This window comes from Eptesicus fuscus, chromosome 3, assembly GCF_027574615.1.
Source record: "Eptesicus fuscus isolate TK198812 chromosome 3, DD_ASM_mEF_20220401, whole genome shotgun sequence".
Lineage (NCBI taxonomy): Eukaryota > Metazoa > Chordata > Mammalia > Chiroptera > Vespertilionidae > Eptesicus > Eptesicus fuscus.
The window spans coordinates 65,929,204-66,073,382 of NC_072475.1; the positions used below are offsets into that span (position 1 = coordinate 65,929,204).

General features: G+C 42.7%; 3 protein-coding genes across 8 annotated transcripts in view; 2 read left to right on the plus strand and 1 right to left on the minus strand.

The window, feature by feature from the left end:
* The first annotated feature begins 4,640 nt into the window (after positions 1-4,640).
* On the plus strand, positions 4,641-58,493 carry USF3 (upstream transcription factor family member 3). Of its 2 annotated transcripts, XM_008146605.3 has the most exons (7): positions 4,641-4,899; positions 22,786-22,901; positions 30,458-30,522; positions 32,142-32,170; positions 34,863-34,945; positions 47,157-47,253; positions 49,988-58,493. In XM_008146605.3, exons 3-7 carry the CDS (start codon positions 30,476-30,478, stop codon positions 56,440-56,442), a joined length of 6,711 nt encoding a protein of 2,236 aa, XP_008144827.2. In that variant the 5' UTR covers positions 4,641-4,899; positions 22,786-22,901; positions 30,458-30,475; the 3' UTR covers positions 56,443-58,493. The 2 variants fall into 2 exon arrangements, with proteins under 2 accessions (XP_008144827.2, XP_054569938.1); XM_054713963.1 differs by lacking the exon at positions 22,786-22,901 and having other exon boundaries at positions 4,857-4,899.
* Positions 58,494-78,599: 20,106 nt separating this feature from the next.
* Positions 78,600-144,179, minus strand: part of SIDT1 (SID1 transmembrane family member 1) — a 94,463-nt gene continuing 28,883 nt past the window's right edge. Inside the window, exons 2-26 of one of the 5 annotated variants that reach the window (XM_008146604.3) lie at positions 139,720-139,841; positions 138,518-138,688; positions 128,320-128,365; positions 123,714-123,815; positions 120,544-120,627; positions 117,863-117,950; positions 116,643-116,714; positions 116,188-116,281; positions 108,887-108,930; positions 101,311-101,382; positions 98,653-98,798; positions 97,844-97,917; positions 96,835-96,901; positions 95,324-95,397; positions 94,233-94,356; positions 93,921-94,038; positions 90,938-91,074; positions 90,209-90,317; positions 86,096-86,110; positions 85,021-85,097; positions 84,100-84,146; positions 82,016-82,121; positions 81,820-81,930; positions 80,488-80,601; positions 78,600-79,028 (exon numbers count right to left, since the gene is read on the minus strand). In XM_008146604.3, coding sequence (XP_008144826.2) covers positions 78,966-79,028; positions 80,488-80,601; positions 81,820-81,930; positions 82,016-82,121; positions 84,100-84,146; positions 85,021-85,097; positions 86,096-86,110; positions 90,209-90,317; positions 90,938-91,074; positions 93,921-94,038; positions 94,233-94,356; positions 95,324-95,397; positions 96,835-96,901; positions 97,844-97,917; positions 98,653-98,798; positions 101,311-101,382; positions 108,887-108,930; positions 116,188-116,281; positions 116,643-116,714; positions 117,863-117,950; positions 120,544-120,627; positions 123,714-123,815; positions 128,320-128,365; positions 138,518-138,688; positions 139,720-139,841 — 2,277 coding nt within the window. In that variant the 3' untranslated portion in view covers positions 78,600-78,965. Of the gene's footprint in view, positions 79,029-80,487; positions 80,602-81,819; positions 81,931-82,015; positions 82,122-84,099; positions 84,147-85,020; positions 85,101-86,095; positions 86,111-90,208; positions 90,318-90,937; positions 91,075-93,920; positions 94,039-94,232; positions 94,357-95,323; positions 95,398-96,834; positions 96,902-97,843; positions 97,918-98,652; positions 98,799-101,310; positions 101,383-108,886; positions 108,931-116,187; positions 116,282-116,642; positions 116,715-117,862; positions 117,951-120,543; positions 120,628-123,713; positions 123,816-128,319; positions 128,366-138,517; positions 138,689-139,719; positions 139,842-144,179 lie in introns of all 5 variants that reach the window. The other 4 variants (XM_054713966.1, XM_054713967.1, XM_028153305.2 and 1 more) reach the window with 4 other exon arrangements.
* LOC103290689 (60S ribosomal protein L37a-like) lies at positions 132,777-133,072 on the plus strand. The gene has a single exon (XM_008146603.3). The coding sequence runs from the start codon at positions 132,777-132,779 to the stop codon at positions 133,053-133,055; it is 279 nt and encodes a 92-aa protein (XP_008144825.2). The 3' UTR covers positions 133,056-133,072.

The window sequence follows — 144,179 nt, forward strand, 5'->3', positions numbered from 1 at the left end:
TGTACTGTATATACTGAAGGATTTCATTTATATAAAATTATAGAAAATGAAAAGGAACGTGTAATGACCTCAGATTAGTGGTTTCCTGAAGAACAGGATGAGGGCAAGAGGAAGAAATTAATAAGGAGCATCAGGAAATAAGAGGGCAGGATGGATATGTCCATTTCTTATTGTTAACGTAAAAAACCATTGAAACCTTTAAAGAATTTTTGTGAATTTCTTTGAGCCAAACTGTCGACATATGCCGGGAAGCGGAACCTCAATGAATTGAGATAATGCTCCGGAGAATGGTGGTTATATCTGTATTTATACATTGCAATCAAAGGAAAGGGAAGTAGGTGGATTACTTGAAATCCATTGGTGATAGACTAGAGAGGCGGGATAAAGCAAAGCAGGGAAACCCCTGGGATTGGATAAAAAGTAAAAGGATAGACACATACTTAGGTGGGTGCAGAAACAATTAACATGATAATGAAGGAATTTGTGGTATCTGTCCTGGCGCCCAGCACATTAGGTTGTGCCCCAAGGGGTCCAGAAAAAGGGAAGTTACAAGTTACCCAGACATTTCAAAGGGTATTTTGTTATAGATGCAAAAAGACAGATAAGCTCAGTTAAGGTAAAGGTTGACCTTGTCATTGAAGATACCGGCTTAGGATATACTGGTAACGTCCCCCCATAACTGCTTTTAGTTAAAGTTTAATTTCAGATCATCCTTTGTGGTTACTTTAGGTTTCTGAGTTTGCAAGACTGCCATGCAGGCCTCCCCTGAGTTTGTCATGTTAGCATGTGGCCCTTTCATCCACAGTATGATTTCACAGGTGTCCACATATGTCACAACTTATCACATTGTATATTTTAAGTATGTTCAGTTTCTTGTAGGTCAATCATACCTCAATAAAGCTATTTTGTTTTTTCAAGACACAGACTGGGTGAAAATATTTGCATGACATGTATCAGAGAAAAACCTTTTATTCAGAACCTACAAAGAACTTTTACCATTAAATAAGACAAGCATCCTGATTTGAAAATGGCCCAAGATTAGGACAAAGTTTACCAAAGAAGCAATGCAACTGGCCAATAAACAAACATGAAAAATATGCTCAACACCTCTAGTAGAGAAATTAAAATTATGGGAGTCCACGTTATACCCACTATAAAAGCTAGAATTAAAAAGACTGATAACATCAAGGTTTGATGATGATGTGTAATATCTGGAATCCGCATATATTGCTGTTGAAAATGTGAAACATTACAATCACTTTGAAAAACAACTGGAAAGTTTCTTTGGAAAATATGTAGATTTCAAAAAATTTTTTTAAAAAATATATTTTATTGATTTTTTTACAGAGAGGAAGAGAGAGGAATAGAGAGTTAGAAACATCGATGAGAGAGAAACATCCATCAGCTGCCTTCTGCAAAACCCCCCCCTCCCCCCCCCGCCCACTGGGGATGTCCGCAACCAAGGTACATGCCCTTGACCGGAATCGAACCTGGGACCCTTGAGTCCGAAGGCCGACGCTCTATCCACTGAGCCAAACCGGTCAGGGCTAGATTTCAAAATTTTTGTTTAATATATTTTATTGATTTTTTTACAGAGAGGAAGGGAGAAGGATAGAGAGTTAGAAACATGGATGAGAGAGAAACATCGATCAGCTGCCTCCTGCACACCCCCTACTAGGGATGTGCCCACAACCAAGGTACATGCCCTTGACCGGAATCAAACCCGGGACCCTTCAGTCCACAGGCCAACACTCTATCCACTGAGCCAAACCAGTCAGGGCTAGATTTCAAAATTTGACCATTCGCTTGTATCGCTGCCATTCATTTATGAGAGCTTCTAAAAAGAAAATGCAAGCCTGGAGCATCTCTCACCCTGCGCGCCTCGTAGGGCCAGAGCTCAGCGCCAGGGCCTGGCAAGAGGGGGCGCGGGCCTCCCAGATGTTGGGCAAAAGGGTGCACGCACTGCCCGCACTCTGAAAACGGAACCTCACCAGGCTCCGCAGGCAGTGGCCCCTCAGAAGAAGGCATTCTTTGCGCAGTCCTCGCTTCCAGGAGCAGGGAGAGGGTAGGTGGAGCAGAGCCTAGAGCTGCCCCCTATGCCTCCCCCACAACCCTGTTTGGTCAGCAGCTGGCCCCTCGTCATCCACCCCCAGATGTAGGCAAACAGAGATGTCACGAAATGAAACTAGGAATGCAAGGGGTTTGTAAGTCATGCAAATTGTCGTTTGGAGCCGTTGAAGGGTCTTAAATATGTGAGTGAAAGGCAGATTCACTGGAGCCCTGTGAAAAATGGATTTGGCCTGGAGGCAAGGAAACAGGTTTCACTTGGCCACCATATTGTATCATGAGTATAAGCAGTCGCCAGCTAGCCTGTAAATTGGACGGGGGCGCTGATTTGATGTCATCCTCTCATATCTATGAGGTTATACAGTAAACCATTGCTGAATGGGCACTGGGATTTGGGCTTCAGTCAGGGATGAGAGTTAAAATTAGAGCGAATATTGAGACCTTTCATTAAATGAAAATTTGTCTTATTAAACACTTCTAAATTGTGCCAGAAAGGTTTTAATGTGAATTTAATGGTGGTCCAACAAAACTCTTAAATCATATTTTCTGAGCCATCAAAATTATTTATTTTACTTCAGATTCCACGAAATATAGTTGCTTAGAAAATCACACATAACGCTGAAATAGTTTTTAAGCCAGAATACCTTATATTTTGATCACAATGAAATTATTTCCTACAGCTGGACATATGAGTACTATACAATTTCTGGGAGGTACTACTAGCATTATTATTAGGCTCTGAATCCTAGGGTCTTACTCATCTGCAACTTTGATTTGATTGTGCTAAGTTCATTCAGAGGCTAATTAGAACTTCATATGCCAAGATGCAAGAGTTAAAGAACATTTCCAGACTGTTTACAGTTCTGTAGTTTATAAGCAACTTTGCAGGCCTTCTGTTTCATCATAGATTTTAATTTTTAATTTACAGTGAAGCTTTTAACTTTTTAAAAATTGATTTTAGAGAGCCCTGACTTGTAATTAGAGTGTTGACCTGCCTACCGAAGGGTCGCAGGCTTGATTCCAGGTCAAGGGCACTTACCTGGGTTGCAGGTTGGGTCTCCCCCGTCCCCCACTCCCTGCAGGAGGCAACCAGTGGATGTGTCTCTTTCATATCCATGCTTCTCTCTCTCTCCCCCCTCCTCCCTCCCTTCCACCAATGGAAAAAATATCCTTGGGTGAGGATTAACAAGAACACCAACAAAATTGATTTTAGAGAGGAAGGGAGAGAGAGAGAGAAACATCCGTTTGTTGTTCCACTTATTTATGCATTCATTGGTTGATTCTTGTATGTGCCTCGACAAGATCGAACCTGCAACCTTGGCCTATCAGGAGAACGCTCTGACCAACTGAGCTACCCACCAGGGCTCACCATAGCTTTTAAACTGCTGCACAAACATCAGATGTGGTTACTGTTTAACTTTACACTTTTTCTCAATACAAGGTCGGCTTCCTCTGTGTACATACTCAAGTGATTCCCATTATGCCATGCCCCGTGCATCTTCTGGAAGTTACCTGGTCTAGCCCACGGACATCTCAGATCTGGGACATGACAAACCTGGTTGTGGAAGCACTTGGAAATCCTTGACCACCCCCACTAAATGGAGGACACCTGTTTCAGGAGGGGGGTGGGGTGGGGTTATGAAATATGAAGTGAAACCAGGAAACCGGAGTTGTGACCACGGTTCCAGGGCTCCAAACCCATCTTGGAATTAGGAGACCTCCAGGTCCTAATCCCATCACCCGCGGCTCTACACCTCCTGGATCTAGGTCTCTAGGACCCCGAGCTTGAGGTCCCAAACCCCATGCCCCCGTGCCACACATTCTCTTCTCCCAGCTGCGAAGCCCCCTCACCCCCACCCCGACATTTCTGAAAACGGTCGTCTCCAGTTGGCAGGAATCCGTGCTTTGTTGCAAAGGCAGGATGACGTGACCACAGCCTACATTTTCGAGCAGCATCAGGTCCGCGACGATCCTCCCGTGAAAGGGCCGTCGGGAGACCTCCGGATTCTCTTCCTGCTTTCTCACCTCCTGTTTCAGAGGTACCATCTCGCCTTCCCACCCTCAGCTCTCTAATCATTCTTGAAGCCTTCGATGCCCTCTTCCTTTTCAGTTTTTCCACTTACAAATTCCCATAGTGGAAGGTATAGCAGAGAACAGGATACAAAGAAGTTTCTTAAAACACCGCCTTTTACCGGTTCTCAAGGCGTCCCCTTTAAGGAACCAGGCCCACCTCTTTCCCATTCATCTAATGGCTTTCCTTCCTGCCCATCACTCTACCTTTAAGAATATTTCCTGTTCCTTCAACCCAACTTGCACACCTCCGCCCCACGGCCCTCCTCATTGGGCCGCCTGAGGCCCGTTCGCTCTCCGATTTTCCCTTCACCTCCTCCCGCCCTCTAGCCTAGCGCAACGGGATCCCCGGCCGTGATTGGCTATCACGGCAGCCTCCCTGGGGCCGGATTGGTAGGCTGAGGGGCAGGGGCGGGAGTGCGGCTCACCCAGGGTAGGCTGTTTGCTTGCCGAGCGGCCGCCGCGGAGGGGCGGGGAGGGGTGGGGGGAGGGGGGCTGGGAAAGTTGAGGCCGCGCTGCCGCCGGGTCGCCTGCCTAGAGGGCTCCGGCTCGCAGCGGCGGCGGCGGCCGCAGGAAGAGGCGGCGGGGCGGGGGGAGAGGAGGGCCTGGGCCCGCGCTCCCCCAGCCCCAGAGGAGCCGGCGGCGGCCGCGGAGGGAGAGGTTCGCCGGGGCGGTCGGACAGCCCTGCTTACCCGCCTGGGATCATGACCCGGGCGGGGGTCGCCGCTGCCGCCGCCGCGGCCGAGACCGCGCAGCCCGCGGGTGAGTGACTGCGGAGGGGGCTGCTGACAGCGGAGCGGGGGGCGGGGGCCGCGGCTGCGAGGGCGGCTCCGGGGGGCGGCTCCGGGCTCCGCTCCACCCACCCCTCCCTGCTCCCGGAGGCGAGGGCTGCGCAAAGTGTGCCTCTTTCGTGGGCATCCTGCTTGCGGAGGCTGTGGGGTGCGAGCGCGGGTGCTACGTGCACCCCTCTTCTGCCCGACCTCCGGGCGCCCCCTGGTGCCAGGCCCGCGGGGGGCTCTCGGTGCTCCCCGGCCCCAGAGGCGCGCGGGGCGAGAGGCTCCTCGCTGCCCTGGCGCATAAAGAGCTGGGCACCCAGGGTCACCCGGGCGGCCTCTGCCCGCCCCCGACACCTTTTCCTGTCTCGTTCACCCCCTCTGCTCTCCTCGCCCTCCGAATTTCCTTGGGAACTGCTGGTCCGACTCACGTGACCTGCTTTTTGACTCTCACCCCTGTGTCGCAGAGTTAGGCTTGCGTTTTCTTTTTAGAAGCTATTCTTTTCCTCTCCGAGTACGAGCGGTAGAAGCTAATGACCAACTCTGGGAATCTTGCTCCATGTTCCCGGGGAAATATTTCTGGACTCTTGTTCATGTTTAACATTGTGATTGTTGGGTTCGCCCATACTCACTGCCCCCTTTCCACCTTCCCCACTTACCCCCTACGGTTTCAGTGGGGGGTATAGTCCTTTGCATTTATTAACTTTATCTGGAAATAAGAGACTGCATAAACCCATGTGTGCAAATCTCAGCTACAGGCTTCCAACTTATGTTCTCATACCATTTTTTTTTTTTTTACCAGTTGTGGCTAACTTAAGTTTGCATAAAGAAGACAGTCGCTTACCTACGAACAAAGTATTCTTGAATAAACCCTTCAGTGAGTAACGTGGAACCTGAAGGATATTCATATCTATGCTTTTTCTTAAAAAAGCAAACAAGCAAAAGCACAGACCTGCTTTTTGAGGGATCAACAGGCTGTCCTACTCTCCAATCACCTTAATGACTTTTCCCTCCCACACAAGGACACTTGTTCAGTGTAGTACAGAGTTGCTGTATGGGGTACATTTGTTGTTTCCCTTTATTTGTGAAGTGCTCTGAAAGTATCTGTTGCAAAATACTTTGTAGTTATTGCACTGCTGAAACCAGGAACACAGGAATGAATACTTAACATCCCATTTTGCTTTAGTCTAAGCAGTGTGACTTTTGTATACATAGGTATTACATGCTCCCTGAATTTAAAAGAGAAATTTTATGAAATCCAGACATGGATGCAGCATAGAACATTCTTTAATATAAAAGCACTTCATTGCAGGGATCTAAGGGCAGTTTAGGATTGAAATAATTATTTTCTAAATTAGTTGTCGATGGGCCATCATGGAAATAAAATTCAAAAGATGCAGATTGTGCAGTCAGTGAAACAGTCATGTAAGAGAAATTTATAGGCTATTTTCCTATTTTCAGATCTTAGCATTGTCAACAAGGGAAAAGAAACACTAAAACAGAATGTTTCTCAGGTTAGAAGATAAGCTTCACCAGATAATCAACTCAAAATTGTTGCTTATAAACAGGGACTGAGATCAAGCGTGGGTCTTAACCATATCTGTCATGCTTTACCTTTCTTTTCTCTAGCCCTGTGGTTCTGAACCCAGACTGTTCTTTAGAATCACCTTGTGTACTTTTACATTTTAATGCTCAGGTCATGCTGCCCCCCCCCCCCCCCCTCACCCCGCCCGAGATTCTCTTACTTTTTATATGGGGTAGTCTCACCCATAGGTATATTTTTAGAACTCCCTAGGTGTTTCTATTCATCAGTCAGGGTTGAGAACTACTATAAGTCTAGAATAGTAATTTTCAACCTTTTTCACCTTGTGGCACACATAAGCTACGAAAATTCCACAGCGCACCAAAAAATAAATTTTTTGCTGATCTGACAAAAAAAAAATCTAGGTATAATTTTGATTCATTCACACCAGATGGCTATTGTGTTGGCTGTTGTCATTCGTAAAATTTTTATTTTGTTTTTTTCCATCACCATGTTGTCATTTTTAAAAAATAAATATATTTTTATTGATTTCAGAGAGGAAAGGAGAGGGAGAGAGAGAAACATCAATGATGAGAGAGAACCATTGACCAGCTGTCTCCTGCACGCCCCACATTGGGATAGAGCCCAGAACCTGGGCATGTGCCCTGATTGGGAATTGAACCGTTACCTCTTGGCTCATAGGTCAGCGCTCAGCCACTGAGCCAAGCCAGCTGGGCCATGTTGTCATTTTTTTATTTGACAATCTGAGGGAAAAGAGGTCAGTGTCCCTGACTAAATAGTCAGGTATTGCATGCTTTAAAAATTTTTGCGGCACACCAGTGTGCCTCTTGCAGCACACCAGTTGAAAATCACTGGTCTAGAACAGTGTTCAATCTGCTAGGCTTGTGTTCCAGACTCTTCTAAATTAGGCCTTCACTCATGTGTCTAACTTTTCCCCACTGCTTCCCAACAGGAATCTTGACCTCTTTGTGGTCCCACAGATAGGCAGGTAAAACCCCTGCTTTTGTTAATAACATTGGTCTTTCTCAGCATACCACCATCGTCTCAGGTTTGATCCCATCCCAGATGAGAAGTTCTGTCTTGGTAGCTTCCTCACACTTTAACTCCCATGGAATCATATATGGATGTCAGTTTCTTCCATATCTTTTCCTGACTTCTTCAGTAGGTTGACTGTTTTCTCAGTGGCCCCGTAACAGCTTGTACGTATTTCTGTGTTAACACTAATCACATTGCCTGAAGTATGTGTTGATCCACCTCCTTCACTAGACCACTAGTGAAGCAGCTCCAGGGAGGTACGATTCACATGGTATTCTTAAATACGGTTGCAGTATGGCAGAGCCAGAACATAGGACTGTGTTCTCTTCACCCTCGTGTTCCTGGGCCCTAACAGCACTTTTCATTAGTAGGCACTTAAATGGTTGTTGGCTGAGTAAACAACTGTTGTGCTATATATTGTGCAAAGATAACCATAGACATCTTTAAGGTAGATTGATTTGGCTTTAATTAATTTTGCTGTTAAGTATTCTTATCTTTTACTCCTGTTATGGATTTGTTAGGGGTTAGTGGAATTTAAGTAATTATGGTTGTGATAGACCCCTTTAGCATGTAATCTTCTTTGCAATATGCACAGGGATATAGACCTTGAGTTTCTTACTCTGAGCTCTAGAGGTTGACCCTTGTTATCCTTAAAATATTTGTGGAATTCTTACTAAGAAAGAAACTGTTAACTGTCCAATTGGATAATTTTTCTTTTTCTCATTAAATTCTCCATATGGGTACAATTGCACTACTTCAGAAGGCCAGATCTTTTAATTAGATCGGTAGAGCATGATAAGTTGCTTCCATTAAATGTGCTAATACTGTGTTTTTAATTCAGTTCATCAAGTATTTATCGAGTGCTTACCATGTGCCCAACACTCTTAGGTACTGAAGAGAATACAGAACTAGTAAATGGTGTGAACTCAGCTCTTAAGAAGTTTTTAAACTTATTAGGAGAATTGGGAAACATCATATCAAATAATTAAGGAACTGAACATAGTACTTATTAGATGCTAATTTAAACATAAGTACCCCAAATCTATTATGCAATGGTCAATACCATAGGAAATTAAGAGAGACCAGATACTCTTTCAATAGGCACTTATTACTCCCATACTGAGTAATTGTCGAGAATACAAATATGAAAGTTGTAGTTTCTACCATTTAGAAGCTTTTAGCCTTGCGGGAAAAACCAATGAGCATCTAGAGTGTATTTCATGTTAAGATATTATAAAGTAGTAAGTCAGGATATTTGGGACCACCCTCCAGAGATCAGAGAAAGTTTCAAAGAGGATAATTAGGAGTTCCCAGTTGGAAAGTTGATATGAGCATTCCAGACAAAATAACAGATACAAAGGAATGGAAATGAAAGAGGGAATTTCTTGATTAAAGAACTGCAAGTAGGTTGATATTAGTAGAAAGTGGTATGTTAAAGAGCTTGGATTCTAGAACCAGACAGACACAGGTGTTTTGCAAACTTGTATTCCTGAGAGGTCTGAGCTTTTGCAGATCTTGCCTGTGTGAGGTAGCAGTAGTCTACTTCCCTGCTAGTGTTAGTTCAAAGAGATGCCCCAGGATCCACACAATTCCCATCTATTCTCCTTGTAACTCCCTTTTGTCCGTTGCCTTATTGCATGAGGAGACCCTGATAGCCATACCTCCCAATTAATGAATCCATTATCAGGTCTCCTAGCAAAAGCATTCTCCCCTTAGCTATGATAATTTCCTAAACAACAGAAGCTGCAGCCAAGGGGACAGAGAGAAGAAATTTGTAGTGTAACCATGAGCGGTACCACTTCTATCTCTGCTTGCAGGACCACTTTCTCTTTGGTTATAAGCAACAGAAATTGCCTTTGGCTAAGTTAAGCAGAAAAGGGGATTTATGGATAGATACTGGGTAAGCTCACAGAATTGAAGAAAGATGGACTAATGAGGCCTTGGGAAGGCCAGGGCACAGCGGCTTCTAGGATCACATGTGTCTCTGAGGCTAACTCAGTCTCAGCCAGTTTTCCTTCTTGGACAGATTCTGATTGGTCAGCCCCTTGCCCACCCCAGAGGTGAGCCCATGTTTTATGGTCCCATCAGACCTCAGGAATGAGGAAGAGAAGCTCTCCAAAGAACAAGTGAGGAGTTGCCAGAAGGCCAAACATAAGGTATTTCCTATAAAGTTCATTGAAGTTGGCAGTGTGGAGATCTTTTGGTGAGTTTGATATAAGCAGTTTTAGGAATAAAAGCCAGGTATCAGCAAGATGAAGAGTGAATGGGAAGTGAGGAAGAAAAGACAGTGAAGGAACCTGATGGTTGGGTGGGAGAAAGGGAACATCTAAAAGCTGTGGAAAGATGAGAAAAAAAACATTTTTGCCTTTCTAATGGGAAAAAAAAAAGGATATGTTTGATGAAAAAGCACTAGTAGGAAAGGAGAGATTAATAATATATGAGAGAAAAGGTATATTTTGTAACAAGATTACTGAGAAATCGGAGAGCTAGAGTCCAGAACAAAGGTAGAGGGTATAGTGTTAGCTAGAAATATTAAGGACAGTTTTATAGAGGAAGATAGACTTGCACTGGGCTTTAAGAAGTCAATAGGATTTAGATAAGCAGAACGAAGTGGAAAGTCATTTCAGTGAAAAAGTAGCATAGATTTAGCTAAAAATGCACTAGCTGATAAGGAGCACAGGGAAGAACCTATCTGAATTGGAGAGGAGGGAAGAGTAGATGCCGTGATTAGTTCTCTTACCCTGCTCCTTCCTGGGTTGTACCAGGTGTAAGTGGATGAGTGAGACTGGTCAGTGAAGAAGGGAGTGTTAGGTAAGCCATGGAAGGTCGGACCCAAGAGTGGGTTTGATGCAGTAGATGCTGGGAAACACAGTATTGTAGAGTTTGGACCAGGAGGGGTACATGCTGGAATACAGTGAGTTGGCTAGATTACTAAGACATTGAGTTATAAAACCATTGAAGAATACTAGTGGGAAAAAGACTGGGAGCAAAAGAGTATTAAGAGCCAGGTATATGTAAAACAGGGCCTCGTCTAAGGTGGTAGTAACAAGCAGGAGAAAAAGATTGTGAAAATAATTGATAGGATTTGGTGATAAGATTTGAAGATTATTTTGGAGTTTAGAGCCAGATTAAAATTTTGATGTCATTGATAAAATGGAGAAATTTTAAGTAGGTCTCTTAGGAGGCAAAGCAGATTAATATGTTGCAAACAGACTTGTTAACTGGCTTTGAAATGAAATGTTCTGAAGAAGGCTTTTCCTAACCAAAGATTTGGAGCATGATCAGTGTTGAAAGGTAGCTTTATTATAAAAACATAATGACTTTTACACAGAAACAATTTGAAACTTTGTAGGGGGAAAGCAAGCAGAAAACAACCATTGAGCTTTGGAAGTCCAAGTAAGAGAAAGACAAGGATTCATATTAGAGAAAGATGATGCCTAATTGGAAAAGAGGAGAGAGAATTTCCAGGAAAAGGAGAGTTCAGCAGCCCAAATCTTGCAGAGAGGAGAAGGAAGACAAAGAAAGGCCTTTTGATTTGGTGGAAAATAGTCCCTGACCTCTAAGAAAGCAGTTTCGGTTGGCAGAACAGCCAGAAGGCATAATGCCATGGGTTTAAGAAGGACTGGCCAATGAAAGAAAGGTGAGAAATTTCACAGGAATACTAGGAGAGAAATGGAATGACAGAAAGAAAAGGCAGTAAATTCTTGTTTGATATGAGGAAACCTTTTGTATTTTGGAAGCAAAAGAGGATTAAGGAGGAAATAAAGTGCTAAAGAGGAAAGAATCAGGTGTAGAGTCCCTCTCCGCAGATGGTGGAGTTGGCTTTAGGATGGTCTGGTGGGCTGAAAGGATAGATGTATAGACAGAGGTCTAATATGATAAATGTATGATCTGGTTAAGGAACTTGTAGCAGATGACCTCTAACTTCCCAGTGAATTAGTGGAGGGTAGGAGGGGGCGGAATGGAAAAAGACAACTAATGTTTACAGAGCTCTTGCTATGTACCAGACACTTTGCTTGACCTATTAAATGTGTTATCATGTAAACTCACAACAGTCCTCTGAGGGGTTGGCGATAATCTCCAAATTTTAAATGTGAAGATCTAAGACTTCAAGGAATACTTATTTAAAAACCAAATAGCTAGTAAATGTCAGCTTTGAGATTTGATCCTAGGTCTGATATCAAAGGCTGTTCCCATTCCACTCATTAATCTGAAGAAAAGAATATGTAGGGACTTAGAGGATCTATTAGTGATTACAGCGGCTGTGCCTCAAAATCACTTTAGGAGCTTTAACAATTTCTTGCACCCTACCCAGTCATTCATTTCTTCATCAGCATCCCCATTGTTTACCTCCTACAGTAGTCAGGGTACTCCAGAGAAACACGACCAATACGACATACATCACAAGATGGGCCTGGAGCATCTTACAGGGCCCAAAAGTAAGAAAGTACTAAAATGCAGGGGTAGGGGGGAGGAGCGGGGCAGTGTTAAAAGGACAAGGACCCAACCTGAAAGAGTGCCCAGTGGCCAAAGCTTGAACAATTTGAATAATAAAATAACGATAACATTAAATTTTGAACCAAAGGATAAAATATACTTAGGTGTATCGGCTAATAATGCAGATTTTGTAATCAAAGAAAACACGATAATTTCAAGAGAAACATCAAAAGTGCTTTATTCAAAGTGATGTCCATTGATAACTACACATTTCCCTGATCTTTCAGGTAATTTGTGGATACCGTCCCAATAGAACTTTCTTGTTTTGAGGCAAACCATTCAGAGACCCAATTTTCCACTTCCTCGTATGTTTTGAAGTGCTGCTTAGAAAGTGCGTGTGCCATCGATCGGAACAAGTGGTAATCTGAAGGAGCAAGGTCTGGTGAATACAGCGGGTGGGTTAATACTTCCCAGGCAAGATCTTTTAATGTGTCTTTAACTGGTTTTGAAGTGTGTGATGGTGCGTTATCATGAAGCAGAATTACTTTGCTGTGTCTTCTGGCCCATTCTGGTCGTTTTATGATCAAATCGTGATTCAAATTGATTATTTGCTTTTGGTAGCGATCAGTATTAACAGTTTCATCTGGTTTTAGAAGCTCATGATACATCACACCCTCCTGATCCCACCAAACGCAGAGCATTGTCTTCTTTCCGAAGCGATTTGGCCTTGTATTCGATGTTGATGGTTGACCTGGATCAACCCATCATTTTGGGATTCTCAAAATAAATCCACTTTTCATCGCCAGTCACAATTCCATGCAAAAAAGACTTTCTTTCGTGCCGTTGAAGCAACATTTTACTGATGACTTTTCAGTTTTCCATTTGTCTTTCATTCAGTTGATGTGGCACCCATTTTTCTTCCTTTAAAATCTTTCCCGTTGCTTGTAAAAGATGGGAAATTGTTTGCTGAGCAACGTTTAACTTTTCTGCAGGTTGTTTTTTGAGTTTGACACGCATCTTCATCCAATAATACTTGTAATTGTTGGTCTTTAAACTTTCTCGATTGACCTGGACGTTCTTTGTCTTTCACATAGAAATCATCACTTTTAAAGCGTTTAAACCAGTGTTCACAAGTATCTTAAGATGAAGAATGTTTACCATAAGCTTCCCAAAGTATATGATAACTTTCAGCAGCACTTTTCTTCAAAATAATGAATGAAAACTTCCCGCAAATGCTCTTTTTTTTTGGCATGAAATAGGATTCGACATTTTTAAGCATAAAAATATCTATGATGTTAACACCTTCAGCAAATTTGATATATGAACTTTTGAAGCTTGTTGTCAATACAACAAAATAGCATACATATCAAATCACATATATATCAACATATGTGTAACTCCACCTATTGAAAAAATCCGCATTATTAACTGGTACACCTAGTAATGTGATATGTCAATTATATCTCAAAAATAATTTTTATATAGAACAGGTTACTTGTATGGTTTAAATATAAAAATTTAAAATGTATTCAGAAAATTATGCTTTTGACTTATTTCTTATTCTTGAGATATAGTTAGACTCAACTTCATAGTAGAAACTCTAGTAGCAGGATTTCATTAATTCATATTCTTGTATATGTCATAGTATTTCATGGTTGCATTATTAACCTCCTTGACATTGCGCCAAACATAATGGTGACGTATTGACAGGATGGAGCCAACAGACATTGTTAAGGGATGTAAGATTTCTTTAATGGCAAAAGAGAGTAGAACTGATAGCAGTTACACAAAATAGAACTGACAACAGCATGCTATTAAACAGCTCCTCAAGTCCCCACCAAGGTGGAAAGCGGCTGCTGAAACCACATACATAGAGGAAGGATTCCTTTGGGTGTTAAAAGCACCCTGTGCTATGCCTGCACTATAATACCGGTATGTCAAGATTTTAATGAGTTGAACCGGGTAGACCATGTAATAGGATATTCTAGGTAGAGGATTATAGACTTAAAATGCTAGAGAAGATAAATGCAAACAGTAGCTGCTATATCAAAATACAGAGAACAAAGATGCCTACAGCAGTAAATAAGATGATCAGTGATCAAAAATTTGTGTGTGTGTGTGTGTGTGTGTGTGTGTGTGTATAATACTACATAGTATTAAACATAAATGCTGTAATCACAGTTTTGAATATTTAATGACATGGACAAATGCTCACCTTTAGTAAAAAGCAGAATACAATGTTACTTGTGGTCTAACATTTGTAAAAAATCAGGTGTCTGTAGAAAAAACCCCACAAGGAAATCTATAAAAATGTTAACGTTGATTCTTTTTTTTCCCTCTATTATTTATATTTATTTATTTATTTTATTTCTTTATTGATTAAGGTATTACATATGTGTCCTTATTCCCCCATTACCCCCCACCTCCCATTCATGCCCCCACCCCCCTGTTGTCTGTGTCCATTGATTAGGCTTATATGCGTGCATATAAGTCCTTTGGTTGATCTTCCTCCCTTACCCCCACTGTCCCCTCCATTCCCTGAGGTTTGACGTTCTGATTGATGTTTCTCTGTCTCTGGATCTATTTTTGTTCATCAGTTTATGTTGTTCATTATATTCCATAAATGAATGAGATCATGTGGTATTTATCTTTCTCTGCCTGGCTTATTTCACTTAGCATAATGCTCTCCATCTCCATCCATGTTGTTGCAAATGGTAAGAACTCCTTCTTTACTGCAGCGTAGTATTCCATTGTGTAGATGTACCACAGTTTTTTAATCCGCTCATCTGCTGGTGGACACTTAGACTGTTTCCAAATCTTTTTTTTTTAATATATTTTATTGTTTTTTACAGAGAGGAAGGGAGAGGGACAGAGAGCTAGAAACATTGAGAGAGAAACATCGACCAGCTGCCTCTTGCACACCCCCCACTGGGGATGTTCCTGCAACCAATGTACATGCCCTGACCGGAATCGAACCTGGACCCTTCAGTCCGCCGGCCGACGCTCTATCCACTGAGCCAAACCGGTCTCGGCTGTTTCCAAATCTTAGCTATGGTGAATTGTACTGCTACGAACATAGGGGTGCATATATCCTTTCTGATTGGTGTTTCTAGTTTCTTGGGATATAATCCTAGAAGTGGGATTACTGGGTCAAATGGGAGTTCCATTTTTAGTTTTTTGAGGAAACTCCATACTGTTCTCCACAGTGGCTGCACCAGTCTGCATTCCCACCAGCAGTGCTCGAGGGTTCCTTTTTCTCCACATCCTCGCCAGCACTTGTCATTTGTTGACTTGTTGATAATAGCCATTCTGACAGGTGTGAGATGATACCGCATTGTTGTTTTGATTTGCATCTCTCTGATGATTAGTGACTTTGAGCAGGTTTTCATATGTCTTTTGGCCTTCCTTCTGTCTTCTTTCGAAAAGTGTCTGTTTAGATCAGTTGCCCATTTTTTGATTGGGTTGTTTATCTTCTTTTTGTTAAGCTGCATGAGTTCCCTGTAAATGTTGGAGATTAAACTCTTATCGTTGATATCATTGGCAAATATGTTCTCCCATGCAGTGGGCTTTTTTGTTGTTTTATTGATGGTTTCTTTTGCTGTGCAAAAGCTTTTTTTTTTGATGTAGTCCCATTTGTTTATTTTCTCTTTAGTTTCCATTGCCCTAGGAGCAGTATCAGTGAAGAAATTGCTTTGGCATATGTCAGAGATTTTTCTGCCTATGGATTCCTCTAGTATTTTTATGGTTTCCCGTCGTATGTTTAAGTCCTTGATCCATTTTGAGTTTATTTTTGTGTATGGTGTAAGTTGGTGGTCTAGTTTCATTTTTTTGCATGTATCTGTCCAATTTTCCCAACACCATTTGTTGAAGAGACTGTCTTGACTCCATTGTATGTTCATGCCTCCTTTGTCAAATATTAATTGAGCATAGTGATTTGGGTCGATTTCTGGGTTCTCTATTCTATTCCATTGATCTATATGTCTGTTCTTGTGCCAATATCAGGCAGTTTTGATAACAGTGGCTTTGTAATACAGCTTGATATCTGGTATTGAGATCCCACCTACTTTGTTATTCTTTCTCAGGATTGCTGTGGCTATTCGGGGTCTTTTTTTATTCCAGATGAATTTTTGGCAAGTTCTTTCTAGGTCTGTGAAATATGCCGTTGGTATTTTAATGGGAAGTGCATTGAACTTATAGATTGCTTTGGGTAGTATGGACAGTTTGATGAGGTTGATTCTACCAATCCATGAACATGGTATGTTCTTCCATCTGTTTATGTCTTCCTCTATCTCTTTTCTCAGTGTCGTGTAGTTTTCCGTGTATAGGTCTTTTACCTCCTTAGTTAAATTTATTCCTAGGTATCTTAATTTTTTTGGTGCGATGGTAAATGGGATTGCTTTTTTAGTCTCTCTTTCTGTAAATTCATTATTGGTGTATAGAAATGCCATAGATTTCTTGGCATTAATTTTGTATCCTGCTACATTGCCGAATTCATTTATTAAGTCTAATAATTTTTTGATGGAGTCTTTAGGGTTTTCTATGTGCAGTATCATGTCATCTGCAAATAGTTAACGTTGATTCTTGTGGACTCTTGTTGAGTGATGTGATTGAAAGTAGTTTTATTATTATTTTTTTTATGCTTTGCTTTATTTTCTAGGCATATACTACTTTTATTGTAAGGAAAAAGCTGTTAAAGCAAGGTGATCAAATGATCAAAATAAGTAAGATCTTTTTGTTACAGAGGGCAAATTGGACTTGTGGTATAATGTCTATAAACCAGACCAGAGATTTAAGCCTAGTTGTATTATAATTTCTGTGGGTCATTTTCTTGATTAGTAGGGTATGTCATTTTGATTGGAGACGACTAAGGATTTACTAGAGATGTCATTTAAAGAAATAGAATGCATTTAAGAACTGCATACCTATGTAGCCATTCCATAAAACATTTTAAATAATTGTAAAATACATAGGAATGCCTTAAACAGCAGCAAATAATTAAATATAAAGATTCCTCAAACCATGGACCAAGAATGTTGGAGCAGTATGCCATAAAATAATTTCAATTAAGATACTTTAATTATAACTTGAAAATTTTATAAGAATTCGGTTTTTCATTGTATCTTAAGACACTATTTAAATTAACCTTCACCACTAATATGCTTCCTGGTGAGAAGAAAACACAGTTTGCCAATGAGCAGTTAGACTGGGTTTTCTCCTAAATAAATGCCAGTAATTATTTTTGGTGACTTCACATTTTCCCTGTATTAGGGAAATTGGGGATAGTTGGTAACTAAATAAAATTTTTATATTGTATGCTGAAAGAAAGCCGATGTATAAACTGTTGAAAAAGAGGACTGGGTAGAGAATCTCAAATTACCCAATGAGACTTCTATCAAAGGTGTTTTTGTTTTGTTTTGAACAGCCTTTCTGAGCTATAATTCACATACCATAAAGTTTACCCATTTAAAATGTAAATTAGTGTTTTTTAGTATAATTAGGGAGTTGTGTAACCATCACCATAATCTAATCTTAGAACATTTCATCATCCAAAAAGAACTACACACCCTCTTTCCCACCATTAGCAGTCATTCCCCATCCTCCTCAGCTCCAGGTAACCACTAATCTAATTTCTGTCTATATGGGTTAGCCTCTTCTGGACATCTATACTAATAAAAGGGTATTATGCTAATTAGACTGGGCGACCTTCCGGACGTTCTTCTGGACAAAGTCACGGTGGCGGGGTCGACGTAGAGGTGGTTAGGGGCCAAGAAGGGAGGGCAGGTGTGGGTGATCAGGCCAGTGGGGGGGGTGTTGGGGGTGATAAGGCCAATGGGGGGGCAGTTGGGTGTGAGCAGGCCGGCAGGGGGGGCCACTTGGGGGCGAGCAGGCTGGCAGGGGGGGGCAGTTTGGGGCGAGCAGCCCGGCAGGCAGAGTGGTTGGGGCAATCAGGCAGGCAGGCAGATGAGCGGTTAGGAGCCAGCAGTCCCGGATTGCGAGAGGGATGTCCTACTGCCGGTTTAGGCCCCTGCGGGATGGGGCCTAAACTGGCAGTTGGACATCCCCCGAGGGGTCCCAGATTGGAGAGGTTGCAGGCCGGGCTGAGGAACACCCCCTCCCCCCATGCACGAATTTTGTGCACCGGGCCACTAGTTTCATATAAATGGAATAATACAATATGTGACCTTTTGTGTCAGGCTTCTTTTACTAATATAGTGTTTTCAAGGATTACCCATGCTCTGGCATGTATCAGTACTTCATGTCTTTTTATCGCCAAATAATATTCCATCGTGTGGCTATACCACATTTTATTTCTCATTTCTCATTTGATGGAAACATGGCTTGTTTAAACTCTTTGACTATTATGATTATTGATGTTACAGACATATTATTAACTATAGTCACCATGCTCTACATTAGGTTTCCACAATTTATTTATCTTATAGCTGAATGTTTGTATCTTTGACCAACCTTTCCCCATTTCCCTTACTCCCTACCCACTGGTAACCACCATTCCAACCTCTATTCCTATGAATTTGACTTTTTCCTTTCCCACATACAGTGTTAGTGAGATCATGAAGTATTTGTCTTTCTGCATTCTGACTTTTTTCACTTAGCATAATGTCCTTCAGGCTGATTCATGTTGTCACAAATGTCAGGATTTTCTTTTGTAAAAAAGCTTAATAATATTTCATAATTTTAATCCATTTTTTATAGACTATATTTTTTACCCATACATCTGTCAATGGACACTTAGATTGTTTCTGTCTTGGTTACTGTGAATACTGCTGCAGTGAGTGGGAGAACAGATATCTCTTTGAGATAGTGATTTTATTTTCTTTAGATATATACCCACAAATGTGATTGCTGGATCATATATGGTAGTTCTAATTTTAACTTTTTGAGGAACCTCCACACTGTTTTCCATAATGGCTGTATCAATTTACATTCCCACCAGTGTATTCTCTTTTCTCCACATTCTCGCTAACATTTTGACTTTTTGATAATACTCATTCTAACAGATATGAGGTCAGATCTCATTGTGATCTCATTTCCTTGATGATTAATGATGTTGAGCATCTCTATATATCTGTTGGTCATTTGTATATCTTCTTTGGAAATATATATATTCTTTGAATATATATTTTTCAAAGTACTTCAAGGGCTTAAGTGGCAGGGACCTCAAGAGAGCCTTTGAGAAGCTGGTAATGTCCCATATCTTGATCTGAGAGGTGGTTACGTGTGTGTATTCATATATAAAAATTTATTGAGCAGTAAACCTAAGTTAGTGACTTATTGTCAATAAAAAAGGAAAAATAATTTATTGTCCTTTTTTTCTCATTTTACTATAGACTGGAGGAACTTCGTTACAGACCAGTGCTAGTCTGTGGATTGCTATTGAAGATAAAATCTGAGCTCATTCATTAGGCAAAGAAAATTCCTTGACAGTCTGGTCCAAGATCTCTTTCTGCCTTCACCTCCTGCCTCTTTCCCTCCCTGCCATATTTTGGATAGTCCTGGTGCAGCCCTCAGACTCATAGGGCTTTTTAATGTTATTTCATAATCCTTTTAACTCTCCAATCTGTGCCTCGCAAAATCCTACCCGTTCTCCAAGACCTAGTAGTCTTTTGGTTTCACAAGAAACATGCATGATGTTTTGTTCTGACATAGCATTTTATTAATAAATGTTTGAGGTAGCACTTAACCAATTTTTAAATTCACTTTTAAAAACTTTATTTCAAAATAATGATAGACTCAAAGGAAGTTACAAACATAGTACAAAGAGTCCATGTACACGTCACCCAGCCTCCCCCACTGGTGATGTCTTATATAGCTGTATTACAATAACTAAACCAGGAAGCTGACATTCATGAACTAATATTTTTATTCATCTTTTTACTTATTTTTCCCCATTCCCTGTGCTCTTCAATATAGTAGCCACTAGCCACATGCAGTAATTTTATTTAAATTACTTAAAATTATATAAAATTAAAAACTTAATCCATGGCCTCACTAGCCACATTTGAAACACTTAGTAGCCATCTAGGACTAATGGCAATCACATGGGTAGCACAGATACAGAATATTTCCATTGCTCTAAGTTCTTTTAGATAGCTTTGATCCAGGCTGAGTTCTTCTTGAGGGCAGACCTGCCTTATTCATCTTTATAGCTGCCATTCCTGGGCAGTATGGGTACTCAATCCATACCTGAATGATTGACTCTAGTTCTGTTTCTAGCAAAGCTAGAAATAAAGCTCAGGTTTCCTAATCCTAAGTTCACTGCTCTTTCCATGTGGACCTTAATTTTGTGAGCTCATTGATTTGTATCAGTTTTATTTATTTAAAAAAATATTTTTATTGATTTCAGAGAGTAAGGGAGAGGGAGAGAGAGACAGAAACATCAATGATGAGAGAGAATCACTGATTGGCTGCCTCCTGCATGCTCCCTACTGGAGATCGAGCCCGCAACTCAGGCATGTGCCCTTGACCAGAATCGAACCTGGGACCTTTCAGTCCACAGGCCAGTGCTCTACCTACTGAGTTCAAACCAGCTAGGGTGATTTGTGTCAGTTTTAGAAGGAGTATTAAAGTAATAATAAAAGGGCAATATGCTAATTAGACTGGACATCTTCCAGACATCCATCAGGACGTCCTTCTGGACAAAGCCATGGTGGCGGGGGGGGGGGGGGGGGGGGGAGGCTGAGGCAGAGGCGGTTAGGGGCAACCAGGCTCGCAGGGGAGCTGCAGTTTGTTAGGTAAGTTTAGATTTCAAAGGACCAGGCCATTCATATGCAAAAGCTTCTGTGCACAGCTTGGATGGGGCGGAGTCTCAGGGCGGAGCAAACAGCAATGGCTTCCCGTCAGCCCTGCCCTACGAGGCCCCCGGGTATCAGTGTCCTGTGGTAATCGCTGCAAGCACCTCTGAGAGAAAGCCGCCCTCGAGTTCCACCCGCTGCCAGACAGTCCAGTTTCTCCCCGTATGAGTCTGGGTCCCCAGAGTCTCGCCCGGAACTGGAGTTCAGAGCAGTCGGGAGCTTGTGTCTCCCTCCGGATTGAAAAAGCCAGCCGCGTACTCAGTTGCCAGCCCTTTCTGCGCGCGTGCGCCTCCGTACCTCTGCACTTTACTTCCGCAGCTCCTCTGAGTCTCAGTGTGCTTTTCTCTTCCCTTCTAGTTGTAGAATTTCCACTTAGCCAGACTTCCTGTGGTTCTGGATGATGTCCGTTTTGTCTTTTAGCTGTAGTTTTGAAGTTGTTGTGCTAGGCATCAGTTTAGGTGTGTCCCTATGCTGCCATCTTGGTTTCTCCTCTCTCAAACATTTTTGTTCAAAATAAAAAGATGAAGAAGTAGGAGGATGTGAAGGAGGGGGCGGGGAGGAGAAGAAAGGAAAAGAAAAAGAAAAATCACCTCTAGAGACCTTGTTGAAAAAGACAGATTCCTGGGCTCTACCCAGTTCTTCTCATTTGTCTGGGATGAAGCCCCCAAATCTATGTTTTTAGAGATGTGTTTCATAAGAGGAAAGATTATTTTTTTATTATTTTTATTTTTTTAAATAAATTTTATTGATTTTTTACAGAGAGGAAGAGAGAGGGATAGAGAGTTAGAAACATAGATGAGAGAGAAACATCGATCAGCTGCCTCTTGCACACCCCCTACTGGAGGTGTGCCCGCAACCAAGGTACATGCCCTTGACCGGAATCGAACCTGGGACCTTTCAGTCTGCAGGCCGTCGCTCTATCCACTGAGCCAAACCGGTTTCGGCAGAGGAAAGATTATTTGATGTGAACCTCAAGAAGGGCTTTATCTTCTGAGATGGACTCCCCATGGTCTACCTGAGGGCCCAGATTTTATGAACAATACGAGTCTAGCAGCTGGTTGCTCAGAGGGGTCCCTCGTGTACTCTGTATTTTGGGAAGAACCTCAGACTGAACTCTCTGCTTTCTCTTTCTACCCTGGCTTCCTTTTTTTACCAATGGATTGAGACCTGCCCTGTCTAATCAGGACTGCACAATTTTGATACTTCATTTTATAAATGGACCTAATTGGGACCCTGGATATGAACTACTGCTATAAAAAAACCCACCTCACCCAGCTGGTGTTGCTCAGTTGGTTGAGCTGTGTCCTATGCACCAAGAGGTCCCCGGTTTGATTCCGGTCAGGGCACATGCCAGGGTTGCAGGCTTGATCCCCAGTAGTTGGCGTGCAGGAGGCAGCCAATCAGTTTCTCTCTCATCAATGTTTCTATCTCTCCCTCTCTCATCCTCTCTCTCTAAAATCAATAAAATCATATTTAAAAACACCCCCCCGCCCCAAGCCTCTCCTTTAACTTGGTGGAACACAATTTAGGGTGCTACCTGAATCTGTCACCTGGGCTACAGCTCTTTTTGCTCAAATAAATGCTTTGAATTCTTTATTATAGCCTAAAATTAATTTTAGTTTACAGAACTCATGTAATGCACAGGTCTGAGTGCTGTCTTCCTAGTGTAGCCTTAGTGAAAGGTCCGTGAGTAAGTTTTCAGTCACTCTGACAGGAGAGAAGTGAAGCTGGGGAGTAGGAAATTAAAGGAAAGATAATTTTAGAATTAAGGACAGGCCTTAGTGTAAGAGCTAGATGGAGGACAGTGAGAACCTAAGGGATAGTGAGCATGCCTAAGAGAAAGGAGAAAGTCACCTGGGGACCAACCACCCCATAGCTGCAGTGCTGTTATCTTTGTGGGGTGGAGCATGGGAAAGCCTTAGGAAAGTGACTTTTGAAAGCAACTACATTTATTGCCTTGCAAGTGAAAATCTACCTGCATGCCATAGATCACCAGTTCTTGTCTTACATGCTGCTATAAACATGTATTGATTTTTCTCTTGTGTAGTAAGAAGAAAACATAACTTATAGACCATCTTCTGGCAGAAGATGATAGATTTGGATCATAAACGGGAGGCGTTGGAAGCCAGGAATCAAAAGTGAAGAAATTCTGCAAGCCTTTGGGTAAGAAAAGTGATGGATTTATTTTCTCACATGTCCCACATTATCATTATATGGTCATTTAATGTGAGTGTATTGCTTTTAAGCAGATACGTAACTTCACAAGTGTTAAGGAGAAGGTAGAATAAGCTGCTGAAAATGGGTCTTAAGCACACATTTCTCCTTAGGTTGCTTCTGCCAGCACTTCCTGTCATCACCTCTGCATTCACTTCTACCATTTGCCAGGACCCTTCACTTACTTCCCAGGTTAAAGCCTTAACCTAAAATACCTCATTAATAATGGTAGCTAGCATTTATTGACTTCTTCTTACTGCTAGGCTCCTTGCTGTTGTGCTCTCCTTGCATTCTTTCCTTCCTTTCTTGAAATACCTCAATAATCTAGATACTGTGATTATGACCCATTTTGTAGATGAGGCATGTGAGGTTCTAAGAAGTAATACAACTTGCCCAGGACGTCACAGCTAGGAAATGGCAGAATCAGGTTTTACAGTTGTGCTGGCTTCTGATTCCATACTTGCTGCCTTCTTCCTTCCTCTGACAGAGAAAAATGGGGAACCACACCCGCTCGTCCTCCAGCACACCAGAGCAGGTAGCCCAACTTGACAAACCTCTTTTGAAAGATTGTCAATCCCTGAGATTTAAAAGCATTTTAGTTTTCATTACAGAATAATTGAAAATTAGGAAAGAGAGCCCTAACTGGTTTGGCTAAGTGGATAGAGCATCAGTCTGCGGACTGAAAGGTCCCAGGTTCGATTCTGGTCAAGGGCATGTACCTTGGTTGCGGGCACATTCCCAGTAGGGGGTGTGCAGGAGGCAGCTGATTGATGTTTCTCTCCCATCAATGTTTCTAACGCTCTATTCCTCTCCCTTCCTCTCCGTAAAATATAAAATATATTAAAAAAAAAAAAGAAAATTAGAAAAGAGAAATAAATCACCTCTATTATTGCTGGCCTTACATAACTATGATTAATATTTCAATGTATTTGCTTTCAGGCTTTTTTGGCATATGTGTATATTTTCTTAGAGTACATACATTCTTTACTATTATGATTTTTAAAAAATAAATCTTTATTGTTCCGATTATTACAATTGTTTCTCTTTTTTCACCCTATAGCTCCCCTCCACCCGGTTCCTACCCCACCCTCTGCCCTTACCCACCCCCTACTGTCCTCATTCATAGGTGTACGATTTTTGTCCAGTCTCTTCCTACACCACCACACCCCTTTCCCCCTGAGAATTGTCAGTCCACTCCCTTTCTATGCCCCTGATTCTATTATATTCACCAGTTTATTCTGTTCATCAGATTTTTTATTCACTTGATTTTTAGATTCACTTGTTGATAGATATGTATTTGTTGTTCATAATTTTTATCTTTACCTTTTTCTTCTTCTTCCACTTCTTAAAGAATACCTTTCAGCATTTCATATAATACTGGTTTGGTGGTGATGAACTCCTTTAGCTTTTTCTTACATGTGAAGCTCTTTATCTGACCTTCAATTCTGAATGATAGTTTTGCTGGGTAGAGTAATCTTGGTTGTAGGTTCTTACTATTCATCACTTTGAATATTTCTTGCCACTGCCCTCTGGCCTGCATAGTTTCTGTTGAGAAATCAGCTGACAATCGTGTGGGTGCTCCCTTGTAGGTAACTAATTGTTTTTCTCTTGCTGCTTTTAATATTCTCTCTTTATCTTTTGCTCTTGGCATTTTAATTATGATGTGTCTTGGTGTGGTCCTCTTTGGATTCCTTTTGTTTGGGGTTCTCTGAGCTTCCTGGACTTGTAAGTCTATTTCTTTCACCAGGTGGGGAAGTTTTCTGTCATTATTTCTTCAAATAGGTTTTCAATATCTTGATTTCTCTCTTCTTCTGGCACCGCCATAATTCGGATGTTGGTATGCTTGAAGTTGTCCCAAAGGTCCGTACACTATCTTCATATTTTTGGATTCTTTTTTCTTTTTGCTTTTTCAGTTGGATGTTTTTTGCTTCTTCATATTTCAAATCTTTGACTTGATTCTTGCGATCCTCTAGTCTGCTGTTGGATATCTGTATATTATTCTTTATTTCAGTCAGTGTATGCTTAATTTCTAGTTGGTCCTTTTTCATATCCTTGATGGTCTCGCTAAATTTATTAGCCTTTTCTAGAAAATTCTTGAAAAACCTTATAACCGTGGTTTTGAACTCTATATCCAGTCATTTGCTTTCCTCCATTTCTTTCATTTGTGACCTGTTTTTTTGTCTCCGCATTTTGGCTGCTTCCCTGAGTTGATAGAGTGGCTTTGTGTGCTAGGTGTCCTATAGGGCCCAGTGGCTCAGCCTCCCCAGTTACCTAAGGTGGACACTCTTGGTGCACCCCTTTGTGGGCTGTGTGCACAGTCTTGTTGTAGTTAAGCCTTGATTGTTGTTGGTATCACTGGGAGGAATTGACCTCCAGGCCAATTGGTTGTGAGGATCAGTTGTGTCTACGCTGGGAGAACTTCTGTGCTGGAGACTTCCTTATGAGACAAGACTTGCAAATGCCTCTGTGCTCAGCTTGGATGGGGCGGAGTCTCAGGGCAGAGCAGACAGCAATGGCTTCCTGTCAGCCCTGCCCTAAGAGGCCCCTGAGTCTCAGTGTCCCGTGGTAATCGCTGCAAGCACCTCTTGAGTTTTGCCCACTGCCAGACAGTCCACTTTCTCCCCGAATGAGTCTGGGTCCCCAGAGTCTCTCCTGGAACTGGAGTTCAGAGCAGTTGGGAGCTTTTGTCTCCCTCCTGATTGAGAAAGCCAGCCGCGTACTCAGTTGCCAGTCCTCTCCGCGCACGCGCCTCTGTACCTCTGCCTTCTGCAGCTCCTCTGAGTCTCAGTGTGCTTTTCTTTTTCCTTCTAATTGTAGAGTTTCCACTCAGCCAGCCTTCCTGTGGTTCTGGATGATGTCCGTTTTGTCTTTTAGTTGTAGTTTTGAAATTGTTGTGCGAGGCAGCAGTTTAGGTGTTTACTTATGCCGCCATCTTGGTTTCTCACTATTATGATATTTTAAATATAAATAGAATTATCATACTCAGAGTTTAATGACTCTCAAAATGGTAACTTAAGACTTTTTTCAGTTTGAAATGCAAGAGGCCTAGCAAATGAGTGAATAAATGAATGAATGCTTCCATGTATAGAATATTACATGTTTGTCTGCTTGTCACTTTTGTTTGTTCTGTGTTCAGAGAGAGGGTCCATTGTTCTAGGTTAAATTTTGTATCACAAACAGTATCATGAACAAAGAACATACTCTCCCAACTCAAGTATGTTTTAGCTGTCTTTCTAGGTCTTGCTCAAATCCACACCCTTGATTAACTTTTCTTGATTTCCAAGCCCATATGGTCTTTCTCTCTGCTTTTTGGCTACACCTCACATTTGACATTCATCTTGTTCTCCACCTGCTAGATATAATGTTTTTGTCCTTTTTTCTTATACATTTTTCTATCCCCAGTGCTTTTTTCATGATATCACTTTTATTTTTTTTTAATTTTTTTAAAATTTTTTTTAAATTTCTTTATTGATTAAGGTGTCACATATTTGTCCTCATCCCCCCATTCCCATCCCACACCCCACCCCATGGATGCCCCCACCCCCTGTTGAACTTAACCGTTGGATAGGCTCATATGCATGCACACAAGTCCTTTGGTTGATCTCTCCCCCCTCCCCCCAACCTCCCCTATCCTCCCTCTTAGGCCCGATAGTCCGATCGATGCCTCCTTGTTTCTGGTTCTGTTCTTGTTCATCAGTCTATGTTGTTCATCATTTCCCCTAGATGAGCGAGATCATGTGTCACTAGAGATATACTTATAAGAACTGAATGTGAGACGAGCAATAATAGTTATGCTGACAGGCAGATGAATCAGTCTGTAGTGAGTTTCTTTCTGGACCAACAGTTCTTTAGAGACCCAATTTCAATGTCCACCAGTTCCTTATGTGTACATGTCAGCACTGACCCCTCAGCTCTGGATGGTGGACAAATGGTGGTAACGGAGCTCTGACTCCCTCTGGTTTGGTCTCGGCCGGACCCAGGGGCACGGCTTCACCGGGACTCAGGTGAACGTGGCCTCACCCAGACCCAGGGGCGCGTGGCCTCTCCCAGACCCAGGGGCGCGTGGTCTCACCCGGACCTAGGTGTGCGAGGCCTCACCCTGATCCAGGGACACATGGCCTCACCTGGACCCAGGGGTGCGTGGCCTCTCCCAGACCCAGGGGCGCGTGGCCTCACCCGGACCTAGGTGCGCGAGGCCTCACCCGGACCCGGAACCCAGCCTCACCCGGATCCAGGGACACATGGCCTCACCTGGACCCGGGGGTGTGAGGTCTCTCCCAGACCCAGGGGCGCGTGGCCTCACCCGGACCTAGGTGCGCGAGGCCTCACCCGGATCCAGGGACACATGGCCTCACCTGGACCCGGGGGCGCGTGGCCTCTCCCAGACCCAGGGGCGCGTGGCTTCACCCGGACCTAGGTGCGAGAGGCCTCACCCTGACCCGGGACCCAGCCTCACCCGGATCCAGGGACACATGGCCTCACCCGGACCCGGGCTCCAGCCTCACCCAGACCCAGGGGCGCGTGGCCTCACCCGGACCCAGGGGCACATGGCCTCCCCCGGGCCCGGGACCCAGCCTCACCCGGATCCAGGGGCACACGGCCTCACCCGGACCCGGGATCTAGCTTCACCTAGACCCAGGGGCACGTGGCCTCACCCAGACCCAGGGGCGCGTGACCTCTCCCAGACCCCTGGTCGCGTGGTCTCACTCGGATCCTGGGGCGCACGGCCTCACCCGGACCCGGGACCCAGCCTTACCCGGATCCAGGGGCACACGGCCTCTCCCGGACCCAGGATTCCGGCTTCACCCGGACCCAGGGGCGCATGGCCTCACCCGAACCCGGAATCCGGCTTCTCCTGGACCCAGGGGCGTGTGGCCTCACCCAGACCCAGGGGCGGGAGGCCTCACCTAGACCCAAGGGCGTATGACCACACCTGAGCCCAGAGGCTCGCAGCCTCGCCTGGACCCGGGTCTCAGCGGGGTTTCGTCTTCTTGATCCCAATTCCTGTTGGTCAATTCCCTCTCAGCAATTCCTTCGGTCATTTTCTCAGAGCTCCAGGGCGGCTGCCGCAGAACTCGTTGGGCGGCGGGCTCGGCGAAGCTCCGGTGTGCCCGGTGCGCGGCGGCGGGCTGGTCTGGTGTTGCCGCTTCGGCCCTTGGGTCTGCAGCGGTGGCCGGTCGCCGAGCATGCGCACCTGGCCGTTTCCGGGGCGTTGAGATTCTTGAAGGACTCAGAGGTCAGCAAGCGCGGAGTCTCCCACCCCATGTCTCCCAGGGGCTCGTCTGTCCGTGCTCGGCAGCGAGTGGAGCCGTCTCCTCAGCCGGAGACCGCCGGGGGAACTGTGCCGAGCACGTTCCAGGCCGCCCTTGTGTCACCTGAGCCGTAGTTCTTAAAATGTGGACTTTGGGTCACCGGCGTCAGCATCATCCCACGTACCCCTCTCTTTTATTCTAGTTGTAGAGCATCTGCTCAGCCAGCCCTCCGGTGGTTCTGGATGGTGTCTGCTCTGCTCTCCCGTCGTAGTCTCAAAATTGTTGTGGAAGGCAACGATCAGGCTTCCGCCCTATGCCTCCATCTTGGTCCTCCTTTGTATAGTTAAGTCTTGATTGTTGTTGGTGTCACTGGGAGGAATTGTCCTCCAGGCCAATTGGCCGTGAGGACCCTCTTTGTCTATATAGGAAGAGTTGCTGTGCAGGAGACATGTTTATGGGCCGGGTCTTGATGCAGCAATGCTTTGGCGTTCACTGAGTCTGCCTCCTGAATGTGACCCTTGTGCGCGTGGTTGAAATCTGGTGTCATCTCAACACCGACCACTAGATGCCCTCGTTTCTGGGTCTCCAATGTAGTGTAGGTCAGCTACTGCCTGAGGCACTCAGCAGGGAAAAGCTTCTGCTCAGCTTGGCTGGGGCGGAGTTACAGGGTGGAGCCTACAACCTTGGCTTCCTGTCAGCCCCGCCCTATGAGGTTCCTGTGTCTGTGTCCCTCTGTATTCCTTGCAAACACCTCTGAGAGAAACGCGCCCTGGAGTTTCGCCCACTGCCAAACAGTCTAGTCTCTCCCCTAATGAATCTGGATTCCCAGATTCTTGCCTGGAACTGGGTTTCAGTGTAGTTGGAACTGGGTCTCAGCGCAGTCTGGCGCTTCAGTGGCACAGGCAGCCTTCCCTCTTCTGCGCGCCTTCCCGTGCGCACCTCTGGAGCTCTGCCTTCCGCCACTCCTCTGTGCCTGCGCCCCACAGCCCAGATTCATTCCCCCAGCGTGCGCCTGGCTTCCCAGGGTTTCGCCCGGAACTGGGGTTCAGTGCAGTCGGAGCTGGTGTTCAGCGCAATCTGGAGCTTTTATCTCCTTCCTGCTAGAGAACGCCGGCCAGGCCGTCAGCCGCCCCTTCCTCTCCGGCTCCGTCCTCCCCACACGCGCACGTGCTCGTGTCTCCGCCCGTGTCTCCATACCTCAGGCTTTTACGGCTCCTCTGATTATCCTTGTGGTTTTCTTTCCTTCTAGTTGTGGGCATTTCAGTCCGCCAGCTTTCCTGTGGTTCTGGATGATGTCCGTTTTGACTTTTAGTTGTATTTTTGAAATTGTTGTGCCTGGCTGTAGGTTAGGTGTTTAACCTATGCCGCCATCTTGGTTTCTCAGGATAGTCTCCACTTTTATTTTTTTAGCATTTGGTATTTGAACCAAATTGCTATTAATTTTCCTGAGGTACTAGAATGATTTTATTTATTTATTTATTTATTTTTAAATTTCTTTATTGATTAAGGTGTCACTTATTTGTCCTCATCCCCCCATTGCCACCCCCCACCCCTCCCCATGGATGCCCCCACCCCCCTGTTGTCCTTAACCATTGGTTAGGCTCGTATGCGTGCACACAAGTCCTTTGGTTGATCTCTCCCCCCACCCCAACCTTCCCCTACCCACCCTCTGAGGCCCGACAGTCCGATCGATGCCTCCTTGTTTCTGGGTCTGTTCTTGTTCATCAGTGTATGTTGTTCATCATTTCCCCTAGATGAGTGAGATCATGTGTTACTAGAAATATACTTATAAGACCCGAATGTGAGACAAGCAATAATAGTTATGCTGACAGGCAAATGAATCAGTCTGTAGTGAGTTTCTTTCTGGACCAACAGATCTTTTGAGACCCAATATCAATGTCCACCAGTTCCTTATGTGTACATGTTGGCACTGACTTTTCAGCTCTGGATGGTGGACAAATGGTGGTAATGCAGGTCTGACTCCCTCTGGTTTGGTCTCGGCCGGACCCAGGGGCACGGCTTCACCCGGACTCAGGGGCGTGTGGCCTCACCCGGACCCAGGGGCGCGTGGCCTCACCCGGACCCAGGTGCGCGCGGCCTCACCCGGACCCGGGACCCAGCCTCACCCGGATCTAGGGGCGCACGGCCTCACCCAGACCCGGGACCCAGCCTCACCCGGATCCAGGGGCGCACGGCCTCACCCGGACCTAGAATGATTTTAAACTTTCTGGTGTGTCTTTCCATGCCTTGTAGGTCCCTATCACTGTAACCATGCCAGAAATGACGGAAAATGAGACTCCTACAAAAAAGCAGCACAGGTAAGTAGTAGCCATAGTTTAAAAATAATATCATTTTAGAAGATAAGAAGCAGAATTAGTCCCTACTTTATTAAATAGGTAATCCTTAGGGAACTTTCATTTGGGTGCCTAGAAAACCATTACTCTTTAAAAATGTGTGGATAGATAGAAATCGCTTTATAGAAAAAGGTACATAGTTAACATTTACCTGTTCTTATTCTGCAAGCAGTGTACCAAGTGTAATACCAAATCTATTCTAAATGTTTAGTTTCTTCTGAAAGTTTTTACTCCAAACAGGATTAGTCTTTGTAGATCTTAAGCTCATGCAGGCTGAATTCAGTTTGAATAGACATTTTGTGACATTAGAAACCGTTATGTCAATATGCATATCAGTACAATATTATTTTTGGTTCTTTATATATCCCCCCTTCTGGATTTCTACCATTTTGGCCAGTGTTTCTGCTTAGAATTACATGGCCAATGTTTCCATTAATTTTTAAAAAATATTTTTATTGATTTCAGAGAGAAAGGGAGAGGGAGAGATAGAAACATCAATGGTGAGAGAATCATTGATCAGCTGCCTCCTGCATGCCCTCCCTTGAACCTCCCCTCACACCTCCTCCTACCCCCCAGGGATCGAGCCTTCAACCCGGGAATGTGTCCTGATTGGAAATCAAACCTGTGACCTCCTGATTCATGGGCCGATGCTCAGCTGTTGAACTCCACTGGCCAGGCTGATTCCATTAATATTAAAATCACTATTCTCTTTTTTTACCCAATAGTTGTTAGAAAATGTTAATGTATTGAATAATAGTACCTGAAAGGGGAAAAATCAATCTTTTTAATAGATTAGCTTTTAATAAAATTTAAGGGTTTGGATAATTTAAGATACATAATTGCAAAAGATGGTTGAAATGCCACTTGTCAGTGCTTGGGTGCTGGTGGTTGCCATAGTTACCTTCCTGGGGATTTCCAGGTTCCTCCCAGCTGTTGCTTATCTCCTTTACACACTCACCTCCACCTCAGCCTGGGTGCCAGGCAAACATTAGAAGTCATCTACTCGTGCCCTGGCCGGTGTTACTCAGTGAATAGAGCATCGGCCTGAGGACCGAAGGGTCTCAGGTTCAATTCCCTGTCAAGGGCGCATACCTGGGTTGCAGGTTCCATCCCCACCCCCAGTTGGGTAGGTGTGGGAGGCAACCAATCAATGTTTCTCTCTTTCTCTCCCCTTCCCTCCCTTCTACTCTCTCTCAAAAAAAAAAAAAAAAAAAAGTCACCTACTTGGCACATTACTTCGAGAGTTGACTAGTTCCTTAATTACATTTTTCAAGTATTTTTTGTTGATTTGCTTCCTGACCAATGGCTTGTGGGTGTGTAGGAATAGAGAATTGTAGTTACTTTCAGAAATTGTGGATTCTAAATTTATATTGATGTATTTGCAGTTAAGTTTACATACATAATATATATTAAGATTACATACCATTATATATATTAACATTATAAATTTTATTTAGATAGTTTCTTATTGATGCAACAAATACAAATTCATAAAATTGATTTTTATGGTTCTCAAAATGTAAAGTGGTGAAAATGGCTTTCTATTATTTTCATGTTCCTTTTATCTCCACTTTTTGTTTCAGAAAGAAAAACCGGGAGACACACAATGCAGGTAGAAACAGCAATTTAAATTTTATTTGGTAACGTTTTTGTATTCAAAATGAAATTATACCACAGTTGATTATAAGCTTTTATGCTATATGTATAGAACCATTTTTAGAAAAGTCTTTCTTTCTTATTTTTAATTGACTGAACACCCCTGAAGCTCATGAAGATGGCTTGCTTATCATCTTCTGATTTATTGTCTATTTAGATATTTTAAGGGTTAATATACCCCTGGAGCTAGTGTGTTAAGTGATTTCACTCACTGAGTGATTTTAGTATTTTGAGTGATTCCAGATGTACTTTTCCTAAATAGAAAGTAGAGTATGTATCTTTGCAGAAATTCCACAGGGAGCTGGCTGCCTAGAGGAATAGGAAAGAGGTGAGCAGCAGGCTGTAGATTTTAAAGGTACCTACTTAAAATGTGAACAGTCTTAAGTTGTGAAGTCCTAATTATAGGAAGAAGTATAGAAAATATTTAATTTTATCTCAGACATCAAAATTACAGGCCAAAGCCAGATAAACATGTATAGAAGTAATTGCACATACATTTACAATTTGGTACATTTTATAACATTTATTTTCCATCAGAGACTTCACTAAAATTGATCTAAAAAAAAATAGAAGTTAATTTCTGTTATCTATATTATAATTGATACCTTCCTTTCCCTAACCCTGGGGAAAATTTTATCTATGGAGAGAAGTGTGGACCACTGGTGGAATATTGCTGTTCCCCAGAAGGGAGTTGACTGCCTTTAATTCCCCTTTATCACCATGGGTAAAGATTCTTAATGTTGTTGTTTTTACCTCCACACATTAAAAAGTCTGCTCCTAGATAACAACAGATACTATTGTTAGAGAATTCAGAAGAAAGGTGAACTATATGTATTGCTTTGCTTTATTTTTTGGCCATATGAGTTTAAGCTCTTTCGTATATGACCTAAATCAGGCATGTCAAACTCAAAGGCTAACACGGGCCAAATAAACAAGGTTTAGGTTTATGTGGGCCGCAAAAAAACAAAAGCTTCAATATTCATAGAAACGTAGGTTTATTTCGATAGAGACATGCTGAATACAAAGGGCTGAAATCAATGAGTAATCGTTAATATAAAATAATAGGACATTTTAATAAAAATTAATATTTTTTCTTGAACATTAACTTACCAGACACTGAATAACTGCACAGATTAGTAAGCGTAACGCAAATAAACCTATTTTTCTTGTCCTCCGAAAGTGAAATATTTCCTGTTGCCCACACCAAACAAGTCAGTCCAAGACTAATGACATGGCAGCCAGCTGCTAAAATATTTGCTGCTAGTATTAGTGGAGAGAAATGGTGCGCCTGTGCATAATGTGCATAAGGGAAATGAATGCCACACCATTATAGTAATCAGTCATTAGTGAACGTTATAGTTCATTATTAATAATTAATGTATAACAGGATATTATAAAAATTACGTTGTGAAATTTTTATTAAAACATCTCTTGCATACCGTTATATTGTCTGGGCCACAAAAATATTCGTTGTGGGCTGCATGTGGCCCGTGGGTCGAGTTTGACATGCTTGACCTAAATGTTTTATTGGTGTCAACTGTCACATGGTGCTGTAAATATGTTCTGATAGTAATTTATTCAGAATGATTAGATATCATTGAAAAGGATGTTCTTACTGCTAGATTCTGAAGCAAAAAGAGTATCTTTTGCAAAGCAAGACCTACTTATGCTACAATTTGAAAGATCATCCTTTTAGAAGCATTGGAATCTTATTAGACAGGAAGATTTTAGAAAACTTTCTCACAGAAAATAGCCAAGACCAATGTTTCTACTAACAGTGTCTTATAGAACTTATAGAAATTATTTAGGTAATGTCTTGTATCCTCTTTTATTTTTTTAATGTATTTTTATTGATTTCAGAGAGGGAGAGGGAGAGGAGAGAGAGAGAGAAACACTAATGATGAGAATCATTGATCGACTGCCTCCTGCAAACCCCCTACAGGGGAACTAGCCCGCAACCTGGGCATGTGCCCTTGACCGGAATCGAACCTGGGACCCTTCAGTCCGCAGGCCAACGCTCTATCCACTGAGCCAAATCAGCTAGGGCTCTTGTATCTTCTTGATCCTTCTATACAACTTTTAAAGTTGTAGCACATAAACCCGGAACATTTCCCAGTTCATTGAGAAGTTGTCAGATACCCAATTTCTTGGATGGGAAAATTTCTATGTGGCCAAAGTAAACAACCCAGATCCCATTTTCTTGTCTATTTTAAGTTATAACTAATAGCTGTTTCTATTCCACAAATGTTCTCCAGTCATCCTAATTTGTTTAGAAAGGTCTCATTTGCCCATCTTCTATAAAGAGGCAATTTTCTAGTAACTTAGTTTATTAGTGGGTTCTTGAAATTTGGTTGTTAAAATCTCTAGTAATACTTGAACTACAATATAATTGCCTAACAGTAATGTAATATTAGCAATTTGTTTATAATTTGAATTTAGTAATTATAGATCTCATTTTTAAAGGGTTAATAAAAGTATTGGCTATATCAATTTTCATAACACTAGACTTAATTTCTGACATTCTTAGAAATCTTACTAAAGTTAGTAGATACTATTAGATAAGATTTTCTTAGCCTAAAATTTCTTTATTAGGGAGAATGAAGCAAATTGTCTGTAGGTTTGATAAATGGATTTTCCCCTCTCTCTAGTGGAGAGGCATAGGAAGAAGAAAATCAATGCTGGGATTAACAGAATAGGAGAGCTGATCCCATGTTCCCCTGCACTGAAGCAGGTAAGAAGTCCCCTCATTTTTATTTGTAACTTGTGAACAGATAATCCCCATTGTTTAAATGGTTATTCTTGTTCCCTGTCATGAATAGTTTTTTGGAGTTAATAATTGTCTCATAATTTTTCATTCTCTTAAGTTTCTGTATGGCTATTTTTAATTCTTCCCACACTCCCAACAATCTCCTAGTACAGTTTTTACATGATCAAATGGACCATATCATTTCTAGATCTTTAAAATCTTGAATTATTCAGTCCCATGATTATATGTACTAGTATATGTATGCAACTGTATTTACTAGGCATTTCTTTTATTTTCTCCAATCATGTTCTTTACTATCTTAAATTCTTACCTAGAATCTTCTAAGGATGTCTTCTTTTGTTTTCCACACCTTATCAACCTCCACTAAAATCTCAGCTTATTTAAGATGACAATTTTCTCTAAGTGTTTTGTTTCTTCTGATAATGAGGATAAAGCCTGCTCACTGAAATCAAAACAATAAAAATGAAAACAACATGGAAGGCATAAAAAGATTAAAAAATAAATTGAATACTGTCAACAATAAAAAAATCTTAAAAATTCAGTTAAATAAATTTACATTCTATGCTCAAGTTATAATCATTGCTAAAACTTGTTACATATCTCTTTAGACATTGCTTTGTGACTATGTCTGAGTAGTTTCACAACTTGCTTTGTATTTTCACTCAGTGGTACCTAGTAGACTTAGTTGTAGATACCTTTCGTCAGGTGTTGTAACATTTTACTGGTTATATAGTACTAGAGGCCCGGTGCACAAAATTTGTGCACAGGGGGGTGGTGTCCCTCAGCCCAGTCTACACCCTCTCCAATCTGGGATCCCTCTCACAATCCAGGACTGCTGTCTCTCAACCGCTCGCCTGCCTGCCTGCCTGATTGCCCCTAACTGCTTCTGTCTGCCAGCCTGATCACCCCCTAACCACTCCCCTGCCAGACTGATCGATGCCTAACTTCTCCCCTGCCAGCTCGATTGCCCTAAATGCCCTCCCCTGCCGGCCTGGTCCCCCACAAAGGCCCTCCCTTGCCAGCCTGGTAGCCCCTAACTGCCCTCCCCTGCTGGCCTGGTCCCTCCCAACTGTCCTACCCTGCAGCCCTGGTCGCCCCCAACTGTCCTACCCTGCAGGCCTGGTCACCCCCAACTGCCCTCCCCTGCTGGCCTGGTCGCCCCCTACTGCCCTCCTCTGCAGGCCTGATTCCCCCCAACTGCCCTCCCCTACAGGCCTGGTCCCCCACAACTGCCCTCCCCTGCAGGCCTGATCCCCCCCTCCAACTGCCCTTCCCTGCAGGCCTGGTCCCCCTAAACTGCCCACCCTTGCAGGCCTGGGTCCCCCCCAACTGCCCTCCCCTGCAGGCCTGGTCCCTCCCAACTGCCCTCCCTGCAGGTCTGGTCACCCCTAACTGCCTTCCCCTGCAGGTCTGGTTGTCCCCAACTGCCCTCCCCTGCTGGCCTGGTTGCCCTCAACTGCCCTCCCCTGCAGGTCTGGTCTCCCCCAACTGCCCTCCCCTGCTGGCCTGGTCACCCCTAACTGCCCTCCCCTGCAGGCCTGGGCCCCCCCAACTGCCCTCCCCTGCAGGTCTGGTCTCCCCCAACTGTCCTTCCCTGCAGACCTGGTCCCCCCCAACTGGTCTCCCTTGCTGGCCTAGTCTCCCCCAACTGCCCACCCCTGCAGGCCTGGGTCCCTCCCAACTGCCCTCCCCTGCAGGCCTGGTTCTCCCCCCTCAGCTCCACTCCCCTGCAGGCCTAGTCCCTCCCAATTGCCCTTCCTTGCAGGCCTGGTCCCTCCCAACTGCCCTCCCTTGCTGGACTGATCACCCACAACTGCCCTCCCCTGCTGGCCATCTTGTGGTGGCCATCTTTTGTCCACATGGGAGCAGCCATCTTTGACCACATGGGGGCAGCCATCTTGTGTGTTGGAGTGATGGTCAGTTTGCATATCACTCTTTTATTAGATAGGACTAGAGGCCCGGTGCATGATATTCGTGCACTGAGGGGGTGTCCCTCAGCCGGGCCTGTGCCCTCTCGCAGTCTGGGACCACTGGCAGGATGTCTGCCTGCTAGCTAGCTTAGGCCTGCTCCCCACGGGAGTTCCCTATGTGAGCACTGCTCAGCCAGAAGCCGGGCTCGCTGCTCTTTAGTGCTGCCTCAGGGAGAAGCTCCCGCTACTGCTTTTGCACTCACCAGCCATGAGCCTGGCTTCTGGCTGAGCGGCGCTCCCCCTGTGGGAGTACACTGATCATCAGGGGGCAGCTCCTGCATAGAGCGTCTGCCCCCTGGTGGTCAGTGCTCATCATAGTGACTGGTCATTTCGCTGTTTGGTCAATTTGCATATTATCCTTTTATTATATAGGATTCCATTGTAATAGGATATCATCATTTGTGTTAGCCTTTTTTTAAAAATTTCTTTATTGATTAAGGTATCACATATTTGTCCTCATCCCCCCATTCCCATCCCAAACCCCTCCCCACGCATGCCCCCACCCCCCTGTTGTCCGTGACCACTGGTTAGGCTCATATGCATGCACACAAGTCCTTTGGTTGATCTCTCCCCCTTATCCCCACCCTCCCCTACCTTCCCTCTGAGGTCCGACAGTCTGATCTATGCTTCCTTGACTCCGGGTCTGTTCTTGTTCATCAGTCTATGTTGTTCATCATTTTCCCTAGATGAGTGAGATTATGTGCTACTAGAAATACACTTACAAGAACCAAAAATGAGACAAGCAATAATGGTTATGCTGAGAGGCAAATGAATCAGTCTGTAGTGAGTTTCTTTCTGGGCCAACAGTTCTTTTGAGTCCCAATTTCAATGTCAAACAGTTCCTTATGTGTACATGTCAGCAATAATATTTCAGTTTGGATGGTGGACAGATAGTGGTATTGCAGGTCCGACCCTCTCTGGTTTGGTCCTGGCAACCTGCAGTGACGCACAGCTGCTGACTGCTAGTATGGCAAGGCGTCGTCAGCGTCTTCCATCTCTGGACTGTTTCTCTTCTGTCTTCAAGGCTGGAGTAGTTAGTCCTGTCAATTCCTCTCTGTTGCAGGAATCCACATGGTCTCGGAGTTGTTTTCTGAAAATATACAAACATATTCTCGACCGAAAGTTAATAAAGGAATATTTTCTATAAATTTGACTTGTGATCCTTTTTCATTTTTTGCCCAAACGATTTTCCTTTGGCTTGTTTTGACACCATGTATGTTTTACATGGGTGTCTCGCTGTTAGCATTACAAATGAAAGTTAATTTTCTAAAGTAAAAATTTTCTAGATGCAATTTACTTACAGGATATTTTTCCTTACATGATATTCTTCTACTATCCCCCCTTTTTTGATTTAAATATTAGGAGGCTTTTGGAAATTTTATGATGTAGACTTGATAGCTTTTAAATTTTAATTTTTTGCACTAAAATATGACTGCTTTAGGTTCATTACATGTTATGCAATTTTACCATGAGATGAACTACCAATAAAAATTTTATTTATTTATTAATTAATTTTTTTAAAAAATAAATCTTTATTGTTCAGATTATTACAATTGTTCCTCTTTTTTCCCCCTATAGCTCCCCTCCACCTGGTTCCCACCCCACCCTCTGCCCTTACCTCCCCCCAATGTCCTCATCCATAGGTGTACGATTTTTGTCCAGTCTCTTCCCGCACCCCCCACACCTCTTTCCCCCCAAGAATTGTCAGTCCACTCCCTTTCTATGCCCCTGATTCTATTATATTCACCAGTTTATTCTGTTCATCAGATTTTTTATTCACTTGATTTTTAGATTCACTTGTTGATAGATATGTATTTGTTGTTCATAATTTTTATCTTTACCTTTTTCTTCTTCTTCCTCTTCTTAAGAATACCTTTCAGCATTTCATATAATACTGGTTTGGTAGTGATGAACTCCTTTAGCTTTTTCTTACATGTGAAGCTCTTTATCTGACCTTCAATTCTGAATAATAGCTTTGCTGGGTAGAGTAATCTTGGTTGTAGGTTCTTGCTATTCATCACTTTGAATATTTCTTGCCACTGCCATCTGGCCTGCATAGTTTCTGTTGAGAAATCAGCTGACAATTGTATGGTGCTCTCTTGTAGGTAACTGTTTTTCTCTTGCTGCTTTTAATATTCTCTCTTTGTCTTTTGCTCTTGGCATTTTAATTATGATGTGTCTTGGTGTGGTCCTATTTAGATTCCTTGTTTGGGGTTCTCTGAGCTTCCTGGACTTGTAAATCTATTTCTTTCACCAGGTGGGGAAGTTTTCTGTCATTATTTCTTCAAACAGGTTTTCAGTATCTTGCTCTCTCTCTTCTTCTGGCACCCCCATAATTCAGATGTTAGTACGCTTGAAGTTGTCCCAGAGGCTCCTTACACTATCTTCATATTTTTGGATTCTTTTTTCTTTATGCTTTTCAGGTTGGGTGTTTTTTGCTTCTTTGTATTTCAAATCTTTGACTTGATTCTTACGATCCTCTAGTCTGCTGTTGGATCTCTGTATAATATTTTTTATTTCAGTCAGTGTATGCTTAATTTCTAGTTGTTCCTTTTTCATATCCTCAAGGGTCTCACTAAATTTATCGGCCTTTTCTAGAAAATTCTTGAAAAAACTTATAACCGTGGTTTTGAACTCTATATCAGTCATTTGCTTTCCTCCATTTCTTTCATTTGTGACCTGTTTCTTTGTCTCCGCATTTTGGCTGCTTCCCTGAGTTGATAGAGTGGCTTTGTGTGCTAGGTGTCCTATAGGGCCCAGTAGCTCAGCCTCCCCAGTTACCTGAGGTGGACACTCTTGGTGCACCCCTTTGTTGGCTGTGTGCACAGTCTTGTTGTAGTTAAGCCTTGATTGTTGTTGGTATCACTGGGAGGAATTGATCTCCAGGCCAATTGGCTGTGAGGATCAGCTGTGTCTATGCCAGCAGAACTTCTGTGCTGGAGACACCCTTATGAGACAAGACTTGCTTCAGTGGGGCTTTGGTGCTCACTGAGTCTGCCCTCTGAGTGTGTCCTTTATGAATCTGAGGAATTGTAATCTGGATGATCCCACTCTGACCCCTGGGAACACTGGCTCTTGGAGCTCCAAGGAGGTGCTAATTTAGCCTCTGCCTGAGGCCACCCAGCAGGAGCTACGAAGAGATCTGCAGATTCCTCTTCTTTGTTTGGGTTTTGGAGGTGCCCAAATGAGGCCCAGCTGTGAAGCAATGCAAGCTGCTATGGGGCCTTGGGCCTTCTTTTGGAAGTTCTGGGTCTCACTGACTCAGCTGCAGTTTGTTAGGTAAGTTTAGAATTCAAAGGACCAGGCCATTCATATGCAAAAGCTTCTGTGCTCAGCTTGGATGGGGCGGAGTCTCAGGGCGGAGCAAACAGCAATGGCTTTGTGGGGCAAGATCTCAGGGTGGAGTAAATAACAATGGCTTCCCGTCAGCCCTGCCCTAAGAGGCACCTGGGTCTCAGTGTCCCGCGGTAATCGCTGCAAGCACCTCTGAGAGAAAGCCGCCCTAGAGTTTTGCCCACTGCCAGACAGTCCAGTTTCTCCCCGCATGAGTCTGGGTCCCCAAAGTCTCGCCTGGAACTGGAGTTCAGAGCCGTCGGGAGCTTTTGTCTCCCTCCCGATTGAGAAAGCCAGCCGCATACTCAGTTGCCAGCCCTCTTCGCACGTGTACCTCCGTACCTCTGCCTTCCACAGCTCCTGTGCGTCTCAGTGTGCTTTTCTCTTTCCTTCTAGTTGTGGAATTTCCACTCAGCCAGCCTTCCTTTGGTTCTGGATGATGTCTGTTTTGTCTTGTAGTTGTAGTTTTGAAATTGTTGTGCGAGGCAGCAGTTCAGGTGTTTACCTTTGCCGCCGTCTTGGTTTTTCTCTACCAATAAAAATTTTAGTTAACACTTTAGGAACAGCTTTTTGTCCAGTACAATTAATTTTTCTAGAATATTCTTGTTAGCTTTTTTTAAAATAAATAAATCTTTATTGTTCAGATTATTACAGATGTTCCTCTCCCCCCCCCCCCCCATAGCTCCCCTCCACCCGATTCTCCCCCACACCCCATGCCCTTACCACCCACCATTGTCCTCATCCATAGGTGTAAGATTTTTGTCCAATCTCTTCCTGCACCCCTCAAATCCCCTTCCCTGTGAGAATTGTCAGTCCACTCCCTTTCTATGTCCCTGATTCTATTATATTAACCAGTCCATTCTGTTCATCAGATTTTTTATTCACTTGATTTTTAGATTCACTTGTTGTAGATATGTATTTGTTGTTCATAATTTTTATCTTTACCTTTTTCTTCTTCTTCGTCTTCTTAAAGAATACCCTTCAGCATTTCAGGTAATCCTGGTTTGGTGGTGATGAACTCCTTTAGCTTTTTCTTACATGTGAAGCTCTTTTATCTGACCTTCAATTCTAAATGATAGCTTTGCTGGGTAGAGTAATCTTGGTTTTAGGTTCTTGCTGTTCATCACTTTGAATATTTCTTGCCACTCCCCTCTGGCCTGCATAGTTTCTGTTGAGAAATCAGCTGACAGTGGTATGGGTACTCCCTTGTAGGTAACTAACTGTTTTTTCTCTTGCTGCTTTTAATATTCTCTCTTTGTCTTTTTGCCCTTGGCATTTTAATTATGACGTGTCCTGGTGTGGTCCTCTTTGGATTCCTCTTGTTTGGGGTTCTCTGCACTTCCTGAACTTGTAAGTCTATTTCTTTCATCAGGTAGGGGAAGTTTTCTGTCATTATTTCTTCAAATAGGTGTTCAGTATCTTGCTCTTTCTCTTCTTCTGGCACCCCCATAATTCAGATGTTAGTATGCTTGAAGTTGTCCCAGAGGCTCCTTACACTATCTTCATATTTTTGGATTCTTTTTTTTTTTTCTGGTTGGGTGTTGTTTGCTTCCTCGTATTTCAAATCTTTGATTTGATTCTTGGGATCCGCTAGTCTACTGTTGAATTTCTGTATATTATTCTTTATTTCAGACAGTGAATGCTTAATTTCTGACTGGTCCTTTTCCATTTTTTTTTTTGCCTTCTCATTAAGGTCCTTGAAGGTCTCACTAATCTCCTCAAGTTTCTCAGCGGTTTTTAGAAGATTCTTGAGTAACCTTATAACTGTGGTTTTGAACTCTATATCCAGTAGTTTGCTGTCCTCCATTTCTTTCATTTGTGACATGTTTCTTTGTCTCTGCATTTTGGCTGCTTCCCTGTGTTGATGGAGTGGCTTTGTGTGGTAGGTGTCCTATAGGGCCCTACCTACAGTGGCTCAGCCTCCCTAATTACCTGAGGTGCACCCCTTTGTGTGCTGGGTGCACAGTCTTGTTGTAGTTAAGCCTTGATTGCTGTTGGTATCACTGGGAGGAATTGACCTCCAGGCCAATTGGCTGTAAGGACCCACTGTGTCTATAATGGAAGAACTGCTGTGCTGGAGATATCCTTATGGGGCAGGACTTGCTTCAGTGGGGATTTGGTGCTCACTGAGTCTGCCTCTTGAGTGTGTCACTTATGGATGTGAGGAATTGACTTCACTCCCGTTTTCATTCAGGAGCCTCTTCGTGTGTTCCTTTCTGTGCCAAGCATCCATGAGGCTAAAATTCTCTGGTTACATTTCACAGAAAACAAACTTGCCTCCTGTGGTTGGGACAGAAAGGGGAAGTCATCCAGCTGCATAGAGGGTGTGGGGATTGGTTCTTATTACTGCATAAGAAGAGTCCTTCCACCCGCCCCCCAGTTTTATCCCCATACCTCTCACCCTACCTTCGTGGTCGCGGGAACTCCCAGTCCTGAACCTCCCGGGCTGTCATAGGGAGGTCCAGTTCAGTTTGCTTCTTCTCTACACTGTCCCCTTAGGAAGGTCTTACACTCCACTTTCTCTTTATTCGCCCCTCCAGGGCAGTACTTAGTCTTGCATAGATGTTTTTTAGTCTTCCTAAAAGCATATCTTCTGTTTCTTTAACAAATAGCAAACTTAAGGGCAGGCACTATGTCCTCTGACTGTTTTTCTTCCTTCACATCTCAATGTATATAGTAGCTGCTCAGTAAATATTTGTGTTTGCCTAGTAAAATCTTATTTTCCTGCTCTTGGCTTTCATTCCTATGAGTGTCTCTGAAAGGAAACCATAATCATTTTGATTCCTCAGTGTCTTAGACTATGCAATGGAAATCAATATTTGGCTCCCAGAAACTGAATAGATTAAGATTTCCTTCACTGTTGCTACATGTCTCCACCCCCATCTCAAGTAGAGAGGCAGAAAGTGGGCACTGTAAGGCTCTGCCTTTGTCTCAGCTCTTTGTTGTTGTTGTTGTTAATCCTTACCCGAGGATATTTTTTCCATTGATTTTTAGAGAGAGAGGAAGGGAGGGGTAGAGACAGAGAGAGCATAATATCTATATGAGAGAGACGCATCAATTTGTTGCCTCCCACATACACCCCGCCGGGGGCTGGGGATGAGCCTGAAACTAAGATATGTGCCCTTAACTGGAATTGAACCTGCGACCCTGTAGTCTGAGGGCCGATGCTGTAACCACTGAGCAAAACTGGCTAGGGCTTTCTCGACTTTTGAGTTAAGAAAGGACAGTATCAGTTTTCTCTCTTTAAAGTGTTTCCTGGGTTACTTTGGTTTTTTGGGGGGACTAAGTCTAAGGAATCCAGAATTGTAACTTGCTGAACCAAAGCACTAAATCACTGATTCCTGCATGAAAACAGTTGTCTGATAAAGTACTGGAGTTATTTAATAATGTGCACATGGGAGTAGGAGTTAAACATACACTGCAACATTTAAAAAATTATTTTATTTTCCAATAGCTGAAGAATAAAAAACTGAAATGCCTCTTATACAACTTAAATATTTATTAGTAACAGACTGGTAAAGTAAATACAGCATTCAGAAGGTGTAACATAGATATAGGAACCTAAATGCTATATAAAAGCATCTCCAAGATATGCTTTTAAATTTAAAAGTAAAGTAACTTACTCTTTTTTATAAAAAAAAAAAATATTGCTTTTTTACAGAGAGAAAGGGAGAGAGATAGAGAGTTAGAAACATCTATGAGAGAGAAACATCGATCAGCTGCCTCCTGCACACTCCCCACTGGGTATGTGCCTGCAACCAAGGTACATGCCCTTGACCGGAATCGAACCTGGGACCCTTGAGTCTGCAGGCTGACGCTCTATCCACTGAGCTAAACCAGTTAGGGCAAGTAACTTACTCTTTATAATATCTTTCTGTCTGGATTTAAACACACACACACACACACAGAGGCATAGAACATTCTGGAAGGGTACACAAGTCACTTTACAGTAGTGGCCTCTGGAAAAGGATCTGGAAGGTTAAAGCCAAAAGAAATATTAGTTTTCATTATATATCCCTTCAGATTATTTACTTTATTTTTTTGCTATATGCGCATATTGTGTTTTCAATTTTTAAAATTGTTAATTAAGAATAAAGAATAAAGCAGTACTTTGACATAAAATACAATCTTTTTGAAAAGCTTAGGAATGGAATATACTGGGAGCATGACACCAAACTCATTCAAGTAACATTGTAGTTCTGGTTGACAGAGTAAAGAATAACATTAAATTCAATTTAAAGTCTTTAAATGGTCTTTAAGGCCCTCATTGGCCTCTTCTTTTACTACTCTTCTCCTATGTACTTTAGTCGGCTCATCTCCTTACTGTTCCTCCAACATGCCAAGCACAGCTCTGCCCGAGGGCCTTTGCTCTTACTGATCCTGCTACCTGAACCTTCTTCCTCCTGATACCTATAAGGCATATACTTTTCATACCTCCTTCATGTTTGTGCTTAAATGTTGCCTTACAGCCCTAGCCGGTTTGGCTCAGTGGATAAGAGCATCAACCCTCAGACTGAAGGGTTCTGGGTTCTCTTCCGGTCAAGGGCATGTGCCACTTTGTCAGGCTCGATCCCTGGCCCCAGGTCGGGGAGCATGCGGGAGGCAACCAATCAATGTCTCTCTCTCTCTCACACTGATGTTTCTCTCTCTATCTCTCCCCCTCCCTTCCACTCTGTCTAAAAATTAATGGAAAAATATCCTCGGGTGTGGATTAAAAAAGAAATGTTACCTTACAGAGAGGCCTCTCTCAGCCTCTCTATACAAAATAGATTATAACAGAGTGTCTTAGTCATTTGGGGCTGCTATAAGACAATTATCATAGACTGGGTGGCTTAAACAACCAAAATTTATTTCTCACAGTTCAGAGAATGAGAAGTCCAAGATCAAGGTATTAGCCAGTTCAGTTCCTGGTGTGGGCCCTGGTTATGTCCTCACATGACACAGTGAGAGAGCACTCACCTCCCTCATGTTTTCTTCTAAGGGCATCTCATATGAAGGGTCTACCCTCATGACCTAATTATCTCCCAAAGGCCCAACCACCAGATACCATCACAGCAGGGATTAGAGTTTCAACATGAATTGTAGGGGGACACAAACATTCAGTCCATACACAGAGTAACCTCTGCCATCTCTCTGGCCCCTTCTTACTAGTACTCTGCTCTATTTTTCCCCCCACAGCATTTTATTCATATCTATACTAATAAAAGGGTAATATGCTAATTAGACCGGATAGACTGGACGTCTTTCCGGACAAAGCCACGGTGGTGGGGGCCGAGGCAGAGGTGGTTAGGGGCGATCAGGAGGGCAGGGGAGAACTGTTAGGGACGATCAGACCGGCAGGGGAGAGCAGGTGGGGCGATCAGGCTGGCAGCCAGAGGTGGTTAGGGGTGATCAGGCTGGCAGGTAGAGGTGGTTAGGGGCGATCAGGCTGGCAGGTAGAGGCAGTTAGGGGCAATCAGGCCAGCAGGGGAGAGCAGGTAGGGGTGATCAGGCTGACAGGGAAGCAGTTAGGGGCATCAGGCAGGCAGGCAGGCAGGCAGAGGCGGTTAGGGGCAATCAGGCGCGCAGGCAGAGGCAATTAGAGGCAATCAGGCAGGCGGGCAGAGGCAGTTAGGGGCGATCAGGAAGGCAGGCAGAGGCAGCTAGGGGTGATCAGGCAGGCAGGCAGGTAAGCGGTTAGGAGCCAGTAGTCCCGGATTGTGAGAGGGTGCAAGCCGGAGTGGGGGACCCCCCCCCCCATGCACAAATTTCATGCACCGGGCCTCTAGTTCTATATAATAAAAGCCTAATGTGCTGTGTCCAGTCATCCAGTCAGCTGTTCAACCAATCAAAGTGTAATATGCTAATGATATGTTAAGGCTGCTCAACTGCTCGCTTTGACGTGCATTGACCACCAGGAGGCAGACAGTAAACCAGTCAACCAGTCGCCATGATGTGCACCGACCACCAGGGGGCAGACCTTTTGACCGATAGGGGGTCAGACGCTGCTGGGGTCTGGCCGATTGGGACTGAGGGAGATGGGCTGGACATGCCCTGGAGCCCTCCAGTGGTCCCTCCCTGGCTGGCCAACCTCCCACCTCCCTCCCTGGCCCAATTGTGAACTGGTGGGGTCCCTTGGCCTGGCCTGCGCACTCTCTCAATCTGGGACCCCTCGGGGGATGTCGGAGAGCCGGTTTTGGCCCGATCCCACAGGCCAGGTTGAGGGACCCCACTGGTGCACGAATTCGTGCACCGGGCCTCTAGTATATGTATAAAATTCTTCAAAGTCAGGAACTTTTTCTGTTTTGTTTATTATATCCCTAGTGCCTGGGACAGAGCTTGACACATAGTTGATGCTCAATAAATACTTAGTAAATGAAAGATAAGCAGTAGAAGCTTTTGAATATTGGTGCATTTAAAAAATTTTTAAAGATACATATCACATATCCTATATAATAAAAGCCTAATATGCTAAGTGTCTGACCATTCGACCAGTCGCTATGATGCACACTGACCACCAGGGGGTAGATGCTCTGACCGGTAGGTTAGCTTGCTGCTGGGGTCCGGCCAATCGGGACTGGGTGAGACTGGCCGGACATGCCCTGGAGCCCTCCCGAGGTCCCTCCCCCAGCCTGCCTACCTCTTGAAGTCCCTCCCCAGCTCTGATTGCGTACCAGTGGGTCCCTCAGCCTGGCCTGTGCCCTCTTGCAATCTGGGACCCCTCGGGGGATGTCGGAGAGCTGGTTTTGGCCCAATCCCCGCAGGCCAGGCCGAAGGACTCCACCAGTGCACGAATCCATGTACGGGGCCTCTAGTATGTAATAAACACTTTTAAGTTTCTTTGGCAGGGTCTTAAAATGAAGACCTTTTAAATTGTTAATTTTCTTTGGCAGAGCAAGAATATGATCCTGGACCAAGCCTTTAAATATATAACAGAATTGAAAAGGCAAAATGATGAATTCCTGCTTAATGGAGGAAATAATGAACAAGGTAAATATTTTTTCTTTTTGTTTTTCCCCCCAATGTTTAGACCTTTGCATACAGTGCAACTTATATTAGGATACAGAAGGCTTTTTGCCCACAGACGTTATTAAGACCATGTGTTCAGTGGATCTGGGAGAATAGTGTTGCAAATAAACTCATCTAAGTGAGCAATTCTAAATCTTGCAGGCATAATTAACTTTTATTTTGGACTTGTCTCTATTTTTCATGTTTGCTTAACTCATGATATAAGTAATGCTGAATCTTTTTTATTCTAGTTGAATCTTCCAGCTAGGAGGAGCTTATAAGAGGATGTAGAGGGATCCTGCTCAGTATAACTTAAAAACAAGATAAAGATAATGCCTGTGCCAAGACTTAACTGGGAATTTGCTCAAAGGCCAAACCCTCAGTTCATGATTGTTTATATTACATGTAATGTGCGCATCAGACTGCCTAATCATTTAATAATATTTGATCTCTAGATAGAAGTGAGTCTTTCTATGTTATCAAGTGAATCTCTTTTTCCACTTGAACTGGAGAATGGGTTTCCTTATAACAGCTGAAAAGAAGAATATCACAGGCAAGTATAAAGCTCAGAGTGATAGGCCACTGACAAGAGCAGAGAGAGAATTTCCTGTGACACCTCAGAAGGTCACATTAAAAGGAGAGAAACAAAGGCAGAATTTGTGGAGGTGGGGCAATGCTGGGCTGTTTATAAGAAACGGGAAGGATATTGGAGAGCATACTTGAAGGTTAGCCTTTAGAATTTCAGTTAGATAACAACTTATCCCCTCAAGTAGCTCAGTTGTCTTTTATGGCCCAGGCCCTGGTTATGATGCTGTCAGGTAGCTAGATATATATGTTTGGTATCCATTTTGAGGCACCCTATAAAAGGATTTGTAGACTTTCCTAGTGAGAGCTGCTTTGGTTTCAAAGCCCAGAGGCTGAAGCAGTCAAGTTACCTTAGGGAAAAGGGAAACTATTGAAAAAAAAAAAAAAAGTTGCATGAGGCCCAGGAAAAGCTGAACAGCCAGGCCAGGGGTCAGAGCAGCAAAGGAGGCAGCTTCAGTGTGACTGCTTGTCATCTCCGTCCTCATCCTTTCTTTGGTGCTTTTTTTGTGCATCTGCTCACTCTTCATCTCCTAATAGTTTTCTCCACATATTCATGGTCCACATGACAATATAGAACAGTGGTCAGAGCAGTGGTCTTGGGAGTCAGGCCACCTGGGTTTGTGTCCTGATTTCATTTATCACTCAGTACCTCTCATCAGTTACTTAATCTCTCCAAGTCTCAGTTTCCTTATCTTAAAATGAGGATAATTACAGCATCTATCTGGTTAACTTTAGGTAAATTATATAACTACTCTGAGCCTGTTTCTCACATCTGAGAATGATAAAGACAATAGGTAGTTCCCATCTCATGGTTGTTATGACGATTAAAGGAGATAATTCTGGTAAAGCACTTGAAGTTTGGGACTTCAAGTAAATGCTTGGTAAATGTTATCTGTTATGATTGTTGTTATTGTTATTAAATGAGACAGTGAATGAAAAGTCCCAGGCATATGGTAAGTGTGCAATAAGTAAGAACAACCATTATTATTTGGTCTATAATAATTATTTTTAAATTTCTAATGTCCATGGCACATTGACATGTGCTTTTTCCTGTGTCTCTTAGTTTAAGTATCCAAGGAAATAATTTTCTAATCTCAGCTCATCCTTGTCAGGACAGAACTGTTCATTTCAGGCTACCTCATAGGGCATTGGCCTTAAGGATGGGCTGCCTTTGGCAGAGGGAATGGGGAGAGTACCTACCCCTATGGCAAGACATGTAGGGATGTACGGGGTCACAGAGCATAAATAGCAGCAGCCCAGGCTGCCCCGTTAGTAGGATCCAAGGGTGAGGCTGTCTTCCTTAGAAAGGAACAGGGGTGTAGACATCTCCATTACTCAGTAGGGTAACATACATCGTCCCTGCCAAGGAAAATGCAAGTTCCATTGTTGACGCTTTCCTCCAAGTTCTACCACTTTATTTCTAACATGTTGTACTTGTTCTCTGTTGTTTCAAAGGGTAAATTAGAAACGAGTTTAATGCCATTTATAAAAGAGACTATTACCACCATAAGTAATGTTAGCTGTTGTAGGCTGTGATATTGATATTCACTGTTATTTTCCTAGCATGTTACCATGATATCAGTATGTCTCCCTTGCTTTACCTTTGTAGCTGCCCTATTGAGAATTTTTGAATTGAGGGTTTTAAGATTTCTACATTATGAGTAATTTTTTAAAAAATTATTATTATTTTTTTATTTCAGAGAGGAAGGGAGAGGGAGAGAGAGAAACATCAATGATGAGTGAGAATCACTGATCAGCTGCCTCTTGCATACTCCTTACTGGGTATCAAGGCTGCAACCCAGGCCTGTGCCCCGACTTGGAATAGAGCTGAGACCTCCTGGTTCATAGGTTGATACTCAACCACTGAGCAACACCAGCCAGGCTTTTGAGTAATTTTTGACCTTTGAGTTGTTTACCTTTAAAGATATATACTTTTAAAAGATGGGATAGAAGTTTGAGATACAATTCTAAAAAGAAGAAAGAACTTGTATTAGGAAATAGCTGAAGATTCTCAGTTGACGTATTTAGAATGCTAGAATTAGATTTCACTAGTTTTAGTACACAGTTCTTAAGTTATTGTAAATATTGATGTTTACAGGTAATTGTTTCATTTATATTTTTACTATTGTAGCTGAAGAAATTAAAAAGCTACGTAAACAATTGGAAGAAATTCAAAAAGAAAATGGCCGGTATATTGAATTACTGAAAGCAAATGACATATGCTTATATGATGATCCCACAATCCACTGGAAAGGAAATCTTAAAAACTCAAAGGTCTCTGTTGTTATTCCCAGTGACCAGATTCAGAAAAATATTATTGTTTATTCCAATGGGAGTCAGCCTGGTGGCAACAGCCAAGGAGCAGCTGTTCAGGGGATAACCTTTAATGTTGGCCATAATTTACAAAAGCAAACCGCCAATGTGGTGCCAGTGCAGAGGACTTGCAATCTTGTGACTCCTGTGTCTATTTCTGGAGTTCACCCTTCTGAAAACAAGCCATGGCATCAGACCACAGTTTCTGCATTGGCTGCCAACCAGCCTGTTCCTCTTTGTCTTCCTGCTACCATTCCTGCTCAAAATATTCTCAAGCTTGCCACCTCCAAAAGCGATTCACATGTGCTTGGTGCCACCAGGGGCTCACTGGTTGCTGTTCCTGTAGGACCTGAACCTTGCCAACATCGGTCCTTGCACACAAGTCTAAATGGTCAAAATTCTTCTGAAAATAAGAACGGGAAAGAGAATCCCAAATTATTGAAAAAAACAGTCCCTTGTGCCACAAGCGTCCCCTCCAGCTCCTCAGCAACTACCACTAAAGTGAACCCTGGAGGCAAGTCCTGCCTGAGCACACAGGATTTGAGAAGTGATTTTCAAACCACCTTTGTTGTTTCAGTTACCACCACAGTCTGCTCCCAGCCTCCCAGATCTGCAGGTGATTCTGGTCCAGTGAGCGTTAGCAAGGGTGCAGACTCCACAAGCGTTACCGCAGTAGTGGCCCCATCTGTCCCTGGAGGAGGGAAGACCACCGCTCCTGTGAGCAGTCCTTCTGCAAATCCTCTGGATAATGGTTGGACTCTTTCTTGTTCTTTGCCTTCTTCAGCTGTTAGTGCTTCAGATTTGAAAAACATTAATAGCCTTACTCGAATTTCCTCATCTGGAAACACGCAGACAACGTGGACTACTTTGCAACTGGCAGGAAACACTATTCAGCCCTTAAGCCAGACACCATCTTCTGCTGTGACTCCAGTATTAAATGAGTCTGGTACTAGTCCCACCACAAGCAAGCACAGTAGACATATGGCTACAAGCATCAACTTGAATAATTCCTTTCCAGCAGATGGGCAGCCAGTTGAGCAAGTAGTTGTAACCTTGCCTTCTTGTCCATCATTACCTATGCAGCCAGTTATTGCCCAGCCACAAGTTAAATCTCAGACCCCCCCAAATATCCTTCCATTGAATTCAGCAATGCAAGTGATTCAAATGGCTCAGCCAGTAGGGACAGCTGTTAAAGCAGCTCCAGCTAATCAAAACGTTATCATTCTTCAGCCACCCAGCACCACTCCATGCCCAACAGTGATGAGGGCAGAGGTTCCCAACCCAACTGTAGGTCAACAGATAGTAATCATACAGGCAGCTAATCAGAATCCTTTGCCACTCCTCTCAGCTCCACCTCCTGGTTCTGTTCGACTCCCTGTCAATGGAGCCAATGCTATAATAGGGTCTAATTCAGTGCAGAATGTTTCAACCCCACAAACTTTTGGTGGAAAGCATCTTGTCCACATATTACCAAGACCTTCATCTTTATCAACATCTAATTCAACACAAACTTTTTCTGTTACCATGTCGAACCAACAACAGCCTCAAACCATTTCTTTAAACGGACAGCTCTTTGCTTTGCAGCCTGTGATGTCTTCATCAGGAACTACAAACCAAAACCCTATGCAAATTATTCAACCCACCACCAGCGAAGATCCAAATACCAACGTTGCCCTGAACACATTCGGCGCTTTGGCCAGCCTCAATCAAAGCATATCACAGATGGCTGGGCAAAGCTGTGTACAATTGTCTATTAGCCAGCCTGCCACTCCTCAAACTATTGCAAATAATCAAACCACCCCAGCTAACTGTGCTTCATTAACAGCAACTGTAGTATCTCCCATGACAACCAATACTTCAGCCACACTACCCAGTACTTATAATCTAGTGACTACTCCCTCAGTGAACACTGTAGCTTGTTTGCCTAACGTGAAGTCAAAAAGGTTGAATAAGAAGCCAGGTGTCAAGAAACACTTAGCAGCTAACAAGTCAGCATGCCCCCTGAATCCAGTCAGCGATGTGGGCCAGGTGGACTGCCCCAGCACTGAAGGCTCAGCAGAGCCACCATGTAATGATGGACTGCTGGAAAGCCCCCCTCTTGTGGTGCCATCTGTCACTATGTCCCAGACAAAAAGTACTGTGAGTGTTTCTGGTTCACATTCTTTGGATGTTCCGAATTCGGAATCAGTGATACCTGAGTCTGTACCCAAATCTAAGTCAGCAGAAGAGTCTAACTCACCCTGCCAAGAATCTATAACAAGTGAGCATTTTGCAGTGGCCCCAGCAAAATCCAAAGATTCTGTCCCCATAGTGCAACAAGAGACATCTCAGGATAAGCCACCAATTAGTTTGGCATTGTCAGATGCTCCTAAATTCGGTACTTCAGCCAACGTGTTGATTTCATCTCCAAATGATCCCCATGTTTTGGTTTCTCAGGTTTCTGGTTCATCATCTACCACAAGCACTACAAGTACTGACTGCGTTTCTGAGGTAGAAATCATTGCTGAACCTTGCGGAGTTGAGCAAGATTCATCAGATAGAATGCAAACTACAGGTCTCTTAAAGGAGCAAGGTTTAACTGCATTGCTGTCTGGTCTTGCTAAAGAAAAAGATCCTCAGAAATCATCTCTTTCAGTCCAGGTGGACCATCCTGACTTTTCTTCAGAAAGTTCTAAAATAATTGATTCAAGTATTGATTTGCATCCCAAACAGGAGCTGTTGCTGATGAACAGTGATGATAGAGATCCAGGACAGCATCATTCCTGCATCCCTGATCAGGAGATTATTCATGGCTCTTTGCTCACCAGTAGGCAGGCTGACTCTCCCATGTCAACCAGCTCGGGTAGTAGTCGTAGTTTCTCAGTTGCATCCATGCTTCCTGAAACCACTAGAGAAGATGTCACCAGCAATGTATCAACTAATACGTGTGACAGCTGTACCTTTGTAGAGCAAACTGATATAGTCGCTCTTGCAGCAAGAGCTATTTTTGACCAGGAGAACCTTGAGAAAGGAAAAGCTGGTACCCAGGCTGATACAAGGGAAGTTACTTCAAAGCCTTCTGAAGCATCATCTTTAGAGGGAGACCAGCCTTTCAAAACACAGGTCTCTAAAGAGAATAGCCCAGGTCAGGCAGAAGCAACACCAAATGAATTTAATTCTCAGGATTCAATTGAAGCAACTGTGGATAGGCCCCTTGAAAAACCAAGTTGTTCGGTAGGAATTAAAACATCAAATGCCTCTTTGCAGGTTTCGAATTCTCAGCCACCAAGCATTACCAGTTTAAGTGTGAATAATCTTATCCATCAGAGCAGCATCAGCCATTCTCTCGTCAGCTGTGCTGGATTGTCTCAGACTTCAGAGTCAACAACTGTTTCTGCTACAGTTAATCTGACTGTTTCATCTAGTTCCTATGGCAGTCAGCCTCCTGGACCATCTCTGATGACTGAATATGCTCAAGAACAGCTAAGCACTATGACTGGTACTGTACCAACTTCACAGATTCAAGAGCCACTCTTAAAGCCAAGTCATGAAAGCCGTAAAGACTCTGCTAAACGTGCTGTCCAAGATGACCTTCTACTGTCTTCAGCGAAACGTCAAAAGCATTGTCAGCCAGCCCCCCTCAGGCTTGAAGGTATGTCCCTGGTTAGCCGAACTCCAGACAGCATTTCTGATCATACTCAGATGATGGTTAGTCAGATCCCTCCCAACTCTTCAAACTCAGTTGTGCCTATTAGCAACCCAGCACATGGAGATGGCCTTACGCGATTATTTCCACCTAGTAACAATTTTGTGGCCCCTGCATTGAGGCAAACTGAAGTTCAGTGCAGTTCCCAGCCTTCGGTTGCTGAGCAGCAGCAAACCCAGGCCAGTCAACATCTGCAGGTCCTGCAACAGCATGTTCCAGCTCAAGGGGTATCTCACCTGCATAGTAACCATCTCTACTTAAAGCAGCAGCAACAGCAGCAGCAAGCAGGGCAGTTAAGGGAAAGGCATCACTTATATCAACTGCAGCATCACATACCTCATGCAGAGAGCTCTGTCCACTCTCAGCCCCATAATGTCCACCAACAGAGAACTCTGCAACAGGAAGTTCATATGCAGAAAAAGAGGAATCTTGTTCAGGGCACTCAGGCCTCCCAGCTTTCCTTACAACCGAAGCACCATGGGACTGACCAATCCCGATCCAAGAGCGGTCAGCCACATCCCCACCATCAGCAGATACAGCAGCAGATGCAGCAACACTTCGGAAGCTCCCCGTCGGAGAAGAGTTGTGAAAACCCTTCAACTAGCCGGAACCACCCTAACCATCCCCAAAACCATCTCAATCAAGATATTATGCACCAGCAACAGGAGGTTGGAAGCAGACAGCAAGGCTCAGGGGTTTCTTCTGAACATGTAACTGGGCATAATCCAATGCAGAGGCTCTTGACATCAAGAGGCATAGAGCAGCAGATGGTGTCCCAACCAAGTATTGTGACTAGACCTTCAGACATGACCTGTACTCCACACAGACCAGAGAGAAACAGAGTTTCAAGTTATTCTGCCGAGGCACTCATTGGAAAGACATCTTCTAATTCAGAGCAGAGAATGGGTATATCGATTCAGGGTTCTAGAGTTTCAGATCAGCTTGAAATGAGAAGTTATCTTGATGTACCCAGAAATAAGAGTTTGGCCCTTCATAATATGCAGGGTCGTGTGGACCATACTGTTGCCTCAGATATCCGCCTGTCTGACTGTCAGACATTTAAACCAACTGGAGCCATTCAACAGCCCCAGAGTAATTTTGAAGTACAGTCTTCAAGAAATAATGAAATAGGTAACTCTGTATCATCATTGAGGAGTATGCAGTCTCAGGCTTTTCGAATTAGTCAAAACCCTGGTCCACCACCAATTGACCGCCAAAAGAGATTACCTTATCCACCAGTTCATAGCATCCCAGCAGGAAATGCTATCCCACCAAGGGACAGTGAAAATACATGTCATCAAAGTTTCATGCAGAGTTTGCTTGCCCCTCACCTTGGTGATCAGGTCATTGGGAGCCAGAGATCACTCTCGGAACATCAGAGGAATACACAGTGTGGTCCATCCCCTGCAGTTGAATATAATTGTCCCCCAACTCATGAAAGTGTCCATATTAGAAGAGAGAGTGAGAATCAGAATAGGGAAAGTTGTGACATGCCCCTTGGTGCAATTAACACCAGGAACAGCACCTTGAATATTCCTTTTTCCAGTTCTTCTTCCTCAGGAGATATTCAAGGTCGAAACACAAGTCCCAATGTTTCTGTGCAGAAGTCCAATCCCATGAGGATCACTGACAGTCATGGGACCAAGGGCCACATGAATCCTCCAGTCACAACCAACATGCATGGGGTTGCAAGGCCAGCTTTGCCACATCCATCTGTGTCTCATGGAAATTCTGATCAAGGGCCTCCTATACGTCAAACTAATTCTTCAGTTCCCCAGCGATCAAGGCATCCCTTGCAAGACAGCAGTGGTTCCAAAATTCGTCAACCTGAAAGGAATCGTTCTGGAAATCAAAGGCATAGTAATGTCTTTGATCCGAGTCTTCCCCATCTTCCTCTCTCTGCTAGTGGCAGTATGATTCTTGGACGCCAGCAACCCACTACAGAGAAGAGAGGAAGTATTGTTCGTTTCATGCCTGATAGCCCTCAAGTACCTAATGATAATTCAGCACCTGACCAGCATACACTATCACAAAATTTTGGTTTTCCTTTTATTCCTGAGGGTGGCATGAATCCACCAATAAATGCTAATACTTCTTTCATTCCACAGGTTACTCAGCCTAGTGCTACTAGAACTCCAGCACTCATCCCTGTAGATCCCCAAAATACTCTACCTTCCTTCTATCCCCCGTACTCTCCTGCTCACCCTACACTGTCCAATGATATTTCGATCCCCTATTTTTCTAATCAAATGTTCTCAAATCCCAGCACAGAGAAGGTAAACAGTGGGAGTTTAAATAACCGATTTGGATCAATTTTATCTCCTCCAAGACCTGTTGGTTTTGCTCAACCAAGTTTTCCTCTTCTCCCTGATATGCCACCAATGCACATGCCCAACTCTCACTTATCCAATTTTAATATGACATCGTTGTTTCCAGAAATAGCTACAGCTCTTCCTGATGGCTCAGCAATGTCACCTTTGCTTACAATCGCAAACTCCTCTGCCTCTGACTCTTCCAAGCAGTCCTCAAACCGACCTGCCCACAACATAAGCCATATTTTAGGTCATGACTGCAGTTCAGCTGTTTAAATACTGATAAACTAAGTGTAAATGTCACAGGTGAGATTGCAAATGTATTTGTTTGTGCATGCACACATACATGCACATGGAGAGAGAATTGCGTGTGTATGTTTCTGTGTTTGTAAAATCAATTTGCCGTTTTCTTCTGAATGTAGGGAAGCCGTGTCAGATGATGCGAATACTGGGTTGTCAAAAACAAATTATCTTTCACTTTTAATTGCATGATGTGCTTTTTAAATTTCCCAAGCAGATTTGCATTTTCAAGTTTGATTTGTAATGTTATATTCCCTAAATATTAATCAGCTGGAAGTTGGGGGACATCATCTTGGGGTGTGTTGAGTAGGAGGAATGACCTCAATTCTGAACTTTATTGTTGAAAAGTTATAAACTAGTTGAAATAGTTGAGTTGTTCTAAAAAAAAAAAAAAAAATGCAGATAGTCCCAGAAAACACAGTGACTCATAACCAAATGCTGGTTGGTATCAGCATCTAGAACAGTTTCTTACCCATGGCATGTATTGAATTAATACAGAATGTATATCCATGGTTAAAGTCAAGCCAATAATTGAGTTGTTTAATCAGCCTTTATTCCCAAGATTTGGTTTAGGTAGAGGCTTCTTTCTTAATTAGTAGTATAACAATTACTTAGTTATCTGAATTTCATGTCCTGTTCTTCAAATTAGGGAGCCATGTTATCCTTTAATGTGCCAAGATCCTTAAAGATAGAAAGTTAAAAAGAAAAGTACATAGATGGTCTCCATGTTGTGCTTGCATTTTACATGAGCCCTTAAGGATAAGAGCAGTTGTTGAGTTTTGCATGTGTTCAGTTAAAAATTGTTTCGTAAGTTGAGTTTTGTTTTCATATTCTCTCTTCATTCTATTTATTGATTTTAAAGTAAATTCTTTTACATTTGTTTAATTGGTAGGGACTGATCAGTAAATAGTGTCTTTGGAATCTACAGAGTTTTTTGAACCCTACTTTTTAGATATTTCTTTGCAAAGTCTTAAGTCTGTCCTTATATTCATTTACTGATATTTTTATTTAAAATATGGCATTGTATATTGCATTATTATCCTTCATAGTAGAATTATAAGAAGATGAATTTGTTCATTATTTTTCCTGATGGCAGATGTGAAATGGTGCTTTAGAAACCATCTTTATATATCTCTGTATGTTATGTGTGTGTATGTGTACACCCAGGTTTTAAAGTATAAACTGGTTGTTTAAAAATAGGCCTGCCATCTGAAATTGGGAAATTGAGACCCAAGACCTGCTGAAGTATACAAAAACTTGATGTAGGGGGCTTAAGAAGCCCCACTGAAGTTAATAATCTAAATATATATATATATATGTATATACTCACATATTGGATTTGAAAACTTAAACTAAATCAACAACGATATGTGCTCATATTCTGAAACCCACTACTTTTTGTTGTTATATTCTGCCAAAACTGGATGGAGTGGGAGAGATGCATATAAATTGTTCTGTCTTCTCTGTTAACAAAGTGAACCCAAGAACCAGCATTTTTTTTCCTCCTTAAAAAAGCCTCCTAGGGCTTGGTTAGAGCAGTGACTCCAGTGAATACCTCTTCTAAAGACTCAGCAAAAGGGTCATCTGTGCCTCTTCAACTGTTCTCACCAAACTTTCCCATCCGCTCCTGCTGCTGACTGAAGCAGCCTCCTGGGGGCAAAAATACTGTAAATGAGGAAAGCTTTTGTATTTTCTCCCTTCAAAATGGTCATGGGAAAGAACAGGAGAGCTTCATGAATAAGTTATTCAGCAAAGCCACAGATAAACGCATCAGTTAAAACTGTTAATTGAGACAAAAATGTGAGATTTATGACTTGTTTTTTTGTTGTTTGTTTTTTTATCTTAACTGAGTTTTAAGCTTTAACATTCAAGTTTTTCTTTGTACTTGAAAGGTCCAGGCTGCCAGTTTCAAGGACAGTTTTCAGTGTGTTTGATTATTTATTATTCTTCTCTCCCCCTTTCCCCCACCTCTATTTCACACACACACACACACACACACACACACACACACACACACACACACACGCGCGCGCGCGCGCGCGCAGTGGCTAGCGAGTTCTGAAGAACTGGGGACCCTTAGATATAATTGGAACTAAGGTAGCAAGCTAAGGAGAAGCTCAATTTGAACTCTGCGATGGAATGGCCTCCAAGCCTGGAACTTTCAGATACTTCTCTGTTGCATTGATTGTATTTTTCTGCTCAGCTCTGTTCAGAGGTAGCATTTACATTTCTCAGAGCTTTCATTACAGGCATGTAACACCTTGATCCCGAATGAGTCTTTATTCCTAAGTAAGGCTTATTTGACCACCGGAGAAAGGATGTGACCATCTGCAAGTAATTTGGCTCCTGCTTACATGTAGCTCTAATTATCTTACAGAAATGTGCATATATATGTAAGAGGCCATTTTTTATATGAACTCAATTCTGAAAGTGTTCAGAGCATAGTAATCTTACTTGATTTAAAAGCACAAGTGTATGAGATTTATCAGCAGTATTAAGTATTTGATCATTAGAGCTACATGATTTTGGGGTGGAATTTATTTTAATATCTATCAATCTCTGGCTGTAATATTTGACAAAGGATTGGCAGAGAACCATAGCCAATTTTGGTTATAGTAAATTTAATGTTATTCTTGGTTTCTCGTATATGACTATAAAATGTAAAACAATTTTCACAAATAATTTTTTAATTTTTGGAAGTACACAAACTTATGTATGAGATATAATTGAGAATCATTGATTAAATTAGTTTCTCTTTTAGTGTTGCGAATCACATGGAATCAGTTCCAGAAAGTGGTTGATTCCTCTAAACATTTCACACAGTAACTTCTAATGAGGTGAAAAATTTCAGATTTTTCATCATGTGTAATTTTTAATATGTCAATCATGGATAAATTAAATTTGATGTATTTTTTTCTTTTTTGGTACAAACAGGTTGTTTTGGGATGTTTTATACTACTTCAGGAAATTTATTTTTGTTTTTATTGTAAGACCCTTTGGGGATACCAGAGATGGCACCCTTTATCTAAGTAAGGACTGAGAATTCCAGAGTGATCATGCTTTATAAAATTTATGTATTAGAACTGTGGAGAGAGAAAAATGAGGAGGGAATGTTTTTTGTGGGTTTTTTTTGCAGCAATTTCAGTCCCATGTCAGGGTGAACTTCAATGAGGGTCAACTTTTAAAATCAGTCTTTTAAAATACAAAATTATTTAAACAAAATTATTTAAAATTATTTTAAAGATAATTCATTTGCCTTGTTCTTGCCTTCTAACATCAGCCATTTCCTGGAGAGGCTGAAAGTTATACTCCAAAAAAAAAAAAAAAAAAAAAATATGGGAAGACATTTTAATGGGAGTAAAGTCTTAAAAATTTGAGAAAGGATCAAGACTTACAGATATGCATCTTCTTAGCTGTACCCTTCCTTTGATACATAGGTACGTAGGCTCTTAATTTCTTCCATCTGCTCCATGTCAAACAGGTGGCAGGGAATCTGCTTATTTCCTTAGCATGATGATTGCTCCTTTGCCATGAAACATTTATTGGGCACACCATCTGTTGGGTCACTGTGTGACAGGAAGTCATACTCCCAAATTAATGATTCCCAATTCCTGGTTTGGGGAACCACTATGTTTCCCACTGTATTAAGTGACAATAAGAATTTTTGAAACAAACGTAAATAAAAATTGATTTAAAATATTGAATGTGCCATATAGCTCTGTTCCTTATTTAATGAACCATGTTTTGCCCTGCGTTCTACACTTCCTGTGTGAGCCCAAGGGTGTTTCTACCAGAGTCTTTGGGGGACATCAAATGTAGAGTGAGGCAGTCCAGATTTGCTGGGAAGAAGTGTTGAGGACCTTTTTGGACACAATTTCTAGTTCTGCTCACATGCCTCTTCCCTGGTACTGCACTTTACCTGAAACTGTGCCTCTGGTCCCAAGACCAGCCATTGGAACATATTATTCACCCACTCATCTGTTAAAGCAAAGGACCAGCCAGGATGATATATGTCAACTAATCAAGCACCGTGAAGACAAGTACAGCTGATGTTTCTCACTATTGCCTTATTCTCTGAGCCATCTTTGATTTCAATCCTGTAAAAAACTTACTAGGTAGAAGCAAAACTTCTTTTAAACTCAGAGCTTGTATGTAATGGTCATCCAACATCCTTATTTCTAGATTTGCACAAACCCCATCAACCGTAATCTTTTTCTGTATCATGCATGTATTTAGATGCTACACAAACACAAGCCAACTTGTGTTGAAAATATTGGGCATAATATCCAAATTGGTGTTTTTTTTGGATGACTGCATAATCTTCATTAGAGATTTCCTGAGAAATAGAAGATAATTCTTTGTTTGCAATTTAACCTTTTAAAAAAATATCTTATTTTGGGGGGCTCAGTTATGTGTTTGGTTATATATAATACTATGTCATAGGAAGTTAATGTTTACTCCATTTTGATCCCCTCTTCACTTTTCTGGATCTCTGTTCCACATCCCCTGACTCTTAAATCAATTCTTCATCTGTGAGGTCATTGAGGCACTGGACTTGATTATATTGGTAACCTATAAGGGGAGTTGAACTGTTGATCTTCCAAGAAGAAAGGGACCAGACAGTGTTGCTTAAAATGCTGCAGTTGTGTTACTGTGAAGAAAAGATTTGCTTCCACTTTTAGCAGGCCATATATATATTCATTTTGGTAAAAAATAGGTGGAAAAATCTGAGAACATAATTACCTTCACAAATTATTTATAGATACACTAGGCAAGAAGCTTACTCTAGGGCAGTCACCAGAAAACAAACCAACCCAACTGTAGTGCTTTCAAAAGTGTAGTATTTGTATCTATTTCCATGCCAGCAATGCCCGCTGCGCACTGTGTCCTATTACTGTAAATCACCTGGTTTATAATTCTAATGGGAACTAACTTGTTTTGTAATGGAATCCAGAGCAGATATGTATAATATGACCAGGATTGTCCTACAGTTGTAAATAAGAATAGGTCCTGTTTATTTTGACATCTTTTTACAAATGCATTGTATTAGGGTGTGAATATTCTGAACCATGCTCTTGTTTAAAGTTTTGAAATTTTTATTGGTAAATGTAACATTTTAATGGTTGTAATAATTATTTGTATAGATATAAATATAGTATTTTATTTAAGAAAATAAACTTTGCATTTTTGCATTGTGAATTCTCTCTTTTCTGATCATTCCATGTGCCACTTCAAGCCTGATATTAAAACAACTTCTTTTGCAAACTGAAGTCTCATATTCAAATAACCTTTAAATTTTGCCAAAGTGTCTGAAAATGACACCATGACACATTTCCCCTGGGGATTATGTTCCTGATCAAAGAATCAACTTCAAATATATCATAATTATGATTAGCACTATATCTTTAGAGCAAACTATATACCTCTATGCTATTGTAAAAGATAAAATTAGAATTTCAGATCTGGAAGAATATTAAGAGATTATTCCATGTACACTCTCCTCCTTGCATATTATAGTGGAGGAAACCGAAGCAAGCACTTTGGGGCAAGAATTAGCTCTTTCATTACAGCCACATCAACTTAGTCCCATCTCACCAGCATGAAGTTTGAGGGGGGGAAATGTTGCAGAGGACTTGTACAGGATAAAGCTACATAAAATGTAAATGCCTGTAAGTCAAACTATTGTGTAGGGATAGTCTACAGATGTGATAAGAACATAAATTAGGGAAATGATAAACTCAAAGTTCAGGTTAAGGGATACTTAGGAGGAAAGGGGATAGTATCAAGAACATTGGTATGTTCAATTGAATTGGTTAGTGGACATGCAGGTGTTCATTTCATTTACACCTTAACTTTTTGTCTTATGAATGTATAAAATACATCCCAAAATTGAAACAGGTAAAATGACAGGGATCATTTACTCCCACATGGGCTGTAGGAAACTAATACAATATTCTTGTCTCAGCTTCTTAGGAGTTAAGATTAAAACTCAGTATTCTGACTATTCAGTATTTAGTGTTTTTTTTCTACTATTGCACACTGCCTCTCATACAGAGGTCGTGGATGTATCATATATATTTATTACATATGCCCTAAAGGTTGTACAACCCATAGAAATGTGACCACCATGCATAAATTCAATCTCCTTAAGATGAATGCAAGTTATTACAGCTATGTAAAGTTTGCTGGCTTTCCAGCTTACTTAGATGTTTGAGGGGAAATTATTTATTTTTTAAAAATATTTTTTATTGTTTAAAATATTGCATATATTAGTACATATATCTCCTTTTTTTCCCCCATTGACCTTCCCCCAGCCTCCCCTACCTCCTGTCGTATGCCCTCATCCCACCCCCCCAGTGTCTTGTGTCCATTGGTGTGCTTATCTGCATGCATACAAGTCCTTTGGTTGATCTATTTCCCTCCCTCCCCAACATTCCCCAGCCTTCCTGCTGTAATTTGACAGTCTGTTTGGTGCTTTACTGCCTTTGTATCTATCTTTTTATTCATCAGGTTATAATGTTCTTTATTTTCCATAAATGAGTGAGATCATGTGGTATTTTTCTTTCATTGCCTGGCTTATTTCACTTAACATATGCTCTCCAGGTCCATCCATGTTGCTGCAAATGGTAAGAATTCCTTCTTTTTTATAGCAGCATAGTATTCCATTGTGTAGATGTACCATAGTTTTCTAATCCACTCATCTGCTGATAGGCATTTGGGCTGTTTCCAAATCTTAGCTATGGTGAATTGTGCTGCTATGAACATAGGGGTGCATATATCCTTTATGATTGGTGTTTCTAGTTTCTTAGGATATAATCCTAGAAGTGGGATTACTGGGTCAAATGGGATCTCCATTTTTAGTTTTTTGAGGAAACTCCATACCGTTCTCTACAGTGGCTGCACCAGTCTGCATTCCCACCAGCAGTGCACGAGGGTTCCTTTTTCTCCGCATCCTCGCCAGCACTTGTCATTTGTTGACTTGTTGATAATAGCCATTCTGACAGGTGTGAGATGGTACCTCATTGTCGTTTTGATTTGCATCTCTCGGATGATTAGTGACTTTGAGCATGATTTCATGTGTCTCTTGGCCTGCCTTCTGTCTTCTTTCGAAAAGATTCTATTTAGGTCCGTTGCCCATTTTTTTATTGGATCATTTATCTTCCTTTTATTAAGTTGTATAAGTTCCCTGTAGATGTTGGAGATTAAACCTTTATCAGTGATAACATTTGTAAATATGTTCTCCCATACAGTGGGCTTTCTTGTTGTTTTGTTGATGGTTTCTTTTGCTGTAAAAAAGCTTTTTATTTTGATGTAGTCCCATTTGTTTATTTTCTCTTTAGCTTCCATTGCCTTAGGAGCGGTATCGGTGAAGAAATTGCTTCGGCATATGTCTGAGATTTCTTTGCCTGTGGATTCCTCTAGTATTTTTATGGTTTCCTGTCTTATGTTTAAGTCCTGTATCCATTTTGAGTTAATTTTTGTGTATGGTGTAAGTTGGTGGTCTAGTTTCATTTTTTTTGCATTTATCTGTCCAATTTTCCAAACACCATTTATTGAAGAGACTGTCTTGACTCCATTGTACGTTCATGCCTTCTTTGTCAAATATTAATTGAGCATAGTGATTTGGGTTGATATCTGGATTCTCTATTCTATTCCATTGGTCTATATGTCTGTCCTTGTGCCAGTACCAGGCTGTTTTGAGAACAGTGGCTTTATAGTACAGCTTGAAATCTGGTATTGAGATCCCACCTAATTTGTTCTTCTTTCTCAGGATTGCTGTAGCTATTCGGGGTCTTTTTTTATTCCAGATGAATTTTTGGAGAGTTCTTTCTAGGTCTGTGAAATATGCCCTTGGTATTTTAATGGGGAGTGCATTGAATCTATAGATTGCTTTGAGTAGTATGGACATTTTAATCATGTTGATTCTACCAATCCATGAACATGGTATGTTCTTCCATCTGTTTACGTCTTCCTTTATCTCTTTTTTCAGTGTCCTGTAGTTTTTCATGTATAGGTCTTTTACCTCCTTAGTTAAGTTTATTCCTAGGTATCTTAATTTTTTTGGTGCAATGGTAAATGGGATTGCTTTTTTAGTCTCTCTTTCTGTAAGTTCACTATTGGTGTATAGAAATGCCATAGATTTCTTGGCGTTAATTTTGTATCCTGCTACATTGCTGAATTCATTTATTAAGTCTCATAGTTTTTTGATTGAGTCTTTTGGATTTTTTATGTACAATATCATGTCATCTGCAAATAAGGACAGCTTTACTTCTTCTTTTCCAATTTGGATGCCTTTTATTTGTCCTTCTTGTCTAATTGCAATGGCTAATACTTCCAGTACTATGTCGAACAGGAGTGGTGAGAGTGGGCATCCCTGTCTTGTTTCTGTTCTTAGGGGAAATGGTTTTAGTTTTTGCCCATTGAGTATGTTAGCTGTGGGTTTATCATATATGGCTTTTATTATGTTGAGGTATAATCCTTCTATTCTCACCTTGTTGAGAGTTTTTATCAAGAAAGGGTGTTGGATTTTATCAAATGCTTTTTCTGCATCAATTGATATGACTATGTGATTTTTATCTCTCAATTTGTTTATGTGATGTATCACTTTTATTGATTTGTGGATATTGTACCATCCTTGCATTCCTGAGATAAATCCTACTTGGTCATGGTGTATGATCTTTCTGATATACTGCTGGATCCAATTTGCTAGAATTTTGTTGAGAATTTTGGCATCTATGTTCTTGAGGGATATTGGCCTGTAGTTCTCTTTCATTGTGTTGTCTTTATCTGGTTTTGGTATTAGGGTGATGCTGGCTTCATAGAATGAGCTTGGAAGTGTTCCTTCCTCTTGAATTTTTTGGAATAGTCTGAGGAGTATAGGTTTTAGTTCTTCCTTGAATGTTTGGTAAAACTCCCCTGTGAAGCCGTCTGGCCCCGGGCTTTTGTTTGCTAGAAGCTTTTTGATGACTGCTTCAATTTCTTCCATAGTTATTGGCCTATTGAGTTGTTTAGATTCTTCCTGATTGACTTTTGGAAGGTTATATTTTTCTAGGAATATGCCCATTTCCTCCAGGTTGTCCAGTTTGTTGGAATAGAGTTGTTCATAGTATTTTTTTAAACAATCCTTTGTATTTCTGTGGGGTCTGTTGTTATTTCACCTCTTTCATTTCTGATTTTGTTTATTTGGGTCCTCTCTCTTTGCTTCTTGGTGAGTCTGGCTAGAGGTTCATCAATCTTGTTTATCCTTTCAAAGAACTAGCTCTTGGTTTTGTTGATCTTTTGTATTTTTTTTTTTTGTCTCAATGTCGTTTATCTCCACTCTGATCTTTATTATTTCCTTCCTTCTGCTAATACTGGGCTTTTCTTGTTGCTCTCTTTCTAACTCTTTGAGTTGTAGGGTTAGGTAATTTATTACCATTGTTTCTTGTTTTTTGAGATAGGCATGTAGAGGTATGAACTTCCCTCTCAAGACTGCTTTCGCTGTGTCCCCTAGATTTTGGATTGTTGTGTTTTCATTGTCATTTGTTGCCATGGTGTTTTTTATTTCTTCTTTGATCTCTCTGGTAACCCAGTCATTGTTTAACCCTTTGCACTCACTTGCTTTTTTCTCGATTCCTTTATTCTACTCGGGATTTAACTTTTTAAATACCCCAGATTTTACAAAGCGTGGCAGTAGAATAAAAAACTGAACTTTCTTTTCATACAAACTTATTTGGATTTTTTAATATTTCAAATTATTGATACATTCAAAGAGTATAAAAAGAGCTGCTACCGATGCTAACCATGTCGAGTCACACTTGACATCCGAGTGCAAAAGGTTAATAGCATGCTGTTTAGTCTCCATGTGTTTGATATTTTTTGGATTGTTTTTATTGTAGTTGATTTCCAGTTTTATGCCACTGTGATTTGAGAAGATGCTTGATATGATTTCTATCTTCTTGAATTTGAGGAGACTTTGCCTATGACCCAACATATGGTCTATCTTTGAAAATGACCCATGTGCAATTGAAAAGAATGTATATTCTGTGGCTTGGGGGTGAAATGTTCTGAATATGTCAATTCCATCTGGTTTTGTGAGTCATTTAGGATTGATGTTTCTTTGCTGATTTTTTGTTTAGAGATTTGTCCAATGGTGATAGTGGGGTATTAAAGTCTCCTACTATGATTGTATTGCTGTCAATCTCTCCCTTGATATCCTCCTGGAGTTTTTTTTTTTTTTTTTTATGTATCTGGGTGCTCCTGTATTGGATGTGTATATGTTTACCAGAGTTATTTCTTCTTGTTGGATTGCTCCCTTTAGTATTATGAAATGGCCTTCCTTATCTCTTGTTATGTCCTTCATTTTGAGATCTAATTTGTCATATATAAGTATTGCTACCCCAGCTTTTTTTTTTTCATTTCCATTCGCCTGAAAAACCTTTTTACATCCCTTCACCCTCAGTCTGTGTGCGTCTTTTTTTCTGAGGTGGGTTTCTTGTAGACAGCAGATATATGGGTCGTGTTTCCTTATTCAATCCATTACCCTATGTCTTTTGATTGGTACATTTAATCCATTTACATTTAAAGTTATTATTGCTAGGTACTTATTTGTCGCCATTTTTATTCTTTACCCCTGTGTTCCTTCTTTGCTTCCTATTTCTTTTTCTTTTTCTTTTTTTTTTTTTTACAGGAGACCCTTTAGCATTTCTTGCATTGCTGGTTTGGTGGTAATGAATTCCCTTAGTCCTTTTTTGTCTGTGAAGCTCCTTATTTCACCTTCAATTTTGATTGATAGCCTTGCTGGGTACAGTATTCTTGGATTCAGACCCTTCCTTTGCATGACTTTGTATATTTCATTCCATTCCCTTCTGGCCTGATGAGTTTCTGTTGAGAAATCAGTCCCTAGTCTGATGGGGGTTCCTTTGTAGGTAACTTTCTGTCTCTCTCTGGCCGCTTTTAAGATTCTTACTTTGTCGTTGGTGTTTGCCAATTTAATTATAATGTGCCTTGGAGTTGGTCTTTTGGGGTTCATTTTGCTTGGGACTCTGTGAGCTTCTTGGATTTGTGTGGGTTTTTTCTTCCCTATACCAGGGAAGTTTTCTGTCATTATTTCTTCAAACAGGTTTTCTATTCCTTGTTCTGTTTCCTCTCCTTCTGGGGTCCCTATTATGCGGATGTTGTTTTGTTTCGTGTTGTCCCAAAGTTCCCTTAGGCTCTCCTCCTGCTTTATAATTTTTTTTTCTAGAAGCTGCTCTACTTAGGTATTTTTTCCTACCTTGTCTTCTTGCTCACTGATGCGGTCCTCTGCTTCTTCTAGTCTACTCTTGATGGTTTCTATTGCGTTCTTTAGAGCAGCGATGTCATTTTTCATTTCTTCTTGGTTCTTCTTCATTTCCTCTTGATTCTTACACATATTATCGAATTTGTCTTCCATTCTTTTCAGCCACCTTATGACCATTTCTCTGAATTCTTTCTCTGGCAGGTTGCTTGCCTCCATTTTGTTTACTTCCTTTTTCTGGTGATGCCTGCTTTTCTTTCATATGTGGGCTGTTTCTTTGTCTCCCCATGGTCTCTCTTCTCCGGATGTCTGGTTATGTAGTTCTCTCTCTCCTGCGTTGATTTAAAGGCACAAAATACAACACAACTAGGTACAATGCACAAGGCACTGAACAGAAATGTATTCATGATATTAATAACCCCAAATAAAGGTGACCACCAGAGAAAGGCAAATTAGAGGATAGAGAAAGAAGAAGAGAAAAAAAGAAAAGAAAAAAAGGAGTGCAAAAATGAAATTTGGAAAAGGAAAAAAAAAGTAAGAGAGAAAAAGAATATGAAAGAAGTGGGGAGCAAACTATATATATATATATATATATATATATATATATATATATATATGGAGAAAACTCCAATAGAACAGCCACTAATCCCAACAAATGCCAGCAACAAGTACCTGGAGATGAATACAAACTACAAACAACAACTAATATCAAGCGAGGCAAGGGAAAACAGAAGCAAAAAACAAAACCAAAACAAACAAATAGAATAAGCAAAACAAGCATAAAAAATCAATATATTCAACAATCAAGCAAAAAATAACAAATGGACAGAGAGAAAAACAATTTTTTGGATAGTGAAGACATCGAAGAGAGAGATGTGTATGGACTTGGAGCAGGGGATTGGAAATTAGATATATAAGTAGGGTGAAATTTTAAAAGGGTGTAAAAAGAAATAATAGGGAAAATCTAAAGCAGGAAAAGGGTAAGAGAAACAGGACAGCAAAAGGGGAAAAGTTAGGAAGAGAGTGATGGCATAAAGGTAAAGTTGAGATAGAGTAAAATGATGCTAAAGGGGAGATGAAAATAGAATGTAGAACACCAATCTCAAAGTAAAATAAAGAGAAAATAAAATACTTTTTTTAAAAAAGGTAAAATAGTGGTAGTAATAATACTGATTGAAAATAAAAATGTAATAATTAAAAAGGTAAAATCAAGTGAGGAAAAAAGAAAAAAATTAGTTTCTTAAGTAAAAGGTGAAAAAAAATAAAAATGTGCAGTAGTGAAGGTCATTCACTTCCTCTACTGTTCTGTTTGGCACGCCTGTTTCCTAGTCAGGACAGTATTGCAGTTCCCTGCATTCCATTGCTCCTCAGTGTTGTAAGCCAGTCCTGATTTTTAAGCAGGCAGTGTGTCTTAATTTCTTATATTCCTTTATTTGTGTTTACACAAGAGTCAATTTGTGATTCAACCCCTGGGTGGCAGTGTTTCTGGATTGACGTCCGGGTCTATAGGTCCTCTCTAGCCAGTGCTTAGATCCTGCTTTCCCTGTGGCATTCAATACTGGTTTGTGGGAGTGGGTTGCCCCAGAGCTGGTTCTCTGATGTTTATTCCCCACTCTGATCCCCAGGTTCCAGAAAAACAACTTTCCCCTGCAGTCTCTTAGAGTGCCCCCAATTGGGTGATCCTATGTATTGGGCTTAGTAATCAGAAGCAAGAATTTAAAGAAAAAAGAAAAAACAAACAAACAAATAAAAAAAAAGAGCCAGTGTAAGTGTGCGAACTCCGGGGCTGCATGCAAGTCTGTGCAGTCTTTTTTCCCCCCTTGGGTCTAAGCAGCTGGCACACTTAAAAAATTTTAGGCTGTCCTTTTGTATCAGATCAAAATGGGTTGCTTTTAAGAGTTCCTTTCTGTTAGCAGCTCTGAGGACACCCTTCCACATTCACGGATCATGCCAGCCCCAACAGCCACGGAGTTTTCTAGGCGCAGACTTCCCCAGGTCCTCCAGCTCCTGCAGTGCGTGCGTCTCTCTCCTGCCGGGAGCAGAGACCTCACCTTATCCCAGGCGAAATCTGACCTTTCCGTGGTGGAGTGTAGAGCTCCTCTGAATCCACGTGTTTGCGCCAATTGGGAACCAGTGTTCTGGGGTTCTCAGCTGTTCGGTGGGTGCTGTAGTTGTTGATTTTCAGGCTTCCAATAACATCCACTTTCCCCTTCAAGATGGCACGGTCTCCGCGTCCGAGCCGGTTGCTCCGGGAGGGAACCCAGCAGCAGTGGGGGCTGCCCGGTCAGGGGAGCCCCGTCCAGCAGTCCCCCACCATCTCCAGGAGTATAGCTGTCCCTCAACTCACCAACAAACACTCCCCATGTGACACTCAGATGTTCTTTCTATCTGCTCTGGGACAAGGCTCGGGACATGTCTGTCTATTCCGCCGCCATTTTTTCCTCCCGCACATGCTTTTATTTTTCACACCGAGGGGAAATTATTTTAATTACAAATCTCCTTAAAAAGCTATGCAGGGGATTTTCACTGTAAGGTAGGATGTAGGAGTGAGTGGCAGATCATCAGCGCCACAGCAACAACTAGAACAAAAAGATAAGTTAGAATAATTATATTTGAAAAGATACTAAAACCCATCAACTATAAGATACACCAATTGGTTAACATGGCAAAACATGAAGAGTTCACTGATATGGTTTCAAATTCCACATTGCAACTTCGGGAAACTACCATTGTTGAATTTTGATGTGGTATCAAGGAAGAATAGCTACAATTATCTGGAAAGGCTATTAACTTTTCCAACTACATATTTCTCTAAGGCTAGATTTTCTTCATATACTTCAAGCAAAATGCATACTGCAGCAGAGTAAAGGCAGAAACTGACCTGAGAATCCAGCTGTCTTCTATTAAGCCAGATATTAAATAGGTGTACAAAAATGCAAAAACACTGCTACTATTCTCACAATTTTTTGTTTTCTTTTGAAAAATAATAAAAATTTTATAAAGTAAAATATTTGTATTATGTAGTGAGTTTGTTGCTATCTTTAAATGAATATTTTAAATTTTTGATTTTTATTTCTAGCATGGTAAATATTGATAGACATAATTAACATGAACAAAAACATCTTTGAGGTTCTCAATAATATTTAGGACTATACATGGATCCTGAGACCAAACAATCTGAGAACTAGTGTTCTAGAAAAAAACCATAGGAAATATTATCTGAGCATAACCATAAAAGAAAAGATTGTTATATTAGACTTTATTAAATTTAAGTATTTCTCTTCAAGTCACAGACTGGCAAAGATTAAATGTATCAAAAAGAGAAAGCCTCATAAGTTGATTTTTAAAAAGTTGGCAAAAAACTTGAAAACATTTTTTACATAAATGGCCAAGAAGCCCAAGAAAAGGTTCTCAACATCAGCAGTCAGAGAGCTGCAAAATAAAATGAAATGAGATACCATTACTCTCTCACCCAGAAAGGCTAAAATGGAAAGAACTGACAAGTGCCAAGTGTTGGCAAAGATGTGGAAAAACTAGAACTCTCATAGGTGATAATGGAAACTTTGGAAAATTGTTGGCAGTTTCTTTAAAACTAAAGGCTTATTTACTCTACCCCGGAAAATAATGTTTGTATAAGTTCACCAAAAGATATGTGTAAGAATGTTCGTAGAAGCTTTCTTTACAGTAGCCACAAACTGGAAAAAAACCAAACATCATCAATAGGAGGATGGATAAATGAAATGTCACATTCACAAAATGAAGCTACTTGTACACACAGATGAATCTCACGGACATTATATCAAGGGAAAGCTACCAGACAAAAAATATATATTTTTATTGATTTCAGAGAGGAAGAGAGAGGGAGGGAGAGATTGAAACATCAAGGATGAGAGAGAATCATTGATCTGCTGCCTCCTTCACACCCCTACTGGGAAATCAGGCATGTGCCCTGCCAGGGAATTGAACTGTGACCTCCTGGTTCATAAGTCAATGCTCAACCACTGAGCCACACTGGCCTGGCTGGAAACCCAGCTTTTAGCTGTGGTTGTGCTGTGCACTCCTTGCTCGGTGGTGTTTTCTTATGTGGTTTAATCACATTCAGATCTGTGGTTTGGAAAAAGGTTGAAGCCAGATTGTAGTGGTGGAGAACTGACTGCCTCAGGGAAGTTTTCTGGGAACGCATGACTCAACTAGGTTAAATCCCATTTTTTAAAATGTTGCTGAATGGTGAATGTGCAAATTCACAAATATTTTTTAAAAGCCTTAGAGACAGCTTAGTATAGGAGAGAAAAATTGGTTAGTATTTTAGCGTTTCAAACCATCACATTGCTTTTTTGCCTTACTTATGGACAAATTTAGAAACACTTAGCACCATTATCATTGTACCCCAAATGAAGACTTATCATTTCACAGTTCAATGCAGGCTATTTCCTCTGCCTCAGTTTGGCAGATGGAACCACTCCTTACAGGAGGGGAGGGTTGGGCCCAGCCCTGAAAAACAAAAATGGGTCAGCCATCAATTGGAGGCATAGATTCTGCCTGATCTACTGAGCCAGCATGGATTAGTTTCAGAAGCAGCTTTGGAGGATGTTTGTATTCCTGACAGTTTTGTTGTTGTTGTTTTTTTTAAAATATATATTTTATTGATTTTTTTACAGAGAGGAAGAGAGAGGGATAGAGAGTTAGAAACATAGATGAGAGAGAAACATCGATCAGCTGCCTCCTGCACACCCCCCACTGGGGATGTGCCCGCAACCAAGGTACATGCCCTTGACCGGAATCGAACCTGGGACCTTTCAGTCCGAAGACGCTCTATCCACTGAGCCAAACCGGTTTCGGCTGACAGTTTTGTTGTTGTTTGTTTTTGTCTCCGAATGCTTTTTAGGAATGAAAAAACACACACACCATACATTCCTGTGCTTTCTTCTCTCCATTGTTAATTTTGTTTAGGAACTAACAGGCTCCCAGTGGTAACCTGACATCTCATGCAACATATATTTTAATCTAAAACGAGTCCCTCAGTCTATAGCCCTTTGCCAAGTGCAATCATCGAATTTATATAAGGGTCTTTGGTCTTAGCTTTACAAGCTTAGAAATGGGAGCAGCAGTCCTTATACAAACCCAGCTGTTCCAGTTTAGAGAGCCCAAATGACCCAACGCTGTAGTTTTATTGGTTGGCTTGCCTAAAAGCACAGTAGGCTTCACTGTTACTCAGGTTTATATAACGGACACATATCTTCTGAGTTCTGGAAAACTTTCTCTTCTTGTTAACATGTTCAATAGTTATGTAATTTTAGGCTGTGTGTTTTACAGATATAGATTCATGCACAAATAAAAGTTGAATCATCATTGCACCACAATCTGTCTTTCTTTTCTCTGGTCTTGTTACTTAAACTACTAATTTTTGACTACTAACCCAGATTTCTGCAGTATTTGCTTCATCTAGGGAACAGTGACTTTCCCTATGTTTCACTTTCTCCATCTGGGAAATAGTAATAATACCGACTTCATGGAGGAGGTGTTTCCAGGATTAAATATGGTAATGTTTGTGCAATCTTTGGCAGACAGCCTGATGACAGATGTCAACTGTTTTAGTGATCAGTTCTGCCAACTTTAATCTTCTAGGGGTTGGAGATGGGAATTGAGGGCAATAGTTTCCTATAGTAAGATTCCACTAAAAGGGCGGACCTAGCACCCCAGTGCCAAGCACGTCCTTCAGCAGGGGGGACTGTTGCAATTCCTAAGAATTAGGGAGATGGTGCCATTCTCTTCTTGGAGCTCTTTGCCCACTTGCAATTAACAAATTATAATTATTTGTTTCATGTACATCTTCCCTTTTAAATGTTTTTTTTTTTTTAAATTGATTTTCAGAAAGAGAGAAAGGGAGAGGGAGAGAGAGAAACAGATGAGAGAGAACCATCGATCCGTTGCCTCCTACATGCCCCTTACTGGGAATTGAGTTTGCAACCTGAGGAATGTGCCCAGACCTGGAATCGAACCAGCCACCTCTTGGTGCATGGGATGATGCTCAAGCAACTGAGCCACACCAGCTAGGGCACATCTTCCTTTTTGGACCATAGACCCCCTGATGGCAGAAACTGTGTGTTTTGCTCATTGCTGGACCTGCTCCGATATTTCTTGATTATTGGCTGAAGCGGTATTTCTGATTCTACATAACTGAACAGAGAAGTAGCAAGGAAGTAGAGGATAAAGGGGAAATAAACTCCCTGAAGAGTAGAGTGCTTTACAAGGTGTCCCATGTTAAGAGAGCAGCGAGTGAACCTCAAGACTGGATTTGTTCTCTTCCTTGAAGGGGCCTACCTAGAACCAGGTACTGAGCCTTGCAAAGGCTCAGATAAGCGATGTAATAAAAATCATGCCCTAACCGGTTTGGCTCAGTGGATAGAGCGTTGGCCTGTGGATTGAAAGGTCCCAGGTTTGATTCTGGTCAAGGGCATGTACCTTGGTTGCGGGCACATCCCCAGTAGCGGGTGTGCAGGAGGTAGCTGATCAATGTTTCTCTCTCATCGATGTTTCTAACTCTCTATCCCTCTCCCTTCCTCTCTGTAAAAAATCAATAAAATATATTTTAAAAAATCATAAAAGGTCCTAGCCAGTTTGACTCAGTGAACAAAGCGTCAATCTCCCGACCAAAGGGTCCCGGGTTCGATTCTGGTCAATGGCACATACCTTGGTTGCAGGCTCTTCCCTGGCCCTGGCCAAGGTGCAACCAATCGATGTGTTTCTCTCACATCGATGTTTCTCTCTGTCTTTCCCTCTATCTTCCACTCTCTCTAAAAAATCAATAGAAAAATCATAAAAAGAAAATAAGTTTTTTTTTCTCAGATAGCAATGTTATAGTATCTTAAAATAGAAAGCTTTTGATTATTTTGGATAATGTTTCGTTTAAAAGACTTAGATTCATGAAGAATGTCGAGTTAGAGGAAATTAGGGGCTCAGAAGCTAGGCATCATGGGATTGTACGCCAGATTTCTCTTGTCCTCACATAAAAATCTTTCACTATTTAAACATCTTGTTACCTAAATTATAACTTTAGTGCTGGGACAACAGAGGGGCACCCAGACTTTAGCACTTGAGTAAAATGTGAAATGACTTCAAGGCTGTTCTGTGCTAAAATATGGTGATCAGCTATAATTGATCTCCAGAGAAATGATGTCTTAGATGACAGGGAATTCAAAGCAATTTAAAAAAAAAGTAGACTAGAACCAAGGAATTTGTTAAAATGTAGAGTTCAGGGGTAATTATGAAATCGAATCTGGAGATATTTAGGAAGAGGGCAGAGCTCCTTTCCCTACGATTTGGGGGAGTAAAGGACAATTCTGTGTGATGATGGGAAACACTTCGTGTTCTTTGTGTTTCAATGGGCACAGAAAGACCACACTTGAGGAAAGCCATACGAGGAATTCCAACCCCTCCTTGGAGCTCAGAGCAGCCAGCTGTCCCTTTGCAGAGTCCTGTCCGAGTGAAGACTCTATCACTGTGGCCTTTCAGACACTCAGAGGGGAAGCTAACCGGGGACTCCTGCCAAGCCTATCTGAATTCCTGTGTGAAGGCCTAAGGTTAGGTGCCTTGACATCGAGGAGATGTCAAAACTGAGCCCCACTGGTACATCTTCTCCAAACAGATTTAAAAACAAAATTAAACACCGGGCAGAATTGTGGTGAGCAAGGTCATTTCAAAACCCGAGGGACCTCCCGTGCTTCCTCCTTCTGGGACCTGCTTTGTCAGTGCAGGCGGAAGCCCTGCTCCACAGGAGCTGACCACCCGGGCCTTTGGCGATGGGCTGATGGGCTGATGGGCGGGGAGGATGGGGAACAGTTGCACACCCTGCACCGGCAGTAATAGCTGCTGGAGAGAGGAGGCCAGCCCGGGGTGAAGAGTGGCATCATACCCAGCCCCACGTCCCGCTTGGCCCTAGCTGTGGGAGCAACTTTTCATCTGAGTTGGAATAAAAGTATTAAGGGCCAGAGGCAGTGAAATGCAGCAACAAGGGGCGAGGAGGGGTGGGGCTGGGAGGGTGGATGGCTCTGGGCTGTATCCCTGCAGGTGAGGCCTCCCACTCCCTGAGGGCCTCCAGGAACCGGCCAGGCGGGAACAGAACAGCTGGTGTCAGGAGGAGGGAGACACGGCGGGGAGAGCTCTGCCCTGGCCCTGCCTGCCCGGGGTGCTGGCTGAGGCCGTTCTGTGTGGGTGCGGCTCCCGCTGCTCTGCACACCTCCACCTGTGTCACCCTCAGGGAGTGTCACCTGGACGGGAAGGTGGGAACCAGAGAGTTCCAGCAACTTGCCGGGGGTCCCCACGGCGAATGTATTTGGACTAGAGTCTGATGCAAGGATCCTGCTCCGACTCTGCAGTTCCTTCTAAGAACGTTTATTGTTCTCTCCCCTCGCCCCAGGTTCTACCTGGAGAGACTGCCCCCCGGAAGGAGAAACCTGTGGGCATTCCTGGCTTTACTGGCACGTGCGGCTCGCGGCCCCGCAGAGCGTTCGGGGCGGCTGTTTGGAGCGGAAGGAAGCAGCTGCCGCCTGCTCTGCCCCAGGAGCTGGCCGGGTGATGGCGGGCCACGGAAAGTCCCTTCCTCAGGTGGATCCCGCTTCCCCCCTGGCTCCCGCCGGTGCTCAAATAACCCGGGCTCAGCCGCAACCTTCCAGCACCGGCAGGTGCGCGGCCTCGTGGCCTCGGCAGCGTCCCCCCGAGGCGCAAAGAGGCGCGTTCCCTGTGCGCTGTCCCGCCCCTTGGCCGCCCCAGCGCAGTCCTGCTCCGGCTGCACTGCTCTTCTTACCCCCGGGCCTGCTCCGCCAAGACCCGCCCCGCAGGGGCTGTTTTCCTCCAGTCACCCTCCTGTTGACCTGGGCGTTCGGTCAAGAGTGAAGTCCATGGGCACAGGCGTTGTACTAAGGGGGAGGGGCCCGTCGGCTCTGGAAAACTCTGGCTGCCCCTGCACCGCATTCCTACCCACCCCTCCGCTGCCCTCCAGTCAGGAGATGGGCACTGCAGGGAGAATGAGCAGCAAGTAGCTGTAGGATTAATATGTATAGGAGTGGGCTTGGTCTGGGCTTTTAGTTCTGCTGTGGAGAACAAAACTGACCACAGGGTGTGAGTTTATAGTACAAGGCAGACATCAGGAAATGGTCAAGAATACAGCAGCACAATTTATCCATCTCTGCAAGGCCTCTCCCCATGTCCATGGACGTATTTTCCCCAAAAAGCTACCGAACAAGTAATGTGTCTTACAACGTATTCACCTCAGGCCACAGAGCTACTTGAACAGACTTTGTTCACATTTCCTTAGTGGATCCTTTTTTTTTTTTTTGGGGGGGGGGGTATTTGAAACCATTAGCGCATTAAAAGAAACGAATTAATTCAACTCAGCCATAGTTAAACCGATTCAAAATTTGTTTTAGATGTTAGACTAACACAACCATTTAATAGGTGGCCGTCATATGGCCTAAGCAAGCCAACAATATATATATTTTTTACAAGTTTTTATTTTATAGAACACTTTCACCAGTATGTGTTAGCTCATGTGATCATACCACGACCCTGTGAGGCAAGGATTTTTGTCTCCAGGGTGGGGTGCCAACAATTTTTAAGGAATAAAGAGTAACAGAAGCCCAATGACAAATTTGGGGGCATTTAGGAAAACACACACACACACCACAAAATATTTCATTAAAAGCATCTTTGTGTTTTTAAAACCAGAGAAAGTTTGCTATTCAAACTTCCATAATGTTTTTGAACATTATCAGATATTTTAGAGAAAGGTAATAGTTGTTTTTTTAATTTTTAAATGGCTGATCCATTTCTCTAATGAATGATCAGGAAAGCAAAGGTGAGAGGTGACTTCACAGGCAGATATATCTACGTGTGCACATCTGTGTGCATAGTTTCTGATTACATCACACTCAGGTAACAAGGAGCCTGGCCAAAGTAGGACTCTCGGGGGCAGAGCAGCCAGACAGTGGGGAGGGATGTGGGATGCTGAGCTCTCAACACCTTACGGGGAGACAATGAGAATCAGGTGCGACCAAGGCAATCCTTAATGTCCTGTGCTCTCTGCAACGAGAGAGTTAGAGTAAAATGCAGCGGCCCTGAGAGTTGCTTCTAGAGAACTCCAGGGAGCAAGCCTGCAGGCCCTGATCTGCAGAAAGTGACAGCTCAGAGCTGGGTCAGTGTACAGGACCCTAGTGCAGTGTCCCTGGTGAAACACCCATTTCTTCCCCAAAGGTGATGTGGGCACAGAATTGCGCTGTTTGAACTGGAGGCACGAGGATGCCCTTTTGCCTCGGCTGGATTTCTCCAGGAGCCCAAGTCCTTAAGGTGAGGCATGTTTGCTTGATGCTGATGTCACTCGCCTCAGCCCTGCTTGTCATTTCTCTTGCTCCTCCTGCTGCTAGAAAAGTTCTCTCATTTCCCTTCCACCTTGGAGCTGGCCTGTGGGGGCCTTCTGGAGAAGGCGGAGCCTGAGCGTTGGGGTCAACACACAGCAGTGAGATGAAGACACCAGGAATAGGTAAGCACCCAAGTTCTGGTCCCAGCGACCTGTTAGGAGGAGTGTGTGACAGGCCCAATCCAGAGTCTCTCTAGGGAGGTGAGGAACCGGGGGGAAACATACAGCAGTCCTTCTGAGGAGGTGCCCAGCTGGTGCTGATAAAACATCTATCCCAGTTGAGTAGGACATCAGGTCCACTCCTCTGCCAGACTCTGAGGAGCCACATCAGCCGAGGAGCCAACTTCAGCCCAGGACCCTGGACAGGAGCTGGTGCTCGGAGATGTCTAGAGCAGCGGACGTTGCAGAAGTGCAAAGGGTGCCCACCTCACGTTTCTGGTGGGCATGGAGGCAGCGGGAGGGAAGGGTGCAGCATCATTCAGCCATTGCTGATGAGTCCCAGGTGAGGGTGGGAGGGGCCCCAAGATAGCGAGTTGACTTTGATGCAGAGGTTGTCCATGTCTAGTTCAGAGTTGCGACATAAGGGGATGGGGGCTTCTCGATTCTTCAGGGCTTGCCTCTGTCCATAGCCCTGTCTTCCCTTCTGCCTCCACCCTTGCAGGTTTGAATCTCCCCTGCTCCTCTCCTCTGTGTGTGAGTGTATTCAGAGTTGACTCCACAGGGGGTGAGTGGAGTCTTTGGCAGTGGTTACTTTGCGGCAGGCCCTGCATTTTTCATGAAACAGCACCAAGATCGAGATCGCTTCCTCTCTCCTCTCTTAATGCTGGAGGCTCAGAAGACAGGGATCTGGTCCCTCCGAACCACATCCAGGTCATCATCCAGGGTTAACAAAACCTGAAAGGAGAGGGATGGAGAAATGAAACGAATGCTCAGTCACAGCCGCAGTAAGTCGTTACTTTCTCTCCGAGTCTCATGAGGATTGAAACATGTGCCTTTACTCGTTTTTGTGTCTTTGCAGCTTTCTACAATGCCATGCCCTGAACAGGCACTTACTTTAATTACATAGCTCACTTATTAATTAATCCAGGCCTACCATGTGCTATTCTAAGTGCTGGAGATACAACTTGCGATGGCAGAGAAAAATCCCTACACTCCTGGAGCTTACATTCAAGAGAGGGCTACAGACATGAAGCAAATGCATGAGTAAAACATATGTAGTATGTTAGACAGAAATATGTGCTAAGTATAGTATGTTAGATGGTAATATGTACTAAGGATAAAAGTCAAACTATGACAAGAACATGGAAATGTGGAGTAAGGGAGATAAAAACATGTTGAAAGGGTGGCTGAGGATGTCATTACTTTGAAGGGACCATTTAGGTCAAGACCTAAAGGAAATGAAGTCTTATTGCATAAAATGTTACTATACATAAAGTGTGTCCTCCTCCTCTATTTTTAGGTCCCTCCACCACCACTCTCTCCACATGGAACCCTTCATTCCATTTCTGCCTCTCTCTAATGAAAGTGACTAAAAAATAAAAGCCTTAAGAAAGAGTATACAGAGTAAACTTCTAAAACTGGCCACCAGGGGGTAGCCCTGCTCCACTATTGAGGCTATAAGGCCAGCAGAGACTGCTTAGAGTGGGCAGTATTGGGAGTCCTGGAGACCTACTCCTATTTGTCATGAACCTGTGCAGGTACCATGGGCTTTTAATTATGAAAGTCAAAATTAATGTGAAAGAATGCCGGGAGTTATCTTCCGAGGATGTTCTAATATGCGTGGCTCCTGGGAAGGTGTTTGGGTTAAGAAATGAAGGGACTACATGAAAGGTTTGGAACTGACAGGTTAGAAGGCAGCAGAGGCCTGGATGCTATCCTGAGCTACTCCAGGAATTTGTGAATGACTTCTTTCTATTCACTGAGACTGAAAGGAGGAATGTGAGGATAGCATAAGAAGGAATAGCCTAATGCTATAGAAATTTCAGTGGATGCCAAAAGCAGTGCCTGGGGGATTCTGGGCATGTGAGTTCTGATAACCAAATGTTGTGAAGCTTAAGGAAAATCATTTTGCCACTCTGTGTCTTAAAATTTTGTCTTAAAAGTTCTGATAACCAAATGTTGTGAAGCTTAAGGAAAATCATTTTGCCACTCTGTGTCTTTTTACATTGTATCTTCTACCTAACCAGAAGATACAATGTAAAAATGAAACAATCTGTAAATTGAATTACAATGCAGAATTGGAAAGGGAAATTAGAAAGGAATAAATAAGAGGGTGTAAGAAAGAGGGGAGGAGAAAAAAGAGAGAGTACCAGATGTAAAGAGAGAAGAAATTAACAAAAAGGTGTCAACTCACCAAGAATGAGAAAAACAGGGCAGTGGCAGACAGGAAGTGCCAGATGTCATGCTCATCAAAGAAATCCAGCAGGACACATTCCCGGTTCTTCTCCCGAGACTCAGCTGGGGTTCCCTGGAAGAAGGTGAGGCTGGATGTGGATGAGCATTCCCACAGTTCAACTGTTCAGAGGGCTGAGCATCCAGAAAGCTACACAAATGCTACTAGATGCCCGACTCAAAAAGTTAGCTTCCAAGAAAACATATGTTCACACACACAAAAAAACTTGCACATAAATGTTCAGAACAGTATCACTCATAAGAACCCCAAAGTGGAAACAACCCAAATGTCCATCAACTGAAGAATGACTAGACAAAATGTAGTGTATCCATACAATGGAATATTACTCAGCAGTAAAAAGACATGAAGTACTGATACATGCTACAACATGGATGAATCTAGGAAACATTATGCTACATGAAGAAAGTCAGATTCAAAAGCCACAGAGTATATGATTTCACTTCTAAGAAGTGTCCAGAATGGGCAGATCTACAGAGTCAAAAGATAGTTTGGTGGCTTCCTAGGGCTAAGGAATTCAGGAGAAGTGGGGAGTTTCTTTATGGAGTGATAAAATGTTCCAAAATTGATTGTGGTGATTGTGGAGATGGAGAGTGGAGACTTACATGTTCTGTGCTTCAGAAATAGCACTAATTTCCTAGGCCTCAGCTTTCCAATCTATGATATGGACTTATACACCCCTGCACCTGGATATTGGTTTATGGATGGTGATTATGATGAGACAGGGGGAGAAGAAACACTAATCAATGTTTTTGCACATGTTAAACGTTCACTGGGAACAGGATTGTAACACAACACAGTAGGAAGGTCACATTTGCAGAGTCTGTAGGACTTACACATCTGTGAGTGCTACCCTGATAATGATGACAATGTGCCATTCGTTGAGCATTTGTGTGTGGATATTAAGGTTTTTATTTTTTAAATATATTTTATTGATTTTTTACAGAGAGGAAGAGAGAGGGAAAGAGAGTCAGAAACATCGATGAGAGAGAAACATCGATCAGCTGCCTCCTGCACACCCCCCACTGGGGACGTGCCCGCAACCAAGGTACATGCCCTTGACTGGAATCGAACCCGGGACCCTTGAGTCCGCAGGCCGACGCTCTATCCACTGAGCCAAACCGGTCTCGGCTATTAAGGTTTTTAAAGAAAGCTTTTGTTTGAGAGGCTATAAAAATGATAAACAGCAACTAGCACATAGAGAGAGGGAAGCAAGATGGTCAGAAGACAGATGGAGAGAGACCACACCTTGGAAAAAAACCAAACTTCTCTTACCTCCCAGCTGCTGAGATTCTGGAAGAAAAAATACAGGGCAGCGGCCCACACCACCGCGGTGGCCACGATGCAGAAGAGCGGGATGGGGAGGACCTTCTCGGAGCTGCGGAGCTGCGGGTGAGAAGCAGAGGCTGCGGAGCTGCCTGCACCGCCAGCCGGGGGCCCAGGTGCTGCGGCTTCCAGCCGCCTCGCTTACCTTCATGATGATGTAAAAGGCCAGGTAGAGCAGCAGGTTACCGATGAAGATGCCCAGCATGTAGGAGGCAAAGTCCCTGGGCCGGTAGATCAGGCCAAAGAGGGCGCTGAGCAAACGGGGAGGAATTATTTTGCAGCCATGAAGGTGGATTTGTGACATTTTGACTTTTTCACTTTCCCACTCCCATTTTTGCAAGGAGGGGAATTAAAAACAACAACAACCCTCTTTAACATATTATAAGTAACTTTTAACGGATTACATTTCCTTCAGCACATTCATTTTTAATGATCGTAGGGTTCCCATAAGTGGATGCACCATAAAGAATCATCTTTCCTCTCTGGTTGAAATGAAGGGTTTTCCCTTCGCCCTTCAGATTCTCACTATTATAAAGAACACCACAGTGAATGAACGAACACCTCCAGACATACTGTGCTTGCTTTTGCACTGAAGATTACTTCATTAGACTAGGTTAGTAGGAGTAGAATTATCTCAATAATGGGCTTGAAACACATGACCAACTTTGGATAGCTGTCTATGGTTTTAAAATTTATTACCCCATCTTACAGTCACCAGGTCTGTGGGGTCTGCCCTAAAAGGGTGGTCCCAAAAAGCCCCACTGCCAAGATCACCCATCTCAACTCATTCCCGTGTAAAGCGGGGGCCCTGCACAGGTATAAGCCTTATCCCGAGGTCATCCCTGGTGACAGCACCGTGGGGAGTTTCTTCCAGAAGCATATGGTGCCCCAATAAGATTCACATTATCCTGAAAATATTCTGGCTTCCCCTGAAGGTATGCCTCTTTCATTCCTTTTATGTCTTAAAGGGCAACAGTAGTAGAGAGTTATCTTTCTATCAAAGGTCACTGACCCAGAGGTGCACATCAGCGAAGAACTACTAGTAAAAGCAGCAAAACATATTTATTTTTGAGGGATTCATTAAATATCTCACTCGTTCTTATATTTTTTTAATCTTTACCTGAGGATATATTTCCATTGATTTTTAGAGAGAGTGGGAGAGAGAGGAAAAGACAGAGAGAAACATTGATGTGAGAGAAACACGTCGATTGGTTGCCTCCTGCATGTGCCCTGACCAGGTCCCGGGCCAGGGAGGAGCCTGCAACCGAGGTACATGCCCTTGACTGGAATCAAATCCAGGACTCTTTGGTCTGCAGGCCGACGTTCTATCCACTGAGCCAAACCAGCTAGGGCTGAGGATATGTTTTTATTGATTTAAGAGAGAGAGAGAGAAAAAATGAAAGAGAGAGAGAGAGAGGGAGGGGGGAGAGAGAGAGAGAGAGAGAGAGAGAGAGAGAGAGAGAGAGAGAGATCAATTGGTTGCCTCCTTCCTGCGAGCCCTGACAAGCCTTTTTGGTGTACAGGACAATACTCCAAACGACCTGAGCCATCCGGCCAGGCTCATTCACATTTTTTTTTGTTGAAAATAAGTTGCATAAAATAGATACAGCTAGCAAAAATATACGTCTGTTGTACTGTTCTATTTTGAGGCCATTTGCAGGAAAAAGGGCCAATAATGAGGGGAAAGGAGAGGAAGAATGATGTAGGTAGAGTAGGAAGAACGAGACTTCGGGGGGGGGGGGGAAATAATAAATAGGAAAGAGACTTTTACATGCGCGCGCGCACACACACACACACACACACACACACACACACACACACACACGACAAATGGCTGGGTAGCCTTTATGGAAAGTTCTACAAAAATATTTAAAACTATGTTGCATTTTTGCAACTACAGACATAATATCTATCTATCTATCTATCTATCTATCTATCTATCTATCTATCTATCTAATCTATCCACTAATTCGATGTTTGTCTTGTTGAGCAAATGAACTCAATGTGTTGAACTCAACGCTCTAAGAGGGGCCACTATTGGTGCACAAGAGCTGGTTAGTGCATTCTTTGCAGGAGAAAAAGACCTTTCTCTCAAGTCTCTAGGGCAAGCTCAATCCTATGGTCTCCTTAATTTCAGGTTTGTTTATAAAAATGACAACCAAGGAAAGCTAAACCAGTGTTAGAGACACTAATAAAGAGGAAAAAAGGTGTTTTCCTAAGATTACTTACAAGGACCAGTTAATCAGATTCCCCACGACGAGCAACACCATTCTGTCCTGGAAAGGAGGAAAGGAAACACTGAAAAGCCCTCAGCCTCAGCCCCTTCAATTTTTAGTGCCCACAGGTCCTGACAAGCTGTAGTGGGCTGAGGGAGTCCCACATTCCTTTTCGTAAAAATCCTCTGATTATAAACCATTAGTAGGTGCTAAGTGAACCACAGACTAGTGATGCTATTTGGGCAGGGCACACAGCGGTTCCCTGAGCACCTGCCAAGGTCGGGGCAGTGGCTCAGGGGAGGAGGGCGCTGTAGCTTTCCCAAGGTCACTGCCAGTGAGCCAAGACATAGCTATGCCCAGGGCCCTGATTCCTGTGCTCAGTGTAGAAATGTATAATATACTGAAAACTAGAATGGAGAATTTAAAAAAGTTGTATTTCAACCACGAAGCAATACTCACAGTTTTGAAAAAAATATCCTTGCTCATTGTAAAAAAACAATGTATAAAAATCAAACAAATGTATAATGGGGGCCGTGTAAGTTCCTAAGGAAAGTTACTGGAGTGGCCATAGGTCCCAGTTTGCTTGAGACAGTCTGGCTTATGCCTGCCGTCATGGTGATAATCTTACCTCCTCGGAGGGTTATTTGCAGGGACACCTCACAGCAGTGATCACTGTTCAGTAGTTCTGTACACACCCACATGTATATTTTTCCTTTCTATACTAGAAATCTTGTATAAAAGTGGGACCATCCCAGCTTGTTTTTTATGAACGAGAAGAATAAACAGCATGCCTTTTCCCCCTGACTGGACCTCAGCCACCTGGACCATCTGGCCCTCTGGATTCGGGAGGCTGAGTGACTGCCCTGAGCCTGCCCCTCCTGCTGTTCCCCCACTCTCTGGGAGAAAGCCAAGGGGTGCAGGAGCACACACATACCATGTACAGAGGCCGGCTGCACTGATGGATGAAATCCGTGTAGAGCACCATAGCAGCCCGCCGGAAAATCCCCAAATCTGCTGGTGACACAATCGCATGGTAAGAAGGCTTGGTCAGAGATAATACAAAATACTCCCACAGGGCCCGAGCTTTTGGGATCAGGACGATGTCGCCTTCACCTTATAAAAATGGTGCTTTGCAGCTGATAGGTGCATAATCAACGTTTGCTTTAAAAATGGCACCCTCACCTCACCACCCATGCTCTCCTGGGCGATACTGCAGAAGGGCAAGCAAGATGGACACGTGTAACCACAATCACAAGTAATCTGGGTGACTGGCCAACTCTTTTAGGGTCTCCTCCAGCTAAGTTTCCCTTTGTTTACAGTTTACTCCAGTGGTGTTTCTTTTATAGCAGAGAGGTTATGGGGCCCACCTTAAAACACCTGCTCTCTCCAGAGGATGGGAAATCTTAGCTTGTAAAAGTTCTAATCTGTATTTCTCAACGTGGTTATGGGTCAGTAAGCATTGAACCAAGGGATCCTGGGTCTTACCGGGCATGTTCAGAAAGCCCAAATCTGAACTGGAACAATAATCAAAGGAATGTAGTGAAGATGGGGAGAACAAGACAGGAAAGATTTTTTAAAAAATGCAATCCGTCAGAAAGAAGGAAACGGTGAGGGTGCGTGCTATAGCTGCTATGGGAACAGAGAGGGGATCCCAGATGGGCTGTCTTTCTCCGAGCTGTCCACACTGTAGACACCACATGCAAGCTGGGCAAGCATCAGTGAGGGTGGATCCAACTCTCTTGTGAATGCCACCCCTGGGGTCAATGTAGCCAGCCTTCACTAGACACACGGAGGGAAGAAGGGGCCCGGGGCATGTCCATGCGATAGCCCAGAAGCGGTGCGCAGGCTGGGTGGGAGTGACCCTCACCTCGGAGCCTCTCTCTGGCTCCCCCGCCCACCACCCTGCCCCACCTGGAGGGAGGTGCTCTGGGGGCTGGCAGGAAACCCGGAGGGAGGGTCGCTGGTCAAGGAAACAATCTAGAACCCTGCGAAGGGCTGCTGGACATTACCTGTGTCAGACACGTCTGAACCAGTGGGGAGCAGAGAAGACATGGGAGAGAGAGAGAGCTGTCAGAAGGTAGCCAAACAGGTGAACTGCTGGTTATTTCCTTTTTCTCTCTAAATGGATGACTCGAAAGTTATTTTCTGATTAGAAAAGTCATGTTGGCTCATCGTAAAGAAGAGAATTTTTCTGCCTGTCTCAAACACTCAGAAACGTACTATTTCTCCAGGAGGGAATCAGATTTCTCTGTCTGTGTCCTTTTGTGTCCCGATTACAGTGTACAACCCACCCTGTTCATGAGCCCTCCCTGGGGTTCTTTCCTGTTGGCGACCTGGGCAAGCAGGTCTGCGGCTCTCTGTCCCACGTGTGAAATGCTCTGCCTCATCCTGCTGCCTTTCCTGTGTCCATGTTTGTTTTCCCGGGTGGCCCCAGGGCCACAGAGAAAGAAGCCTGTGATTTGAGAAAGCAGAGGTAGCTTATGAAATGGGCACTGTCCACTCACTCACCTTCCTGCCTTTGAACTAAATCTAGATGCCATCGTCGTCACAGTGAAATGAGAGCTTTCCTTTGGACTCTGGTAACCCTATAACCACTGGGGGAAGACTCCTGGGTGAGCAAACGGAAGCTATTCCATTAAGCTACACACTGGCTGCCTCCGCCTGCCCCTTCAGACCTGCTTTCCACGCACGGCTCTGTCCCGCACACGCCTGCAGGCTGACTGCGGACATGGAGTGTGTGTGTGTGTGTGTGTGTGTGTGTGTGTGTGTGTGTGAGGGGTGTTCCTGCGTGGATTTGGACAGTGGAGACCCCGGCAGGAGATGGAGGAGCAGCGGAAGGAGAGCGACCTCAGGGTGTTGACCTCCCTGGCGCCTTCCCTGTGTCTGTCAACCGAAGGTCCCTGCTCTTTTCAGGGTGGCTTCCTCCCGCCACGCTCCCTTTGCCCGTTCGGTACCGCCTCCTGCCTCCCGCCTGTCCGTGGTGATGGGCAGAGCGTCCCAGCTGCAGCCCAGGGCCACCCCCCCACTCCTCTGTGCCCGCCCTGGTCAAAGGAAGTCCCTCTGTGATCAAACCCTCCTCCGTCTCTGTGTGACAGCTTTCTTCTGTTGAGACCCTGGCAGGTATATGCTACCTGGCCATAATGCAGCCACTTCCTTCTTTTCATAAAGATGAACGAATTCAGCATTGCAAAACTGTGTGGGGTTAAGGTGGTATAAATGTGGGATAAATCTATTCCAAACTCCTCTATGTAGTCATGGTCATCATTACACAGAAGCCGTCCCTGCTTATTCGTGGTTTTGCTTTCCACAGTTTCAGTTGCCTGCAGTCGACTGGGGCCTGAAAATAATGTATTTTAAAATTTGTATTTATTTATTTATTGATTTTTGAGAGATAGAGAGAGAGAGAGAGAGAGAAAGAGAGAGAGAGAGATATCAGTTTGTTGTTCCCCTTATTCATGTCCCCAGTGGTTGCTTCTTTACGGGCCCTGCCTGGGGATCGAACCTGAAACCTTGGCGTATCAGGACGATGTGGTCGGCAAACTCATTAGTCAACAGATCCAAATATCAACAGTACAACGATTGCAATTTCTTTTGAGAGCCAAATTTTTTAAACTTAAACTTTTTCTAACGCCACTTCTTCAAAATAGACTCGCCCAGGCCGTGGCTCACGAGTTGCAGTTTGCCGACCACGGCTCTAACCAACAAAGCTACCTGGCTGGGCTGGGGTCTGAAAACACTAAATCGAAAATTCCAGAAGTAAACAGGTCGTAAGTTTTAAATCGCGCACTATTCCGAGTAGCATGGTGAAGTCTCGCGAGGCCAGGGCTTTGCCTGGATGTGACTCAGCGCCTCCACAGCGTCTCCGCCCGCTGGTCGCTCAGGAGCGTCTTGGTTATGGGCTGGGCTGTCCTGGCATTTTGGTGCTTGTGTTCAAGTCGCCCTTGTTTTACTTCATAATGGCCCCAAAGCGCAAGAATATTGACGCTGCCATTCGGACATGCCAAAGAGAAGCCATAAAGCGCTTTCTTGACGTGAAAAGGTGAGCACAATAAAGGTATTTTGAGAGAGAGACCACATTTACATAACTTTGGTTACAGTAGTTGTTATAAATGTTCTATTTTCTTATTAGTTATTCTTGTTGATTTCTTATCATGCCTAATTGAGGAATTAAACTTTATCGTAGTTATGTATGCATAGGAAAAAAAACACCATAGTATTTATAAGGTTTGGTATTATCCACAGTTTCAAGCATCCACTGGGGGACTTGAAACATATTTTCGTGAATGAGGGGAGTGGGGGACTACTGTATCTGCACTCACTTTTATTTTTCCAATTCTGAGAGAACCCAGAAGCTGCAGCTTATTTTCCGTTTGCAAGTTGACTTTGTATGACTTAACTCACCTTTGAGTCTGGGGGATGGGAAGTGACCAGAGCACCAAACCAAATGCTCTGCACAGCCAGCTAAAGATGCTTCCCTGGGGAGCTGGAGGCACTGGCCATGTCAGCGCCAAGGGAAAATCTACCGGCCGTGCCAAAAGGGAAGCCTAAACTGCCAGGATAAGAAAATGTTCTATTGGGTCTTCTACTCATAAACAAGCCACTTGTTTATGTAGAATCACTCAGACCTGGGCAAGAGGGGTCTCGTATTTCAGAGGTCCTCATTCTTCACTGAGTGAGGAGGGCAAGGGGACTCCTCCTCCTCCAAGGCCACATTCTGAATTCCTGGACCCTAGGATTCCCCGCCCAGATGGCTTTGACCCTGATCTCCGAGTCTGCATAGCCCCGTTCCCGGTTTTATCTTCTGAGGGGCGGGTAGCACCATTGGAGCATGTACTTCCGTGGGCAAGGAGTGGCCATTTGGATGTAGAACAAGGGTGTCCATATGCATACCTGTGAGACCCCTTAAGATGTAGGGCAGAGACAGAGGTGGGAAGAAAAGAGGCAGGGGCTGGGGACCAGCTCTGCAGGAGAGCTATGTTCTGAGGAACCGCGAATTCTAAATTAGAACCTGGACCGTCTAGGTTATAACGAAGGCATATTCTATTTATCGGTTTATTGGTCATCTTTCTTGTCTTCCTTTTCTTCCACGAATTTAATAGTTTTTTTTTTTTTTTTAGTGTGCTTTATACCTTTAAAATTTATACATATGGTATATTTGCAATCTTTCCTTGGACTCTGCAAATATGAGGAGTGGGTCTCTCTCTCATATATATATATATATATATATATATATATATATATATATATATACAATTTTTTTCTTGACATAGACCAAAGAATATTTGTCTGACTTCATGGACCTTAAAATGGCAGGTGAAATTTAAATGCTCCAAGATGACTTGAACCTGCTCCCACGTGTGATGACTGACTAACAGCAGGCCGAGCTGATTTCTGTGGAACACTCAGTGTTCAATGTTCACATGGTCAGAGGGAGTCCAGGAGGTATCCTGCCACTAGCATTGGCAAGTTGGTCTCAAAAAGTTCCAGTCCCAGAATTTGAAAAGAATACATTTATAACCATTTATCATGGTTAAAGAACTGGCCCTTTTATTTATTTATTTTTATATATTTTATTGATTTTTTACAGAAAGGAAGGGAGAGGGATAGAGAGTTAGAAACATCATTGAGAAAGAAACATTGATCAGCTGCCTCCTGCACACCCCCTACTGGGGATGTACCCGCAACCAAGGTACATGCCCTTGACCAGAATCGAACCTAGGACCCTTGAGTTCGCAGGCCGACACTCTATCCACTGAGCCAAACCAGGTAGGGCAAGAAATGGCCCTTTTAAATGCCGCAAAACAAAACAAAAACATCCCCAGGTAGAATTAGTGGTGTGGTAAAAATGCTGTTCTGCAAATGCACTTTCCAAGTTTGGTGGATTGCAAAGCATTTGGGACCTGCAGCTGGAGGTGTGGCAAGCTTAGTTTCTCAGGTGACTAGACCTAGTGATAGTAGTTTACTGCAATCCAGTAAAGGAGAGGCGGTTTTGGAGAGAATATATGCTATTAAACACAATACAGAATTCAGAGCATGCATTCACAGTGGTTGCAACACATCTGTTTAGAATCAGTGAAAACTGTTTTCTCAGTGTGTTTAGTATTATGTAAAAGGGGACTCACCTATCTTGAAACGACCCATGTAGTAGATCTGGGTGCTGAGGGCCAGAGAGGCCAGTATATGGATCGCAGAGAAGATGATCCAGAACCAGATGTCATTTTTTCCAAACACCTAGGAGAAAAGATGGAAGTTACCTTCATCTGGGGTTTTTCCCAGAGAACTTCTAAAATCAGCTCTCTCAAATCGGCATAAGGAGTCAAAAACCAAGTTGTGCATGACTTTGTCTCCCTGCCTTCCCCCACCCCCCTCACCTCATCCCCTTCACTGACCTCACCGGGGTCTTACTACACCCAGAGCAGGAAAAAGAATGGCTACCTGGCCAAATAAAAATGGAAAGGGGAGAGGCAGCTGAACAGCAGTTGGGGGCTACTGCTCTTCGAATACCTGCAGACAGGTAACACTTGTCCATGCATGTTTAGAAAGTGGTTTCCAATCTCTGAAGTCAGTCTCTCCAGTCTTATACATCCCTACTTCAGTCTCACTCAAGTGAAGTCCCAGCTTTATATTAAAACTCTTGAGGGGTAGTTTTACAGGTGCCAATCACATTATAAAAATAACTAGCCGAATAAGTAAATAAAATGCCTCAAAAGGATCAACAACGAGAGTGTCATGAACCATGGATTATGATTAATTCAATTCTGTTCACCTGAGCTCCCAAAAACAAACAACAAAAAAACCTTCCAAGAGGGTTCGTTCTGAAAGGAAGCCTGAAGTCACGGGGAGGGACGCACCACTCCGAGCACCGTGAGTGTGATGACGAAGGCGAAGGAGGCATAGGCGGCGTAGGCGCTAGCGTTGATGTCTGGGTGGCGGGTCTGGTAGAGCTTCAACATGCAGAGGCCAGCGATCATGTACATGAAGGAGGTGTCTGAAGGTGCAGAGGAGGAGCCGAGAGCATCAGGATCCAGTAGGCAACAGACAGATTTCTTCTCAGCCTCGGAAACCCCCCTCCCTTCAGGCCTTGGGGTATCTGTTGACCTTAGACTATGTGGAGACCTCCAATATGCCTGCCTTCCAGGCATGTTCTCTAGGCAACCCCCACATACTCCACTTCTGAATCCCTCCAAAGCTGTTCCTAGTTCAAGAAGAAACTTATCTGATGATCTACTAATAAAAGAGAAACATGCTAATTGACTATACCTTCACGATACCCACCAGCCAATCAGGAGTGAGTATGCAAATTAACCCAACAAAGATGGTGGGTTAATTTGCATATGCAGGCACTGAGCAGCAGGGGGCAGGATGGGACACAGGCGTTCTACACCACCCTAACTGCTCAGGGCCTCTGGGCAGTGTGGGAAGCCGGAAAGGCGGCTCTGGCCAGAGCGAAGGCGGTGCCGGCAGCCAGGGGAAGGAAGGCCCATTCTTGCATGAATCTTCATGCATTGAGCCTCTAGTATGATAAATAATTGACTATTCCTGCTTTCATGGGTGTTTGTGTTTAAACGCTGATGTTCAACAACAATAACAGAAAAAGCCCTAATGGTGACAATTAAGGCAGTGTGACAATAAAATGAATCCTGTAGAATGACCTTCTCAGCATCCTGAAATATAACCACACTGATGGCTGCTCCTGCATAGCTTTAGAGGCTATGGATTTCCATCCGCTAGAACTTAAATGTGGCTTAGCTGCATGGGAGTTATGGAAATGCAAATGAAAACAACAATGCAATAGTCCATGTTACTAAATAATCTAATAAGAATTTAAATAACTGACAATAACACACACCAGTGATGATGTGGGAAAATGGGAACTCTCCCACAGCTAGCAGGAGTGGGAATTAATGCTCTGGAGAGAAACTTGTCAGCTTTTGGTAAAATAGAAGATGTACATCTTCCATTGCAGGTGACCCCCAAATTCTACTTTTAGGTATCCCAGAGAACCCCTTTTACATATACACAGAGCTGAACATAAGGATGTTCATTGCAGCACTATCTGTAACAGCAAAATGTTGGTGACATCTGAAGGTTGTTCAATAGAGGAATTGATAAATGTGGTATATTTTTAGTACAGAATATGACAATCCTTAAAAAAATGAACTAGCTGTCCTTGATTCAATATTGATAAATCTTGAAAACATATTATTGGATGAAAAAAGAAGGTTGCAGAACACAGTGTCGTAAATTAATATCAATTTACTATAAATGCAGTAAAACTATAAAAACAAAATGGAAGAATAAATACCAAATTAATCATGGTTGTTGCCTCTGGGGAAGGCAAGAGAGGAATAAATTTGGAAAGTAGTTCAACCAAGAACTTTACACAATATTTTATTTCTTAAAAAGTAGATTTAAGTCAAATGTTTTAAAATATTGGCATTTGTTCATTCTGAGTGGTGAATGATATTGTTCTCTATAGTTTTCCCTCTTAAAAATACTTTCTAATTTTAAAAAACTAAAATGTGACAGAGAGCCCTGGCCAGTTTTCTCAGTGGTTAGAGCTTTGGACTTTGGACTGAAGGTTCCGGGTTGGATTCCCGGTCAAGAGCAGGTACCTGTGTTGCAGGTGTGATCCTGGCCTGGGTTGGGGTGTATGCAGGGGGCAACCAATTGATGTGTCTCTCTCACATCAATGGTTCTCTTCCTTTCTCTCTCCCTCCTCCCTTCCACTCCCTCTAAAAATCATTGGAAAGGAGATTCTTGGGTGAGGATTAAGCAAAAATAAATAAATAAAATAAAATAAGACAGAATTTCTGTGGTGTTCTAAGTTAATAGTCAGAGGCTAGAGCACAAACATAAAAATGACTGTTTTAGAAACCCTTATTCTTGAGTACAGAGGACATTGTTAATTGCCTACTACCAGCATCACCTCTTCCCTCCTGCTTCCTGACAGCAGCTCAGTGCTAACTCAAACTTCTTAGCCCTGTTTTCAATTCAGAAATGCATGCCCATCCAGCCAATATGCTTTAAGAAGGTTAACCCCACCCCTGGCTTCAGGGATAGGTCCTATTGATCTGAAGGTATCTCACCTTCTTTGCCACTGTGATTAATGTAGAAACCCAAGTCTGAGCTAACTAGCTCATAGGGAATGATTCTGGAATGGGCTCATGACTGTTTAAGCTATTGAGCTGTGGGGGGACATTATCTGGGGGGCTTTTAGGAAACAAGTTTCCATTCTCTTAAACGAAGGCTCCTGAAGCTGTGTCCTCCAAACATCGTGGGGTGGAGACAGGAAGCCAGAATCAGCTGTGACTGTATTTGCCATTGTAAGTTCCCTGACAGCCTGAGAATAAAAGCAACAGGTGAGAAGAGGAACCAGAGCTACTAGCCCTTTCCGCCTCTGGAGTGTTGGGTGGTGAGCCGAGCTGATAAATGTCCTTATTCTTTCATTCAACTTGAATGGGCTTTTCTATCACATCCGTCCCAAAGCAATCTAACTGCTAAATTAGGCCAAGTTATACCGAAGGACCTTTCTAGACACTAGTTGGTGAGTTCTACCTGACTTGCCGCCTAATGATTAGCCCACGGCTCACCTGCAGATATGGCCATGAGATCAACATTCATTCTTAGGAGTTTTCTAGTCTAAAACGTGATCAGAGAGAAAAAGCGGTACAATATGTGGAAACCATACCCTGTAGTAGGTGCCCTCGGGTCACTTCAGCTCATGTAAAATGGTATTTAATTCTTGCGGGTATGACCTGGGCATTGTTGGGAGGGTCCCAGGATAAGACTCCTATAACTCAAATCTCTGTAGTTGATGTAAATTCTAATTACCAAATTGGAAGTTGGAGTAATTAGGGCAGATGTGGTAACAAGCACTGAGCACTCCTTCCATCATCAATGCGATGCCCATAGCATAGAAGAGACCGAAGTGTTTGGGAATCCCATACTCCTGGAAAAGGAGAAAGCGTGGTCAACAGAAAGATACCAGTGAGTGACAGAGCCACAGAATCTGGAAGCCCAAGCCTGGCCTCAAGCATCATAAACCATAATCACCACCAATAAGATGTTCTTCCCCTTTGTAGCTCCTGTTTGGAATCATAACCCTTGTAGCTCCCACTTCTGATTCACCCACCCTCGGCTCACCTTGGCAAAGATGTCCTTGGCATCCAGGGCTCTTCGATGGAGAATGTCCCGGCGCAAGACTATCAGCAGGAAGAGGAAGCCCAGGAGCACGTGCCCCAGGTTACTGAGAATGTTATTGAAGGCACTAAAGGGATGAGAGAGAAACCATGAGAGAGTCAGGCAATCAGAGAGATTTCGAGAATGAATGCACGAATTAGCGAGGGAACTCAGCATTTGTGTTTTCCACCCCTAACCTTTTCATAAGATTCCAGGACTGGGAAATCACCAGAGATCATCTTTAACCTTTCATTTTAGGATGCCAAGCCTGTAAAAGGTGGCTGCCTTCTCTCAGGGGTGCACACTACGCTTCCCTATTACGCTCCCAATCCTCTCTGGTCCCATGGGCACTGGCATGGAATGAATCCTGGGAAAGAGAGATGCTCCAAAGATGAGCAGTTTGGGCAAATGTTTCAGCTACACTGTGAGAGGGAATTCTCATCGATGGATCCATGTTATGTGTCAACACGCAGCTCTGAAGCTGTGAATTTCAGGATGTTAGCGGGTCACAACCAGTGGCTTTTAATTCAGAAAACTTGTTCTAGAACAAGAAGCCAGGCTCCCAACTCCCAGACGAATGCTCTTTCCACTTCTGGAGGCTGCAGCATGGCCTTAGAGGCAGCAAATGTTCAAGTTCCTACATCACTGACAGCTGAGGGACCTTCAGTAAGTCCTTACTTTTCTAAGCCCTAGCATCTTCATCTGAAAAGGAGGATGGTGATAGTCACACTATCTTCCTCATGAGGTTGTTTAATGGATTGAATGTACTTGCAGCTCATGCCCATGGAGAAGTGTCATCACAATTAGGGACCTGATGTTTTCAAAAACATCCCTGCCCTCGCCTCAGCAGGTTATTCTTAGGAACGTTTCCTGACACCTCATATAGGAACGAGAGAAGTATGTCTGGTCTCAACTTCTTGATTTAAATTCCTCTTTATCCATGACTGGGGTAGTTTTCCACAGATGTTTTTAGTATTTTTTAAAAACTGAGACCGCAGCATAACATAGAAAGGCATATCTAAAAGCCTCATGGGCAACCGGTGGACTGGGCTTACCTCAGGACGCCCAAGGGGTGAGCACAGAGGAAGTTGTAATAACAGATATCCTGGTTTCCAGTGACGTTTACCACCTGCAAAATCAAGAGTGAGAAGAGGAGAGGCAGTTTTTCTCAGTCCCCTGAGCCAAGCCTGGAATCACAAAAAGCAGCACAGCCCACAGTAATAGACTGCCTGTGACTCGCAGTGCAACCAGCACTCCTTCTCATCAGGCCGGGTCATTATCTGCCACCTTCCCTCAGCACAGGCTCATTTCCTTCAGATGCTACCATCTCGCTTTGAATTGACATATTCTATCCTCCCTATTATACGGCCTCAAAGTGGAATTCAACTGAGTTTGTTTCCTTTGTTCTCATGATAAAAGCAGTATCAAAGGATGCTAACATTGGGACGTGCCTATCAGGACTGCCGTGATATGTCCTATTTTCTAGATGAATGCTGGGAGGACATGAAGCTGTCCCATCCGCTGTGAAAATAACCACAGTGCAGGTAGACATGAGGATATGGTGTTCAGTTTTCCATATTTATCACCATCTCTATCATCAAGAATCTTCACAGACCACACTATAGATATGTCTTCTGACAGGGCCCCAAAGTATTCAGAGAATATTTAGATTATAAATTGTGCTATTCAGACCTCATAAAGTACTTGTTCGCATAATGCAGTATATGTAGTAAATATGAAATTGGCTAAATATTATTAGAACTTTGGTTCTCAAAGTTGGCTGTACACTGGAATCACCGGGAATTTAATAAATACTGATGGCTGGTTCCACTCTAAGAGACTCTGACCTAATTGCTATGGGGTACAGCTTGGACACCGGGATTTTTAAAAATTCCTCAGATGTTTTTAATGGACAACAAAGTTTTAATGCACAACAAAGTTTGAGAACCACTTCACTGGAAACACCTTCAGCTTTGTGTTTATCTAAATGGGCTTTCTCATAGAGAATAAATCCTAGAGAAGGTCACTCAAGTGACCTGGACCCTTGGGTTCTATGAAGGAGTATTAGGGATTCTGAAGCTATTTTAATTATTACTTAGGTTTATTTGTTTTTTTGTTTTCTTTTTGTTTTAATATATTTTAGTTTTATGAAGCTGTTTTTACTTTTACAAAATATATTTCCCCTTAGTGAGAGGGCACAGGCTAAATGAGACATCAGGCGTCTTTGTTTTGATCTGGAAACTTATTTCCTCATTATCCCATCACGGTCGAGTTCAGACTGGTAAATCATAGGCACAATTGATAGATACTATGACTGAATGAGTGCAAGGTAATAATTTCGGATTGGTAGATAAAATAATACAAGCGGTCCCAAGTCTCCCTTTGATAAAACAATTGGGAATTAGATTTAAAGATCAAAGATGAAGCATTGGAGAAGTCCAATTAGAACCCAAATGGGAAATTAATTTTTGGACCGATCCCAAGTTACACCTTTCTCTGTATGTCACAGCACAGCTCTCTCCCTGCAGTATGAGAGCGTGGGTTCTGGGTCCAGGGCAGCACTTACTGTCTGGTAGGTGATGACCAGCTGGATCACAGGTAGTGCATAGAACACAGCGATAGTGATGATATTCCTATGCAGGCAGAAAGAACCGGAAATAGCTATTTCCAAATTAACAATGAAATCTTCAAGTTTTTTTAAAAAAGAATGCTTTCACCCCATAAGTCCTTAGTCAACTCACAAAAGCAATTAAAAACTGATAATGTGGTTCTTGTTTCTCCAGTCATTTCTAAAGCAGTGTAAATAATACTTGCTTCTGTTTTAACCAAATTACTAATGAAGATCTATCGCTTAAGGATGTTGTTAGAGGAAACATGGTCAGAATGCAAGTCATGGGAGATGGATCACACAAAGGGATGTGGCTCTCTTAGATTCCTCTTAGTTCCAAAATGAAGGTTCCACTGTGAAATTCCATGTGGCCCCCACTGTCCCTTGTTTTCCTCTAATATCTGTATCCAATTAAAGGGGAAAATAATAGGGAAGAGAAAGGAATCGGAAGATCTGTCACAGTGTCAGCCTGGGGTTTTGAAGTGGGGGGCGGGGGGGGTGGGCGGCTGCCAGGCAGCTCAGCCTCTCAGCTCGAAGGGTGGTGGCATCAGTGTGTTTGACTATCCTGGGGTACTTTCTAGCTACTCTGAGATGCTCTAGGCATCCAGTCCCTGAAATTCCTGGTTTGTCCAAGACCAGGGCCTGGTGAGGAGAAGAGGAGATGGCTGCAGATCAGCATGTCTCATGCAAAGTAGTGACATTAATGTTATTGCATTAGCCTTCTGGAAGAGAATTTGGTGTGTTCCCTGCACATATGGGAGTCTACTACCATTCTTATTTTTTCCTTTGTACTTATTAATTTAGGGCTGGTTGCCTTTTATAGTTTATTTTTCCTATGGAATGTGACATGGATTCTTGAAACACCTATATCTGTGCTTTATTAAACACTAAAACCTGTAACAGAGTTATAAAAAAAACCTTTAAATTTTAATAAAGATAACTATGGCCTTCTTGGTCATCTACTCACCAAAAATAAATCTTATATTTTTTGCTGATGATTCTCCGGTCCTTCCTGGACAAATCTGACAGGTAAAGGAACATCTGGGAAGTCAAATAAAAAGAGAATGCAAAACTGTACTTGCTTTTTTTTTTTCCCCCCCGTAAGATACAAAGGAGAGCTTTACAAATTTCAGTTCATTCCCTTACCAGGTAATTAAATTTATTTAACAAGATTTTTCTTTTAATCTTGCTTATCCCAGAATACCATAATAAAAATCCTAGTATTTCTTCTTGGGCTATTAAGGGTTGGCTGATGTGGAAAAACTATTGGGAATCGAATGCTTCTTATATCTCAAGAATTGATTTCCCAGTTTCCAAAGAGGTCCACATTGTGGTTCTTGAATTGTAGGACTGAAACTCTGCAATTCACCTTCATACACCTTCCCAGATAAACACAATATAATAAGTATACACCAGAAAGAAGCACACTTTATTCCTAAAGGATGATATGCACAGAACCAGAAACTCTTTCCCAGCTACACCCTTCAGTGGATCTGTTCTTCCATCTGGTTGGATCCCTTCCTCCTTTATTGTCCACAAGCTGTCACTTAGGACCCTGAGGGTGTTCTGATGCTCTATTCTCTTTAATGTTCTCATTTTCTTCCTCCAGACAGAAGTGCTAATTAGAGGATTGCTTCTAGTCTGTAGTTATAGTTTATCTAAAAAGCCCTTTGGGAAATATGACTTTTCTCCTGAAGGAAAACCAATAAAGGACACAAAGGCATTGCTGAAGTTGTAATCAACTGCCCTTCAGAGAGGACAGCCAGGCAGAGGTACCTTGGTCCGGATGACGTTCTTATCACTCTCAATGTCTGGCATGGTGTCGAAGTCACTCTCCTCCACGGAGCTGTCCGAGTCTGACTGGTATGGCTGCCCCCCATCAGAGGAGGACATCTGCCTGCCGGGACTGGAGCTTGACTCATCTGAAACAGAGAACCCTCATCTTTCTTCCAAAGTCCAAGAACCCAGGCTGCCCATTCTTCTCTGAGAAAAGCACAGTGCTGACTCATACTAGTAAAAACTAACACCTTACCCACAACACATGATCTTTCTCTCAGTTCCTCCTCAATGAACTTTTAATGTTCCTTTTCTATTTTTTTTTTAATTTCTTTATTGATTAAGGTGTCACATATTTGTCCTCATCCCCCCATTCCCATCCCACACCCCTCCCCACGGATGCCCCAACCCCCTGTTGAACTTAACCGTTGGATAGGCTCATATGCATGCACACAAGTCCTTTGGTTGATCTCTCCCCCCTCCTCCCAACCTCCCCTATCCTCCCTCTGAGGCCCAATAGTCCGATCGATGCCTCCTTGTTTCTGGTTCTGTTCTTGTTCATCAGTCTATGTTGTTCATCATTTCCCCTAGATGAGCGAGATCATGTGTCACTAGAGATATACTTATAAGAACTGAATGTGAGACGAGCAATAATAGTTATGCTGACAGGCAGATGAATCAGTCTGTAGTGAGTTTCTTTCTGGACCAACAGTTCTTTAGAGACCCAATTTCAATGTCCACCAGTTCCTTATGTGTACATGTCAGCACTAACCCCTCAGCTCTGGATGGTGGACAAATGGTGGTAACGGAGATCCGACTCCCTCTGGTTTGGTCTCGGCCGGACCCAGGGGCACAGCTTCACCCGGACTCAGGTGAACGTGGCCTCACCCAGACCCAGGGGCGCGTGGCCTCACCCGGACCTAGGTGCGCGAGACCTCACCTGGATCCAGGGACACATGGCCTCACCCGGACCCGGGGGCGCGTGGCCTCTCCCAGACCCAGGGGCACGTGGCCTCACCTGGAGCTAGGTGCGCGAGGCCTCACCCGGATCCAGGGACACATGGCCTCACCCGGACCCGGGGGCGCGTGGCCTCTCCCAGACCCAGGGGCGCGTGGCCTCACCCGGACCCGGGACCCAGCCTCACCCGGATCCAGGGACACATGGCCTCACCTGGACCCGGGGGCGCGTGGCCTCTCCCAGACCCAGGGGCATGTGGCCTCACCCGGACCTAGGTGCGCGAGGCCTCACCCGGATCCAGGGACACATGGCCTCACCCGGACCCGGGGGCGCGTGGCCTCTCCCAGACCCAGGGGCGCGTGGCCTCACCCGGACCCGGGACCCAGCCTCACCCGGATCCAGGGACACATGGCCTCACCTGGACCCGAGGGCGCGTGGCCTCTCCCAGACCCAGGCGCGCGTGGCCTCACCCGGACCTAGGTGCGCGAGGCCTCACCCGGATCCAGGGACACATGGCCTCACCCGGACCCGGGGGCGCGTGGCCTCTCCCAGACCCAGGGGCGCGTGGCCTCACCCTAGGTGCTAGGTGCGCGAGTCTATTTTTAAGGATATAAAGACATCTGCTCTGTTAACTATTGGATGCAAAGATAATATGCTATATTTCATGTTTCATAATTAAAATATGAACATAAATATATAAATATATGCGTGCACATAGTTATGTATAGCATCTACCACATATACTTGTCAGCACACCCATATCCAGCAGCTCTACATGGCTTGTGGATCAAGTACTTGTACACGGAAATCCCCCACATGCCGCATCTAGGATTACATAATGTAAACAACAATCTCAGGAAGAGGAATCCTTGTGTTCCTGTGAACACTTCCCAGAGCAGATGGGAATTTGTGCAGCTTGATGAACACATGTGCCGAGCCTACTTCTGCTTTATTTCTTCTGGTCAGATGGCTAAACAATAAAAAAAGCTCCTGTTCTGGCAGAGCCAGAAATAAGTCGCCTGCACTGAGCCCACATGCTTCTCAAAAGTTACAGAACAATAGGGCAGGGATACAGGATCCCAGTCCCTCTACACTGACATTTGAGGTGCAGCATTCCTAGGCCAATAAGCGTCATGGAAGTGCATGGAAGCGTCAAAGCACTCCTCCAACAAGACAGGGCTGGGAATTCTGTTCCCTTCAGGCCACTTAATGAACTCTGGGGGTTGCCAGGTGCATGACTGGGTGGCATTGAGCAGGTTCGATTATGAAGTTAGCCCAAAGGAAAGACTGGGGGGCTTCAGCCATGTTCACCTGCAGCTCAGCGTTAGTCTTCTGACTGCCCTTACTCCCCTGAAACCTGAGAATGAAACAGCTGGTCAGTTGAGGTCGGGCTCCCTGACATCAGACTCTGACACATCTTTCAAGTCCTAGTCAGGCTGGGTATGAAAAAATCTCCATGGGGACCTTGGTAGGTTAATGGCAGACCATTGTAGGGAATTCTGCTCAAGCGTTGCTAGCAGATCCAAGAAACGATCATAGAACTGGAGAAAGTTAGAACTGGAAGGCATCTTCCAGATCATCCAACCAATTTATCTATAAAGACCATACAGTCTTATGTGATGACTGCCTTGCCCGCTCTCACAGTCATTAGTGGCTGGAGAACTAGGAAGCACTTCCATGAATGGACTCGTAGGAAATACCTATTGCCCCGTAGCTGCTCCCTTCGGGGGTGCTGGCAGCAATGGGATGTGACACCGCCAGAGTTCCAGAGCCTGTTAAAAAGCAAAGCAAAGAGGGAAACACTTTATGTCCAGTTGCTAAAACAAAGGAACACAACACAATTCCAAGTAGTTTAAATGATCAGCACACAATATTTTAAATTTGATATTCTTTTACTCTAATACAGGAGTCACCAAACTGTGGCCTACAGGCCAAATCTAGCCTGCCACCTGTTTTTTTATGGCCCTTGCACTAAGAATGATTTTTAAATGTTTAAATTATTGGAGGGAAAAAGCAAAAGGAAAATAATATGTAAAAATTCTAGGAAATTAAAATTTCAGTATTCATATATAAAGTTTAATTGAGATATAGTCACACTCATTTGGGTATGTCTATGGCTGGTTTTAACTACAATGAACAGGTTTGACAGAGACTATATGACTGGCAGAGCTTAACATATTTACTATTAGGTACTTTAGAGAAAAGCTGATGATTCTCGCTGGACAGTATTGCAGAATCACAAGAACAAAGGAGCATGGGTGCTGAATCCTTGTGAGGAAAGCCACCACTGAACAAAAATGTCAGCAATAAACGCCTGTGATTAAGGCACTGTAATTTGGAGGTTTACTTGTTACAGCAGTTAGCAGAACCCTCACAATAGGCTGGAAAAGCCCAGATAGGAAAGGAAATTTCCGCACTCCTTGTAGCAATAAATAATAGCAACATGAACTAAGGATGTGAATGAACGTTGGTTATTTTGAGGGATATTTAGGAGGTAGAATAGAAGTATCTATTGCCAAGTGGTTGTTGTCAGTGAGAGAAAAAGATTCTAAAAAAATACATCTAAGCAGGTATCTAGTCAGTTTCTGACTTAGTGCCACCACGTTTCCGGGAGCCACACTCATCTGTGGAGACGCAGGAGAACAATTCTTTACTGTCTCCTGAGTTTTGCCAAGGATCTGGGATATTGTCGGGCTGGTGGGGATTCCATACTGAAATCTTCTTTCTGAGAGATGCGATTGCTTCTGTCGCAATACAGGCAAAAAAATCTGTAACTTGCCAGTCTCTTGTACTATTGTAGGGAAATATCTTTTCAGTGAAGCCATAACTGAGAATATTCTTTCACATCCTCACTGCAAATATATTTCTATTTCTTCATTGAAAACATGGATCTTTATAGTTTACATTAATACTAGAGTGTAACACATGAAAAAGGACCCAAAGCCTCAAACAATTCATCATTGGTCACAGTTGGCTCTCTTCATCCAGCTCTCAAACTACACTTCCACTAGTGGGCAGTAAAATCATTCAGTTTTGCAAGCCAACTTTATAGGCTTTCCACTTTGTTTTGTTTGTTTTACGCTTTGTGTGTCCATTTATTTCCTCCATGAAAAGAAAAATTAAATCTCAAGTCCAAAATATTTAGCCAAACGATGAGAGATACCTGATGGCCTTGGAGACTCAATTGCCTTCCTCACTTTGATGGCTCAGCAGCTGGACAGCAACACCTTGGAGCTAATGGCAGAATTCCTGGCAGGCAAGGCTGTTCCCAGGGCCCTCAGAATGCAGACTCCCTGGCATTGTTCCTAGGCTTGGAGATCCCTTGATGTGTTTCTTAATTATTTAAAGAAAGATGTTCCCTGGCTTTTCTTTGACTTACCCATAATTGCATGGTATCAACACCATCTCTACTTTTCATCCAATTTCCAGGCATAGAAACAGGTTACTTTCAGACTCTTAATGAGAGATTAAATCTTGAGCACATAACAGTGTTATGGGAAGATGGTGATTACAATTTGATGGACTTTTTTGACCTAGGACAGATTTGGCCATAGTTACAGCATAGAGCTCTGCTGCTGTTCCTTCTTCTGCTGCTATTGACTATATTGGTACTATAACAAGTACTATCACTGTTACCACCACCACTCCTCCCCCTACTAACGCCTCTGTTACTGTTACTACAGCGGCGGCGGCTGCTGCTATGATCACTACTGTTGGCCAATGGTTATTGAAAGCTTACTGTGCCTCAGACACTCTTTTGAGTTCTTTACAAGAATTTTAATTTTTCAACAACCCTATGAAGTGGGTACTATGGTTATCACCATTTTAAAGACAACAAAGGGGAGTTGCTGAGAGATGAAGTAATTTGCCCAGAGTCGCTCTGATATTGGATGGATATTGGTTTGTTATATTGGTCTCAGTTAAAATTTTTCTTAATTGAAAGAAGCACAAGGGTTTTCCTTCAAAATATGAATAACGGGCAGTAAGCATGTTGCTTTGGTGGAGTGCTGCAGAATATCTTTCAAAGGAGACAAGTAGGTTGAGGCTCATATGCATCTCCACTACCATAAGCACAATCTTTGCTCTTTGCTCTCAGCCTTTGCTCTGCTGTGCTTGCCAATGATTCCTTACTGGGCCATGCTCCTGCCTTCTTTCTGTCTAGTTCAGCGGTTGGCAAACTGCGGCTCGCGAGCCACATAGCGGTGGTTTGCCACTCTGTTGACTAATGAGTTTGCCTACCACTGGTCTAGTTCATTGTGGGAAGTCTCACAAAAATCACTGTATTGATCGTATCCCTAGGTGCTATAGTTAGTCTTTCCCATTTCCATTTCCCTCAGTCCCTTTCACATTTTTTTTTTCTTTTCAAGTGGAAGCTCCCTATTTTTAACCACTAACCTCTGTCCCTTATTTAAGATTTAATAAAAAAAAATAAATGTGCAAATAGTAAGTGAAGAATGGCACTAAAATAATTAAACCCAGAATTTTTGGCATTTTGGTGTTACTGAGAAGCCCTCTGATGAGGTAAGTAGAAGTGCACATAGGAAAATGATGAGGCCAGTTTTGGCAGGAGGTTGTAATGGTTTGTGGGAGCCAATGGTTTTTGTGTGTGTGTGATCAAAAGAGAAAAAAAAACCACACGAACAAAAACTAAAATAAAAGCAAATGAGAAAACCAAACAACCACTGTTTTGTTATTTTTCCATTAAAAAGAAAAAGCCAGCTGTGTAGGTCTGTTCAGACTTGGATGTGTCACTGATTTCTGCACTTTGCTCTGCCTCATTCTGAGCCAACAGCAGAGGTTCTGTGATGATTAAGAACATCAAGAGTTTCATGTGCAATATGCCAGCACGTAAAATGTTTGAACTCTGTGGACTTTAATAGGTATAATTTAAATACATGATTGGTCAATACCAGATAATTTTTCTTATGTCTAAACCTTTTTAGAATAAAAAGCCAAAGCATTTTCTTCCAAACTTCAAGTATGATCAATGGTCCTAGAAGGCAAGCCATTTTTACACTTATCTGTATGGTATTGAGAAAGCAGAATTAAATACAAAAATATTAGCTCATAGGACAGACCAAGATGTTCTGGCTGGAAATAAGCAAACTTATAAGGTTGTGAATGAGCTAATCTAATTGAGGAAACTTGTTCCGTTGTGTTTTTCTCTGAGCACAACCCCCTTGCCATCTGTCTACTTTACTAACACAGAAAAAGATATGCTTGCTCTTTACGTTAAATGCTCTGTGTGAGGGGAAAAATGTCATTTCATTCTGAGCATATTTGGAACTTGCAGGGACTTCATATTTATAACTGACCTGTCTCTTTCCATTTCTGAACGCAGGAAGTTGGAAGCTGAAGAGGGAGTCGGAAATGATGTGAACTAGCTGCCATGAAATTCCATTTTTATGTCAGTTGGCTACCTACCCCAACTAATTTCATGTTTTGTTTCAAAAGCTGAGGAGAAAATGAAGGAAACCACTAATCTTTGTAGAGGGATATAAAATTCCTCTCAAAGGAAATACTGAGCAAGAAAAGTCAAGGAAATTTGGAAAAAGAAGAGAAGTGAGTCAGGACTCACATTAGAGACCCATTGCCCCAGAGCCTGGTGATGACCTGTGCTCCTTGGTGTCTCCAGACTCAACACACTGCTTGTCTTACTCCCTCTGGACCCTGCTCTTTGCTGAGAGGCTGACTCAGTAATGGCTCTCTCCAGGGAAGGGTTCGTTGGATTGGCCATATGGTTCTTAAATGTACAAACCTGACAGGTTTGTCAAGCTCCCTCACTTGAAAAAGTGACCTTGTCCTAAGCTACACCCAGGTTCGTGGTGACAGCTCAGGTGCGCCACAGGCCTGTGAGGTATGCTTCATTCATCTCTCTTCCCACTTGGTGTCTGAATTTCTGTACAGACTCTTTAACAATGATGAGAAATATAGGTTTCTCTGCTGATAGAGCCAGTGGAGGAAAGGTTTTTATTTATTTATTTTTTATTTTTATTAAGGTATTATATGTGTACATATCTTACCATTGCCCCCACCCCACCCCACTCCCATATATGCCCTCACCCCCCAGAGTTTTGCGTCCATTGGTTATGCTTATATGCATGCATACAAGTCCTTCGGTTGATCTCTTATCTTCCCCACCTTTCCCTAAACTTGGAGGAAAGGTTTTTAAAGCACAGAGCTTTTACTACTACTCCTTAGATGACCCCAGAGAACCCTGCTTTAAGTCCTAAGTGATGAATGGAGAATACATTGTCCCTTCAAGGACTGAAGAAGCTTTTTACCAGCACTATTTCCATTTCATCTGGCTCTAGGGTCTCCTTTCCTTTTTCATCCAATGAAGTATAAAATAAATTCTTTCTCTTTTTAGGATAGTTGGAGCCAATGTTGACATATTTCATGTAAAACTTAAAGAACTGCAGACAAGTCAAAGAATAACAAATGCAGAGGAGTCGGCAGGTTCTCCAGATGCAGCCTTCCTGTGGTTACCTAACTATAATAGAGCTGCCACCAGCCCCCAAGGCATTTCCTGGAGCTCTGAGCTCCACTGAACTTCCTGTAGCTCCACAGTCACACTAATCTTGGCCCTGGGGAGAGACAGACATTCTGAATCCTGGTCCTCTCCAAAGGTTCCTCCCTGAATGTCTCACTTTAGCTTCTAGATAAAGTCCCGCTCGGAGGCTGGCTTATCAATGTTCTGTTTGATATGTTTAAAAAAGTCACTAACTGGTTTTTTCTCCAGGGTAGATCTTGTCCTCTCGGCTCTTGTTTTAAATCACGTAAGTCTCCTCTCACTAGTGGGCCTGTGACGTGAGTTGTATTATCTTTGATCTTTCCCTGTAGTCTCTCTGTTACAAAGATTCTTTATTTCCACCCTATTTCAAAGCCCTTTGTGGTGAACTTTCTTATTCCATACTTCCTAACTAAGCTGGGATTTTGTTCAGGTATCCTCACCTGTGCCTGGCAGTCCGTGTGTTTAAGTCAGTGAATCTCAGGGATGGAGAAAATGTTTTGCCCCCGAGATGACATTTGGCAATGTCTGGAGACATTTGAGTTGTCACAGGGAGGAAGCGTACTGCTGCATTCTAGTAGGTAGAGGTGAAGGATGCAGTTAAACGTTGAACTTCCTGCAATACATGGGACAGCCCCCAACAAACAAGACCTATCTGGCCTGTAATGTCAATTAATGTTGAGTTTGAGAAACCTTAGTCTCAGCAAAAGATGATCTCATCCTAATTCTATAAGTAGGCTTAATGCATCTGTGGGTAAATATGTTCCTTTGCAGGGAGTGGTTTACCAATAAGTATACAATTCACTGTAGGCCAATCAAGTGAGAATAAGTTGCTGGGTGCTTCTGGAAAAAGTCCTTCCTTCTGGACATTGTCAAGTGAGGGTATAAACCTGATCCACCTCACCACCAGCACTGAGAGCAAAGGAGAGCCAAGGAAATGGCAGGGAAAGGACCAGAGCCACTCGACTCAGTCAGTCCTGAAGCCCAACTTTCTGCTCAACTTCCAGGGAGAGGAGCTTCATATGGTTTAGGCATGTTTGAGATAGAATTTCTTGTTACTTGCAGCCACATGAAACCTAATTGATGCACCTTTATTCTTTCCTTTCCTTCCCTCCCCTTCCTTTCATTTCCTTTCCTTTTCTTTTGTTCACTCATTAATTTCTTCTGCCATCTGAAGGGCACCTCTAGCTCTTAGCTAATTTTCAGGGCCTTCTTGATTTTGACAATCATCTGGCCCAAATCCCAGCTCTGTTCACCTATGTTTCACTGTTCAGGAGAGTCTTCTGAACATGGTGTTCCTGTAACTATCATTATAATAATAAAATGACTTCACTCATACAATAAAAATAACAGAGCATTCATTCACAGAGCACAGAATGGGATCCAACCAACCAGGCTTTCTAAGTTCAACCAGGCATAAAATAAGAGCAAAACCTGGGGAGCGCTGGAGAGAAAAAGGTGAAATCCAGAGAGAAGGCAAATTTGCCTAAACATTTTATAAATAAAAGGGAAAGTAGTATTTAGCATGTTAATGACAGTAAAACAGGTGTCCTTTCACAGTCTCTCATAGTGGCTGTTGAATGTTATTTAAAACAAATTGCCTGGGTGGCTGGAAAAATAGACATGCTGACAGTAAGGAAGACAAAAGGACGGCAGGAGAAACAGCAGGGGGGAAATTCCTCCTGGTTGTGTGTGGGGGAGGGGCTCAATTTGTGTCTTTCTAAGATTCCGTGGGTTCATTTAAGTGTTGAAAACACAAACTAAACATCTGCTGCTTGTGACTTAAAAATCAAGTCTCACTTATCATTCCTTTTCCAAATGATCACTCTTTGCCAAATGGCGTATGAGTACTGCGAAACTCATGCTGATTTAGCTTTTCAAAAATGAGGACATATACAAAAGTACAAACTTCCAGTTATAAAATAAGTAAGTCCTGAGGATGTCATTAATGTACAGCATGGTGACTGTAGTAATACTGTATTGTATATTAGAAAGTTTCTGAGAGAGTAGATCTTTAAAGTTCTCATCATAAGAAAAAAATGTGCATGTGTAGTAATGAGTGCTAACTGAACTCATTGTGGTGATCCTTTTACATAACATACAAATATTGACTCATTATGTTGTATACCTGGAACTTATAGTGTTATATATCTCAATTTTAAAAAATGAAGACATTTGATTTTTAAAAAGTTTTGATAAAAAATATCAGGCAATTGAATTCCTTTGTTCAAATTCTCAGAGTGGAGGAAAGGGCATATTACAATGGTTGGATAATCAATTACTGTGGAGTTCTCAGAGTTAGTATTCTTATGATATTTGCTAGTCTCAAATATTTCAGTTTTCTAGTTACTTGAATAAAAACAACAACACCTCTATCTCAATTTGAGAAAAGTAAACTCTGAATTAGAGTTAACAATACATTTTTAATATTGTTCATAAATCAACTTGGGGATAGGTATAAACAATTTATATCCTCGAAAAGATTTTACTTTTAAAAAGGATGAATGGCTGACAAATGGACTTGTGGATAATTACAAGGGACGCTCCCAGTAAAAGTTTTCAGTATGAGTTCCATATCTCAGTAATTATTGGTTCTCACTGAGCTCCGTTTTCTGTAGAAAGGCTGCAGATTAGACTATTTTGTGGGTTGGGAACCAAGGGAGGGTTTGGAAATTACAAAGGGCATAGAGACAAAAGAAGTACCAAATGGGAGTGTTACCATATACATGACATCAATTTGATTTGAAACCAGGGATTTTTCTTACCATCATTGGAACCAAAGCTTCCGTCAATGGATTTTCTCTGAAACCTGCAAGAAAAGCACATACACATGCTCCTAAGGCAGCGAAAACCTCAGCATTTTACATGTGTCCTCTATCGACTTTACTGCAGATTTGTCTGCTGGAATCTCTTAAAAATGGGCCTTTGGATATGGAGAACTTGGGACTCCGATACATTGCTAATAGGATTGTAAAATGATGTAGCCACTTAGACGAGATCGGGCGCGTTCAGGGTGGTATGGCCGTAGACTGATGTAGCCACTTAGGAAAAGTTTGGCAGTTCCTCAAAAAGTTAAACATAGAGTTACCATATAATCCAGCAGTTCTATCCCTAGGCATGTGCGCGTGCACACACACACACACGTAAATTCATTAATTTATTTTCAGATTTGTTTATTTTCAGATAATTCACATACCATAAAATTCACACACCCTTTAATATGCACAATTCAATGAGTTTTAGTATATTCACAAAGTTGTGCAACTATCACTATTACCTAATTCGAGAACATTTTCATCATCCCCCAAAGAAATCTCAAATCTATTAGCAGTCACTCCCTATTCCCCTTCCTCCCAGCTCCTGGCAAACACTAATCTACTGTCTGTCTATAAATCTGCCTATTCTGGACATTTCATATAAATGAAATATACTATATGTAGTCTTTCTTGACTGGCTTTTTTCACTTAATGTTTTCAAGGCTCATCTATATGACATATGAATCAATACTTCAGTCATTTTATGGCTAATATTCCATTGAATGGATAGATCACATTTCTTTGTTTATACTTGGGTGGACATTTTGGTTGTTTCAACTTTTTGACTCATGGCCCCTTCCTCTGTCTTCAGAGTGTATCACTCCAACCGTTGCTTCCATCATCACATCTCCTCCTTCTGCCTTGGACCCTCTTGTCTCCCTTTTATATAAGGACCCTTGTGATTACATTATACCATATGGATAATCTGGGATAATCTCCATAATTTATCACATGTGCAAAATCTCTTTTGTCCTGTAAAGTGACGTATTCACAGGTTCTGTATATTGGGATATGGACATCTTTTGGGGGCCATTATTCTATCTACTATCCCATTTTAACAATATTAAGTCTTCCAACCCATGAACATGGGACATCTTTCCATAAGTCCTCTTTAATTTCTTTCAAGGATGTTTTGTAGTTTTAATTAGTTAAATGTGTTAATTATTTTATTATTTTAATGCTATTGTAAATGGAATTGTTTTCTTATTGAATTGTAAATTGCTAGTGTGTAGAAATCCAATTGATTTTTGTATACTGATCTTGTATCTTGTAATCTCAGTAAACTCAGAGCTTCTTTTTGGAAGTGATGAAAATTAGATAGTGGTGGTGGTTGTGCAACTGTGAATACACTAAAAACCACTGAATTGTATATTGTATAAGGGTGAATTTTATGTTCCGTGAATTATATCTCAATAGCCATTATTTAAAAACTAGAGGCCCGGTGCACGAAATTCGTGCACGGAGGGGGGTTGTCCCTCAGCCTAGCCTGTACCCTCTCCAATATGGGACCCCTCAAGGGATGTCCGACTGCCCGTTTAGGCCCGATCCCGGTGGGCAGTCAGATCCCTAAACGGGCAGTCAGACATCCCTCTCACAATCCAGGACTGCTGGCTCCCAACTGCTTGCCTGCCTGCCTTCCTGATTGCCCCTAACCGCTTCTGCCTGCCAGCCTGATCACCCCCTAACCACTCTGCTGCCAGCCTGTTTGCCCCCAACTTCCCTCCTCTGCTGGCTTGGTCACCCCTAACTGCCCTCTCCTGCAGGGTTGATTACCTCCAACTGCCCTCCCTTGCAGGCTTGGTCCCTCTCAACTGCCCTCCCTTGCAGGCCAGGTGCCTCCCAACTGCCCTCTCCTGCTGTCAATCTTGTGGTGGCCATCTTGTGTCCACATGGGGGCAGCTATATTGTGTGTTGCAGTGATGATCAATCTGCATATTACTCTTTTATTAGATAGGATAGAGGCCTGGTACAGGGGTGGGGACCAGCTGGTTTGCCCTGAAGGGCACCCCGGATCAGGTGGGGGTTCCCTTGGGGTGTGGGGCACCCTGAGCGAGGGGCCTGTGGTGGTTTGCAGGCTGGCCACGCCCCCTGGCAACCCAAGTGGAGGCCCTGGTATCTGGAATTTATTTTCCTTCTACAATTGAAACTTTGTAGCCTGAAGTGGAGCCAAGCCTGGGCCTCCCTCCGAGGCCGGCAGCCATTTCTGTTGGGGTTATAATTGAAACTTTGTAGCCTTAAGCGGGTGTGCCCGGCCAGGGTGTGTGGAAAGCTTTGCTTCCCCTGTTGCCGGCGGCAAACCTGGCCTGCTCTCTCAAGCTCCATCCTGCCGCCATTTGTTTGTATTTGTTTACCTTCTATAATTGAAACTTTGTAGCTTGAGTGGAGGCTTAGGCCTGGCAAGGGCAGGCAGAAAGCTTGGCTTCCTCTGTTACCTAGGAAACCTTGCTCTCTGTGGCTGTAGCCATCTTGGTTTGGGTTAATTTGCATACTTGCTCTGATTGGATGGTGGGCGTGGCTTGTGGACATGGCTTGTGGTGTGTCGGAGGTATGGTCAATTTGCATATTTGTCTATTATTAGATAGGATTATGTATACCATTTGAGAATGTCTACCAAAAATTTAAATGTGAATTAACCTCTTCCCCAAAGTGAGCCTCCCTTTTGAATGAGGCTGGAGTGGAGGAGGAGGAAAATTGCACCTGTACTTTGGTATATGCTCTTATTTTCTTCCAGACGGGGACTCCAAAAGTGGCACACTCCTGATCCTGGTATATTTGGTGGAGGAACGTCCCTTCATATCTCTTTTTTCTCTAGACACAGCAAATTCATCCCTGCCTCAGGGCTTTTGCTCTTGTTCTCTGCCTGGGTCATTCTCTCCTCAGATCCTCATATTGCTGGCTCCTTTCTGCTATTCAGGTTTTGGTTCTGAGCAGTCTTCCTTGCTGAATAAGTTAAATTTAAAGTAGCTTCCCCAATCAAATCATTCTCTATCACACCAGAGTCTTTATTCTTCTCTCTCTAGCTGAAATTATTTTATTACTTGCTTCTTTGCTTATATGTTTTTCTCTGTACCATGTAAGTTCTATTAGAGCAGGACTCTAGCTTGTCTTGTTCACCACTGTATCTTTCACCTCTAGTACAGGCCCTGCCACATAGGAAATGATAACTAAATATTTGTTGAATGAAAAAGGCATATCATTAAGGAGAGCAGTTATAATTTTGGCCCAACTGTTCTAGCTGTTCAAACGAGGCTCCAGTGAAGTCCCCTTTAAAAACAATTTTAGTGATATTAACTGGCAAGCAATTATGTATTTGGCCTCATTAAAGATGAAGTGTTTGGATTGTGTGTTTGTATTAACAGGCTTTACCCAGGCTTGCCTTAGGTTTTGGAGCTGATAAAATTTTTCATTAGAGGAGTTCAATGATTTACAAAGCCGGGGTGAGGCAGGCAGTATCCAGTGAGAAAAGGCAAAAATAGTAAATGAGAACTATGGTAGACATTGGAAATGGCTACACCTCATCTTGTATCCAGCTCCTTCAATCAAAAGTGGAGTCTGTATCTTCACTTCTTAAATCTGGACTGGCCTCATGACTTGTTTTGACCCACAGAATGAGGGGAAAGTAATACCATTTCTCAGCCTCGTCTTAAGGAGGCCTCACACTCTTCTGTTATCTCTCCTGGAGATACAATAAGCCAGGGCTAGTCTGGGGGAGGGTGGGAGACCCAGCACTGCTGAGGGCAGTCTAGCAGAGCCAGCTCCTAGATGACCTGTCAGCTGGTTGCATTCTATGACCACATCCAGCTGAGATCTCAGCCCAGTCCAGCTGACCCACAGATTTGTGAGCAAACTTAAATATTTATTGATGTATGCCACTGAAGTTTTTATGGTTGATTTTTATGCCGCATTATTATGGCAATAGATAACTAATACAAGTGTCGAGAGAAGGATAAGCACCCAGAACTGAGCACTTTGAACTCAGTGTCTGGCAGGGTGGTTGAGAGGAACAAACAAGAGAATATGTATGCAGTGCACGGGCCAGGACCTGCACATTCATTGTGGGGGCTCCAAAAATATGGAATAGATTGAATCTGGAGAAAGGGAGGAAAATGGTGTTTAGTTATGTGTTCAAGAGAATATAGCATAAAAACACTTTGAGGGCCAGGACATATCTCTAACCAGTGTTTCCATCCTAATCTCACAGCAGGTACTGAAAGCCCCTCATGTATTAATAATAGGGGGCAGGGGACTCACTGAGCAAATGGCTTTATGCTCCAGAACTAGTTTCATTTGGTTTTGTAGAAAACTTTATTTCTGCTTAGTTCAACGAAGGAAGAGTTGTATTAGCATTTTCCCTCAGTCTATTCCCCTATTTAGAATGCCAACTAGTTCTTCTGTCTTCAGATTGCTATTTTCAGTTTGTCTATATTTGGAAAAAATCTCTGCTCATGCAATTGACTGTAGCAAAGTAATCGGGTAGCTCGCGGTTTCAACAGAGCCTTATAGCACAACTTTGAAAAACTGTGCTCACTTCAGTAGGTTGAATAACAACTGTAGAGAGATTGATATCCAGCTATTAACTTAATTTTTTGTCTGTTTGTGTGTTGACTATGCATATTAACTAACTAAAGAAGTGAAATCCTATCTCCTCAAATCTAAAACATCAAGAGTAGAGACATTCTTCCTAAGAGAAGCAGAAGAGGTGATCCTCTTATTCCATGACACTGAAGCTCATCTGAGTCAAAACTGGAAGCTTTTTGGACCTTTTCTCAGGTGAATCCATGCGGAGGCTGCCCCCCTCACATGCCCTGACCACTCTAGACCCATTTTGACCAGGCTGCTTAAGAGCTAAGGCTCTAGAGGCCCGCTCTCTGGTTTCAAACCCCAGCTCTTTCATTTACTGGCTGTGAATTCTTGGTCAAATTGCTTCATCTCTCTATGCCTCAATTTCCTTCGCCATCAAATGGTGCTAATACTAGTACCCATTGCTGTGGATCATTAGACAAGATCATCTGCTTAGAGAGTTTGGCACAGAGCAGGTACTTGTTAAATGTCAGTGATTGTAATCTGATAAATTAATTGAGCTGATAATTAATGTATGTACTTTTAGGTATAATATTTACCTGTAGACTAGAGTCTTTGTTTTTAACTTTTTATTTGAAAATAACTTCAAATTTATGAAGACCTTATTATAAGAATACAACAGTCACATACCATTTACCTAGATTCACTTATTGTTAGTATATTACTCCATTTGCTTTATCAGTCTGTCTCTCTTTCTGTGTATGTACAAATTGGTATATATATACTCATTTTTTTCTGAACCATTTGAAAGTAAGTTACCTGTCATGAACTTTTAGGCTTAAATAGAATAAAGATATTCTCTTACATAATCACAGTATAGTTGTCAAATTCAGCAAATTTAACATTAATATTATACTCTTATCTAATCTACTGTCTGTATTAAAATTTTATCAGTTGACCTAATAATGCCATTTATAGTTTATTTTTCTTCCAGTAATAGATCCAGTCTGAGATCAGGTATTGTCTTTAGTTGTCATATCGCCTTATTTTCCTTCAACCTGGAACTTTTTCATAGCCTTTCTTTGTCTTTTATGACAAATTTTAATAAAATGACTGTCATTTTTAGTTTAATTTTTCCTTGTGGTTATATTCAAAATATGCATGTCTGGCTGGAACACTGTATATGTGATGTTGTGCTCTTCTCAGAGTGTCACATCTGGGGGCACATGATGTTTATCTTTTCCTCAGTCATATTAATTTTTAAAAAAATATATTTTATTGATTTTTTACAGAGAGGAAGAGAGAGGGATAGAGAGTCAGAAACATCGATGAGAGAGAAACATCGATCAGCTGCCTCTTGCACACCCCCTACTGGGGATGTGCCCGCAACCAAGGTACATGCCCTTGACCAGAATCGAACCTGGGACCCTTGATTCCGCAGGCCGACGCTCTATCCACTGAGCCAAACCGGTTTCGGCAGTTAATTTTGATCACCTAGTCAATCATTGTCTGATTTCTTCACTGTGTGGTTACTATTTTCCCCCTTACAACTACTAAGCACTTTGTGGGGATACCCTTAAAGGCCATGAAAATATCTTGATCCTCATCAGATTTTTCTCCTAGTTTTAGTATCCATTGATGATTCTTAACCTGATCCATGCAAAACAATGATTTTCCAATTCCAGCACTCTCTCCATATTTATGTCAGCTTTTGGCGTTGTGCTGTAGACAAACGCCCTCCTTAACACTGCCAGTATTTGTTAATAACTCCTTTCCCTAATGTGTACCAGTTTTAGTAACTGTGTTGACTTCATTAGATGTATATCTGCAGGTATTTAGGTTGTTCCTTCCTCCCTTCCTTTCTTTATCAATATGGATTCATGAATTTCTATTTTTTACAATGATTTATAATTAATTATTCTCCTTAATTGTTTTGGTGCTGAGATTGTTCCAGATATGACCAGTGATAATCCCAGGGTTTTTGACGTCAGTTTATTAACTGAAAAGCTTCATAAAGGTCACAAAAAGCAGTTATTTTTGAGTCAGAGATAGGCCTGCATCACTGAGATGACTGTATCACTGTCGGAGCCATGGGGTTTTTCTATAGATGGGAGTTTGCCCAGTAATCTGAAAACTCTATGCTGGCTTTGTTTTCTTTACCCGTTCGAGAGGAGAAAGAACATTTGTTTAATATAAACCTCCTGCCATGCTTTCGTAGTTATTTCACAGAGACCACAACTATGGAATTCTCAAGGTTCAGGCCTGCTGAGGAGGCAAGGAGAGATGAGCTCATTTTACTGGGAGGTCCAAACTCTCAGAAATGGCATTTCCTTAGTTAGATCATCGACTAATTGTCTCCCTTTTTTCTCACCCTTAAGGGACATTTTATTGGAAAATTGATGCTACAACAGTAAGAATGTAGTATCAAAGTATATTATTCCTGCTATTAATAACTAATTCCTGATAAAATTACTCCTGCTGAAATAACTAACACTTTACCAGCACTTATTCAATTTAGAACATTGACATAAACACTGCAGTTATATTATTCTAAGAAGTAAATTATTATCTCATTTTACAGATGAGGAAACTGAAATACAGAGAAGTTAAGTAACTTGCCCAAGGTCACACAATTGGTGGCTGAGTCAATATGGTTCTAAAGCCTAATGCTCCAGTTACTAAGCAGAGACAGGCAATGGGGTTAACATTTCCTGAAACTCTTGACCTACCGGATATAATGAACAAACGCAATCAGCAGGCATCCCAAATAGAAGGAGAAGAAGATGAGGAAGCTGAGAAGAATGGATTTCACAAAAACGGATTCTGAGGAAAGAGAAACAACTTTAGTCAGGAGAAAAGAGGACCATATATGGGACAGAACAGATTCAAAGGCCTGTCTTCATCATACTCATTCTTAAGTCTTGAGATGCCTCCATTTAAAGCAGCAAAGCTACTGAAGGTCACCCAGACATTATCCACAAACGGCTGCCTGTGTACAGCTTCATAATGAGTTCCCTTTCTTTTTGGAAGGGATTTAACAAATGCTCTGATTCTCTTTTCTATCTCTAAGGTAAACATTAGTTTTCTTATAATGTTTCTCTGGAAGGATGACGTTAGCATTGAATTATATGATCGACTGCCTGACATAGGAATCTGTCCACTGAACCCTAGAGCCAAATCTGACCTTTAATGGAAGGAACAACGGTCACTTTAAGGTTCTTTGTGCGTTGTAGATTCCAGGTCTGGTTCTTCTTTTCTGGTAAAAAAAAAAGAACAAGGAAAAATGGATCAGATAGTAGGCTCTTCAACTCTCATCTGAACAGTTGTTCAAAAATGGTCCAAAATTAACTCTGGACCATTTTCTTTTAGCAAGAACTAGAGGAAAACCTAACTCCCAAACCTTCACATCATCTAATATACCTTCTGGTTAAACGTTCAAATTGGATGCAGTTGATAGCACTAATTGAGGCAAATGAGACTTCAGCCTCCCTGCTCAATGAAGAAGGCTTGACTCTTTACTTGATATCCAGGTGGCTCAACATGCCACAGACATGTGAAGAAAACAGCTACAAAAATAGGAAGCCACTGTGTATTTTGGCTTGTATTTTCTAGCCAGTGAGAACTTGTTTTTTTCTTATATAGTCACCAAAGAGCATGTAGTTTAACGAAGAACATTAGACATTAGCAAAACTCCATAAAGCGATGTAATTAAGAGATTAAAGAATACAGGAACAAATTTCACCTAAATACCAAGGGAACCATGTTACACTCAACAATAAACATCTCTCTGTGTTGATCACATATCACATCAGCTGCTGGGGACTTGTGTTTTCCTACAACCTATTCCATTCCCAAGGTAGTTACTGAGTAACTGGATGACCATTTGCATTTGCCTCAGAGCTCACACAACCTCTGTCATTGTCATTGTCCCACTTTGCTATCTTGCAAGGTTTAATTTTTGCAACCAAAATTGAGAACTCCATTTTCCTTGCACATCCTTATGGAAATGATCACTGCTGAATAAGTGGCTCCATTACTCTTGGCTACCAAACCAATCTTAGAAAATGGACCTTGCTCTGCTGTATACAAATCATTACTTTGTAGTAACAAATATTTGTTGAGTGAAGAGCCAACTCCATGTGGTCTGAGAGAGCACAAGATTTTGAAATGATACAATGCTCTAAGTGACCTTTTGTAGTATCACTAATACTTTTAGATTTATCATTTTCTTACCTTTATTTTATCCTCAAGTATCTCTCAGCTGCCTTATCAAGTCATGGCTGATGGCCCTCACTTACTGGGAACTAGAAATGGTCATAAAGGGCCAAAGTAAGCTTTTGACTTCCCTTCCATTCCCCTGGGTCAGGTTTTTACAAGTAGCCAAGTACTCTTACTATCTCTTACCCTGGATGAAGAAAGATCCTCCACAAGCATAATCTTCAGGCTTTATCACAAACACCACGAAGAACTGCTCACCTGGAAAATCCTTCTTCTGCATAAGACATAACAATCTTATGATATGTTCTTATGATAAGAAAGATAGGCACCACATAAATAATGTCAATAGCCTATGTTTAATAATTCATACTTAATATTTTTAAAAATTAATAAGTTTATTTAAAAATGAACTATATTAGATTTTTATTACTTTAAAATCCTATATAATAAAAGTGTAATATGCAAATAGACCAAACAGCGGAATGACCAGTTGCTATGATGTGCACTGGTCAGTGTGCTCCCACAGGGGGAGCGCCACTCAGCCAGAAGCAGGGCTCACAGCTGGTGAGCGCAGCAGTGGTGGCGGGAACCTCTCCTGCCTCCACTGCAGGAAGGTGGTAAGGAGCGAGGGGTCACGGACTGCGAGAACCTCCAACTGCGAGAGGGATGTCAGACTTCGGGTTTAAGCCCCATCCCCAAGGGCATTGGGCCTAAGCTGGCAGGCAGAAATCCCCCGAGGGGTCCCAGACTGCGAGAGGGTGCAGGCCAGGCTGAGGGACCACCCCACCTCTACCCCCCAGTGCACGAATCTCAGGACTCTAGTCTAATGATAAATGACTTTCCTAAAAGTCATACAGTCAGCAGTTAAATAAATACCATATTTCCCGGCGTATAAGACGACTGGGCGTCTAAGACGACCCCCAACTCTTCCAGTTAAAATATAGAGTTTGGGATATACCCGCCCTATAAGATGACACCAGGGCGTATAAGACAACCCCCGACTTTTGAGAAGATTTTCCTGGGTTAAAAAGTCATCTTATACGCCGGAAAATATGGTAGTTTAGTTTAGGGAGGCAAAGACAAGCCAGGAAACCTGAGTTAGTCCTGGCTTTGACTTTCTCTAAGTTCGCTTCTTTGTGTCCCAGTTTCCTTATCCATGAATGAAGCATGGTTGGGAAGATGATTTTTTAAGGTCTATTCTATTTCTACAACTCTTTTCTCTTAACATGCCAAAATTTCTGATATCTTTGAGAAAATGGCCAAAGACAGAATCATGGGCCCAAAAGAAAAGTAACAATTTATTGCCAAACATACAATTACCATTGAAATAAAAATTTAATTACAAATGTCGAAAAGGCAAACTGCTGCACAAATATGGTCCATATTCCTTTAAATGTTTTTAAAATTACATTTCTTGGGGTGACATTGGTTAATAGGACCACATAGGTTTCAAGTGTACATTTCTATGATACATGATCTGTATACTGCATTGTATGTCTTCTGGGGTTCTTTTCCCAGCCTTACAAAGGGTTCAGCATTCTGAAGAAAGGCCTATGCGTAGATTCAAGAAGGAATCCAAGGACAAAAGATAATTTTGAAAGGCATTGGGGGTCAGAGGAGCTTCAGCTGAAGGAGCTAGAAGATTCTCCTTGTCTCAGGACCCCCTGCTTTTATTCACACGATTTATCCTAAGGCAAGGTGGAGATATACACTTCAAAGGGTAGGGTATCAAAGGATATACAGAAGCTTTGTCAGTTTGGGGAATAGCCTACAGCTGTTCAGGTGTTTGGCCAATAGGAGGCAATAAAATGCCCTGAGCTGTCTGGCAGCAAACGATTATCCTATTCAGGTTTGGAGGAAGTTCTGTTCAGCCGTTCCAACAGGTAATTACATATGTGGCTCACCCTTGTTGAGCCGCCTAAGCTTCACCAACCTTTTGGTGAAACTCTTGTAATTATTACATGCTGGAATTGGTTCCCGGCCTATGTCTACCACCCAAAGTCAAATCATCTTCTGTCACCAAATATTTGTCTTCCTTTATCCCTCTATCACCCCATATTCCTTAAGGTTGTCCATTCTGCCCAGCTGAAGTCCTCTTTTGCTTACTATTATTAATACAAATTCTTCTTCTTTTACATTTAACTGCTTTCAGTGGATGAGATAACTTTACCCTAAATTTGCATCACCCATTGAGTAGATTGAAATATTCTGCCTTTACTTTTCTTTCTAGGCAGTCTGTCAGATATACTAGTATGTCCCATTGCATTATGGGTTCCCAAGATTCCCCAGGGAACCTGGCAGTAGCATTGTCCAGCATCGCCCAAGCTTTGATTTCATGCACATCTTTCTTTCCTTCTTTCTTTCCTTCTCTCTCTTTCCTTCCTTCCTTCCTTCCTTCCTTCCTTCCTTCCTTCCTTCCTTCCTTCCTTCCTTCCTTCCTTCCCTCCCTCCCTCCCTCCCTCCCTCCCTCCTTCCTTCCTTCCTTCCTTCCTTCCTTCCTTCCTTCCTTCCTTTCTTTCTTTTTAAAATATATTTTTATTGATTTCAGAGGGAGAGGGAGAGAGAGATAGAAACATCAGTGATGAGAGAGAATCATTGATTGACTGCCTCCTGCATGCCCCACACTGGGGATCAAGTCTGCAACCTGGACATGTGCCCTGACCTGGAATCAAACCATGACCTCCTGGTTCATAGGTCAATGTTCAACCACTGAACCATGCCGGCCAGGCTCAATCTTTCTTTTTAAAACCAGTTGGAAAGGGAAGAGATCCAAGGCACAGAGTGAATGGCATTCCTTTTGAATGCTGTTCCAGTAGGTAAACTGACACACTGTCATCAATAATAGTGACACAGAAGTGATGTCTCACCTGTAGTGTGATGGCAGCTTTCTTGGTCATGGACTGATAGACACCATTAAATTCCACATTGTGGTCAAGATCATACACTGGGCACTATAATGTACATGAGGGGTAAAAAGGAAATCATCACTGACATCATATCATGTTATGCTGCACATACTGCACACACAGAGTGGGAGTTCCTTACTAAGCCATAAACCATAAAAGTTCCCCCCAGAACAGTCATGAGACAGTTTCCTAAAACTTGGTGCTTGTCCTCTAAAGTCTAGGTATCTTTATATGAAAGAGAACTGAAAAGTTGTCATAAGGTTTCTAATACCTTTTCACTTTTTAAATTAAAACCTGAAGAGATATAAAGGGCCTAATGTTACAATAAAATTTTTAAAATTACATTTATTGAGGTAACAGTGGTTAATAACATTGCATAAATCTTAGGTGTACAACATTATTAACTCTGTGTACTCTATTGCATGCTCACCATCAAAAGTCTAGTTCTTTCCTTTGCATATATTTCACCACCTTTACCCAATTCACTCTTTTAAAAAAAATTAATAAATCTTTATTGTTCAGATTATTACAATTGTTTCTCCTTTTCTCCCCCTATAACTCCCCTCCACCTGATTCCCACCCTACCCTCTGCCCTTACCTTTCCCCCACTGTCCTCAACCATAGGTGTACGATTTTTGTCCAGTCTCTTCCTGCACCCCCCATACCCCTTTCCCCCTGTGAATTATCAGTCCACTCCCTTTCTATGCCCCTGATTCTATTATATTCATCAGCTTACTCTGTCCCTCAGATTTTTAATTCACTTGATTTTTAGGTTCACTTGTTAATAGATATGTATTTGTTGTTCATAATTTTTATCTTTACTTTTTTCTTCTTCCTCTTCTTAAAGAATATCTTTCAGCATTTCATATAATACTGTTTTGGTAGTGATGAACTCCTTTAGCTTTTTCTTATCTGTGAAGCTCTTTATCTGACCTTCAATTCTGAATGATAGCTTTGCTGGGTAGAGTAATCTTGGTTGTAGGTTCTTGCTATTCATCACTTGGAATATTTCTTGCCACTCCGTCTGGCCTGCATAGTTTCTGTTGAAAAATCAACTGACAATCATATGGATGCTCCCTTGTAGGTAATTAACTGTTTTTCTCTTGTTGCTTTTAATATTCTCTCTTTGTCTTTTGCTCTTGGCATTTTAATTATGATGTGTCTTGGTGTGGTCCTCTTTGGATTCCTTTTGTTTGGGGTTCTGTGAGCTTCCTGGACTTGTAAGTCTATTTCTTTCACCAAGTGCGGGAAGTTTTCTGTCATTATTTCTTCAAATAGGTTTTGAGTATCTTGCTCTTTCTCTTCTTCTGGCACCCCCATAATTCTGATGTTGGTACGCTTGAAGTTGTCCCAAAGGCTTCTTACACTATCTTCAACTTTTTGGATTATTTTTTCCTTTTGCTTTTCTGGTTGAGTGTTTTTTGCTTCTTTGTATTTCAAATCTTTGACTTGATTCTTACGTTCCTCTAGTCTGCTGTTGGGACTCTGTATATTTTTTATTTTTTTATTTCAGTCAGTGTATGTTTAATTTCTAGTTGGTCATTTTTCATATCCTCAAGGGTCTTGCTAAATTTATCGGCATTTTCTAGGAAATTCTTGAAAAACCTTATAACCGTGGTTTTGAATTCTATATCCAGTTGTTTGTTTTCCTCCATTTCTTTTGTTTGTGATCTGTTTTTTTTTTGTCTCCACATTTTCACTGCTTCCCTGAGTTGGTAGGGTATCTTTGTGAGCTAGGTGTCCTATATGGTCCAATGGGTCAGCCTCCCAGTTACCTGAGGTGGACATGGACACTCTTGGTGCACCCCTTTGTGGACTGTGTGTACAGCCTTGTTGTAGTTAAGTCTTGATTGTTGTTGGTATCACTGGGAGGAATTGACCTCCAGGCCAACTGGCTGTGAGTATCAGCTGTGTCTACACCAGGAGACCTTCTGTGCTGGAGATAGCCTTATAGGACCAGACTTGCAAAATTATAAAAGCCTCTGTGCTCAGCTTGGATGGGGCGGAGTCTCAGGGCTGAGCAGACAGTCTTGGCTTCCCGTCAGCCCTGGCATTGTGTGTGCGCCTCCAGACCTCTGCCTTCCGTGGCTCCCCTGAGTTTCCGCCTGACAGTCCAAATTTCCCCCGTAAAAGCGTGGGTCCCCAGGGGCTCGCCCAGAACTGGGGTTCAGTGCAGTTGGAACTGGGGTTCAGTGCAGTCAGGAGCTTCCGACTCCCTTCCGCTAGGGAAAGCCTGCGGCAACCTCCGCAGTCTTCTCTGCGCCGCACTCATGCGCGCGCCTTCAGACCCCTGCCTGCCACAGCTTCCCTGATTCTCCGAGTCTCCATGTGCCTTTCTCTCTACCTGACAGTCCAGACTCGCCCCCCGTATGAGCCTGGGTCCACAGGGTTTTGGCCAGAACTGGGGTTCAGTGCAGTCGGGGTCTTCCTTTCCCCTCCTGCCAGAGAAAGCCAGCCAGGCACTCGGCCGCCCTTCCTCTCTGTGTGCGTGTCTCTGTACCTCAGCCCTTTACAGCTCTTCTGATTTTCCATAAGCTTTTCCCTTTCCTTCTAGTTGTAGAATTTCCACTCAGCCAGCTTTCCTGTGGTTCTGGATGGTGTCTGTTCTGTCTTTTAGTTGTAGTTTTGAAATTGTTGTGCAAGGCAGCAGTTTAGGTGTTTACCTATGCTGCCATCTTGGTTTCTCTTACCCAATTCACTCTTTTTCCCACCCCCTTTCCCATTCCATTGATTGTACCTATGAATTTGTTTTTGTTTTATTAGTTTGTTACTTTTTTGTTTTCTATTCCATATGTGAGTAGAATCATACAGTTTTTGTCACTTTAAAAACTTACAAGTGGTAGGTTTCTATTTTTTCTCTTGTAGTCCACAACTTTGTCTTCTTTGTACTTTGTCATGATCATCCCTCCCTCCCTGCCTCCCTTTTTCCCTTTTTTTAATTTTGGTGAGGAGTCAACTATTTTCTGTTGCCCCAAACCAATGTCTGCATACATTGACTGCCCAAGATGCTGTTCTTAGTATTTAGCAGTTTTGCAGGAGATACACAGACATGTCCTCCACTCTTCTCTCTCATTTATCCTGAGATAATATAATGCTCCACACTGGAAGGTTGACAAGTTATTAAGACTCACCATGATATTCTGGACAGAGACAACAGAACATGGATAAGCCACTTTAGATACAACTTTAATGACAACTGAGTCCACATCTTCAGGAAATTTGTATAGAAAATACTGAGAATAAGAAAAAGAGAAACATGATTTGTTAACCTTAAGAAATGTTCACAGTCATGAACTCAAACTATTTTCACATGAGTAGGATCATTTTCTCTATTAGGCACAAAATTCAGATGCACATCTCAGTAAGCCTCCATGAATTCAGTCAGCCATTCATCTCACAAGTATTGAGCAACTTCTCTCTTTGGGGCTCTGTGCCAGAGATTAGGACTATATCAGTGAGTAAAAAAAAAAGCAGCCATTTCATACAATATTGCTTGTCCGGGCACATGTCTGGGTTGTGGCTCGATCCCCAGTAGGTATGCAGGAGGCAGCTGATCAATGTTTCTCTCTCACAGATGTTGCTATCTCTCTATTCCTCTCCCTTCCTCTCAAATCAATAAAAACTTTTTATTTTAAAGAAGATCCCTTAACCTTTGAATTAGGGATATGTGGGATGTAATATGAGACAATATTTACTTCCATATATTCATTTTGAAATATGAGGCTCCACCTTGTAAAGCAGGTAAGCCTGTTCTTCAAGAATCTTAACCAGCTTTCTACAGGCAAGAATTAGCAATAAGCCCACCCTCCTCCTAGTTTTTTGCTAAAGAATTTATTTTCTGGCTGGAACAAAGTGGGAGGACACTTAGATTCAAAGACAAAACTTTACATCTAGCCCCTGAAATATATATTCTCAATTTGGGGCAGGCTAAGATATCTCTAAAAGTATTTCTCACATATCATCAGAATCAGGAAACATAATAGAAAGAGGTTATACTGTTTACCTAATCCTACATAATAAAGAGGTAATATGCAAATTGACCATCACTCCAACACACAAGATGGCCACCCCCATGTGGTCAAAGATGGCCACCCCCATGTGAACACAAGATGGCTGCCACAAGATGGCCAGCAGGGGAAGGCAGTGGTGGGTGATCAGACCAGCAAGGGAGGGCAGTTAGGGGTGACCAGGCTGGCAGGGGAGGGCAATTGGGGGGGACCCAAGATTGCAGGGGAGGGAAGTTGGGGGGGACCAGGCCTGCAGGGGAGGATAGTTGGGGGAACCAGGCCTGCAAGGGAGAGCAGTTGGGAGTGACCAGGCCTTCAGGGGAGGGCAGTTAGGGGTGACCGGGTTGTCAGGGGAGGGCAGTTAGGGGCAATCAGGCCTGAGGGGAGGGCAGTTAGAGGCAGGCAGTTAGGGGTAACCAGGCCTGCAGGGGAGGGCAGTTGGGGGTGACCAGACCTGCATGGGAGGGCCAGGCCTGCAGGGGAGAGCAGTTGGGGGCAACCAGGCCGGCAGAGGTGGGCAGTTAGGGGCGACCAGGCTGGCAAGGGAGGGCAGTTAGGGGTGACCGGGCCAGCAGGGGAGGGCAGTTAGGGGTGGCCAGGCCAGCAGGGGAGGACAGTTAGGGGCGACCAGGCCAGCAGGGGAGGGCAGTTAGGGGTGACCAGGCTGGCAGGGGAGGGCATTTAGGGGCAATTGGGCTGGCAGGGGAGCAGTTAGGCATCCATCAGGCTGGCAGGGGAGTGGTTAAGGGGTAATCAGGCTGGCTGGCAGGCAGAAGCAGTTAGGGGCAATCAGGCAGGCAGGCAGGCAAGCAGGTGGGAGCCAGCAGTCCTGGATTGTGAGAGGGATCCCAGATTGGAGAGGGTGCAGGCTGAGCTGAGGGACACCCCCCTCCTGTGCATGAATTTCATGCACCGGGCCTCTAGTTAGATTATAAATCCCCTGAAAAAAATTAACTCTAACTTTTATTTATTTATTTTTCTTCAATTTTTTTTATTAAGGTATTATATGTGTATATATCTTACCATTGCCCCCCCCCACCCCACTCCCATATATGCCCTCACCCCCCCCAGAGTTTTGCGTCCATTGGTTATGTTTATATGCATGCATACAATAATATGAGACAATATTAGTCCTTTGGTTAATCTCTTATCTTCCCCACCTTTAACTCTAACTTTTAAAGATGTTACTAATAATGAAGAAAGGGGACTTCTGCCCAATGTGCATAAGTATAGTAACTGGTTGAGAAACTTGACATAAAATACGTGATTAAGGTTTTGAGGGAGCCAACCAAAACAAGCCCATATTTTAGGACTCTAATAAATCTATCACTTTAAAGAAAAGGCAAAACATGTCAAAACTTAATTTTGCATTCCAACGTCCTCTTTACTAACCTTATTTTGAGAACCAGAGCAATAAGAATAGAATGTTTTTCAATAATCCAAGGCCTTTTCAAGATTAAGGACTGTCATTAACACTGCTATTTGGAAATCTGTTCACACCTGGTAATAGATGGCAACACTCCTAAGAACCCACTTCATTTTGCACTTTTATTTTGGAGCTTGATTCAAATTCATATAATACAGGGCTCTTCCCAAGGTGAATCCTCTAGCGTTACTAAAAGGAAAACGCTAGGGAAACCAACCTTTGTAACTCAAGAGCATCACTATGATTACTGTTAAAATATATATATGATAGGAGTTGGTTTTGTGCAAGCAGTAGACAACTACAGAAGCCTTAATATTATGTTTTTGACCCTTGCCTTGATAACCTACTTTTAAAAATACATATATTTTTATTGATTTCAGAGAGGAAGGGAGAGGGAGAGAGAGATAGAAACATCAATGATGAGAGAGAATCATTGATTGGCTGCCTCCTGCACTGCCCCTACTGGCGATCAAGCCCACAACCCTGGCATGTGACCATGACTGGAATCAAACCTGGGACCCTTCAGTCCTCAGGCCAACACTGTCCACTGAGCCAAACCAGCTAGGGCGATAACCTACTTTTTATCAGAAATAACAAGTACCCAAAGCCATGGCTGGAATTTAGGCCAAAAATCATCCTCTTGGATCCTGATTATCTGCCCAGTTTCTGTAACCTGCTTCTGTCTACAAGAATAGAGGCAGACAGTGATGATGAAGGTTGTCTAAGAATGTGCAATAGTTTGGGTGAGTTTATAGGAATGGAAAATCTTTTCTGCAGTGGAAGAGGATATAAAATTCAGGCCAAAATGGGAACAGTTAATAACAAATAAGTCTTTTATAGATCTCGAAGAGTTTCTATTTTGTTTTATCAGTTTGTTTTAAGTACATTTTATTCTAGTTTGGGGTTTATAGACAAACTACTTAGGCTTTAGTATTTACACACTCCTTTAAAAGAAAAGGAAGCCGTAGTATATAATCGTCACTGAATTTCAGTCCACAAACAAAGTGCATTACAGCATTCACTATATCATATTTACTATAATTCTGAACAGGACTATTAGACTATACTCATTCTGCAAGGTTTTTCCTCCCTTTCTAGCTATCTCCCATAGCACCTATCAACTAGTGCTTTCAAATATTTCATGAATTAACTAGCCAATAAATGTTGAGGGCAGTGGTTTGCGAGCCTGTAGACCTCTTCCATCGCTGGGTGGCAGTATGTAGGCACTGTGGAGGCTGATAAATTTATCAAGAAATGTGTGGGAGTCAGCTCATACGGATTTGTGGAGCTGATTGTACACATCTCTCCCCAACTCTGTGTTCAATGACATCACATTGGCATCTTGAAGTTGACCATGATGCAGGTATTTATGCCACAGAAATTCTATAAATCAGGGTTTCCCCTCCCCCTCTAAAAATTAGTTGCTAAATATTTATCATCACACAGTGGTTGTAATAGATTTACAATAGAGTCCATTTACTGTGTTAATCCCAGTTTTAGTGTATACAAGACAAAAATTAAGTAGCCATTTATGACCAAAACTATATTACACCCTGCAGAAGATGTACAATAAATATCAGCACATTCAATAAATTTGTTTTAAACTATTGCTTAAACTTTACTTCTTCAGAACCCATGAAAGAAAAAAAGAAAGGTAGGTAGAAGTGTCACAGAAAAGCAGTTTAAATGATGAAAATTTTCATGTATTTATTCTATATGTGATTACAGTTTAATGGAGAGCACAACATAAATATCTAATTCTTATTATAATTTTTTCAGCATCCCTGTTCTCTGTTTACATAGGAGAAACTAATTTATTCCATCCACAACACTGTAGAAATTAAAATCTGTTTTATTTTATTGTATCTCCAGGTGAATTAAGTATTTGTGTATCCGTTTAGTGTTGGCCTTCTGCTTCTCTGCTCCCCCACCCCCATCCTGATTAAAAAAGGTCCATGAGGGCAGAAGTTGCATCTTTCCCTTCTTCATCCTGCTCTTCCCGCCACCAAGGACAGTCTAACATTGCTTGGTACATAGTAGGCACATAGTAGACCTGCTAAATGAAAGCTGAGCCAAGGAATATCTACAAATATCATGCCTCCCATTTCACATCAATTCAGGTGATAAGATTAAATGTTGTGTCCAAAGTTCCAGTGACATGAATAACATTCCAAAAATACAAATACATCTTAAGCTGTGAAATATGAAGGACAATACCACATGCTGACTCCACCTGTTAACATAGTAACACTATGAGTAACACTAATAATAGAATCATAACCTTGACCCCCTTCACGTACGTACCTGAGGTTGAGAGGGGCTGGCAGTGAAGTGAAAGGCAACATTTGTCCTGAGAAATGTAAGTGGGAGAAGGGAAAATGAGAGAAAACATAATAAATTAGCAAGCAAAAGTTATTTATTTAAAAGAAAACCATCTTAAACCAGATGCAAGGAAAGCCTTATCCTTTGTGAAGGGAAGTTTGTTCTCATCAAACTTACAAAGTAAACTGCATGGAAATTTGCTAACTTCAACTCTCAGGAAAGACCAAATTGGGGAGGGAGTCAATTTTATGTCTTTAAATACCCATGAAGTCATACCTATACAAGTACGTACTTTGTTTACTTTTGCCTTTGGATTCTCTTAAGATTTTATAATCAAGCACAGGGTTTAGGTGTTAGAAGTGGGCTGAAAGAGAGAGGAAAAGAAGATTTGAGGTTCTTTTCAACAATGAAGATAACACCTCAAAATAATTTTGATGTAACCATGGCAAAAGATCATTTTTGCAAAAAAATGTGGTGAATAGATAATCACCATTGGACCGTCCCTAGGAATAGGAGTATACTCTTCCTGCCCACAAATACTTCCCCAATTGTTTGCCACACCAGCTGAAATTCTCCTCCAAGATTTTGTCCTCTTTGGGCTAGGCACTGCCTTCAGGATCTCTTATACCAGTGGTCGGCAAACCGCGGCTCTCGAGCCACATGCGGCTCTTTGGTCCCTTGAGTGTGGCTCGGCGTAAGAACCACTTCTTCAAAATAGACTTGCCCAGGCCGAAAACCGACTTCTACGCATGGGCCACGAAGTTTCAATCGCACTGTACGTGCGCGCCCGCACATGGTATTTTGTGGAAGAGCCACACTCAAGGGGCCAAAGAGCCGCATGTGGCTCTCGAGCCGTGGTTTGCCAATCACTGTCTTATACTATTGATGATATAATCTTAAGAGTATCCCAAAGGCAAAATTGTCAGTGACAGGAAATAGCAAAAAGCACCAAAATAATATAATGGAGTTATTTCCTCTCCAGGTAATAATTTACTGTGAATTATTGGATTAGGTTCTTTCCTTCTTCTGTGAAGGACAGCAATGGTCCAGTGCAGAGGAAAGGAGAGGCTGAGGAGCATGCAGGTAGCACACCCTTGTGGCACAGAGTGCTGTCTGGAATGAACGTATGTGAAACAGTCCAAGAGGCTGGAAAACACAAAGACAAGTTCGTTCCTCGATACAGTTTTGTAGGGGGCTGCTTTAGCCTTTTATTCGTTCTGGGTTTTGCCTCATCTTTAGCCATGAAGATCACTCATACAAACCCACACCACACTCTCAGTGTCCGCCCCGGGGGAATGGCATGCCCCCACCCCTCCAGTATGGCTTGCATTTCTGGGAATCTGAACCTGAACTTCTGGGAATTCTAACCTGAACTTCTGAGGTCCCTCCCCAGATTCATAGCCTGGTGCTCTCTACAAAGTCTTTCTCTCCACTCCTAATTTTCCTTTTATAAAAATTAAATAGTTTCAAACAATTGTGTTAAAGATTCCTTTAGAAAGGGCATGCCGAAACATTTAAGTAAGAAATTTATAATTGGAGGTGTTGTTTAAAAGTCATAAAATTTGAGCACTGTTTCTAAAGGTAATGACCAACAATTTAGGCTGTGGGCAGACTGGGCTCAGAATTTAGCAGTGGATGCCATTTTTATATATCCACACTCAACAGAAATAATCTTCAGTGTTGAGGATTTATTCTGCTGAAGTACAGTTGAGAGCTTGCGGCCTTAAGTCACCTAAAGAGCCACAAAGTCAGTGTCAAGTCCAGGTGTATATGTGCTCCTGAGATGCCATGGCAGGCTGGAGTGAGAACTCACAGTGCTGTGTGTGCTAGGTAGTGCCCTCTTAGTGTGGGGAGTGCCATCTGCTGTTACCAGGGCAACAATTCTGTTCATTGACAGATCAGGGGAACAAACAGGTCACTGATTTTCTTGGCTAGCAACACACATCATGAAATTTCCAGAAGGAACCAGTTTCCTTTGGCCAGAAATATGTTTTTATATTCCTCCCTAGCACTTGAATTCCAGTTGTAATGGAATGTATGGGTATCGATATACATTTTCTGAGGTTTTTTTCCCTTGTTATTTATTTTTTCTTTACTAGTACAACACACACAAACATTCAACACATATTGTTTTCTTTAAGTCTGTCACACTTAAGTGCTCTCTTTCTCATGGAGTCAACAGTGTGTGCAAAATAAACATTGTGTTTATTACACATGGAAAGTTCTGCTTCCTTCCCCATAGGCTCTGACAGAGGGGCGGAGATTTATTTGTCAAGGGTCATTAACCAACAGAACAAAGTCAGTTGCAACTCAAATGCACCTTTAATTTTAGAAAGAGAAGCATAAAAACTTCATTTTATTTGTTTTAAACCCAGGAAGTAAATGATTATTCAGTAAGTATAAGAAAAACTGAAAACTGACTTAGTTCTTTTGTTTTGGCTAGTTTGAGGAAGAGGGGAAGAGAAAAGGGACAGATGAAATCGAGAGATGGGCATGCAGGTAAGACAGAAGAAGAGGGAGGCTCATGGGGAAGATAAGAGAAATATATACAGGAGAGTAATCAAACAGAAGAGAAGGGAAAGGGGGATGGGAAGAAAGGGTAAGTGGGAGAGAAGTAAGGACAAAAGGTAAGTGGTTTTTGAGGTAAGTACCAGAGAGGACTGGGAAATTCACGGCATATTATCTACTTTATGATAGCAAGCCCCTGTCAGAGATCAGGGAAGGCGTTCTAAACCCCTACTTCGTTGTTGAAGGAAATTATACCCTATTATTCACTTGGACTATGGACTTGAGAATGCCACTTCCTGTTATCTGCTTACTGCCATCTGTCATGAACTCCCTCTGCTTACCCAACCCTCCCCTAGCGATGCTCCAGTCCACTGTAACCCTCCACCCCATCGCTCTAGTGTAAGTATAGACTTCGCACGTATGCGCTAAATCCTATACTTTCTTCCCTTCTCTGGGACTTTGCTTCTACAAAGTCCACTTTCATTTGCCTTTCTACCCATTGGTTTATAAATATATTCTAGTCTCAACCATTTTCAAAATAAATAACAAACAAAAACAACCCAACAAATTTCCTTCCTTTTCCTTGTATTTGCCTTCTTCGATGTTATTCTATATCCTCCCTCTCCTTCACAAACCAGCTTCTTAAAAGAATGTTTTGCTTGCATCTTTCCTTCATTCTTTCCTCTTCCCACTGCTATCAGGATCCTTTTCTGCCTTAAAACATATCAAGACCCCTTTCTCACCGTTCCCCTGAAGTTGCCTTAGCTAAAGGTAACAGTCACCTCCTCATGGCTGAATCCAGTGACTTTACTTGTGGCATTTGACACTGACAACCACTCCTGGTCTTGAAACTTTCCCACCTGGGACTCTGTGGGTTTTCTTCCACACATTTGACTGTGCCTACTCAGCTTCTTTTGATAGTTCCTGTTTCTCAGACAATTCCTTAAATGAGAGTGTTATCCACAAGCCTGTTTTTGATCTCCTCATTTTCCTTAGCCACATACATTTTCGTACACACACACACACACACACACACACACACACACACACACACACACATACTAGAGGCCCGGTGCATGACATTCGTGCACTGGGAGGTGTGGGGGGAGTCCCTCAGCCTGGCCTGCACCCTCTTGCAGTCTGGGACCCCTCGGCGGACATCCCCCGGAGGGGTCCTTAGCACTGCTGCAGAGGCAGGAGAGGCTCCCGCCACCACAGCTGTGCTCACCAGCTGTGAGCCCGGCTTCTGGCTGAGCAGCACTCCTGCTGTGGGAGTGCATTGACCTCCAGGGGACAGCTCCTGCATTGAGCGTCTGCCCCCTGGTGGTTCAGTGCATGTCATAGTGACCGGGTCATTCATCTGTTCGGTAGATTTGCATATTAGGGTTTTATTATATAGGATATTCAATTGACATAAAAAAACCCCCACATATATGTTCAGTTGCCACAAAAGCCACTAGAATGCTAGTATATCTCAAGTCTCCATGTCCAGCCAAGTCCAGAGCTATCTTCTGAGCTCCAGTCACAGAAGACTAACCGCCTGCTGGGCTCCACATGATCAAAATGGAATGTTCTGTCATTTCCCTGATCCTGACCCACTACGTCTGTTTGCCAGTACACCTCACCAGACTTTGAACATCATTGTTAGAGTCATCTTGGATTCCTCCCTTTTAGTTACTTCCCATTAGATTGATCACCAAGCGTCCTGATTCTATTGCTGTAAAGTAACCCGGATGCACCTGCTCCCACCTACGGCACTGTTTTTGCCGGACATGGCATTCAACAACAACAAAAATTTTGAAAAGTAATGTAAATCACTACTGTAGTCTATCCCAAAATATCAAAATTGATTACATGACACAGAGCAAAATGGTCTAAAAACCTCTTCACTCATCCATTCCCTCAAAAAATCTACTCGAGTTCGTGGCGACATGGCTAAACGCACCAAGAAGGTCAGAATCGTCAGTAAGTATGGGACCCAATATGGCGCCTCCCTCAGGAAAATGGTGACGAAAATTGAAGTCAGACAGCACGCCAAGTACACTTGCTCCTTCTGTGGCAAAATCAAGATGAAGAGGCGAGCTGTGGGGATCTGGCACTGTGGTTCCTGCATGAAAACAGTCGCTGGTGGTGCCTGGACCTACCACCCCACTTCTGCCATCACAGTAAAGTCAGCCAGCAGAAGACTGAAGGAATTGAAAGACCAATAGAAGCTCCACAGTTTGAAACACTGTGAGCCTATAATACATGGGTTAATTTATATAACAACAACAAAAATATATACTTCTCACAGCACGGTAGCTTGGCTATCTCACTCAAAATTCTCTTTCAAAGCAAAGACCCAAGAGCCATACATAGATCTTGAGGGTTGAAGGCTTCAAGTACTCATGTTGACTATATATTTTATTCTGCAATATATATTTGTTGAATTTGTGAATTATCCCCAGGCATCTTACTGGACTCCTTTTTTCCCCTTTAAGATGTTGTTGTTGCCATAATATGTTCAGGCTCTTATCATTTTTATTTTCTCTATTCATTGTCCTATTTGCCCTTGCCCTCTCCTCTCGTGAGTTCACCTGCCACATTGACACTAAGATCATTTCTAAAATCCAATCTGTTCATGTTATTCTGGTGTTTAAAATCTTTTAGGGGTTTCCATAACCTGGAAGCTGAAGTCTAAACTCCCTAGTGCTTTTCACAGGATCTCAAACACCAAGGAGTGGGTACTGCCTGTTTGTCCAGTCCTATCTCCTGTAACTCCTCCTTAGGCATGGTGTGGACCAGCCTTTCCGAAGTGCTTCTACTCAGTCTGCTCTCTGTAACTCAGACCTCTCTCCTGAGCATCATGATGGTATATACCAACACTCTACTTCAAGTTTAACATGCACCAAAGTGAACTTATCATCTCTTCCTTCCCCCTTCAAAATCCTCATTTTCTCTTAGTGGTGCCACCATCTACAAGTTAGAAAGTCACCTTTGACTCTCCCAGTCCCTTTCCCATTCATATCCAATCAAGTATTGTCAATGTTACCTCCAAATTCTTCAGTTTATCTCCTTATAATTGATTTATATTGACCACCGCATCAGTGTTCTAATTTTTCTGCATCCAGTCTGTTCTCTTCAAATCCATTCTCCACACAACTATCACAATTTAGACAACTACCTAAATTTCTTAACACCCCTTCTAAGCTCCTCCCACTGCATGATCAGGTGCCTGCCTGCTCCTACAGCAGTGATGGGCAACCTTTTGAGCTTGGTGTGTCAAACTTCGCCAAAAAACTGAGCATAACTCAGGTAGTGTGTCACTTTGAGGAAAAAACTAACTTCAAGGCTCTAGTCGCAAATGTTTCATCCTCAGGAGCAGCAAATGTTTCATCCTTGGCATGCGGCCGCGTGTCATTAGAAATGGCTACGTGTGTCAGTGCTGACACGCATGTCATAGGTTCGCCATCACTGTCCTACAGCCTCCTTCTGTTCCACGTCTGCAACTTCACATTAAGCAGCTCTCCAGGGCACTAGAGTTGGGAAAATGAGTGGTGGCAAAGCTGTGTATATGTGTGTGTGGAGGTGGGTGGGGGAGAGTTAGATGGCAGGGAGTAATGGTTTAAGGCAGAATTTTATTTTAAAGCTGGATTTAAATAAACGAGTGTTTCGTGGACTTGAGAAGCATATTTAGGGCAACCTAAAGTGTGAGGATAGTTTTAAACAGAAAGTAGAAATAGAATGTTATAGCAGGAAGAGCTCAGAACTAGAATCTATTATTGATTTTGTCTTTCCTAGCTGGGTGAATTTGGAGAAGTCACTTAACCTCTCTAGGCATCACTTTGCTCATCTGTAAAAATGAAGTGAATAGATTAGATTCTCCAAAGTCTTTCCTTTCTTAAAAATTATGGTTCTAGGAAAAAAAATCCTGGAATGTGTTTTATATACCTTCTACTCCACCAGTCAAAACATACGACAGAAACTGCAATGTTAGAAATTTTGAGTTAATTCTTTAGTATTTCTCTTAGTACCTACAGTCCAGATCTCACCACAACCCTCAGCTCTTGCCCTTTGCCATTATCTTCTGGTTTTCTGGGTAACCAGCAAGGTTTGTGTGGGGGATAATCCAGAGCCAGGGAAGAAGAGACTCCTATATCTCAGTTAACATCTCTTCCTAGGCGTATCTTATTCTTGTAAAAGCCCTAGTAACTGTGTGTATTTCGAAAGGCTTTGAACATCTGATTCCTGACGTCAAGTCCCATTACAAGAGGTGGAAACAGAAAACAATGTGAGGGAACAGATGTGCAGTTTTGCCAGCGTGCATATCATTCATTAGCACTTGCACAGAGTTGCCACCTTATGACTTCAGTTGCACAGAATTCAGTTCTCCAAAGGGTCTAATGAATCTCAGAGAAAACCAGCCCTAGAATTTCAGTACCCAGCCACCAGGTGACAGTGACAGGTCAAAGACACAGAAACCAATTAGTAAAGGCCAGGCTGAAAGCTGGAACCGCACTCTGTCCAAGTGATGTGCTCGCACCTCTTTCAAATGTATAACCATGAATTTTCATGTTGTTTAATATCATAAATAGATTTAATTATTAAAACAATCAAACATAAGCACAATTAGAAACTGCTTAAAGGTAGTGGTTCTCACTTCTAGCTGCACATTAGAGTCACCTAGGAAACTAAGAAACTGTGCACTAATGCGCACACCTCCCTGCTGGAGACTCTGATTTAATTGATCTGGGTGGACCTTATCCACCAGAAAATCTTCTCCTGCCTTTTTTGGGGGTGGGGAGTGGGAGGCAGGTTGGTTCTTTGCTCTTGAATTACCATGTCATCTTTTCCTATGCCAAAATTAATGGAGGACTTAGAAAAATGGCCATGACTATTTCTCCACCATTCATTCATCCATCTGTCCATCTGTCTCTATGCATACACACCATCATGGGGTGTAGAGAAGACCAAGATAAATATTTGATTCCTATTAGTGCCTCTGTTGGCGTCAGACTTCTTTATAAATTGACTTCACAAATTTAAGGAGCACTTAAATTAGAACAGAATATTCTAATCAGAAAACAAGCTTCCAAAATGTAGTACACACTATGTTTAAATATTCTGGATTTTAAAAAATTTATTGAAGGATAATATACATAGAAAAGTGCACAAGTCATAAGCATATATCTGAATGAACTCTCACCAGGCAAACATACCATGCACTTCCTCTTTCCTTGCTAAAGATAACACTCCCCTGACTTCTAAATTACAAAATAGTTTTGTCTGTTTTTACACTTTATATTAAAGGAATCACACAGTATGGATCCCTTTTGTCTGGCTTCTTTAGCTCAACATTGTGTTTGTGAGATTTCCCCCCGTTAAGTATACCAATAGTTTGTTCATTTTTATTGTTGTGTAGTATCCTAGTAAATGAATACCACAATCATATATCTAGGAGTTAGGTATATTACTAGGAGTGGAACTGCATTGTCAAACCTTTCAAATTATAGCAATTTTGTAGTTGTAGTGAAATCTTGTTATCATTTTAATTTGTATTGCTGATAGCTAGTGAGGTTGTGTTTTGGGACCATTTGAATAGCTTCTTTGATGAAGTATCTGTTAAAATCTTTTGCCTATTTTTTCCCTCAATGGGCTTGCCTGTCACTTTTATTTTTAAAAAAGGTATAAAAAATACTAGTCATTTCAAATAATTGACTTGTGGTTTGGTTCATTTTGGCCATTGTGGATTTGTTTTCTATTTCATTTTTTTGTGCTTTTATTTTATTACTTCCTTTGAGTTTAATTTTCAATTCTTTTTTTCAATTTTGTGAAATGGATATTAACACACTGGTTTTCAGCCATTCTTTTTTTCTAACATATACTTTTGAAGTTATACATTTTCCTCAAGCAGTGATTAGTTGTATCCCAGAAGTTTAAATCTGTCATATTTTCATTATTATTTGTTAAAAATATTTTCTAATTTTCATTATGATTTCTTCTTTAACTCATAAGTTATTTAGACATAGACTACTTAATTTCCAAACATTTGTGATTTTCTCTGCCATTTTGTGGTTTACTTCTATTTCAATTCCATATAAAGGATTTCATTCCTTTGAAATTTATCAAGATATGCATTAGAACCTGGAAATTTTGGTAAATGTTGTACGTGTACTTGAAAAGGTTAGGTATTCTATCATTTTGGAATGCAGTTTTCTAAATGAATTGTTTAATTCAAATTTGTTAAGCATGTGTCTGCTCTTTTATATCAGGAGTTGGCAAACTTTTTCTTAAAGGACCAGAGAGTAAATATTCTAGGCTTGCAGGCCATAATGTCTTTGTCCCAACTACTCACAACTCCGCTTTGCCATTATAGCATAAAAGCAGCCATAGACAATATGTAAATGAATGGGTAGGGCTGCATTCTAATAAAACTTTATTTACAAAACCAGTGTCCAGCCTGTGAGCCATGGCTTGCCAATGCCTGTTATATATATATATATATATACACACACACACACACACACACACACACACACACACATATATATATATCTCCTGTATAATAAGAGGCTAATATGCAAATCAACCGAACGGCGGAATGACCAGTTGCTATGATGTGCACTGACCACTAGGGGGCAGACGCTCAATGCAGGAGCTGCCCCCTGGTGGTCAGTGTGCTCCCACAGGGGGAGCGCCACTTAGCCAGAAGCAGGGCTCACGGCTGGTGAGCGCAGCAGTGGTGGTGGGAGCCTCTCCTGCCTCTGCAGCAGCACTAAGCTGTCAGTCGGACATCCCCCGAGGGCTCCCGGACTGCGAGAGGGCGAGAGGGCGCAGGCCGGGCTGAGGGACCCTCCCCCCACCCGGTGCACAAATTTTGTGCACCAGGCCTCTAGTATATATATAAAACACCGAGAGGAGAAGATGATTTGACCCCTTACAAAGCCTTGAGCTCAGAGTAAGATAGAGCAGAAAAGTCCCTGAAGTTTCTGGCCTCATTAAGGAACAGCCTTAACCTTTCTGTTTAAATTTTCACACAGATTTGTATAATGTTTCACAAGGGTAACCTTGGGGCTAGAACAAATCCCTTGGGGGCAATGTCATTAACTGAATTTGTTATAATCCACCTCTAATATAAACAATTTGAGCTGTTGTATCACAACTGATTTTGTCATAAAGAATGAAAGTGCAAGCAGAAGGAGGAAATAGTCATTAGTTTTTGCACAAAGAACCAAGCCACATAACATATTATTTTCTAACTATGCACATTCCTAACCTGGGAGGAGAAAACTGGAATAGCAATAAGGATAGAAGAAAATTATTTAAGGTCTTTCTTAAAACAAAAACAAAACTTCCTTCAGGACAGTAATACAAAATACTCGGCCCCCAGTGACACCTTCTTGGACTGCAGACAGGACAGGGCTCTCACCCAGACACTGAGAACAGACACCTAGGAGGTCAACCACCCTTCCTCTCTGCACCAGTCTCTTACTGCCTCCCTATTGCACAGAACATATAAGGCCCTGCTGCCCATCTGTGAGCAGGAGAGGTCAGAAGGTGCTAAGACAGTATGCCCAGTAGAAAATGTCCTTCTGGAGTGCTGATCTGTAAGGAAGGAAGCTGGGTTGAGCATGCACACGCACAGGAAGAACAGACGAGTGAACAGAGAAAGGCCCCAGGGAGTCCTGCTTACTGTAGCTGGAAGTGCTTGATCTTGGTAACCAGCAGTTTGTACTGGGCACCTAGGGGTGCCATGGATGCTATATCTACAAATATCAGTTGCTCCAGCGGTCCTGTTTCATTGGTTGCTTCTGAGGGACATAAGGTGCGGCTCACTTCCTGGTAGTTGTAGGTCCTCTGGTATCTGTAGCAGCCAATGGAGGGAAAGATCAGCCAGAATGAGAGAGAGAGAGAGAGAGAGAGACTGAGACTTAATGAACAAGCTGAGAAAGAAGCTTATTGCGATTCACTTCTCTCCGAATTTGTTTTCAAGCCCTTATATTTTAAATGTCAGACTGGACCTACTGATAGTGATTTTAGAAGCAGTGTTTTTGGTGTAGGGCTCTGTGACATAGTAACAGGGATGTGAAGTCTGTTTAGTGCTGACCTGTTCACTTAGGCGGTGTCTACATTACACTAATCCATCCTCCTAATTCAAAGAGAAAAAATATCACATTGTAAAAGAGAAACTGTCCTGATAAAACATTCAGGCGACTCCATTTTTTTATTCTTCAAGCTTTTGCTAAATGGAACATAAAGTCCCAGAGTCCAAATCAGTATTTTAATTCTCAAATTCCTCCACCTTTAAAATCAATTTAACTCATACTCTATATCCATGTCTGAATGCCTTCTGGGTTTTTTTCTTATAGTCCTATAATGCCTTGGTATTTTCCCTGTAAAAATATAAATTCCCTGAGGGCAGACACTTTGTTGGTATCTTTTTCCCACTGTTGTATCTCCAGCACCTATCACTTAGTCATGCTCAATGCATATTATGGAATGAAGGTTGCAGACTCGGTGGGCATTTTGAAGAATGGAAGAAGTGTCACACATTAAGGTTGACTTCTGGGCCTGGCCCTGTCCTCAGTGGGTGACCCACTAACCAATCAAGAGCTACAGAACATTTTTTGATTCTGAATAGAATTACAATGGTAAAAGTTCTTCAAGGTGCTACAAATCTGGGCAGAGTTCTCATGTGAACTTTAAAGGGGATGGATATTGAGCAGAGCTGAACACGTAGGGTATGTACCACGACTAGCGTTTGCACTGAGCATGCATCACATGTCAACATTCCAAATGTCAGATTTCTCATTTCACTAGGGCAAAGACCAATTAAGATCTGGGCCATTGAAAGGAAGCGATGTCGTGAATTTGTCTGGGAAAAACCCCACTTACAGTCCTTGGAAGGGCAGCGGAACCTGCCAGGACAGCACCTCTTTCTGCTGACGCACCACGACCAGGACCGGGTAGTCGAGGTTCTCGGAAGAGCTGTTCACATGCACCCGCACGGCGTTGACCTGTGAGCAAGGCAGAGAGAGGTGATGTACATCCTACACACACAGACACACACAGGCACACACAGGTACACACATCATCGCTGCCCCCTGAAGACGTGAAAACTTTAATATTTCACATTTACTTCTGACCATAGATAGTCCAAACGCCTCAGCTGCCTTTTCCTCACTCACGTTGTAACCACAGGGGTCTTAACCTTGATTGCAGTTCTTATGTGAATTTCTTTTTTAAAGAACTAATGCCTGGGTCCAACCCCTCAACATTCTGATTTAAGTGGTTTTGGGTGAACCCAAATTATGGAGCCTTCCCATGGCAGGCTGAGGAGTTAGAACTGGGTTGTCAACACAAGATTTTGAGTATAAGCCCAGAACAGAAAAAGAAAACAAAGGTATTAATGTCCTTTACTTTTTATCTATACTAATAAAAGGGTAATGTGCTAATTAGACTGGGAGACCTTCCGGACGTTCTTCTGGACAAAGGCATGGTGGCGGGGCTGAGGTAGAGGTGGTTAGAGGCCAAGAGGGGAGGGCAGTTGTGGGTGATCAGACCAGGATGGGACGGCAGTTGTGGGTGATCAGGTTGGTGGGGGGCGGGGCCGTTGGGGTTAAGAAGACCAGCAGGGGGGCCAGTTGGGGGCGAGCAGGTCATCAATGGGGGTCAGTTGGAGGTGATCAGGACAGCAGGGGGGGCAGTTTGGAGTGAGCAGGCCAGCAGGGGGGCAGTTGGGGGCAAGCAGGTCAGTGGGGAGGGAAGGTGGGGGTGAGCAGGCCAGCAGGGGGGGCAGTTGGGGGTGAGCAGGCTGGCATGGGGGGCAGTTGGGGGTGAGCAGCCTGGCGGGGGGGGGGGGCAGTTGGGGGCGAGCAGGCCGGCAGGCAGAGTGGTTAGGGGCAATCAGGCAGGCAGGCAGGTGAGCGGTTAGGAGCCAGCAGTTCTGGATTGCAAGAGGGATGTCCGACTGCTGGTTTAGGCCCAATCCCAGTAAACCAGCAGTAGGACATCCTTCGAGGGGTCCCAGATTAGAGAGGGAGCAGGCCTGGCTGAGGAACACACCCCCCCCCCCCCCGTGTGCACGAATTTTGTGCACCGGGCCACTAGTTTGAATATAAATGCTAAAGACAAATATATATATATATATATAAGTAATAGAGAAATATGCAAATTATCCATTACAGCATCATGTCATGACCAGATCAGCAGGCTGCGTCCCCGCCCTCTGCTCAGGCAGGTGCAAGGCCTGGAGTAGGACAGGATACGATAGGAGGGGATAAGAAATGAGAGGGAGCCCTAACCGGTTTGGCTCAGTGGATAGAGCATCAGCCTGCGGACTGAAGGGTCCCAGGTTCGATTCCAGTCAAGGGCATATATCTTGGTTGCGGGCACATCCCCAGTAGGGGATGTGCAGGAGGCAGCTAATTGATATTTCTAATTCTCTATCCCTCTCCCTTCCTCTCTGTAAAAAATCAATAAAATATATTTGAAAAAACAAAAAAGAAATGAGAGGGAGAGGAAGGCAGGCCTGCACGCAGACAGGCCGAGAGGAGAAACAGAAATACATAAAGGGAACAAGAAAAAGACGCAGGAATGGAAAAGGGAAGGAAATGCAGGGCTGCACGTGGGAGGGGGTGGTGACCGCAGAGGGGGTTGCGGGAGGAGGGTGGTGGTCCCCAGCGCGGGCTGTTGGCGGGAAGGCGCCCAAGGGTCCGGGACGGAGTGGTGGACGGTCCAAGGCCTTCTGGGCGGAGGTGTTCCTGCTTCGCAACGGCATCAGCAGTGCCCGGGCCACACGGGCCTCAGCCACCCTCACGGGGCCAGGCGTCCTGGGCAGGGAATGGGAGCAGGATGGCAGCGGGGAGGCCAGGGAAGGGGGGCGGTGAACACCTGGCCAGGGCTGAGCCCTGGGCTGGGGGTTAACGATCCCCCCCCCACCTCCCGCCGTTGAACAGAAGCTTTAAGAAGGGAGGGAGAGAAGAACTTTATAAAGGAGTCAGTAGAGAGCAGAGTTAAAGAAGGAAAGAGGATGTATGAGTGAACTGTAGGCGCTATAATGAAAATCAAGTATAGTTGTGTTCTGAGGACAGATTTTAAAAGTAGGAGTCAGAAAAGAAAAAAGATAAATGATAGTGAATAATTAGGCAGGTAGATAGACAGATATTAAAACAGTGGAAGTAAGTAGAGAAGAATGTATGGGAAAGGTAGGATGAGAGAGAAAGAGGGAGGGAAGAAAAATTTTAAAGGGAAGCCAGTAGAGCTTAAAAGGAGACTGGGAAGAAGGAAGAAATGGGGGAGGGAGGTCCGAGGGAGGAAGTGAAGAAAAAAATTAAGGTGGGAAGGAAGGAAAAGGGGAGGGAGAGGAGGGGTAAAGATAAAAGAAAGAAGGAATGTGGGGAGGGAGGGTAGGAGAAAGATGGGAAGAAGGATGACGGAACAGAAGTAGGAAATAAGGAGGAAAGAAAAGTTTATAAATGATGAGTCAGTAGGAAAAAGTGTTACATAAAGGAGAGAGAAAAATTGTGTGAGAGGGAGAAGCCAATGAGGAAGTCAAATACAATTGTGTGTGAAGGGGATAAGATTATAAAAAAAAAAGTTAATAAAGGCGACCAGGCCAGCAGGGGAGGGCAGTTAGGGGTGACCAGGTCAGTAACGGAGGGCAGTTAGGGGCATCAGGCAGGCAGGCAGAGTGGTTAGGGCAGGCAGGCAGGTGAGTGGTTAGGATCCAGAGGTCCCGGATTGGAGAGGGTGCAGGTCGGGCTGAGGGAGATGCACCCCCCGCCCCCGCCCTGCCCGTGCACGAATTTCTTGCACCAGGACTCTAGTATATATATAAAGACTTATAAGAGCCTCAATTGTAGACAAGCTTTATTTTCACTTTGGAAAATCATTCTGTGCTTCAAACCAAATGTTGTTGTCATGCTTTATTAGAGTCTGGCAGATGGCCTGAGCTTCCCCCAGCAACAGATACCATACGGGCTGGGTTTTCTTCTCCTTGTCCTGCTCCAAAGGCATAAATCAATCCCAGACACAAACTGCTTTTTTGTATCAGCGGCTCTGTGGCTCCTTCCGGATACACATGTCAACCCAAGGATTTAACACTGTCATGGCTGTTTTAAAGACAGGAAATTGAAGTATGGCCCTAGACCTAGATGGTTTGGGCATTTTCCTTCAGGTTTTACAATACCATAGACAACATGAAAGGAGCAAAATAGAAGAAAGGCAAGGTAAAAAAACAAAAAAGAAAATTTGATCTTTCACATGAGGTCCCCTCCCCCCATGTATTAAAGCCATAGTGTTCTCTTGAAAACTCATTTATTAGGGAAAATAAAATAAAATAAAGAAGTCCTGCAGTTAAACCTTGACGATCTATCACATGTTCAACATGGAAATTGAGAGAAACAGAATAGCATGGATATCGTATACTACTATTTGGTTCTCTTATATTCTTTTCCTGGGTTAAGCCACTTTGATGTGTTCATGTTAAAAAGTCCAAGAGTATTTATTAATTTGATAATGCTTGCACATGACGGGAGCATTTTCTTGTGCCTACACTTTTTATGTTTCCATGGAAATTGTGCTGCAGCTGGTAATTGCCAAAACCCATCTCCAGTGCAGGCCTCTTTCCTAAGCTCTGGATGTTCCACAGGCACCTCAAATGCAACCTGTCAGGAATCGATTTATCACTCCCTTCACCCCTAACTTTAATCTCTTCTGAATTCCTGTGCTTGGTGAATGGCCCCATCATGCAGCCATCTAAGCCTGAAACCTGAGAGTCATCCTCGATTCCCATTTCTTTAGCTTTCTCCAGTTCTGCAGGTCTTCTTTCATACTGTCCATGTCCGGACCCTCCCCTCCACTCCCAATGGCGCAGTTCAGTCCTTGAACTATGAGCCTCCCGACAGCACCCTATTTAGCCTTCTTATTCCCAGGGGTACACTTCCTCAGATGCCAATTTCATCTTGGCATTCTCCTCCTGAAAAAGCCTTCATTGGCTCTGGGAATTTTCAAATTTACCTTAAAGTAACAAGAGTCTATATCTATAAAAGGCTAAGCGACCATCACATCCAAAACAACCAAATGGATGACCGAACAGGCTGTGTGGGGCAACCAGGCTGGCAAGAGGGTTAGTGAGGGGCGATCAAATGACTGAGCAGTAGGCTGCATGGGGCTACCAGGCCTGCAGGGGGGGGGGGCAGTTGGGGGTGACTATGCCTGAAAGGAGGGGGGGCAGTTAGGGGTGACCAGGCCAGCAGGTGGGGCAGTTAGGTGCAGTCAGGCAGGCAGACAGGTGAGCAGTTAGGAGCCAGTGGTCCCGGATTGTGAGAGGGATGTATGACTGCCAGAGGATC

Bases quoted from the DNA above. Each gene is read 5' to 3' on its own strand.
- LOC103290689 (XM_008146603.3), top strand. From the start codon at position 132,777: ATGGCTAAACGCACCAAGAAGGTCAGAATCGTCAGTAAGTATGGGACC.
- USF3 (XM_008146605.3), top strand. From the start codon at position 30,476: ATGCCAGAAATGACGGAAAATGAGACTCCTACAAAAAAGCAGCACAG. The intron at 32,171-34,862 runs GTAGAAACAGCA...CCCTCTCTCTAG, and splicing joins CCGGGAGACACACAATGCAG to TGGAGAGGCATAGGAAGAAG. The intron at 47,254-49,987 runs GTAAATATTTTT...TTACTATTGTAG, and splicing joins TGGAGGAAATAATGAACAAG to CTGAAGAAATTAAAAAGCTA.